This window comes from Zosterops lateralis, assembly GCF_965231275.1.
Source record: "Zosterops lateralis genome assembly, chromosome: 4".
In the NCBI taxonomy this organism is placed as follows: Eukaryota; Metazoa; Chordata; class Aves; order Passeriformes; family Zosteropidae; genus Zosterops; species Zosterops lateralis.
In genome coordinates this window covers 13,997,109-14,119,004 of record NC_139765.1, presented here as the reverse complement: position 1 = coordinate 14,119,004, position 121,896 = coordinate 13,997,109, and the positions used below count along the sequence as shown (strand labels likewise).

At 43.2% G+C, this 121,896-nt stretch overlaps 1 protein-coding gene and 1 long non-coding RNA gene across 2 annotated transcripts; one reads left to right on the top strand and one right to left on the bottom strand.

Annotated features, from left to right (window-relative positions):
* The first annotated feature begins 2,428 nt into the window (after positions 1 to 2,428).
* On the top strand, positions 2,429 to 86,717 carry LOC310908256. Its single transcript, XR_014589819.1, has 3 exons — positions 2,429 to 2,524; positions 85,621 to 85,687; positions 86,564 to 86,717. It is a non-coding gene; the product is annotated as an uncharacterized lncRNA (long non-coding RNA).
* Positions 33,803 to 68,867, bottom strand: AKR1D1 (aldo-keto reductase family 1 member D1). The gene is made up of 9 exons (XM_083859096.1): positions 68,759 to 68,867; positions 52,135 to 52,302; positions 47,630 to 47,746; positions 43,092 to 43,169; positions 40,651 to 40,773; positions 38,855 to 38,964; positions 38,203 to 38,368; positions 37,342 to 37,424; positions 33,803 to 33,963 (listed from the first exon to the last, which is right to left on the bottom strand). Exons 1-9 carry the CDS (start codon positions 68,849 to 68,851, stop codon positions 33,921 to 33,923), a joined length of 981 nt encoding a protein of 326 aa, XP_083715222.1. The 5' UTR covers positions 68,852 to 68,867; the 3' UTR covers positions 33,803 to 33,920.
* Positions 86,718 to 121,896: the final 35,179 nt, after the last annotated feature.

Below are 121,896 nucleotides of genomic sequence, written 5' to 3'. Positions count from 1 at the left end.
ACAAAAGAAGTGAAAAGCTCTTTACTGATTTTAAGCAGTCAGTGGTACAGCAGCGTGGAGGGGAGTGTGGGAAGAAGCAGGCACAAGGGTAAGTGCAGATGCTGGTGCAGGGAAGGATACAGCTGAAGAAGAGGGAGATGTCCAGGTTGGGAGCTGAGGATGGATTTGGGAAGCCCCTGAATATGGCTGCAGGACTGACTGCGTCAGATCTTTTGATCTTTTGGTCGGGATATCTCCAAAGTGCTCCTTGGAACAACAAAGGGCAAAACAAGGTGACGATCTGTTCTTCAGCTGTCAGGCGGGTCTTCACGTGTGTGTTCGGAGTCGTTGCGATTGACACTGAAAGTGGAGATGGCACATGAGAAAAGGAGAATGCAAACTAAGCGTGCCCCAAAAAGAAGGCGAGCCCGACTTCCCTGCATTGCCGCCGGTGCCGGGCGGAGAAGGAGCCCACGGAGCGCTGTCGAGACGTTTCCCGGAGCCGGCGGCTCTGCCGGCACCCCGTCCCCGTCCCTGTCCCTGTCCCTGTCCCTAGGTGGCGGTGCCCGCCCAGCCCGGGATCCCCGCGGGGCGGGCGGTCCGCAGGGGCCGCTCCAGCTCCGAGCCCTGAGCCCGGCGGCTCCAGCGACAGCTGCCAGCGGAGCAGAGATTTGCGGGGTCCTGCCCCTCAGGGGCATCTGCACCGCAGCCGGGTCAGTGCCCCCGCCCCAGAAAGTCCCGGTTTAATCGCGGCTGCTGCGCCCGAGGTGCGGGTTAGTGCGGGGCGGGAGGCGCGGCGGGCGGAGCCGCAGGAGGGGGTGTGGGGCAGGGGGTGCTGCAGAGCACACCGGGGGCTGCCAGGTTACTGCAAACGCTTCTGGCACTGCCAGAACCTCCTCTGCCCCTTTCGTTGCCCATTTCCATCGTTCTGCACTACCTGTCCATCGCTGAGGGCCGCTCCGTGGGCAGGATGGGAAGCTGCCCGATGGTGCTGGGGTTGCATACAGGGAGCTGGTGAACATCTCCCTTTCATGCCCAGCACCCAATGCTAGTCACCCCCTTCCTGCTATTCTTACCCCAAAATGCAGGAAAGTCTGTATCATGTCAGGACAAGAGGTATACCAGAGCCTGTCCGTATCACTGGATGATAGAGTCGCCCAAACAAAATTAGAAGCTCCAAGCAGACTTGTAGCAATGTTTTCCAAACTGCTCTGCCTGCCTGCAGCAATTTTTGGCTTGGAGATCTCCTGCACCAGAGCTGGTACCTATATATGTAATGACCCTGTGTGTGTTTTTCTTTCAGTAATTATTCCATCACTTTTTAAATCGGTATAAAATTTTAGCTTCCACAACATCTTGTAGCAAATATTCCCACAGCTGAACGGGATATTGCTTGAGGGGGGCTCTCCTTTGCTTGCTTTGAACTAAGCACCTCCTAGCTTTGTTTAATAAAAGAGGTGCAGATATTCTCCCAGTGCCTTCTTCATCACCTCACACATTTTTGCATTTTTTTTCTGATTTTCCTCAATTCTCCCAGGAAACACAGCTCTGAAAACAGGCTGCCTTTACAGATGGCTTGGGAATTTGTTGAAAACTCATTTTAATTTGAAAGTTCTGGTGTGATAGAAGGGCTCACTTTCTGCATACTTCTTCTGGAAAACAAATCCCAGAAAATCACCTGCTTTTCCCATCAAAACTATCAAACCAGGAGCCATCACGATCTATAACCTCGCTTGGAAATATCCCTGGAGCCTGGATTTGCACTTTCTTCTTCTGGGGAGCCCCTATTCCAACTGAGGGTAGTCAGAGGAGGGTGAAGGGCATCAGGGAGTAAGGAGGGTAACACTGCAGGGATGAAGGGAGGTGACATGCACAAGTAATCAGATAGCACTGCAGTCACCAGCAGTCCTTGGTGGGGGACACAGAGAGAAGAGATGGACATGAGAGAGACCCACCAGCCTGCTGTGGTCCAGGGACTGGAAAAGGATTTTTAGTGACAGGACAAGGGGTGATGGCTTTAAACTGAAAGAAGGCAAGCTTAAATTAGATGTTAGGAAGAGATTCTTTATTGTGAGGGTGAGGAGACACTGGAATAGGATGCCCAGAGGAGCTGTGGGTGCCCTATCCCTGGGAATGTTCAAGGCCAGATTGAACAGAGCTTTAAGAAGCATGTAGAAGGTGTTTCTGCTCATGGCAGGAGGACTGGAACTAGATGATCTTTAAGGTCCCTTCCAACCCAAACTATTCTGTGATTCTAAAATTCCGTAAAACACATCAGAGGCACCCTGACACAGCTCAGAGACAAGCCCATGATCTGACTGGTTTAAATCACTGACTTTTCTCTTTAACTTGTATAGATGCTAAATCCAACCTGTCTGTGACACCTATGTGGCCCAAAGCCAATTGCTAACAAATATCTCTCTCCTTTGTCCAGAACAAGGTGCTGTCTCTATAACTTCTGCAGATGTCGTGCCATGGTTTCAGATTCATCTGTGCACTTTTGAATTTCAAGTGGATTCAGAGAAACAGGAGAGAGACTTCAAAGGTAAAAAAATCTGTGTACTTACCTCCTGACATACTTACGGGAGAACAAACTGTCATGCAGCTGCTTTTCCAAAATGCCATTAAAAATCCTTTTTTGCTTGAATGTGAAAACAATGAGGGAACATTTCAAGGAGTACAGGTAGCATCTATTAACACTGGAAGAAGGTAAGGGGAAAGAAGTGAAACATAAAATAAAGAGAATGGAAGCAGATTTTGTGAACTAATCAAAACTGGTGGCTCCGGTCTAAGTAGAGACTCTTTAAAGTAATGTCTCTGTCTCCTTGATATTACTACATTACCCTTCCTTATATGTTTGTAATTAGGAAATAAAGGGCTGAAATAAGGGTACAAGTATGCTGAAGGGAATGATACTGGATAATTCAAGATTGATATGATGTTCCTCTTGTGCACACATGTTGTGGGTGGTTGTTGGGTGCATTGACTTTCTATGTGGATTAATTTTATCCTGATGCACAGTGAGCATGACATGCTGGTGACTCTGCTTTTCCTTGGGTGTGACTGTACCATGCAGTTAGGACTTTTCCAAGCAGAAACCCTCTCTCCTTCCCCTCACCCCCAAACTGTTGTGACCATTGCCTCCAGGAAGGGGAACAGGGAAGGAAAAAGGTCAGGGGTATAGTAGCTTAAGCCCATTATGAACTATATTTGAGTTTCTCTGGTACATACACATCCTATGCAGAGCTTAAAAAGAAATGGTGTGCAGTGATGTTTGCTCATGATACATTTGAAGGAAGCTGTAAGCTGTGGAAGGCAGTCATGATTAAAACATTAGAAAGTGTGTATGTCATTCATGTCTAGAGGAGATGGTCTGCATTACCCTATAGTATCTTCCAAAACTAGTCCAAGAGAGCAAGAGGGAGGTAGGATGTCTCCTCCTCAGGTCTGGGGCTGGAAGAGAAGCACATGGCTTCTCTGGTGGCCTTGTTCAGCAGCTGGAAATAAAGAGGAGTTTATTCAAGTGAGTGAGCTGTAAGCAGACCAGGGAATCACTATTCAGACAATGACCAGCAGTTCCTTCTGGCTTTTATCCTTTCATAGCTCTGCTCCATCGCTGTGCTCTTATCAGTGAGTGTGTGGAGTTCTTATCCTTACATCTTCCCTGGTGATAAAGCTGAGCCTGAGTCATCCAGCATAATCTGGGCATATCACTGCATGGGAGATGGTGAATTTGGCATTCAGTGGAGAGACTGCTAGGAACCTGAGGCCTCTGCAATCTTTGGGCTTCCCCAGCATCTGAAGCATCACCTGATGCTGGTGTCTGGTGGGGAGCACCAGTTGCCAGGTTGGGAGGAGAGGCAGGAATTTTCCTGAGCATCTCTGGCAAGCAGCAAAACAGTGAGAGCACCTGGGAGGAGGATTGAAACATGAGGTGCTGTGTCACATCGGTGGAAAACAGAAAGATGTAGTGTGAGCAAGGCAGAGTCTAGAGGCCTGGGGAAGGACTCTGCAGCTGAAAGAGGCCTGGTTTTGTCATAGGCATTTACACCACTATAAAGGGATCCAAGTGTTTGCTCTGTTTCACCAGAGTGAGGCACAGTTAAAAGGATGTCCATAAACCTCCCCCAAACTTTACAGGCAGCACTTCAGGTGCCTGTGAATGTATTCCCTGTTCTATCATCACAAGATCACAGAGGAGATCAACACCACAAGAGCTTGTACTGGTTGGAAGTCAGGTCAGCAACCCTCTAAGACTTGGTGGCTTTGGAAATAGATTCTACGTGAAGGGAAGAAAACATGAAGATGGGATAAACAGCTCCTCAGGCAGTCACCACGGCATGAAAATGTTTCACAGATACCTGCTCACTGATGGTAAAATGCCTGAAGCAGAAGCAGCAGACAACAGAGGAGGGGCTGGATGTAGGAGCAGCACAGGAGGCTAATCCCACTGTGTTTCACAATGACATCTGCTCTCCTGGGCAACTTTCCCAGGGAACAAAAGCCTCCTTTCTCATTCATAGTGCATCTATTTTCTCTTTCAAAAAATGGCCCAGAGACACCTGAATCTTCATTCTGTGATAAAAACCCGCAGAAGTCCTAGCGCTGCAATAAGTGGCAGTAGGAAACAGAACAAGAAAAGGTATGGGGTGTTATGCTCATTATTTTCCTGACTGTGGAAAATAATGTCTGTTTACTGAGTCCTCTCCTGCTTCAGAGTGACTCATTGATCTGCTGATGTAGATGGGGTGCAGGTAGGCTGGGTGGTGGGTTTGACAGCGTTGGCAGGCTGTCACTGTGTCAGGCATGCTGTGAGGGGAGTGCACTGAGGAGACATCCCAGCGGCCTGGGGACTGCCAGGGCAGCTTCCCACTTTCTGCTGATGATAAGTTACATGGCTGGGGTTGTTAAAAAAAAATCTGATGAAGGTGGAAAAACACCATAATGAGATTTCTAGAGTTGTGTTTTGTATTCTTCTATTAAAGCTGGTACTGGTGACAAGGTGGAAGAGCAGGTCCAGCTGAGGCATGCATAGCCATAGAGCCTGGAGAAGACAACTTTGGTTTTCCACACAAAATTGGTTTTCCACACAATTTTGGTTTTTCATCTGCTGGTGAGCTGGGAAGATCAGGTAATAAGGCTGAAATCCTGTTTTTTGGATGTTGTAGCCTAGAGCAGGAGGAAGAGTGAAACTGGAAAAGAAGAGATATCAGTTAGAGGGAATTTGTGCAGCGTTATTGGAACAGGGATGGGTGGAGCCTTATAACAGTCAAGAAAAGAAAAAGAGAAGAAAATGAATGTTCTGGTGGGAGCAAAAGCAGATGTTGATAATGTGTTGTGGTTAAGATGATCTTTTCCTTCTCTGCTTCCTCTCCCAGTTCAGGAAAGGGATAGTTTTAATAATTTCTGAGGGTCTCAAGAGGCGTTGTGTGAATAATTTGTGCTATAACATTTCCTTTTTATTTTTTTGGCCTGAAGAGGCCAGTATGGCCTGGCTGTGGTAACGGGAAGTAATACAGGGATCATGCCTGAAGAGCTGTTGGTAATTTTTTTAGATAAATCTAGGTTGTGATATTGTTAGGCATGTTTATAGGCACGTAGCGAAGCAAGAAAGTAAAAGGTAACACTTCGCTGAAAGCCTGATGTGACAGATCTTGCTGCAGAGCTGCACTATAACAATGGACTTGTAGCTTGCATTAGTAAGAGAGAACAGTTCATGTTGAATATAAAGACAGAAGTTTTCTGAGGCAGTCCCTGAAACATGACCAGGAGACTCTCTTGTGGAAATCCCTTGAGTTTGTAATCTTGGTCAAACTTTTTTCAATCAACCAGATGCTTCTTCACATACATTGAGTTTCCTTCAGACTGGGACCATTCAGCACTGTCTGAAATGATATGAGGTAAATAAATAGCTCTTCACACCTGCACACCAGGTTGGGAAAAGTTGTAGTCTGTAATAGGTTGCATAAAGCAAATCTAAAATACATGGCTGAGTCCAGGAACTGGTTTTGATAGTTTGCAAATATGTTACTTCAAAATCTGCAGCTGCAAGAGGGACAAGGATGGTTGAGCAGAAGAGCTTTGTAGGGGGCACAGTTTTTTCCATTCACACCATGGTACTGTGTATCTAAATGGCCAGTGCACAGAAATGTTTGTTTCTCCATTGTACCTTTAGTTTGACCAAAATGGCAGCTGATGACCTGATCTGGAGGTTGAGCCTCGGTGCTCACTATTCACAGGACTGTTTGTCCTTTAAAATTCTGCCATGCTCTTGAATTTCAAATCAAAGCATGAGCTTTGGGAGGCCATCAACTCATTTAGTATTGCTATAATAAGGTTTAGGTCTTGTGTGTTTTTGAAACATCAGGCAGAGTGATTATAAATAAAGTCGCTTTGATGACTCACTACAGTAACACCAGGGCTTGTCTATGAGGATGAGTCAGTGCACAAGAAAGATAAATGTGCACTTGATATAGGACAACAATTTCACCTTCTCTTTTCTAGCTGGACACCTATTCTGAAATCCCAGTGTTGTTGCACAGCTTTCCTTCAGTTTGCTTAGGATTGCAGATGTTCTCTGGACAGAGGAAATGTGCTCCTCAGAGCCCAATAGCTCCTTTGTATTAATGGACGAGCTCTCAGAGGAGTTCAGAGCACACTGGGACAGGAGGGAGAGTGTGGGAAGGACCATGAAAAAATGAGAGAGGGCTCTGAAAAATCCCAGGCCACCATTGCACCCCTGGTGGGTGTTGGCCAGGTTCTTTGGGAGTGACCAGGGAGATACAATCAAAACTCTTGTAGCACCTTGGTCTGCCTTGCATCAACCTTTTTTTTTACCTGCCAGTAGCAAATAGAGGCAAATTGAAAATCTGCTTGAGCAGACAAGGATTACAGAATCCGTAGGGTCTGGAGGAACCAAAGCCTGACACTTAGGCAATGTTTGTAGCTGTTTGTATCCAGTTTAGTATTTCATTTCCCTGGGTGGCAGTGGAGCGGCTCCGGTACCAGCCGGGCCGCGGTGCCATTCTTGCTGCGGGTGAGTGGTTCCTCCCGGCAGAAGGCAAAACCTCCTCCCCGCATCCCAGGCGCATTCCTTGGGAGCCACTCTGATTCCCTGATTTATGATGGAAGAATAACCAAATCCAAAAGGGAGAAGGGACATGAAGAAAAGGGATTGGGGCCCTGTGGAATTAGATCTGAGCTTATAGAACATTTATGTTTTAATTAGGAAAACCCAGCAACTGGGAAGATTTTTATTATAATGGTGGCTATTATAAACATGGGGCTTATACTTGGGGTCCATTCAAATTTTGTTTTGTAAGTCTGGTTTTATATAAGCTAATTTTAAACCAATCAGATTCTCTGACCTTTTTTAGGAAAAGAAACAGCAAACCATTTTAAGTTCAAGTTGTACATACCCTTTCTGTTGGTAGAACAACATGAGCTGGGGAAATGTTTTCTTTACTGCTTGGCTTCTTGCAACTGTAATGTTCTCATTCACAACAGAGAAGGCCAGAATATTTTTATTTTCTTTTCCTTTTTCATGAAATCTGAGAGGTTGATTGACCACAGCCAGAGGAGTGAGTGGACTGTTTCCCCGGGGTATGGAAAAACTACATTTAATCCTATCTTTGAACTGAACCTAAAGCTGCCTCTTTGGGGTACCTACCACTATCATTTCACACATTGAGAGAGAACAGGACAGGATCACTTGGGCTCAAGGGAAGTAACCAGAGATGCCAGTCCAGATCTGAAGTTTTCCAAGGAAGAAAACAGCACCAAAACTGAATGTTCCTGGAAAAAAAAGTTGTGGTTCCAGTTGGCATGAGCATTTTCTACAAATTCATAAAAAGCATTTAGTCAAAACCCTGGTGGGTTGGCTCTTTGTTTTGTAGGTGTAATGTGTACTTTACACATTTTGTTCTGTCTAACTTGGTCACAATTGAACAGAGCATGAGAAATTAGTAGATAGCTTTGATTTAAAGGCCAGTGATGGAATATGTATAGCTGGTTAAATTAATATTACCCCTCTGATAGATAGAGGAACTGAAAATATTTCAATACATCCAAACCAGTGAGCCCTTCAGTTCTTCTCTGAGAACAGATATACTGCATTTGTAAAAAATATGGTCTGCTTCCTGACCAGTGTTTTGTCAGAAAAACTGTGGTTTGAGAACAAAACTTAGTGTTATTACTGTTTAGACTTATCAGGGCTGCAGAAGAGCATAAGGGAGCAGTATTTGACCTGTGATCTATTTTCTTTGTCCCTGGATGAGATGCGACTAGCATCTGGCATATTCTTTTAATTCTCTTCTTCCACATCGAGACAATCATGTATTTCTGCATTAGGTCCTGTAGTACTAGCAAAGTTTCTTTTAAATATATCTGAAGCACAACGTTTTCATATAGGTAGAAAGAGCACAGGGAAAAGAGAAGCCTGGGCAGGAGGTGAATGAGTGGCTCCTGTTACACAGTATAAACCCATCTGATATGCCTGCTGTCTGTAAGCAGACCCTGTGAGACTCATGGGCATCTATGGAAAAGCTACAAGGGAGTGGGCTGTGTCTGCATCAAAATTCTTGAGGTGTTTCCAGAGTGCAGGGAAAATGTTGTGCTTCCTACTGTGTGGGTCTGATCCTAGATCTTTTGTAAGCATTAAAGCAACAAAAATCAGTGATGAAAGCTCTTAGATCAGCCCCATGTATCAGGGCCTTAAAACAAACTCAAGCAGAAACACCTGGCAAGGAATGATTTTGGAGCTGCCTGGGAAAGAAAGGTAAAAAGGTCCTTGTTGAGGAGTTGGCTGCCAAAATGCTGATGATGGATATTTTTTACTTTTTTTAGGCACTTCTTAGCCATGTTTTTTGATGATTCTCAGGGAGCTGCTTTGCTAGAGGTGACACTTGTTCACATCAATGTTGTCCATCCAGCACAGACCACCACAGAATGTTTGTAAGTGAAGTTTTTGTTGGAGATTTTGTTCAGGGGAACCATGATGACTGTTGCCTTCCAACCAGACCTAAAATTTCAAACAGACTTTTGAACACCTGTGTAGATAATGAAAAAAGTCCTTCCATCTTTGTTATCTTTGAGAAGCACCAGATTTACCTGGCATGTATCTTGGAGGATACACATTCATCCTGATAAAGATGATGTCAGAGGTAACAGTGTCTTGCCTGGAAATAACACTTCAAGGTTCACCTTTTTTGAACTCTATGTTGCACATAAGAACCTCACATCTGACATTCACCCATACTGCAGCTGTTTCACTTACAGGAAAGAAAACTGAAGTATAACTTATAGAATGGCTGGCTCCACTCTGAGAGTTGTTTTCCTTCTAAACAGGCTGGTAGAAGTTAAATCATCATAAATAATATAACCATCACAACATGGTGATGATTTGGATATAAGTGCAATATAGATTTAAATGTGTCTTGTGGTTAATTTCTAAAACTAATTGCTTCCATGTAAAGTATGGTACATAAGTACATGTTTTTTAGGACATACTTGGGGAAATGAATATAGAAATGGGGAAAATGGAGTATAAAAAGCATGTTTGAGGGGTGACTCTCTGGACTTGTTTTTCCATGGAGAGAAGATCATCACCATCTTGTCAGTGTAAAAAAAGTAGACAATAGGCTCTGAGCTGTTTTTGTCCTGTGGTTTGGCTGCTTTGAATTTTGTGGCCAGAGAAGGCTTTTAGATCATATCCTAAAGGACTGTTACATCATGTTCCCTAATTTCTCTGCTGGTCCCATTTGGTTATCTTGCAATAAGAATCATAAGGGCTTCAGTTCAGATGGAAAAAAAAATATTCCTGGATAACAAAGAAACAAATGACTCGTTGATTTTCCTCAGTTTGCCTTGGCTATTGATCTTATCCTGAAGCCAGAATGATGAAGCCCATCTTCTCATAACCTGTCTGTGAGAACGGGGAGATGCTACAGCCTGTACTGCAGTCCAGTCATACCACAAATCAAAACAACAGTAATCTCCCCCTCTTCTAGAAAAGAATGAAGTTGTTATTTTGAGCTGTCAGTGCCCTCCTGAACTGCAGGCTGGGCTGGAATCTTACCTTAAAGTGCTGGGCTGGAATCTTACCTTAAAGTGCTGTGCCTTAGACAACCTCCCTCCCAAAACTTGAAGGATGAGTGCAAAACCTTCCTTGGATTCACAGTGGGATATGGTAGTGGAGTTGTGTCTGGTGTTGCCACAAAGGTGTGCAGCAGCCTGCTGTGTGCCTGGCCCTCCCATGTGGTGGGCAGTGTTGGGATGTTGAACTGGATCTGCTGGGGAGCAGTGAGGGTGCCATGGCAGCAGCAGTTGCTCAACTTTTGCTCACAGAGAGGGAAGAGAAAGTAATTTAGGGCTGAGGTGACAATGAGGTCTTCTGTACTTGAGGGTTGGTCATGGGCCAGCTGGAAGCAGCTCCCTTAAGTTCTGCCCTGGTGCCAGTCTATACACTCAGCCATCCCCCATGGGCAGCCCTGGCCCCTGTGGATGTAGGAGCAACACAGCTGCTTTGAGTCATGTTCACTCTGCTGGGAATGAGGTCTCCCACTCTTGCCCAGAGGTGGGGGCAGACCAGAGTTTGGGGTCATAATGTTGGAAACACCTTGGTGGCCCCATGGTGGCTGGCCACTGCGAAACACTGTGAGGAGCTCTGCAGCCTCTGCTGGTGGGAAACCCTGGAAATATAGGAAATTGATACTAGAAAACATCATGGGAAGACCATAACTAATGCTAGGGATGGAGTTTGCTTCATTCTCTGATTGCTCTCAGGACTTCTCACCCTGTTTTTCTCTGTGAAGTCTGCCTGTTCCTCTGGTGACACTTGCTCCCAGATCAGAGCTTCCCTGGATTTAGGTCAAGAAAAGCAGGGATATGGCAGCTGCTGAAGTTAGATCCCCACCATTCTATGACACCAGCAGTGAGGAAGTCCATGGTGAGCTGAATAATGTCACACAGCAGTGACTCACCAGGGCTGTGGAGCCAGTTCCTGCAGCAGTGAGCAGTGAGACAGAGGGGCTTTGTGAGGGCTGGCTGCTGGCACAGCCACCTCCTTCCCACTCTGCAAGCTGACACTGGTGGTGGCTGGTTTGGTTTACCCTGCTGCTGTCTGGCACTTCTCTGGGGGACTGAGAAGTGCCCCACTCATGTGTGCTGCAACTGGGATGGATGAGAGATTTTTCTGCCTTCTGAACTTTCAGCTCTTTTCATGTTTTCTATAGGAAATCCCCAAAGTAACTTAGCCTCTGGACTGGACTGCAGTTGCATTTGGTTTAATTCCACTGTCTTATATTTTTGAGGGGAGCTGGGTGATTTGAGCATAAACTGAAGGTTTTTCTTATGTAAACAAGTGAGCTCATGAGAAGCTTCATGGACATAATGGTTATGGATCTTATTTGCCATATTTAAGCACAGGGCTTTTTTGAAATGAGGAGGTAAAGATGCATTGGAAGGGGTCATATTTACTAGACACTCTTTCAGTTGTTGATAAGATTTATCTTTTAACTTTCCAATAATCAGCATGCTAAATCCAAATCTGTAACTGTTCCTCTAGCCTACCTGTTCTGCTAGGTGAAGCTGGGGTTTGCTGGGGTGTAGGTAGGGTGTAGGATGTAGGTGCTTTGTGTTGCACTGTTATCAAATCTCATGTTCCTCCCCATGAAGTGCTCTTGTTTGTTTACATAGCCAAGATTTCAGTTGTGTGCAGTGACAGCCTGAGGAACCCCTTTCACTGACTGACAAGTTTCTGACTGAGGGCTGAAGGTACTTGTGTGTGCGTCTGAGATGGACTTGTTCCATTACTGGGTACAAATTCTTTCTCTGCAACACAGAACACCCCTAAGCATTTTTAGTTAACTGCTTCCTGTCACTGACTGCCCACACACTCACACTTCCACACACACACACACATGAGTCTGCTGCAAAGTTTTTTATGGAAGTCACTTTTCGGATTCCCAGTTTAACAAAAACACACTGCTTTGACAGGCTCTTAACAGAGCAAACACTGTTAGTGAAAGCACATGTATTCAAACAACTCCCTTCCTTCCTGCTCTGTTGTTAAAGCTGGTAACTCAAAATCCAGCCAACTCATTTCATGTCTTTCTAAGGATGAGGAGAGAGGTGACTGTACTTTAATTTCATAATATGCTATTGTGTAGAGCATTTTGCATCTTTGAATGTTCAAGCACTTCTTTGCTAATGAAGTGCTGGAGGACAGAATGTAATATCTTGTTTGCATCTTCCTTGCTGTCTGGCAAGTTTTCACATGAGGGGTATCACACCATTAGAGCACACTGTCCCTTCATGTGGTCGAGTTCCAAATGAAATATTGGAAATTTACTGTTATATATCGATTCAATTATTGTGTGACAAAGGTAAGAAGTAACTTCTGTTTTTTGTGGTGGAGAAAGAATTGAAGGAGGTAGACGTTGACCATTACTGGGGAATGAATCCCTGCTGGGCATGGGATTGGCAGCTGGGTATGGCACAGCTGGCTGCAGGGTATTTACTGGAAGAGGGTTTGTCATCTGACAAGTAGGTAAGTTGTTTAACTACCAGGAAAGCCCTATGTATCATAAAATGATTATTTATTTACCCACCCCACAAATAACTCACTGTGTCCCTAAACACAAAGAAATTCCTGTGATAAATGTAACTGTTTCCACTGCATGGGATTTATAACTCTCATGGGAAAAAATAGCTTTTGGTTCCTGTAGGTCTAGGTAAGATTTCTGCAGGTTAAGGTATGTTTCATAGAAAATGCTTCAGTTTAATATTGGGGTCTCATATCATGGTGCACCTTTTCTGGAAGTAAAGGTTGGAAGTTCAAAAAACACCTTAGAACAACTAAAATTTCCTTTGAGGTATTTCTAAGGAAAAAAAAAAAGAGAAGAAAAGAATGATACTTAATGAACCAGAAAGCAAAGCAGAAAGAGAAAGAAAACCAGTGGTCTTTATGGGAATTTCAGAATCCTCTTTTCACTCTTTGAATTGTCTTTTTGTTTTTTTTTTTTGTAAAACATGCCTCAATCCCAAAGCCACACAATTAACAGTCCTCCAGTCATCTTTTATAGTGAAGTGGCAGTCATATTAAGATTAAGGTAATTTTATATTATCCCTTTTAAATTTAATTACTATCCATTATCAAATATTCTGTTGTTTAAAACAGAATTGCAGCTCAGATCCATATTTTTCTCTTGGGTGGAGTTCATTGTTCAGGGTGAAATTAAGCTCCACCGGTTGAGTTTTGTACTTTAGATTAAAACAGGAAAGAGCAACACTAAATCCCCTCAAACCTTTGCCCTCTCAAAATCACCAGCAAGTGTAGAAAGCTGACTCAAATGTTGGATTTGACCCATAAAGCTGACTCAGGTGGAATTGCTGAAGGTCAAAGCCTTTGCCAAGATGCCACCTGCATGAACAGCACCAATTAGATGTTCTGTCTTGTGTGAATTACTCAACTCATTTGCTGGTATTAAAATGTAGGTGTTGAGATGGCTATCACTGATAGCACCAGCGTGGGAATTTCTTTGAATATAAGGGCTGGATCTGCAAAATTGAAATTTACGGCAGCAAATTTTAGATTTCCAACAACTCTCCCTAGTTTTCAGGAAATAAGGAATCAAATGTTTTAAAGCTGAAATTCAATATAAAAAAGAGTTCTCATGAAGAAGCCAGAAGCCATTTATTTGTGTGGTTCCTTGATACTTCTTATTTACAGCTGGTCCCTTCCAAAGTACCTTGGAGACAGCCGATACCTAAATGTGAGCTGGACTCTGAGGTCCGAGGTACATCAAGCACATTCATAATTATGTAATTGTGGCTGTTTTATATTAGCTTGCTTTGCCGTCAAATAGTGTAATATGAGCATGAAACACCACCTATTTTCAGAAGGTACTGGTGTGTAAAGGCAAGAACCTAAGATAAGATAAGCAAGACAATCTAAATGTCAATATATAGGAAATTCATCTCCATCAAATACACAGAAATAATATTGTCCTTTAAAATGCACCCCTCAGTCCCAACCAACCCAGTCAGGTTGGTTCATTGTTCAGAAATCCTTGAATATTCTGTAGACCAGAGGCTGAGATTCAACCAACCATTGCACAGAAAGGAGTGCAGGGTCTAAATAAATCTCAAATGCTTTTCAAATAACAAGGCTCTAATAATGCTTCATTTTCTTTGGTGCTTACTTGAAATTTTCTTTCTCATCCCACTGGTTCCAGTAAGAATCTCTGTTCTTGGTGTGAATATTCTCTGTACCCTGTTTATTTCTTGTACAGGTTAAAAATGTGTTGTCTTTACACAACTTTTACTGCATCAGAGTTATTATCAGAAGGAAAGGGAAAGATATTTCAACACACATTAAAATAAATGTTGGGGGTTTTTTTCAATCTGAACATATTGTAAAGATGCTGCAATTTACTAAATTATTATGAGTTATTTCTAAACAATTTTTATTTGAATAAATTCTGTAACTACTTTAGTTTTATAGTAGCATACTATGATCACTAAGTACATAAGCATGTGAAATTCTTCAGCCCTGACAGGACAACCATTTTAGCTGAAGAAATTGATAATTCAATTTTTAATTTTTTCCCCATTCTTCTTACCAAGTATTTAACAACATGCAGACCTTAATAAATGACAGAGACAAACATCTGTCCTTAAATAGCAGCAATTTCTTCTGCCAATAAAATTGGTTTTCTTCCCCTTCATTAAGCCATGAGTTGGCAATACAAGGGCTGGGCAAGCAGAAGACAGCACACAGAGAGACCTCCATTTATTGAGACTGGGGATTACCATCTGGTTTTCTGCTCCTTCTACAAAATGAGTCCTAATAATACTAGTGGGGAGTGGTGTGTGCTCAAAACCCAGAAAGAACACAATGTCCTTTCTCTAGCTGATCAGGTCTTGTAATTTTTTAAAATAGTATCTTAAAATACTCAATCCCTTTTTAGGAGGATGTATGTTCTTTGCCTCTTTAATTGCTCTTATTTTGCAAAGCTGAGTGAGAACAAGTCCTATGGCTTAGGTCACAGTCATCTGGATATTATTTCCTAATGCTTCTGACAAACAAATTAGTGAGTGCCCTAGTGAAAGAATTAACAAGGATTCCCAGTTCACTATGCATTTATTGAACTAATGGCTATGTTTGCTTTAATTTTCCTTGTTTGGGCAAGGCCTTCAGAGGTGATATACTGATCTGAATTCTGTGTGCCATTGAAATGATGGCTCTGGCCACTTCACCTGCCAGTTGTTTCAGCTGCTTGGCAACTGTGACAATGGTCCATCAGATCCCTGGTGTCTCTGAAGGGTTTTGAAAACTTAGTGGTTCCTGCCTGTCGGCCACACCAGATGCACTTTACTACCTGCTGGTCTTTCTAGTTGCAATAACCTTTAAAAGAAGACAAGAGGTTATCTTTGTGTTTCAAAAAGCTTGCCCTGTAGTGCACCTAGTCTATCTCCCGCAGGCATGTTTTGAATTTTAGTATCTTAGCACAGAGTTCTTCCTTATATTTTATCTTCTCTCTAATCTCTAGAACTGGGCCCTTTCTTACCTCTTGTCCTCCATCCCTTCCACTCATCAAGATTTTCTTTTCTATATTTTCTGACCATTAAAAATATTAATTTTATTAGATTAATTCTAAGACTTTGTATGCAATGATAGGTACTTTTCCTTCTGAACAGTTTTGAGTAAATTTGTATTAAGTAAGTACACATGTGATGTGAATGTTAGTATATATTAAGAAACTTTTCTCCAAATGAGGTGTGATCAATTTTGATTTGCAGTTTTATTAGTGAAAAATACATTTACTGATACACTGTTAGGATTTTACATTTCTGTGTGAATGAACCTGAGAGTACATGAGAACTTAGGATAAATCTTGAGATACAGGCATAAGTCAGAGCATATTTCCTTTAAAGCCTAGAAGAGGGGGATGAATATCCCAACATGAGTAAGGGGACTGTGACATACTTGGCCTGGTTTGGGAAACAGAAGGTCTTTGCTTACAGCTCAGAATCATCAAAAGCAGATTTTTTTACCCAGGGCCTCCTTGCACTCCTTCATTTTTCACAGAGAATAGTGAGGGGAAAAATTTGCATTTGTAACTGTGGACCAGCTCCCACAGTGCAGCCATATCAACTACTTTTCTTGATCAGAGCTGGAGCCAAACCCCCTGCTCTCTTCCTCAGGGGCAGGAACTCTGTTTGCTGCCATCCCTATCCATAGCAGTCTGGTAGTAGCAACAGTTTTTTGGGGAAAACTCTGTGGTGCAAGCAGGGCTGTCCCAATGGGAACAAGGCTGCCCAGCCCTGAGGTGTGGAGCTGGGTGCAGGGAACCAACCCTTCAGCCCTGGGGGCTGTGTTAATGAAATAGCCACTGAGGACATACAGAAAACACCTTCCTCAGTGCTTCTTTCTGTTCAAGTCCCCCACTCCCTCCCCAGGGTTGGCATCCTGGAAGCAGCAGAAAAGAGTACACAAGGGCTTTTCCTGCTCTAATGAGTTTCGTAGGAAAAGAAGGATAAGACAAAGCAGACAACAATAATTGCAAAATATCCCCACTCTGAAATGAGGCAAACTGCCAAAGTGCTCTTATGGAAAAAAAAAAAAAAAAAAAATTCTGGAGATTCTGCTCTCCCACATAAACAGCTTCCTTTCAAAGTCAGAGTCCGGGGTAAACAGGCACACAATTCATATATATTCTGCTCCCTGCTGCTCTTGCCCAGCAGGCTTTTGCTATCAAATATGTGCCACCCAATCAGTGCTAGCATCATTTCTGTCATACCTACCACCAAACAGTGCAAGCTTGAAATTTAGCAGAACTTAGCACTATCTGTTTGGTCTGAGTAGTTAGTTAACCTTTCCCAGTTCTGTCTTCCCATGCAGAAGGGAAGGAATTGTTATCAGAAGGTGATGCTTGCCAGAACACAGGGTGCCCTCTGACAAGCAGGACTTCAGCTCCATTAAACATGCCCACGCCCTCTGAACAGAAAACTCAGTGTTCTGTATTCTTATGGCTTTGAACAAGCAAATATTTCCTCACAAGCAAATATTTCCTCCTGTACATTTCTAAAGTGATCTCTCTTGCACAACAGCACTATGCATTCAGGCAGTTCACTTTAATTATCACTTTGCAACATTTTGCATCTGTTTCTATTAAGTCACTGAAGTTGCTAGTATGTTTTCTTGAGTTGTTTTATTTTTAAACGACTTGTCTGTGTCTGTCAACAGCTGCACTCTTCATTTTACACATTTTGCATACACTCATTTTCTACAGTGTGTCTTGATACTGTAGCTCAGCTCCAAACTGGAATCCACAGCAATCCTTTGACAGGTTTTCTGTTAGGCTTTCAGGTCATCCCTAATTTCAGGTTTTTTTCCATACTCATACAATTTGTTTTTGAATTACAAATAATACAATTTACGCCCTCACAGAAGTGGAACAACTGCTAGTGGAACTTTTACAGGGTTTTCTCAGTGGACCAAAGAGCTCTCCAGCCACAGCCAGAAGCAGGCTGGAACACATGGGTGAGATGTTTGAATCCTTGGAGTTACCTCATGTCACCCACTCCATCAAGATGGGGGTCAGTCTCTTCTCCCAGGTAGTAAGCAATAGCACAAGAAGAAAGGACCGCAAGTTGTACCAGGGATGGTTTAAATTGGATATTAGGAAAAATTTCTTCACTGAAAGGGTTGTCAAGCACTGCAACAGGCTGCCTGGGGAAGTGGAGGCATTTAAGAGTTGTGTAGATATGGCACTTAGGGAGATGGTTTAGTGGTGGACTTAGCACTGCTGCTTTAACAGTTGGACTCAGTGGTCTCAGAGGCTGCTTCCAACCTTAATGGTTCTATTGTGGGTTCCATCCCATTTGTAGTAAAATAACGGAAGTCCAAAAACCCACAGAGTAAAAGTATAGTAATTTAAAAAGTGTATTGTAAGATTTTCTTATAGTTCCAAATTAAATGCATTTTCTATGAAATGTTTCAAGCATTTTTAAAAATAACTGAGTTGTAGCCAATGGAAAAACTGTTGTCTAATATATCTCTGAGGCAATCTCTCCTGAAAGCAGCCTACTGCAAAATTGCTGATGTTCGTGTTCATAGATCTTGTCCTCATTTCTTTCTTTCTGTGGTTCATCAGTGCAATTTCTTAAGTGCGAATTTGTTAGATTTAGTGGATTCTTTCCTTTTTAAGTTGTACCAGTAATAATCTCAGATGGGGCTACACTGCCACAAAGCCAGGCAGACTGGCATGCAGTAACAGTGGCATGCTGAGACTGGTTGAGGTGCTCAAAGGGATGAGGGACACCTGTACGCTCCATTATTCTTCTGTTGATGTTTGAGAACATTCAAGTCACCAATTAAGCAATTAGATACATTTCAGTATTTGCTTGGTCTTATCTTCCTGATAAAATACCTGGGCAGTACCAGTTTGGACAAAACTCAGGGAATTAAGTACCTCGGGTGAAAAAGCTGAAGTTGATATAACTGAGACAGTGAGACATCCTTTCATGTTGCTCTGTGTAACTGTTATTGCTGACAGCAGCAGCCAGCACTGTTACAGTGCTCTGAGCAGTAAGGCACACTAAGCAGAACTCTAGTGATATTACTATGCTTCATAATTTTCAGTCACAAGCAGGACACAGGCACCTTAGTTTTAGGATTCAGCTTTGGTAAAGTATGATTTTGAGACTGCTAGACAGCAAAGGTGTGAGTTGCCCTGTATTTGTGGGATTCCATGCTGTTCATGACCAGGGGGTCACAAAACCTGGCTCATCCCTGACAAGTGGTGTGTCTAGAAGGCTGAGACAGGCCGTGTCTCTGGGGCAGGGAGGGCTAAGCCACTTTGAACAAAAGTTGATTCTTGTCTTTTCTTCCTCGAAGGGAATGAGAGAAGGAAACAAAAGTAAGATAAACAAAAAGCTGTTGTGAAACAAGCCCATTGCTGTTCTCTGGAAAACAAGTATGTGAGGATTTGTTTTTAGAGGCGTGCTGAAGCAGCAGGGCACTGGAGGGTGGCCACAGCCACTCTTCCCCCACGGGCTGCCACTGCCCTGCCAGTGCCAAGGACTAAAATTGTCTGGCTTCTTAGAAGAGGACGTGCTCCTGACCACAAAAAAATGTCTGCTGTACAAAACCACAAGCTATTTCCCACTCCGAAGCAAAGTCTTTAATCGTAGCTGCTCCTGCAGTAATTGGGGGATGGCTGCTGTGTGAAGAGCATAACATATCTTCTGTCAGCATATTGAGGGGCTGGGAGGTGTCTGCCACCTCAGACAGGTGTTTGTCTGTGTAAATGAGCATTCTTTTCATGGCCAACCAAAAGGTCAATTTTCAGCTGACAATTGAAACGTTAAAAAAAAAGAAATGCATCCAAGGAAAACAGCTGCTAATATGTTTCTGTAGCAGTGTTGACAAATTTTACCACAGACAATGAGTCTATTAATTCTGGCAGCACTCCTTGACCATCAAGAAAGTAGTTATTACATAAATTTTTGGCATTGATTTATTAAGGGATTGTTATTTAGTCTTTGGACATCCAGAAAAGCAAGGGACTGCACTTTTTGAAGCTAGAGGAATAGTATGAAACAGCAGTGTATTGCTCCTACATGGCTGCCAGTGTGTACATCTTAGCATAAAACTTCAGCAGTTTCTTGCAAGTGCACCAGAATGTGCTGCTAAATGGAAGTCTAGAAACAGTAATTACAGTTTTCAAATTGTCCCAGGTAAGACCACAGAAAAGAATTTGAAACATAGGGAGCTGCGGGCTTTTATGTTTCCTTGTATATATGTATATATATGTATTTTGAAAGCCATTAAATGAAATCACACTCCATTAGGCAAATTCTCTGAGAACAGAGGAATATATATGTCTTTGAAAAAATGTGTTTGTGAGCTTGCTACATCACAGCTTTTAAAATTGCTTTTATTCTGGAAGTGCTAAGCCCCATAAACTTTAAATGAGACTTTTCGAAACAGGTTTTGACCTTTCGAATCCAATTGCAACATGTTTTATTTGAATACACAAACTGAAACATAAAATGATGGCAACAATTATTCCTGGAAGGTATTAAAAAGTTGATCTGTATGCATAAATTGAATTATGGCTCTGGCAAATGTGCACTATAAGCAAACAGATACAATATAAACACTTCATACTCCTCTAACATCTACTGCCAAGGTCCTCTAATAATTTTAAATCAGTTCAGACTGTTGTTGTAAGATAGCCTGCCTGTACTTGATTATATATGCACAAAAATAGGAAGATTAAAGAAACTGTCAAGGGGACAAAAGGGATTTCTTGAAAAACTTAGCAAGGGAAAGCCAGAAGTGAAGGTGGTGAAGATGGCACCAGCTGCAGTCTTGAGGACTGGCTGTTCAAATTCCTTTGTGACACAGAGAAACCATAGGGGAACCCAGCTGCCAAGAACTCTAAAGGCATTTCAACAGCACATTTGTGGAGTGCAATTTTGCAGAAGACTTATAAACTGACCACACTGGGCAGGTTTTCCTGGGATTAGCTCAAGACATGGTCGTGCCATGAAAACTGCTGCTCTGCCAGACCTGGTGTTCTGCTACAAAGCATAGTTTTCCTCATGGAATAGATGTTATAGCATTCCTTGGATATCAGTGTTGTTAAATAACAACAATAACCACAAGGAAGCAGCTCTCCATCATGGAAAATTTCAATATTTGCACAGAACAAGGCTTGCCGCAGTGAAAATCAATGTTAGAATACCAGGGATGAAGCAACCCAGCAATAGTGTGTGTTGTGTCCTCCAGCCACTCCAGGGACACAGGAGTGTGTATTTTGTTGCTATATCAGCTACTAGTCAGCACTGAAAAGTCACTGCTCATCCACAACTGTGTGCTTCTAGTAAGTAATGACAATAAAAAAACTTAATGGGAAGGTGTATCATAAAGTGAAATTGCTGTTTTGACCCAGATGAATACTCTGGGGGTAAATGCTTTCAAGACTTGGAGATACATCTGTCTTGCAGTAATGAGGAACCCCCAAACCTAGTGGCCTGGACTATCAAAACTTTTTGCTTCTGTAAAAGTTATTGTGTCATGTAACTCAATGTTGATCTTGTTGCTGGACTCCAGGACTTGATCAGAAAATGTTGTGTCACCCAGACATTGAATTAACATAATGGGCAGTTTGTCAAGAATAAGGCAAATTACCTAATGCAACTTTTTTTACCCTTCAGTCTGTATGAAGTTTACCCAGGGTCCATGTGCCGTTGGCAGCAAATGTAGGATGCACTGTGAAGGTTCAGAGCTGGGGAAGAGGTTTTAGCTCCCTTTTCTCCTCTGTCTGTGGAGACTTTCTCTCTAGGACATCTTCCAGAAACCATGTCCAGAATGCCAGCTATATGAAAAAGAAGGGAGATCCTTGGAAACCATATGCAGATGCCTGAACAAAGCTAAAAGAGTGGACAGAAAGACAGCCTAGGTAGGTGATGAAACATATATTCTACAAATCCAGACTGCCTTAAGCTAAAGCAAACAAAGCAAGCTGGGGAAAGTTGCAATGGTTTAGATTTCCCAAGTACAACAATTTTTATTTTATTTTGAAACAATTTTCCCTTAAGGAATGTCCTTTCATTTTAAGTTGGAGAAGGCTGACAACTCACCCTCTGAAAATTTTTTCCTTTTGCTGGAAAGGATTTTTTTTTCTTTTTGCTAATCCAAATCATTATTTTCCCCTCTTACATTTATCACTCACCTTTCAGTATGACTTCCTCACCATTTCAGCCCAGTATTTGCTAGTTATTTAGAAAAAAATAAATTTTCCATAATTGTTCTCTTATTATTTTTGCTAAATAACTTGATTTGATGTGGCAGTTTGTATGCTTTAGACTTATAACTTTCTCAAGTGCTCAGATGACGTAAAATGGAAATGATGCCTAACTCAAGCTGTTCAGTGTCAAACATGGTGCTGGAAGGAGAATAGACATCTCCTTGAGATCTGTCCTCCTGTCCTAGTAATCTGTAAATGTCCAGCTCAAAAATCTCACTCCAACAGCTCAGAAAGATTACCAATAGCCTCAAGAAAACCTGGAGGTCTGTGGTAAAAGACCTGGCACCTTTGTGTGATATTCAATGGGAAGAAGAGCGAGTGAGTACATCCTAACCAGGAGGGTCATATGCCTGTTGGCCAGAGCAAGAGGTAGAGACTGTGATGGGCAGTAAAATAAGATTTGTTTTACACTTAGGTAAAATGTTTTGTACCAATAAGGACAATTCAGCCGTGCTACACATTGCTGGGGAGTGAGGATACCATTCAGGAAAGTCTTTCTGAATACCCATCAAAATGGTATGGCTGCTTCATCCTGGGGTTGGATGTCCTTCTCTGGTGCTGTCCAGATTCTTTGTATTTTTTATATGATTCATAAAATATTTGTTAGCTGTTTTGTCCTCTTCTGCCATGATTTATCTACAGTGGTAAAATTCAGACTCACTCCAGAAGCAATTTTCTACCATTTCCTCTGAAACAGCATTCCCTGACTGTTAGTACTCTAAGCCTCTAATCAGAGAAAAAAAATAAGCCGGACGATCACCTGTCATATCATATCCACAGGCAGAGGAAATCCTCAGATGTTACAAGGAACCCTGGGCATCTCCTGAAACTATGGCTTTTGGCAGGATCATGCCTTCACACCTCATCTTTGTAAGCATCCCAAATTAGCCTATGTGCCACCTTTTCCATTTCTGGGAGCACATCTGTTCCAGCCATGCTCAAACCTATCCCACTATCCACACATAGAGACTCCAAAACTTTGCATTGATTAGCAATTCTCATGAAGGTGGAAACTCTCTGTGATGCGTGATCCAGGAGTTTGCTGTTGGGTGTAAGGTCAATGCACAGGCACTCGTGAGTGCCAATGACACAGAAGTGATTCCAAGAGGATTTAGAGATCCACATGGTGGTGGAGGTCTGTGCAGGCAGGGCAATGATGTTGGTTGCAGCCCTGAGAGGAACATTAGAGTATTTTGCTCTTCTGTCACCAGCAAAATGAATCACTGTGGTAAAGTTTGAGATCCATTTATGCCTATTGCTGGGAACAGGAAGAGGAGCAAGTAAATAAGACTGGATGTGTTATGGCTAGCTGTCTTTCGTTCTCTTTGATCACTTGAAAAGACAAATGACTGCTTACTTTAGGCTATTAGGCATGTTTGTTATACATAAGGATTCATGGACTTTCAGTTGTGCTTTAAAAAAAAAAGCTTGCTAGAATTATAGTGAGTATTAATCAAAATTCTGTTACTGTTCTGAAAGAAGATAGCAGTAAGTTTCAAGGCACTGAGTAGATGCACTATTGGGCTAGTATAATGTTTCCTTATATTAAAGGACGACAAACTCACAGAAGAGAAATATACGTATAAGAGGTAAATAACGTGTAAATCAATGACAAATGTAAGCACAGACACTTGCATAAATAAAATTTCATAACTTTATGATGATTTATTACCAAAGCCAAAATATTTCCAGAGGAATACTTTTCCACCAGAGGAGAAAATTCTGTGAAGCTGTAACAACATAGTGACAACTTTTACACCTTGTTTGCAAGAGGAAAATTTTATTAAAACACGAAAGGCCAAGTAATTTTATTCCATGAATTACTAGAAATCCAGAAAACAATTAACTGTGTTCAAATCCTAAGAAATTATTTGTCTTAGAACTTGTTTAGAGAAATTTATTCACAGAAAGTTCACACTGAACATCATAGTAACTAGCAAAATACATTTCTTGATGATGATCACTTACAGCATAGAAAAAGAAACCAGTAAAAAAAAAAAGAAAAAAAGGATGTTGCTTTGCACATAAATCTGTTTTGTGTAGCTCCTTCTCTCAGGACCTTTGTGGGGAGACTGATCCCAGCAGGAAAGTAATCTGGAAATTACAACAAAGTGGAGTGTTTCCCAGATGGTTGGAAAGTCCCATCTTAATGCACAATCGTAGTTACAAATAGGTGAGAGCCATGCTTGTAGGACCTGGGAGTGCTCTTTGGGTTTCCTGCTATAAACAGTAGGGATTAAAGACAAGCAAAGTTTAACTTTTCTGATAAACTGAAGCACTAAACCCAGTTGATCAAAAGGCTGCAAGAGTTCTCTGGGGTAGGCTCGTTGTGATTTGTCTAAACTGTATAAACGAAAAAAGCTGTGAAAGCACAGGTTTAACAGAGCTCCTGAAACCTTGTTCTAGGACACCTCCACCAAAATATCAAGGTGAGCAGATATTTTAAGGTTAAAAAAGGGTGGAAATGGAGATGTTCTACAGTCTTGGTTAATGCTCTGCTCTGCTTATTGACTGGAGAAGTGATTTGGTTAAAAGATGGTGGAATTTCTTTTTGTTCTTCTCATTGAGTTTCTGAAAGGCCAATAGTTAGCCTGTGTTTTTTTAGAGGGAAAACTTTCATGTTTTTCTCAAGAAGCAAGGTAAATTGGAAATAGGAGCCTTCCTACAACCAAAACATGAATGTTTAATTCATTCTGAAAGTAGGCTGAGCCTTACAACTTCCTGCACTTTCTTCTGGCAGCCATGCCCCTTGGGGGCTCTCTGAGATCCTGCTGCCCACCACAGCCCCAGATGCAATCTTAGAGTCACAAAACCTGTGAGATCAAATGTCAGCCTTGCAGTCATTGGTGCTACAACATCCAAGGCCCTCACCCTGCAAATCGAGATTGTAACAGTTTTCCTTCCACCTACAGCTCTCCTACACGGGGGAGGATAACTCACAAAATTGTATGTGAATGGCCAAGTGCAGAGCATGGATTTAAGCCTCCTGGACCCACATGTAGGAGGAATTTGGAGTGTTAAATGTCATTTATCTCAAGCTTCTCTTTCTGCTTCTTCTTACCTGCCTGCTTTAATTTTCAAGGTCTAAGGAAACTGCAAATCCCAGCCGCAGAGGTGAGTGTGAGGTGTTCCTGTACTGTGCAGCCCTTACAGGATGAATTCTTCCACTGTCTCCTGGTTCTGTGTGGGCATATCCAGACCCTGCCCAGGTGGTGAAGGTGCCACAGCCCATGAGCACAAGCTGCTCACAAAGGCAGGAGCAGCAGAGCTGTGCACAGGTTGCTTTCCTGCAAAGCTGCCTGGTGAGCCAGTTGCTGACCCAGGGACGTTCACTGCTATGAGCTTCAGCTTCCTCAACTTGGGAAACGCAGGAAAGGCAAGGGGGAGGGAAGTACTTTACAGCAGTTCCTGCAAAGACTGTGATTCATTTGTTCTTCTACGAACGCCCTAGCCAGATGACTAAGGCAGATCTGCAGGCTGATGACCCAGAAACAGTAGAGCTAAATTTCACATGTGGTGGAAAGGAGAAGTTAAAAGCTGTATACAGAACTGATATCTTCCTGCTTGCAGTGATTTACCTCCCAGTACAAGCCCTGGGGTACACCAAAGCTAGAGCACAGATATTTGCTCAGGGCTTGTCTCTTTTTTTCTATTTCTTCCTCATCTCAGGGTGGGGTATCTGAGGTTACCTACACCTGTGACTTTTGAAATTAGCAGCACATAAGCTCACCACAGATGCTGGGTCTCTCAGGTGGGAGGGTTGGGGTGGCCTATTTCCTTTTCTTGTTGAACTTCAAGCTGCTGAGATGGAGGTTGCTGGGTTTACTGCCCTGTTTCTTTCCCTCAGGTAAGACATTTTTCCTTGCAGGGCAGGTGGAAAGGAAAAGGAGGAGTGTCAAGTGTAATAAATCTGTTTTGGTCACTTGGGTTGCTGAGCTCCCGCTGGAGAGGCAGAAACCTGTCTCAACCCTTACCAGAGGATGGGTCTGTGAGATAACTGCAGTGACTCCTGGGGAATTGAAGACAGACTGCATAAATGTAGGGAGGAAAGTGCTTCTTGTTGTTTCAGATCTGTTTGTGAAAGACCTTTCTGTGAACAGAAAGTATCAAGCTACACTACAAAGTGGATGTGAAACAATCTACTGCAGACTAACTGGCTAAACCATGCCTAATATGAAACTGGTCCTAAGATAATGCAAAGGGCTTCAGTATTTTGTTTGAATTTTTAAATTTATTTTGGCGGGAGAGATATTCCCTGGAAGGTTGTCTGTGGTGCTGCTGCTGGGTTGCTCTCACTCTGTGATTCCTTAGTGCCAATGAAGCATTGTACTTCCTGGGGTGCTCTGGGTACCTATGGAACCTGATGTGCTTCATCCCTCCACCTGCTTGTGGAAACATGTGGCAGGACTCTGCAGAGGGCAGGATTCCCAGTGTGTGTATGCATAACTGTAGGAGCCTGCAATCATAAATACAATCAACCTCTTGGCTGAAAATCTCCAGATAGCTCTGTTTTCTGGTCTTCCTTTTGGAACACTAGCACTTTTTTTAAAAAAATGGTGCTTTTATGAAATACAACTTGAAAGTATTAAGCCTCAAGCAGCACATGACCCTAGCACTACAAAAATCCCTTTAGAGTCCTCAGTCATGTAATCCTGAGTGCAGCATGCAGGGCAAGATGGGAAAGCTCTCCTCTTCCCATCATGTTCCTCTGTCCATGTGACTAGGCAGTATCTGATGTGGAGGTGTTGTGCACTGGTCATTGCAGGAGCCATTATCTTTAAACACCAATACCCTTGTTTGACACTTTAATAAATGTAGCCATGATTTCCAGAAAGTTGCCCTGCATAGTTAAAAATTCATACAAAGATCAATATGCTCTTTGATTTCTTCAAATTTTTTTGAATATTTTCTCAAATATATGAATATTTTCTCATTCCTGTACCATGATATGAGCTGTAAATGTAGAGGCTAATGCAGGTCCCTCGTTATATGGTTTGCAATAGGAGAATATTGGCTTCTCTCCATACCACACTAAACAGGTCAGTCTCCATAATTCATCAGCTGGCTTTCTCACCACTATTTTTACCCTTTTCCAATCTCGATTTTTCCAGGGAATGAATTCTGTGGGGCACATCAGACCTTTATTCCATACAAAGTTCATACCCTTCACAGGGTCAAAATTACTAAAAAGCAGTAATTTTGCATGCATTTTCCTAATGCTTTCTCTCTCCTAATTAACTTTGGTTTGTAATTTCTCATGGTTAGCACAGTGTATCTACATTTCCATCATAAATGCTAATGGAAAGATGTACTTCACACTCCATACTATTTTTCAATGCTGGGTTTTCCCAGAGCTGGGAAATATCTTAGGTGAATGACTTTTCCCTGGAGGTGGGCTGTGTCAAGGCCTCTTTCCTCAATGAACAGGAGGAATCCAGAAAAATGAAGGCAACATCCAAGTAATTTTTGCAGGAAGTGAGAGTGTATGAAGGGAACTCTCATTCAGCAGTTAAGTTTGATTTAGTTGTTCATACATGTGGCAAAAAGAAACTTGGGAGAGAGGAGAGAACAAAAATGGATGTGTTTAGCTGCAAAGAGGGCTAAGAAATTAGATTTGGAGGAGGCAAAGAAAGTCATAGAAGGTCAATCACTGATGTCTGTGGAGCGCTGGAACTATTGGGTGAAAAAGAGGTGCAAATCAATGTGGTAATTCAGTCGTCTCTGTAGTATCTCTGTGCAGCCTGCCAGGGCGCGTGTTTGCTTGAGGGATGCTGCAGGGCTTGCTGTCACTGTAGTAATAAGTGCCAGAAATTCAGTGAAATTCACATTTACTCATATTGTGATGGAATTCATACTCATATCATCCTTTCCAACTCAAAGGGTCTTCTCTGCTAACATAACTGGTGTTGTGTCCAAAAGAAACAGCAAAAAGAGCAAGTCCATAGCCCTGGGATGAGCCATAGTACAAAGGGAGAAAGGTTTGATCCCTGTTCTATGTTTTCCCATCACCAGTGACCAGAGTGAGGTCTGGACTGCAAGTGTCCTCCTTTCCAAGAAAGTACACTAAGTTTCTCAGCTATTTCCCCCTTTTACCCTGATGAGTGGCTCATGCAAAGTTGAGAAGTTCAGTGTAGTGGATGGAGCCAGATGCCTTCCATGACACTGTAGTGCTTGGTAACTGGGTAAGGTGAGGCATGTAGGTTAAAATCCCCATAAAGATTTGAACCTGACTTCCTGTGTCACTTCTTGATGCTCTGAGTACTGAGGAAAGGGAACTACAATTCCCCCCTTCCTCCTACTGTGAACGCTGAAATTTCTTTTATGGCCTCAAACTCTTGCACACCAAATGACCAATTCTGGAAACAAAAGGCTGTGACTCAAGTAACTTGATGGTCTTGGGCCTGGAGAAGTGTAGATTGCCAAGGAAATTCATGATTCCTGGTGTGCTCTAAATGCCACGACTAGAAAAAAAAATCAGTAGAAATCCTAAATTGGTGCTTAACTTTCCTGCTTTCTTGTTTCTCCTACTCTCATCTGGGACGACTGTACTTCACCGGAGACCAGAGAGATAGCATGTTGAATGAAGGTGTGGATTTCTGATCCATGACTTAGCAGAAGCTTTTTGAAGGTTGGAGATTCCTCTTTGAAGTGCCGCAAGTACAGATCAATATAGCTAATAACACGTAAAGGCAATCTCCTCATAACCCTGTAGAAAATAAAGGAGGACTGCAGTCCTACCACAGTGGAAAAGCAGGGACTGACTGCAAAGTATGCTGCCAAACAGCTGGTTCAGGCTGTTCTGGACTGCCTGGGTCCATCATTGCTGAACATGTGGAATGGTGAGATCACTTTTCCAGGAAACCTCCCCATTTCACACACAGGGCAGGGTGTCACCCTGTGGGTGGAAGCTGAGGCAGTGACATAGTAGAAAAGTAGTTTTCTGAAGAGGTCACAAAGGCTAAATATTCTTGGCCAGCTTTCCCAAGGGTCTGTCCTGGCTTGGGAGAACAACACTGGTCAGGTTAATTGAGGAAAGAGAAAATTTGGATGAGTTTCCTTGCAGCAAGGGCATAGGGCCTTCAGTTTGTGCATCTGTACCTTGTTTCAGCTGAGTCACTCCTGATTTTTATGTGCTGAAATGTTGATGAGATCCTACCCAATGTCCTCAGGACCCTGCCCTAGCACAGAAGACCCTGCCTTTAGTTGTGTGTGAGGTTTTTCTGAGACATGTTCTAGGTCATCATGAGCTCTCATTTATCTTCTAATTTGAGTGTACATTTGTCCTGGTGCAGAATTTTGCCTTTGCTGTGTTCAGTGACCTTGGACTGATCTGAGACCTCCACCCAGGTAGGTCTGCAGTCTACAGAGCAAAAACTGACCAGCTTCCTCCAGTGGTGCCCCTGGTGTCTATGTGTAAGTGTTTATATACATGTTATCTTCCTTTCCAGCTCCTTCTTTCTGTCCTCTTTTTTCCATTTGGTTCTGCTTTGCATTTTATTTGCAATGTGCTGCCCTGTTGTGAGTATTGCTCATGCTTGTTGAGTTAGGGTTCCCCAAGGAGTCTGTCTGGCATTGGAAAATTAAGGTTTTTTTTGCTTTTGCACTCTCAAAGCCCTTTATTATAAGCTGGGGTTTTTGTTCCAGGGTAGTAGGATGTTGGGAAGAGATGAAATATGGCACTGCTGAGAATCAATTAGTATAAAAACTACACTAGTACCCAACTACATGCATGATTTCTCTGCCCCCAAAGGCAAAGGTGTTTGCAGTTTAGTCACAAGTGAAATAAGCCTGCTGAATCTCATTCTAACATGTTACTCTCTTATGGACTTTCCTCTCTACCCCAGTGCTTACCTGTAAATTTTCTTGATGAGATCTGGGAAAAATGTTTTGGAACAGCAGATCCCTCCCTTTCTCTATTCCCCAAAAATAAGGAAATTGTCTTGTAAATATCAAACTGATTTATTTTAAAGTGTTTTGGTTTGGCAGATAGCAACAAGGAGACTGTGATTTTACTCGCAGTAGAAAGGTGGCATCTCATCTTAAATCTTCAAATTTGACTTACTCTACACTTTAAGGGATACGAGTTTCTCCTCACTGCTTGCTGTGGACACTTGAGAAATGTCTTGCACATCCCAGGCATGTGATTTCTTTTCCTTTAAGAGTCACTGTAACACTGGCTTTGCTTCCACACTTAAACAATTCACACACTAAATTGAAGAATCAACTCTGATTCTAGTTACAAAATTTTCTTAATTAGTTAAGGAATGTATCAGCCTCTCTGCTGTTGAACATCCTTGCACCTCCCAAGAATGTGGTAATGGTTAAATATTCTGCCAGTCTGGAGGTGAGCATCTTTTGGGCTTTTTTGGATTCCAGAAAAGAATGAAATGAAGAAGCATCATTAAATGAGGACCCTGCTGCATCCAGCCAAAGGCATTGCCTTTTGTGGTCACCCCTCCTCTCTGACTTTTGTGGTCACCCCTCCTCTCTGGCTGTTGGCAAAACTCACTATCTGCCCTCAGTTATAATTACACTCTGACTGGGAGAAGATATTTCATTTTTGCACCCAGGCCTGACTGGCAGGCAATGGGTGAAAACTACAGGAGGAACTTTCTTCCTTTTCCCATGTCCATTACTCTCCACCCAAAATTGCATCCTAATTCTGGCTGATGGCTTGAAATGGCCACTTGCCCTTTCCTCCACACTCTTGTAAAGTCTCTTGGCAGCTTTGTGGTACAAAAATGTAGGATAAATCCAAAGGGCATTCTTTGATGTAGGACTGTAAAAATGTACACAGTGTCCATCTCACTTTGTCTCTTACTATTTTCCCCATTTCTCTTGCACAGAATTAGGGAAAATCAGATGCATGTCCTTTCTGAAAGAGATTCCTATTCCAGATGCTTAGTCTTTGGGAAGAGGAAGCTCTGCCTCCCTATGGGGGAACAAATCCATCTCCCTGTGCAGTGCAGGGTGGGGTGATGTTGGCACATTGCATGATAACTGTGCCAGTGCTTCCTTGTTGCTTCACCAAATAAATGTGAGCATGCACATGCCCAAGGCTGCTGCACTCCGAAGCCCTGTGCTCTGCTCTGAGCTTGTGTAACAACAGGGGATGCCAGGTAAGCCCAAGCTCTAATGAAGTGCTGTGCTGCTGGGGATGTTAGCACATCACCTGGGTTTCTGCTGACCAGACCAGCTGCTAAAAGAATCTAAAGTGCTGCATCATTTGTTCTCTTTGCCGTAAAGTAACTTGTGCATAACTGAAGCAAACATCTTTGGTCTGGATTTCACTTCACTTAGCAGCTATACAAAGAGTCACAAACAATTAAGGTTAATTACCATAAAAGTGAGTAAATTTTCTAGTACATGACTGGGACCATTCTTGTCATGTGTGAGTGCTGTCAGAGCAGGAGGTGCTGGAACCCCCTCTGTCCATGCCTGATCGCTCTAGTTGGAGCAGGGCTGCATGTGACCGTTCCAAGTGATGTGTTTCACACCAGGGAGTGAGGCCAGTAAGACTCTGAAATGTGCTAGATGGAAGCAAAGTACCCGGGGCTGTGGTTTGGGCTTTTCTCTCTCCTTGTGCAGCTGCTGGTTTCCCAAGCTCCCACCTGCAGGCCTGTTGATATCCCCCATCTAAACCTTTTCTCTGTAGGGGAAGTTGGAGAACAATGAGGAGCAATGGTCTGAAACTGAGCAGAGGAGAGGAAAAAGTAGGCTATATGTCAGTAGCAGTTTCATAACTGATGGAAACTAGTATGGGAGCATTTGCCCCTGAGAAGAGGTTGAATCTTTTTTCATCAGATACAAATGAGGCAATGAGGAAAGGAGGAGGAGGAGGATTCTATTAAAATTAGAGGGGGGAGGAATTTGATGGCATGACTTGGGCAGGAGAAACTCTCACAATCTGCCCTGCCTTATTTAATCAGTATAGGTCAAAGATTTGATTACATGGTATTCCCTGCTAGAGAAGTTTCAGCATATTTTCTTCCTTACTCACATATACAAGTTCACCTGCTTTGTTAGAATCTCCTGTGCTGCCTGACCTCAGGGAGGGAGATGCCTGGAAAGAGCAGTGAGCTGCAAAAGAGGCTGGTGTGAGCATTTAAGCTAAGCACTAGTTGACATTTGCAGTTGTAGACAACAAGAGCTTTGCCAAACCTGCCCTGAATGTTGGCTGTGACCGGAGAATTGCACCTGGTCAAGTTACAGTGCAAAAATTTGTACAGTGCTACTGTTAAGCAGTTGAGCCTTGTGAGCTCTATTTAAGGCTTGTACTTGTGAAGCAACTGGAATAACATGTTGGGTATGGTGGTAACTCCTCCTCTCTGGCACTTGAATTTAGACTTGGATTTTATTCAGTTTTTTGACCAGGATCTCAGCTGTTTGCAAAGGGGCAAAGCAGGACTTATGATAGTGGTTCTGAACAACCCTGGGTGCAGAGTTCCACCTGACCTTGGGATTGTCCTTAGATCTAAACCAGGAGGTTTCTAATGTATCTGAGGAGAAAGAAGACACATCTGCCCCATTTTTGTTTTTTATATCCCCCTCTGGTCTAAGTGGATAATAGAATAAAATGGGAATTGCCCTTGGGTAATCTCCAGGAAGCAGAATTCTCTTATGTTAGCATAGCTTTGTGAATGGATTTATAAATGCTACATGAAGGCCACCTCCACTGAAGGGGCCTGACTTCTCCAGTGATGCCCACTGAGCACATCTAAGGATGCATTCGCACTTGACTCTGTTGGGAGTCTTCCCTGCTGCTCCAATGAAGTGGCCATCCCTTTCCCTCTTTGCGTCAGCTCTGAGGAGCACATCATGACCATAGAGAAGGGTTTCCGTGAACTGTATGCTCTGGCATTTTCCTGTCCCAGTCACTCCAGGGATAATAAATAGCAATGGTAATAAATAAAAGCAGATGCTATAGACTGAAGCCTACGTATGATACATTTTCCAATGTACGCACATTCTAGTACATGAAGTACTCTCTCTCTCTGAGTGCATGGTTTAGTTTTTTTCTCTGATACTTCTCCAGTGTACTCCTTCAGTGGCAGGAAACTGGATTGCTTGGGCTCAGAAGGGAGGCAAAGTAGCCTTCTGCAGGTGTGGGTACAGGCAGATGCACCTATAGGCTGCAAACAAGTAGTCTGGAAAAGAAGTTCATGCTGAAGGAGTCAATCTTCCTTACCCAGTATATGTGCTTCTGCCCTTATGTTTATAAGAATTTTTAAGTGAACAGAAACTTTCTTGGGTTAATATCAGCTAGTGGAGCATGAAAGAAGTTTAAGTGACTTGTAATCTCATGAGATGAAGACCTCCCTAGTTGTAGCTGCAGGTTGCGTACACAATGCTAGTTAATACCACCCTTGAATAACAAGTAGTGTCACACAAGTGTCATACACTATCTTGTGTTTTACTGAGGTCCTCAGCTGACAGTTCTGTGTGTGTGTGAATATGAACATGCTTGTAATGCTTTAGGGCTCTAACTAGTTCCATGTGAAGCCAGCTGGGATGTACTTATTGAATAAAGCTCACGTGGGCAGATGCACAACACTCTGGTCAGAGTTAAATGAACTTCACCACATGAGACAGTGCACATACCTAGTCCATATCAGCAAAAAATATGTGCATATGTATCAGATTCAATTAGTTCACCACTCTTGACTTTCTCTTACTCGAGCTGCAAAAGAATATGCTACTGGTTTGGACCACGTGACCCCTCTGTGGTCTCTTTGAACTTTGCTCATTCTGTGATTCTGATTCTGCCTCACACCTACTGGAGTGGAATGTTTTGTTTCAGATTAAGTGAAGAATGTTCCATTAAGTGAAACTGATTTGGCTTGAACTAATGAGCTTGTTTTTAAGATAAATCTTCACTTATATCAGAAGTCAATCTTGATCCTTCAGTGTTCAGCATTAAAGCCTGCTAAGCTAAAATCAGAAATTCAATGAATTAAATAGATTTGGTCATCAATAAGAAGAGACTGACAAGACAAAAAGAAATAAATGTCATGTTTTTAATGCTGATTTGAACAGCCTTACATGAAGACAAAGCACCAAAGGTTGAGTCTCTCAGCAAAGCCTAACAGCATTGGCTGGCTCTCCAGACCCAGCTCCTTTTCAGTATTCATCATTGAAGGGATACTCTGGATGGTCACGCCACCTGTGGAAAGGTCAGATTGGACAAGTGAGCTCCTTGGGTGAAGCAAGATATAAAATAGATATAAAATCACTGCAGTCATGCCCAGCAAACCTCTTCCTTGCAATATACATGTGGCCTTTATTGAAGGCTCCTCTTCTTATTCAGAAGCTGTTCTGCTCTGAATAACTGCCCCTGAAGAGCTGTGTATTTAAGGAGAGGACAGTGAAGGACCATTTTCCAGGCCTACAGACTGCATATCTTAAGGAGAGATGGGGAAAATCAACAGGACTCTGTACATGAACTATTCTCACTGTTTAACTCAGGTGAGTGGAAGTGTTTTAGGAAACGGGAATGGCTTCACCATGTGTGCACTGTGGAAAGAGAAGACTTTGTTCAGATATCTAGTAAGAGACCTAGAAATAAGGACTATGTGTGGAGAAGAGGTGGAAATACCAGACTATTCTACTTTGTCTTAGGCCCTTAGAGCTGGCATGAACAGGTCTGGGGTGTTGCTTTCCCCAAGCAGCTGCCATACCTAAACTAGGTCTGGCTGTCCTCTAGCCTACATGTAGATACTCTGCCAGCATCTACAGTGGCAGAGAAATTACAAATAAGCTTTGGGATGACCCAGTTCAGGGGAGAAAGGGATGGTCATGGGTGCATCCCAACAAAGACAGAGATATTTCAGGCTTTGTTTTAGAAACTATATGCTCAGAGAAGATGCACAATCCAGGATCATTATAAAAGGCAAGAAGAAAACTCCCAGGGTCAACTTCAGGTGAAAAAATAACACTGTATTTGCCCATTATTGGCAGACTCGAGAAAGAGGTAGCTGTTTTCTGTTGTGGGTTTTCTTGTTTGTTTGAGATGATGCTAAATCACAAGCCCTGGCTTGACAAACACTTTCCATTAGCTAAATGAAAAATTTCTGAAGAGCATTCTCTCCAGGTGCACCATGGCAGCTGCCTGCCTTGCCTTACAGCACAGCACAACAAATACTGGCATTTTTCCGGCTGTGAATCGTTCCAGTCTGGGAAGGACACGTTTCACAATATTGAAGGTAACTAACTGGAAGACATCAAACATTTTGAATTGGTTGTGTCAAAACATTTCATTCCAATATTCAGCCAAGATCGAGTGTTTACACATTAACAGATTGAGCTGGTTGAAAAAACTCCCAAAAAACAAAACAAGCCACAACACTTTGGCTTGTTTGACTTCAGTATAATTTGATAATGTCTGAGTTGCCAGTGTCGTTATCTCGACTTTTCATCTATCGAGCATGCTTGCTAATCAGATCTCATATTTTCAAAAGTCTGAGTCCTTTGAGTGAAAATTATTCACTTGGAGGAGTTGCTGCAACTTGGCATAATTGGTAAGGGAAAACATCCATAGCAGAGAATGGGAGCATAAGATAAATCAAGCAGATACATTAATGTAAAATTTGCTCTGCACAGTGCTTCTAGATTTTTCCAACAGGAGAAGAAACAAATTCAGATTATGATTTCCTGAAGTACTCATGTTTTTATAAGACTTCCATTTTCTTCTCAGATTCTTAAATTGCTAATTCATTCCACTGATTGCATTATCCTGTTTGTATGGGCTTACTCATACCATCAGAACAACAGGTTTGCACACAGTACCCTTATGGTAGCTGGTAAGGGGAAGAACCAGAGAAAAGATGGATTTTTCCATTCCTGCTGGCATGTCCATCACAGCAGTCAAAGGTTTTGCATGAAGTTGACTAACCAAAAGTCTTTTTGTATTGTGATTTGACTTTTTCAGATACAGTTTGCTGGATGAAATAAGAAATGTGTTTAGGCTGGTAATCTGTCTGATGCAGTGTCAATTCCAGACACTTCAGTGTGGTAACGCAGAGTAGGCATCTATATCTATAAATCTATATATCTGCTCCTTACATGGCAACATCACTTTTCTGATAAGGCTTTTTTCATAGCTGAGATCAGATTGTACTTAAACATTTTTCCTGAAACATGGAGCTCTTGTGAAAACTAGAGCTGTCAATGCCCATTCTATGCATCCTGTTTTCCTTATCCTTCGTGGTCTCCTGTGACCAAATTCAGTCTAATAAAGCAAAGCATTTAATTTAATAGTTTTTTAGATTGGTGGGTTAGAAAGTTCTTCCCCTGTGGGAATTTGCAGCCTTTAACTTTGCTTCTGAGAAAGGCTCTTGCATCTGCACCAAGGTATATAATCTTTAATATATAATCTTTTCATGTATATAATCTTTAAAATTTAAATTATGCTATAAGTCAATTTTGCTGTATAAAACCAAACAATGTCTGATACCAAAACACACTTAAGAATCTCCTAGCCATTTGTGAGAAGCCTTCTGGAACTAAATACTGCTACTTGATGAAATGCTATTTTAAGAGAAGATAGCTTCAAAGCATCTGGATGAGCTTAAATGTGAAAAATGAACTCCATTATGATGCTTTTAACTTAGTGCATATTTTCGATCATATTTATGCAGCACAATAAGTGGTTTGTTTGTTTCTTTGCAACATTTCCCTGTATCTTTTGAGCAATGGTCAACATTTTAGAGTGCTATTGATGCTGTTATCAGTGCTTTTCATTTCACCCTACAGTTTAGCAGGACACAGATAATCCAAGGTAGCAAGAGAAATGAGTGGAAATTAATCTCTAGCATTTGGCTACTTAATCTCTAGCATTTGGCTACTTATTGAGTGCCCTGAAAAGGGGAAAACAAAGTTTGGCCATAAGCTATAGATGTATTTGAGCTGAAGGAAAAACAAACATCCTCTGGAAGAGGGGATATTGCATAGGTCTGAGCTTTCAGGTGAAGTAAAACTATATGGGGTGATAAGCTTTAGGTGACAAGTAGCAAAAGATCAAGCCTTGTTAGTTCTCAGAAGGGATAATTAGGAAGTGGTCTATCAAACAAGCTTCCTGTTCTTCTGTTTTTCTTAGAAGAAAGTACAGCTCAATTTTATTTGAATTTCAGCTCAAATATCCACACTCCTAGACAGGGATGATGCCATGCCTTATCAGTGCCTGAGACCACCTTTTCCACATAGCAGAAAGAGTTTAAGGAAATGGAGTAGAGATGGAATAGCAAGAAAATGTCACCTTCTATTAGGTGGGCTCTAAGAACCTGAGCTGCATGCAAATATTGTACATTTATTTTTGCAATGGGTCCAGGAGCATATTCAGTCTCTCATGTTTAAGCCTTACTTTAGAAGAAGGCAGAAGTTAATATTAAAAGGAAGTGGGTTGGTTTTTTGTTGTTGTTATTTTGGTGGTTTTTGTTGTTGTTTTGTTTTGGTTTTGTTGTTGTTGTTCTTGTTTTTGGGGTTTTCTTTTAATTCCCAGGAAGAATAGGAATGTTCTATGAGGATCTAGGATTTCTGTACTTACATTAACAGTTCCACATAACGAACATTTTTGTTCAGGGCTTCAATTTCTTTCATCTCTTTCTCAGTGAGGGAGAAGTCAAAGATCTAATGGAGGAGATGTTAGGAATGTATTAGCATTTCTTGTCATAATCAACCTTCATATGTTCCAGATTCCAGAATTAAAATCCCTCCTTCTCCCTGTTTCTCTCCCACAAACCCATGCTTACTTGCATTTGCGGGAGTCTCAAGGACATGAATAAGCCCAGTCACATTTGCCTACAGCTTTTTTGCAAGAAGGGGAAGGTAGTCTGGCAATACTGAGCCACCAGCTTTGAAAGCAATGTATTTCCAGGGAAAGTAGGGAGCAGTGTGAGTACTGAGTGCTGCAAGGGATGCAGGAAAAAAATCATCTTTTTTTTGGGTGGTAGTCAAATCAAATGTTTTCTGGTGGTGCGGTTGTAAGACTTTCTGTCACACTTGTATGCAGCAACCCTTCCCTAGCACAGCTGTCCCATACCTGAAGACGGGGCAGAACAATCAGTCATTCCTGAGCTCCTGCAGCCTTGGGCTGCTGACCTACTGAGTTGCCTCATCTTGCTTGTGCTGCTCACTGCAGCAGCTTGTTCTCTGGGACTCACCACCAGTTGGAGTTTTAGCTGCTCCAGAGGGTTAAAAGACACCAACATTTCCTCTATGCATTGCTCAATTATTGTCATATCTTGTTACCATTAAGTGTGTGTGGGGGGGAAAGCATCAAATGTGGCAAAGTTTGTCATTGGTCAAGTCTTACATATGTCTACAGAAAAACTGGGGAAATTGCCTTCTATAGGGACTAAGCCAACGTAAGTGGATTTGTCCATGTACTACTGAGGTATGAATTTACCTGGAAATTCTCTCTGATGCGTTGTGGATTGAAACTTTTTGGGATCACCACCACCCCTCGCTGGACATTGAAGCGCAAAGCAATCTGTGCCGCAGTCTTGTTGTACTTCTTGCCAATAGCATTCAGCACAGGATCCTTCAGTAAAGGAGGGGAGGATACATTCACCCTGGAAAAAAAGTGGGAAGGAAAAGAAAACAAAAAACCTCCTCATCTTTAATGTCAAGACATAGGGCCATCTACTTGTTTGTGGACAGAACCCTGCACCTTTTGCCAAGTAGGGTGAAAGACTTTGGGAGAAGTCTTCTTTAGGGAGAAAAGCTTTGGCTCTTAGGTTGGCGGGTTGTCAAAGGCAACTTCCTGTGTGGTGTCCTAACATTGGCTTAGTTTCTCCTTCCTCACCTAAGCCTCACACATTCCCTATTTGAAACACTTGCCTTCTGTTAGAGGAGACCTAAGGCAACCTCCTATTCTTTGATGACAGCATGCAGCAGGAGTGTTGAAACTTTACACTCACAAACAGTAATATTTAGACACTGAAGTTAAAAAACACTTTAAAAAACGGGGCAGAGGTATTTTGCACAGAGACCCAGCAGTGGAGAACTATGCTTCCCTGGATATTGTCCTTCTATTAGAAATTCACATGGGGACTTACCATGATTCATCCCTTGAGGTTCCCAATGGACTGTACCCAACAATAACGATGTCATGCTGTCTGCAAAATTCAAGGAGTTTGGGTTGGGTGAAGTAGGGATGGCATTCTACCTACAAGAGTAACATAGAAAGAATGATTAATCAGAAGGGCCAGACAGAAGCAGAAGATATCCCAATATTTGTGAGAGCTACAGACCAGGTGATGCTTTCAGGAAAGGATAGATGTAAACCAGGGAATAGGGAAACTCCATCTGTGGTTACTATTCTAATTGTATAGTGCTGGGTGATCAGGTTTGTTGTTGTTTTGGTTTTTTTTTGGTGGACAGCAGATTAACATCTGCAACTTCAATTTGGCTGCAGGGAAATTTTATTGGCATGCAGTGGAAAGGTGGCAATAAGTGGGGATTATGGAGGTGAGGCAAGCTCGCTAGACAAGCGGACTGAGAAGGCAACCCATCTCATGTGGGTCAGGTCTCCATTTCTCTACCTCTTGCATTCAGGATGACTAATCTGATGTTGTTTTTAGGGAAGCGTTGGCATAAAGTGTCCTAGTTAGAAAGGTGAGGGGGGAGTATACAAAAGGTGAGATTATGACCTTGTTGCGAGCTCTGCCCTCCCACGTTGCAAACACTGTTCCCTTGCAGGCATTGATTTTCTGGCTGTGATCTCAGACTCTGGGAAATGGATGTCTAAAAGGTGACAGAGCAACTACTGTTTGCAGTGGTTGCTATCTGGCAAGTCTGAAGCTATCTGGCACATCTATGCTTGCTGGCTAGCTGCCCTAAGCTGGGCTTAATCTTTCGCCTGGTTTTCCTTGACCCCAGGAAGCATCACCAATGCTCAGTGCAGTCTTACGGGCACACCAGAAACAGCAATTGCATTTTGCACCCACTGGACATGCTAATACCAGGGAAGGGTGCTAGAATTTCCTATTCTCACAGGCAGCCTTTCCCTCCAGGGCAAATACAGAAATGAAAGCTGTGGCCAGCCTCCTTGTCCTGTCTCATGGCCATTCCAGCCCTCTAGGCCACGCGCTGGGAGTGGGAAGTTGGTCCTGGTTGGTCCCTGGCCTCTTGTCTATTACTGCTAATGTGGATATTTGTTTGTGCCAGGCGAGTCAGTAGAGCTTCCCAGAGATTTCTAGGAAATGCAGTGACCTGCCAAATGCCAGAGCCAAAGGTACTGGGCACTCAGATGGGTCACTGCCACTTGTCGCCTTCTTAGAGCTCCGCTGCTGTAATTTAACTCGGACGTGCCTGTCATCCTCACAGGATTGTTCAGCTCGGGCCAGTCACATAACAGAGTGTCCTTTAATTGAACATTTTCTTCATCTCTTACAAATGTCTTATAGGAAAAGTACAAGAGAGCAAGTACAGGAAATTCAGGAGCTGCTTCTAATGGCTTTTACACTTGAGAAGCTTGGAATGACTCAGGATTTGTAGGGTTGGGCTGGTGTCAACTAAGGGAGACATAGTTTCATTGAGGACTGGTTAGCTCTGAATGGCTTTCTTGGGAATTTCTGGACCTGAAGTAAGGTACATAGCAGAGATCTAAGATCTGCTTTGACTAAGCATTCAGTCTTGTTATGAAGCTTTGGCACAGAGGCACTGGTTTTATAGTCCTGGAGCAGAAACTGAGGAAACAGATTGCTCCAGAGCTAGAAATGAAAGTATAGAGGGCAGCATCTGCAGCAAAGTACACATCACCTTTCTGTACGTGATGGCATAGGCTGTGTGTTTGCATTCCCCAAAGGGCAGTGGCACTGTGGCAGGCACTGCCCTTTGCCTGCAGTCATACCTGGTTGCTGACAGGTTTGTACTTAAGTCCTGGCTTGTTCATGATCATCTCCAGTTGCCTCCGGTTGAAATTGGATACTCCAATAGACTTTGCCAAACCTGCATCTTTACATGCCTCCAGAGCCTGCAAAGAAAGCAAAGGCAAGAAGAGTCCCACACGTTGGCTTGATTACTGGAGCCATGAATTTTAGAGAGAGGTGGAAGACAAGACCATTATTGAGACCCTTTGCTGCAGCAGAACTAACAGCTCTATTAGCATGAGGGCTGGTGTTGTCCAGACAAACCAAACTCTATTCTTATGTCAACCTGTTTTCCAGACCAAACCCTAATGTTTTACCTCCTGTGAGGGCAGAATTTGTCTGGAGAGCAGAAAGATTTAACCTGAGATATAGATACATGGGTGCCAGGCAACCGCTTTTAAAGAGTTTTGCTTACTTTATGCTGCTTTACAGTGCCTCAAAGCTGGAGAAGGAAAAGTGAACAAAACAGATTGTTTTCCTGATAAGTCAATTCACTCCTTTTGATCGTAAGACAGTTTTTTTCATATGAAGTCTTTATCCAGTGAAATCCCCTAAATATCTGGCAAGGAACATTGCAAAACCTGCACAGAAAACTTCAGTACAGTATCAAGCAGAAAAAAAAAAAGGTGGATGGGAGAGAGACATTCTAGATATTTTACACTTTAGACAAATCCTAGTAGCTGAGAAACTCTTATGAATTATGGATATGAATATGTTCCCTGGTCTTCATTAGCTTCATCTGCTGGGTTGTTAAGGGGAAAGGGGATCCTTTCCTATGTTCTTCCCCTTTGCTGCCCAAAACTCTGCACAAAATAATAAATAAATAATAAATAATTCAGTGACTGTTTGAGGCAGAGCAGAACCCACCATGGAGCTGGATACCCTTCCAGGTTTTGTTATTCTTTCTGTCTCACAGAAGCTGAAAGCAGGGAGGTAAGAGTCACTGTGTATTTGATGACCTCTAGTTGGCCTCATATGCCTTCTATCACTCAGTGACAAGTCAGCAAATACAGTCATCTGGATTAATTTTTGCCAGCTAGCACCACACTGAGAGAGTGAAATTATCTGGATTGAGTTGAGCCATTTAAATTTAGATTAATGCTATTTGCAGGCACTGCCCACCACCTATTTTTCTCTTGTCTTATTTGCTGAAGAGAGTGGCCTGCTATAGAATAACCTTTACATTAAACACCAGCTCAAAGATAAAAATATAGCAGTGTTGGGAGAGCTATTGCTTTCAACATCTGAGCAACCATTCTGTGAAAAGAGGGGAATGAACTGCATCAGCCAAATTAAAACATAACATAAACAGTTAATGTAGAAGCCCCCCTTCCCCCTGAGACCCAGGATGGATGGCTCAGCTGCCAAGGGAAAGTTCAGACCCCCTCTGGGCTCTCTCCCCTTTCAAAATTTCACTCAAAATTTCAACATTCTTCATCTTTATCTGCTGAACCTTGAGTAGAGCTAAACTGGGATATGACTATCCAGATCTGGACAGTGCAAGCTGAAGTGGAGCACGTAGTAGCACCTCTTATCTCTCTTAGTGTGAACTGGATGTAATTGGTGATGCTATTTCATTAGGCCTGGTGTAGAAGGAGAGCTGAGCAGCTCTGGCCATGAACTAAAGAGGTGCCCATGGCTTTGAGAGGCAGAACTGTGAGGAGATTACTAGTCTCACTTTCTATTTCACCCAAGATCCTGAAGCCAAGTGACATTAAGCTTAATGAGATATCCGCCTAAAGGACTAGAGCATATCATAAACAAATGTAGGGTGCAATCTTTCAATCAAATGCTACTTCCCTCCAAGTTTTCTTACCAGAAAAATCTTGCATTCCCATCCGATAAGTAAATTTAGAACTGAGTGAACTTGTTCTAATGGCAAGTGATGGCAAGGTCTTGGGTTTTGTTTTTGGCAGGGAGTGGGGGTTGAGTGGGGAGGTGTTGTTTTTGATTTTTTTTTTTTTTTTTTTTTAATAGGGTTTTTTTGGTTGATTGTTTGTGGGTTTTTTTATGGTGAGCTTTAGGGCAAAATCTGTTTTTCCTGAAAGTGAAGATTCTAATATTTTCAAGATGACCTAGTCTCTTCTAAGTGCTCCAACTTTCTCTTTCTGTGAAGATCTGATAAAGTGGAAGGATTGGTAAAAACCTAATGATAAAAGCTTCAAGCAGTGAATGTAGAGTGCACTCTCTTAAAGAGGGAATGTGCATGTCTGGTGTTTCAACAATGTTTTGTTATAAAAATAATTAAATGACAGCAAAAAGAATCATGCTTAAGGATATAAATAAAATTTATCTATGGAGCTGTAGAATTCAATCCATTTGCCCTGGCAATTTGCTTCAGTTATGTTTATGAAAACCACAAGTAAAAAAGAGAATGAATGTGGGTTTAAAGCATATATGGATGGATGTTGTGTTTGCTTACCTCCCAAGTGGCACATAAGTCTGTTTCATGGTAGATAAATTTTCCATTTTCATCTTTTGGGTAGAGTGCATCTCCAGGCTGAAAAGTAAAACCATACTGCTGTGCTTCAAAGAAAAAAATTTCACTCTTTAGAGCAAAAAAATTTTTGCAGACTCTGTTTCTACTAGTAAACAACAAAAAATTGAATAGCTTTCTGAAACACCCTAAGTTCAACAGGTCATTCATGCTGGGCTTACCACATCCTCGTCTGCTAGATCGTCCTTGGATACACTCCTGAACTGTCACATGAGAGTAGACTTGGGAGTTCCTGGATGGCCTTGTTTTTCAGTAAACTTTTGACCTTCATCTTATGGCATCCAAAAGACTCGTCTCCTTCCAAAGGGCTGGGTTAGAGTACCAGCCTGCATTCTCTTCTACTTCTTCCCTCTTCTATGTGGCCCTTCCCTTGCCTCCTGCTTGTGTCCTAGGCACTTGGGAACTGGACTAAGCTGGTACTCTCCCCAACAGCTGGAGGGTCCAAGAGCTACCAGCAGTAAAGGGCTATAGCATAGCTAACCTCTTAAGTGTATTATCCGCCTTTCTTTGGGCACTAGAAACTCTTTCTTCCAATCTCTATACTCTGTAGGCTTCAGAGATTATTCATGAGCTGATATCTCACAAGCACAGCTTTCTCTTATTTGCTGGTCCTTTCACTGCTGTTGCAGGCAATGCATTAACACCTCCCTCCCTTGTGTCTGATCACAATTTCACTTTTGTGTTTTGCTGGGGTTTGTTTTTTCTTTTTTTTTTTTTTTTTGAACAAAAAACCCCTTCTGTGATGTTTGACATTTGATCTGACTTCAAACTGCTACATTTCAAAGGCCTGGGTACAAGATGTTGACGTGGTAACTCCTTGGGAACATGCAGCTGTGACTAATATGATCAGTAACTATCACCTCCCAATTCAGTCGAGTTCAAATCCAAGGCATTTAATGGGAAAAGTGAGCCTAAGGAAAACACAGCCTCAGATTTCAGAGGGCCAAGGTCTCAGTTACAGGCATAAGCCTCTCTCCTCCAAATGTGCTGATTTTCCTCAGAGAATTCCACAAAGACAACTTGTTTCTTTTGTTGCTCTGTCTTGCTGGAAAAAAAGAACATCTTGACTAGAAAGAGGTAGGTGGCTGTTGGGTACATTTTTTTTTCTATTAGGAGGCAAAGTGTTTGCCAGTATAATGTGAGGTGGAAAAGTTTTATTTGCAAAACCACCCCATGGTATTTTGGAACAAATCATTCATCCCATGATGCCCCAGCACATTTTCCAAGGACTGCAAGTTCAACATATTAAACAGTTGGACCTGTTTAATTTTAGTAAATGAGTCTGAATTCAGGACCTTTTTACTCTGCCCCACTTCTACTTCACTAGCTTCTATTCAACTTTTTTTATAGTAGTCAATAGGCAGCAGTTATATCAGCTAATTACCATCCTCTCATTTTCCTCTATCATTTCTGTTTTAAAAATGAACCAAGTCAGATGAACTTCTCTTGACTGAGATGTGGTGTGAACTATTGTTGATTTCTACAGTGATCAATTCTTCCTTCTACCTGCAGAGAACTCAGCAAGGCGTTGAAGTGCAGTTGTCTCTGCTCAATAGTCTCCAGGCAAAACTTTTTCTACCAAGCTATCGTTTTATGAAAGGGAATTTCTGAATGGAAGAACTGCAGATGGATAAAGTGCTGAGAGAAAGGCAGTGTTGTGATGGTGACAGGGTGGTGATTGTGGGGTCTTTGAAAAGGTCTTTCAGAAGTTGGTCACGTATTTTAGCTCAGAGTTCTTATGAACTACATCATACCAGTCATCCTAGAAATGCTGATGTTTTTTCTTGCAGTTTTCTTAGAGTTAGCCTTGTGTTTTACACTGGATCAAGGCTGGCTTGTTACCATGCTGCTGCATGAGCACTGAAATTAGTGTGGCAACACTGTACAGTCACTGCCATTATGCGAGATCACAACTTACCGTGTCATGTCTGAAGTCTGGAGGCACTCCAAAAGATACTAGACCACTTACTTGCCAGTTTAAAACCCAGCAGCTGCTAACCACTGAGAGGAAAAGTCCTGCTCCCATTATAATAATTTTCTCACCAACACACATGCAGGAAGACAAGTCTGCACATTCTCTTGCTTTCATAAAATGGTCTTTGACAAGCGGGCTTTCTCAGGAAAGCAATTTTAACAACCTGTGAATGCCTGTCCTATAAACAGAAGGGCAACAGGAAGTCAAATAGTGATGTCAATGGTCTGTTTTGAGTTATTCTTCTAAAATTACAAGATACTTGGATGAAACTTGTTCAGTGTAACACTAAAATATCTGCTTTCCTGTCGGGTGACAGAATCACTCAGTTGGGACAGATTTGCAGATCATTTAGAGCACAAGTTGATGCTTACTGATGAATCAGTCATCTGAGAAGAGCCCCCTAAAATACCAGCTGCCTTTTTACCCCTGAAATACCTGCCAGTTTTTTACCCCTAAAATACCTGCTGCGTATGAGCTCCCCAGGCAGAGGGATCACACATGGTGGGTTGGAGGAGACCTGTTTCTACTGGTTACTGCCTTGCTAGGGTGGAGGAGCTGAGCAACACTGCTGGGGGCTAAAGGCAGGAAGGACAAAAGTCCTGAATGGGGAATCTACATGGGGAATCTACAGGGAGGTGTAGGGTAATTTTGGTAGGTCAGTGAATATTTCACCCCACGTGGTGGCCATTCTCGAGCTGTTGAAAAGCAGTGGGACTTTGCTGAGTGGTGCTCTCTGAATCCATAGTCCTCTTACTCTGCCTGAAAGCCCTGTGACAAATTGCTGGCTAGGCTCTGGCTAGGCAGGGGAGTGTTTCCAACTGTTTTCAGGGTGGTACTTTAAGTTCTGTCCTAAGTACATCACTGCTTCCAACCAGAGACTGCTTTTGCTAGACTTCTGGGGAGGAAAGCACCAATGTTTGCGGGCTAGGGGGGAGTAGGAGTTTCTTAGAGTTACACCTGCATGCTCCTCATCAAAAGCAAGCATCGCAGGCAGGATGGGTGTTTTCTGAGCAAGAGAGCAAAGAAAGGAAACCTGTCACCACTGCAAAAGGATGGGGTTTTTTCATTTTGTATTTGACATAGAAAAGTGTATATTTTTCAGGAAGAAAGTGACTTATTTTTTTCTCTCCTCTCATGAGAAACATGAATGAATCTCTAGGTCTGTTACTCCTTTAACTACTCGATTGTTGATACAAGCCTCAGGGAGTCAGATGTACATTACTTTAAAGCCAGCTGTCTCTATCTTTATATTGTGAGACAATGACCTTCACTATGTGGGAGAATGAACTACTAAAGAATACAAACACAAGAAAAGGGAAACAGGAAATTGCTAGTGGTGGGAAATTTTCAAAAATGTACCCAAAAGGATTCCATACATGTGACTATATAAATAAATTTTAATATCAGAGTCTGGTTACTCCTATACAGGTCTTAATAGGATATGGCCTCCTCAGGGGAAAAAAAGGGCTGCTAGTGTAATGTGATAGCCTCATTGGTAAATTGCTTCCTATCTGATAGTTCTGGTAATTTGGAGTCTGCAGCAAAATATGATTTTAATAATCATATTGCAAACTTTCTCACAAAGGCCAGCTTAGAGCTCAAACCTTGTTCAGAAACAATTAACCAACTAATTGCCTGACCCTATTCTTTCTTAGAAGAAGGATTTAATTAGTTCAAAACCACTTAAATGTTTTGAATATCATTCTCTTAATTTCATTTGCCTTTATGTAATGTACTTGTAGAGGAAAATTGTAAAGAAAGGTACAAAAAGCTGTGAAAGCAGAATGTCTGTGGACTGTGCAAGAGAGAGGCATGCAGCTGTGATGTGAGATCCCTGCATTCAAAGGTTTTGCCTACAAGTTGCCCAGAGCCAGCAGTGTGAGGGAACATCAGACTTGAACATTTAAGAATGAGAGATAAATAACCCATGTTTGGCACCAGTTGGGATCTACTGAAGCTGAGTGCTGCAGTTATGGAGACAAGGATCATAACCACAATTTGCCCAGCAGCTTTAATTTGGGACAGAGCAAGGAAACCAACTTGATGACTTTTTTACCTTTGCCTGTCCCTCTCTGAACTTCGCCCCTGGCCTGTTGCTGCTTTGTATGACCTCTTTCCTCCAGTGACTCTCTCCTTATGGCTCAGAGGGGATTCAGACACATATACTGCCCAGCTATGGTAATTTTTCAGAGAAGGAACTGCTCAACCATAATTGGGAGATCTGTCCTTCCAGCAGAAAGACTCTAACCAACATCTCTCCTGGCCTGTTCTTACACCACCTATAAGCCTCCCTTCAGTGGGTAGTGCACAGAAAACCATGTATGCAGTATGTATCAAAATATACATGTTATCTGCCAAAATGCTATTGACAACATGGGCTGGAAGCTGCAAGGAATATGCTAGATGGAGACCTTGTTTCAAGCTAAGTTCATGCACTTTTTCCAAGTGCACTAAGTTCATGCATTTTTTCCATTTTTTTTCTTTTTACCTTGAAAGCCATTGGCAGCTCAATAATGTAGAGGTCAACATAGTCCAGCTGCAGGATCTTCAGGGTTTTCTCCAGCGTGGGACGCACCAGCTCTGGGGGGTGGCAGGTATTCCACAGCTGGGGAGGCAAGCACAGGCTTTTTTTGGGTGCCAGGAGGAACAGTGAACCAGCTGAATCCCTCCAACATACACTCCCTCCCTTTTGTCCTTCTGACAGAACCCATTATGCAGAGTACAAAGACATTGTGGTCTCCATCCCTGCAAGGCAGAGGTGAGGGCCTTACCTTGACTTCTCTCAGAGCCAGGTGCAGAGGTTAAGACAGGAATTTTTGCCCAGGACTGATGAAATGTTGACCCAGTAAAGCCATTACGTCTTTTTTTTATTACAACACAGGTTCTTCTGGGCTGAGTATATTGCAAACTCTTGCTCAATGAACTTTGGCAGATTCCTTTTGTTTTCCAAGCATATGCTTTCACTGAAAAACTTTGTTCCCACAAGGAATCTGTGGTCAGCTTTACGCCTGAAGGCAGAAGCTTGGATCATGTGAGTTAGCTATTGAACAGCCAAGCACCCAGCACAGAGAATCTTCTGATTTTCTCCTGTGGCTGTGGATCCTGAGAGACTGCCTGACCTAGAGAAGTTTTTTCTTATTCCCCAGCCCTCATGGGAAGATGTGTTTGTGTTTAGTCACTATAGTGCAGGTGTGAGTAGTTAGACCACAGTCTTTTGTACCTCCTTAATGCAAACTGCTTCCTTTCAGGGTTATGCCCCGAGGTTGCTATGGAGTGTGCTTAGCTGGTGAGTGTTCAGGACTATCTCTAACTGAACCCTGCTGATGCAAGTCTCTTGCAAGAATAAAACCATAGCATGGGTAATTAGTAACTAAGAGCTCTTTGTAAACTGATTGAGTTTTGTCGATTTTAACTGCAGCAGAATTAACACACAATAGAAGGTTTAAAGGGCCATTTGAATGCACACAATAAGTTGAACTATTTTCCTCTCTTTCTTTTTTTTTTTTTTTTTTTTTTTTTTTTTTTTTTTTTTCAACTTACAAAACTATCATGTGGAGTCACGTTCAGGTTTTTGCCTCTTTTGTTCGTTGGAAAAACCTGCTGTTTGCTGGTATAGTCATTGTCTTGTCAGTTCTGCCATCAAAGCTGAGAGCCACTGCATGCCAAGGTATAGAATGAATTAATTCTAAAGACACAAAACTTGAACTGTGATTTATGTGAAAAGATACTGATTTTAAGTATTAAAGGACATAGCCTGGGTAAGCTTTAAGTTGTTTTAGATGCTTGTTTTGTTTTTAAACTTTGTTATAGTTATTCTCTGGGAAAACAATTTGCTCAGTTTTGTGCACAGAAGCGAGGATGTTAAGTTGTACTGAGAGCAGGAAATCTGATCCTGCCCTAAGGTGACAAACCAAAATACCTGGAAATTCATACTAGTCCTTTCTTAACTGTATGATGCAAGATGTGAAGAGTTTATGATCAGCAGACAGTGGTAAGGGGCTAAGGTGTACTCCAGTAAAGGGACCAAGGTGCTGTTCTCAAGAGTTTTAAGTTGTTCCACTGGATTTACTGAACACCTTTGGTCTATGTGTTTTTTAAGTATTTTACATGCAAAACGAGCTTAACTTGTATTTAAGTAAGGAAATTACTTTGTAGACACTTCATGTCCAGTTTGTTACTGTGTTTTAGAAATTTGCTAACCTGAGATGTATTGCCTAGAAGTAGTCTTTCTGAGTGCCATTTCTAGCCCAGTTCTATTGAGCTCTCAGCATTTACCAGTGAATATGTTTCCCTCTAAAAACTGCAGAGGTTCTGAAGAACCAGCCTTTAAAAACAGCAAACATTTGTACTATGTCAATACATCGATGCCATGGAAACTTGAGAGTTTCATAACTGTTTTCATGATCTGTACAACTTATTGTATTATCTACCTAAGTAGAACCCATGTTTGAGCAGTCAAAGCTGCCAGCTGGCTTTGGCATTTTAGGACACCACGTTTCCTGGAAATGTTACTTCTAGTTTAATGAAAGAAATATCCTGGGATGAAAGAGGAGACCAAAAAGGTCTTGCTGTATAAGCCAAGTGAGATGTTGGCAGTTGATATAAAACCTCTAAAATTTCTGGATGCTGAGCTGCTCTGCCTGATCAGGCAGCCAGCAGCGAGAGCCAAGTGCAAGTGCTGATGATTTCAACTGGCAGATGCAGCGCAATCACACCAGGTCACTGTTCCAGTAACGCTGCCACTCAGCAGGGCTGCTCTCGTCAGTCCCTGCTGATGGATCAGCCTTCCATCTGCAGAAACTTTGCTTAAGGAAAGAGCTGCACCAGGGGCTTGAGTCTAAAGGCTCTCAAGAATTTCCAGTACTTCTGATGTCAGTAAGGCAGAAAACATAACTAACTCCTGTAGTGCCTGGTGCTTCCAAGAATGGTCTGTGTGTCTACCATGTTTCCTAGAAGATGTAATAGTTCATATCAATCAGTTACTGATCAATGCCTGAAGTATCTACTGAGTTGAGATTTGCCTGTAGTTTGTAATATAACTATGTTTGTGAGGTACATTAAACTAAAGATACATAAGGCAAGGGAAGTCCATTCCCACTCCTTCTGGGAATTTCAGAGCTGCTGTGAAAGCTTTGAGTGAAACCTGTGAAAATCCTAGACTGTGATGGATTGAATTAATTGCAGAGTATTTTCCATTTCTGCCTTTGAGCTCCTTTAAAGATCGTAGAAATGTTATAATGGACTATCACCCTGAGCAGCTGATGTTTTGTCAAGCACAAGCAGGACACGACTGTAAGAGAATTCCATGTGTGTGTCATCTCACAGACACATGGCAGGCTGGGAGCACAGGCATTGGCTGTTGTGGTACTGTGTGTTGCAGCCTTGTGGCTTGCAGGGCCTGCAGTTTTCTAAATGACTCAATGTGTCAGTAGTGATTATCGACTAGAAAAATATCCAGTGATCAGACAGCTGAATACAGAAAAGCTTAATAAATAAATTAAGTTTGGAAATTTTACAAGGAGATGTGCTTTCAGAGAGCCTAAAGGTTGATATGGGCAAATAATCTGCAGGGGAAGCAGTTGAAAAAGTGAAAATACTCAAAATTGTTAGGACATCTGGTTCTAACCTTTTGGCACAGCTTGGTGGTTTTGATTTGTAATATTACTGATAATTTGTAGTAATGAAACTATAAAATTGCTGAAACCAAATATTTTCACTGATCCAAATCAACATATTTGGTGTATGAGAGAATGAGAAATTCCCCTGATAAAGGCAGAGAATTTCAGAACGTGAGGTTTTTCTCAGAATGACAAGGTTGTTATCAATAGAACCAAGCAGGAAACTTGGAAAAGAGGTGCATATTTTACAGATTGGAAATTACTGTACTTGGAAATTGGTCTATAGCTGCTGAAAATCCGCTTGGTCTGCAAACTATCCAATCTGAAGCTTCGTTTTCCAGATCACAGAACTTAACTAAATTGCTCACAGTCAGCCAGGCCTCTCATCCCATGGGATCTTTCACTCTAGGAACAGCGGTGTTTATTTGCAAGTCTGTTGAGTAATTGTGGATTACGTCTTATTTGGGAAAGGAGGAAGGGAAAATATTAGGCTGATATATTCAAAGAAGCACTGCAGGAAGGACTATTTGAGGCCCTAAACTCCCTTAGAAACTGGACAGGCACCATCAGTCTTTATTCTGCGATGTGCAATGAGCTCTCTTACACCTGGGGTAATTCATGGCAGTCATGGCAGCTTTTGTCAGACACTTCACTGGACAAAGGATTTCATTCTTTTAGGAGAGGGTCAAGTCATAAAGTTAAGGCTTGAATTTATAAAATAGCTCATGCATTACTCCAGCCTCATTGCTCTCTAACAGAAGTGTAATGACATCTTCTCTCCAAGTAAGTTGATTCATCATCCTAGAACTTTTTAATGGCAGGTGATACAGTAACTAAGGGTGTAGCTTTGATGAGTAATTTCCTGGCAGTAGTACCAGTGTAGGCTCTTGCTGTTCTCCCATATACAGACACTGGCATGCATGTGCTTGCTCTCACCCTTTTCGTTGTGCAACCTCATGGCAAACCTGTGCAGGGAATTGCTCTAATAGAAAATAGCTCAGTTGCAGGATCATTGTCCAGATGGGGCTCTGTGTGTGACAGCACAAAGTGTGGCACAGTAACAGGTTAGGCAGCACTTTAGTCTGAATGAAGCCATGGTCTTAACTTGCAGGTGCCTACAATACTGAGCAGTAGGGATGTTGCGTGATTCATGCTGCTATCAGAGATTTGAACAGAGAACAACAGTTATTCCTGTGCCTCACAGCAAACCTAGTGTTCATAAAGATCTGCAGCACTCTGGTAATGCTAGGAAAGAAAAATAAAGGATGTTGGATCTGGAAGGAAGCATTCCAGATGCTGACTGCTGGAATTCTTAAGAAAGACCATTCATGGAAATCCTGGATTTAGTGTAAATAATCTGAGTGCAGGTTCTCACCTTGCCACAATAAAATATGTCCTCTCGCTTGATCTTCCCCTCAGCAATCTTCTCCCGGATGGCTTGTCCCACCTCATGCTCATTGAAGTAGACAAAGGCACCGTCGATGTGGCGGTAACCAGCGTCGATGGCAATCTTCACCGCCTCCAGACAGGAACCTTTAGGGGTCTGATGGGAGAAGGAAAAGAATGAAGACAGTGTCAGCCTGTGTGCTTACCTGTCCTTCAGTGCTAGAGAGTCCCTGAGCTGTGTGCAAGATTCGTGGTGTAATTCATCCTGAGTGACCGTCCCAGGCAACCACGTTCCAACTTTTAAATAAAAAAGTGCTGTGCACTTTTTCTCAAAATTGTTGGGCATTTGGGATTAGACTGGGAGAAGGCAGCAAAGCAAAAAACTCTCACTGTCTCTGTGAAAGAGAGAATAGTAACGTCCTCAGGAAGTAGAATTGAATGCATTTGATATGGAAATAATTTCTTATCCAGAGAGCAAGGGCTTTCCCACAACAGCCATTTGATAAAATCCCATACTCAAGAGGAAGATGACTTTTTGGTTGAGCAGAGCTGGCCAACCGCCTGCTGATCAGAGGCTGTTTGAATAGCTTGGACCTTTCAGCAGTGCAGGAATTTGGATTTGACTTCTTTCCCCTCAAATCAACTTACAACGTACCAACCATCATTGTTGGTATCACAATCTGAAGGTCAGGACTATCTACCTGTATTCTCAGTTCTGAACAGCTGCTTTACTGTGTGGTTAAGAAACAGTAGTTGCTTTAGTGTATATTTATATATATTTTACTGCTTCAGTTTAAGATGAGCCCAAGAAACCTCCTAGTAAGTGACATTTTTGTACTGTGTGCTGCATTTATGTTTGCTCATCGTTGCCAAAATTCAGAGTAAGCTTGTTTTTTCAGAACAGTCATATTTTCCATATTTTCCATTAGCCAATGTGGCAAGCAAAATTACATGTAGGCCAAACTAAGCAAAAAAGCATAAAACTGGTTACTGAAATTATTTGTCTGGTCACTAAAATTGTACTGAATACAACTTACGGTTCCTTCACTTTTTATAATGAGAGAGCAGCTCTAAGTGGTGGTGGCCAAGGGCGTGGAGCAAGGCTATTCTCCCATCCTTTTCATGGGCATTTCTCTGCTGCAACAGGGACATCTGATACACTTTAACAAAAAACTGAAGTAGGGCAAGTAAAACTGCTCTGCTGTGCTGCTGTCTGTCAACAAAAAAAGGGCAAGAGTTGGATTTTGCTACCTGCAAGCGCAGGGCCAAGACACCACACTACATCTCCTGTGAAGAAAATAGATGCCAGAGGTGTCTGGAAATGAGACGGTATGAACAGAGGATGTTGAATTTGTTAGCTTTGACAATGCCAAGGGAAGGGGAAGGAGAGAAGCAGGACTGGCAGTAAGTATTGTTGGGAAGGACCATTTTTTACCATAGCTGTCCTTTTACAACTGCCACTGGCCTGGCTGTCCATGAGTTTGTCATGAAAGAAACACTTTCTCTTCCATCAGCTGTTGAGCTAGAAGTTGTAAAACTCATAGCTGCTATAGGATGCTTCAATGATTAAGGACATTGGTCTTCCCTTCCATGTTCATGAAAGAAAAGTCATTGAAGGAGTGTTGAAGACACCTGGGGATGTCTTCATCCCTGTCTTTCAGTCCCAGAACTGTAGGCTGGTGACGGATTATTCTGGGATAATGGGACCCTATTTTGGCGTGCTTGCTCAGTGCCCCATCTTGGCTGATTCTGAGGGACATAAAATGGACCAGCTTCTGTTTGGGCTTGGGAGGAACTTTCTGCTCCAGCACGCAGTGCCTAAAGGTTACTTAAAATGCAAAGCTGCTCACACGTGCTGTTGTTTATTACAGACCTGAATGAGGGCTGAGGAGCAAAATGGCAGAGTTTGGCACTCTAGAGTATTTACAGCAGTGATGATGCAATACTGTGTGCTTAATTGAGGGAGACAATGAAACACTTGTTTCGGTGCTTTGCTGCTTTCATTGTGGAAGTCTCCCAAGAGCATGCTTGGCCCCTGGCAGGGCCCTCTCCTGGCTGCTAGTCGGGTGTAACAAAGACCATGGTAGCTACCAGCTTTTCAGGTACACTCAGTGGCTACTTTTCACTTAGGGTATGCCGGGCAGCGTTATAGAAGTGCGAGGCATGGAGCAGTGACAACCTCCAACATGTTCTCTGCTTTGTCCCTGCCTGAACCTGCAGGAGAGGATTTGAGAGAGGCATCAGGATGAAAGCTCTGACACGAGTATTACAAGTCTGCGGTGACTGATGACAGTAACTCAGACCTCTGCCCCAGCAATGAGCCACAGGAGGTTGGAGCCGCAGTTGCAAAGCTCAGGCTGACTGGCACAGAGCAACAGGGCTCAGCCGAAAGGTCTGGGGAGCTCAAGCCTAAGTGATTATTAGTTATCTGGAAGACAAGTATATTTCCAAAAGTGTTATCAGTGTTTTTTCTCTCTGAAATGTGATTTTGCAAACAGTGTGTCTTCTAGATTTCTTCAGCCTGTTTGACTTTTACCATTCAAGTGTATGAAAGCAAAGCAGTTAGAGGATGGTGATGCATTACCATAATATAGATTTGGGGGAAGAAAATTTCTTTCTTTTTCACTTTTTCCATTTGTTGAAGAGACTGAAAATGGGATGTGAATCCAGTACCAGAATTTACCCTGTTGTTTCCTGACACTAAAATAAACTCTACCAGGCAAGGAAATGTTGATTCCTGAGTTGCATCTTTTCTCAGTTACCAGGGCCCATTTGGTCAGCAAGAAAAGCAGAAGGAATAGGTGAGGAAAGGTAGAATCTCACATGTAAGGGAACAGCACAGTTTCAGACATGGGAGGAGGGTAGAATAGAGGGAAATGCTTGCAGTTACTGCATCTGCTTTTGGCTGAACCAGTTGACTTGTGTTAGAGCTGAACTTCTGTGTATTTCTTATTTTTTATATGGGACTTACATCTGTACAAATAATCTTGTGAAAGACTCCTCCATCTCAAGGAATAACCTTATTCTTTAGGGGCTAGAGGATCAGGTCTTGATTACCAGTGGCTGGAGATGGGCTTACATTATATATATATATATATATATGTATGTTTTTATTGCACTAGTCCATTTCATCTGATGTGGTATATTAGTTCTGACAGATTCTGGTCTAAGGTGCTTCATATAAAATGCAAAGCAATCTAGGGAACAGTTTTTGGAAAATATTGCCTCTATTGAACCATCCCAGCTGAAGGTCTGAGACATCTGTGAGTTTGGAAACTTTATACCATATGTTTATTTTCATTCTAATGGAGAAACTATCATTTCTGGCATTTCACATATTTAATCCTTCCAAATCCTGCAGTAATGGGCTGTGGTAAACTGTGCTGATGAGTTGAACAGGCTAGTCATGTTGTGGTATTGCCACTTTTTAGAAGTGTTGCTTTAGGTGTCATATCTTATTCCACTGTTTCCTGACAGATCATACCGAAGTTGAGTGACTCAGACCACCACTGCTCATCCATCTTTCCATCAGAGAAGGCACAAACCTGGATCTTTCCCCTCTACTTAGCTACTCAGTCTGAGGCATTGAAATCTCTTCTGTCTTTCATTGTCCTCAGCAGTGACCAGAGCAAAGGTTACAACTGAAAACCAGTTTTTATAATAAATACTAAACCTTTTATTTAGGTACAGGTAGAAATTTGTGATGCATCTATGTTGTATAAGGGTCGGCACCACTTATCATGGCAGCTGATGGAACAGCACCTCCCAGGTTATTTGGCCATGGGCAACCACTTTATTCTACTCAGAACCCTAGACCTCTTCCCTCTCCTTCCTGCAGGTTATACTCTCTTAGTATTTTACCCAAAATGCAGTTGCCTCTGCTGCCTACTCACTCCAGGGCTTTAATTTTGCTTTATTTTTGCACCATTCCTGAATGAGCAGGGCTCACTTTTAGAGTTGTACAAATACTAGATGAGGTACTGAAATGCCTCTGTCATAAACTTTTGTGCTTTGTTAGTAGTAATTCAGAACTCTCCAGCTTTGGCCCAAAGAAAAATCTGCTTCTTTATTACTTTTTATTTATGTGTAGATAAGAGGTGTTCTTGATCCTTCACCATAATTAATGTTTCAGCTTCTAATCAGCATGCCTTGCAACTATGCTACTTTGATCAAGGACTTGTTTTAGAACTGGAGTTTTATAACCACTTGTGAAGATATTTATCTTCAGTGCTTTTGCAGACAGTCACTAATTTGTGCCAAAGAACCATATTAAATTCATCACACATTTTATGATAAAAGAATAACTGGTTGACTAGGAGGACTTGCTCAATCACTAATATATTTCTTCAATAGCATCTGCGTTATTTTTAAGATCACAAAGTTCAAGGAAACAAGAGACACAATTATTCCCTCTGTGGAAGATCAGACAGCTACAGAAGCTGAATATCAGACAGCACTGCCAACCTTCTAGCCCTAGTACAGTAGAAGCTGTGAGAGAAATAAACTCAGAGCGAAAACAGAAGTGAAGGCATCATGTCTAGTTACTCTGACTCTCTGATACTGACTGCTTTGACAAAAGAGATAGCAAAGATCATTACTAGCATAAAAAGAATAATCAGAAAATTTTGTTTCTAAAGGGGACCGAGACAAAGGGGTCAGTGTGAAAAGTTCTGTACAAATGTAGTAACCTATAAACACTAGTAACCCAGTGTAATAAACTAGCTTTTCTTTGCTGGCATAGCAGAGTCCGTATCAGTCAATCTCCACACCTTCTATGAATCAATAGCTTGTAAACCACCTGATTTACCATCATGCATGACAGATTTAACTGGTGTCTGTTTCCTTCAGGCTCCATGATAAATAAATCCAATAGAAGGGCTGGGACTCAGATATGCACCTTCACTGAAAGAAAGGAAGCAGCAATTTGGCCTCTTCTCCACAGATGAAGTAGCCAACTGGCCAGTTACCACTTTCTGTGAGTCTGAAAAAGCAATGTGCTTCATCAGTTCTGTCTGTCTGAAAAGGTCTGCTCTCTTTTTCCTCTGAGACCATAAACTTTCCTAATTTTTAATGCTTAATCCAGACACCTTGCATGACATCCCATTTTGTCAAAAACTATTCTCCCTACCATAGAAAATGGTTCCGCTTCAGTTTTGTTCATGAGTGCACATGACCAAGCCACAGGAGAATATTTTTGTGCAGGCATACCCAGGAATTTTTGTTTTCCCACTCAAGTAGTAGTGTTTGCTCAGCAGTGTTAGTGGTTGTCTGACTTATTACTGTTATTTAGTGTCACAGTTCAGCTGCCCTCCAACTCTTTGGTTTTTCTATAGCATCTTTTTCTGGTCAGCAATTTCCTTTGGCTTTCCAGCTGATTAAGAGGGTTATCTTCAAAAGTAAAGCTAACAGGATACATTGGCAGTAGATTATAATCTTGCAAAATCATGTGAACTGCTACTGTAGTCACTGTTTTCATGTTGTAATATCAGTATCATCATTTATTTTTTATTAGTGTATACAGTAAAGGAAAAGTCTGACTCAGGCTCCCAGATTCTGCTCTGTCCTGTTTTACAGGAGCAGCTTTACAGAGTTGCACTAGTGTCAGCAGCACATGAGAGCAGAGGAAGCAGCACTTCAGGAAAGAAGCCCTTTACCTTAGTCCTGAGCATCTCACCTGTTTAGTGCAACACTCTGCAATCTCTCAGCTGGGAATAATGATCCTGGGGGAAAAAGCCTGAAGTGTTAGGAGACATAGGGCCATCTTCTGGAAAAATCTGAGTTTAGCTGCAGCAGTTACACAAGACATCCAAGCCATGGGCCAAGTGCTCCAGTCCAAACCTATAATTTAGGATGTGGAGCTGCTGTTTAGGAATCTTAGTCAGCTAAATACAGGAAGGAGAAAGTAGGTACATTCCTGGGCTCAGGGCCTCCTTCATCAGAGCTCGGCACTCACACACAGTTTCTTATGCAAGTTTCTAGAAGCCCAATTGCTTATTTCCATTTGCCTGTTTTCTGGATAAACTGGCAAAAAGGATTGGCTTAAGATGTTAGGAACAGAGCATAGAAAGCATGTGTACTGAAGGCCCTGCAGGAAAGCACAGGTTGAGTTTACAAAGCCAGAGGATATGAGCCACACAAGGGTAAATTCTTAGAATTGTTTAATCTTGTAAAAGAGAAGCTGTACTGTACACCTCTTTCTTGGAAAATGCAACCGCCAGCACATCCCTCTCTCTCATACACAGGAAAATCTGGCTTTCATCCCCCGGAAGCATTGGCAGCCACCATCCAGGAAGCAAAACCCAGCAAAGGGCTCTCTGCAAAAGCAGGTAGAGCTGGGAACAGAGGCAGAGAACACACCTAAGAGCCAAAGGCTGCTGTGCCAGCACAGAACTTTGCTTTATATCATGTACCGTGTTGCCTTGGAAGGTGTAGGACAACAAATATGCACAGAGAAGGTGGGGGGAATGGTGTCACCTGTGGCCTTGTGTCACACCATGAACAAAAGTAGAAAAGGAGTACCTTTTCCCTCTTACTTGATGCTCTATCATTGGCCTGAAGCGTGGGGTTTGTCCATACAACAGAAATTAGATTTCATAACTGCAGATTTAGCATTTCTAGACTTCCTGTGACTTTGTTATTCTAGGATTTAGCCAAAGCTGTCTTCAGGAAAGCCTTATTATGGTAGCTGGCAGAGGGTGCTTGAGTTATTTTTAACACTTGATTGCAGAATCATCAGTTTTAGGAACGTTGCAACTTTTCACTTGATATGAAGTGAGTTAATGCAAGGTGAAGCTTAAAGCAAACCAAGTACATGCTCTGCACACCTGGATTCCTCTGCTCACGGTGCTAGTGGGATGGACTGGGAAAGTTTCCTGAAGAGCCGAAGGACACAACAACCAGCTGGCCAGCCAGCTGGCCCTGGAAAGCCTGTATCTATCTGGAAGGATGGGTATACCCTTCCAAATACCCTTCAGACAAGCAATGCAATCACAGGGATGCATGAGGTACAAGTGGAAGATAAAGCACCAGCTTGTGCAATAAAAGAGAAGAAAAGGTTGCCAGTACCTCTTCTGCTTCATTCCCTAGAGTTAAAGAGGAGAGGTTCCTGGCACCAGTTCGAAGAAGTGTTTGCAAAGGCAAATGTAAAACTTGGGGAATTCCACCACCTAGTTAGCTGAACCAACAAGAGTTGGCTTCGGAGCCTAGAGAGGCATTTTCTGCACAGTGCTTTCAAGTTTTGACAAATCTGGCCTCCTAGCTCAACCAAAGAGACAATCCAGATGTTAGCTTCCTACATGAGCTGCAAGAACATGCTTACACTATTTACTGGAGAACTGTGGGGAATCAGGGACACATAGGAGTTCACAGCCATTTTGAACGTATGGAGTTGGTCAGGGACATTATAAAAATGGAGCTTTGCCTGGAAAATTGGTCTCTAAATGTTCTTGCCAAAAAGCGTATCTTTCAGTTGTGGTAATCCCGATTACTCACTCATAGGGGTTCAGTTTTTCCTCTCTTCAACAATGCCAGCGATTCCTGGTCTCATCTTCCATAAAACAACCTTCTTAACTTTTATTTAGATAGAATGGCTTTCCTTGTGGCTATTGAATGGGCTTAAAAAAAAGCCCCCAGCATATTTAGAAAGCCATAGAGAAGAATAAAAGTACTATTTTTGGGGTGTCAATATTTGGATTAGTATGATTGCACTGGTAACAGCTAACTTTGTAGTTTTTGGAAGAGGAGTATATTGAAACAGCTAGTGCTTGTCACTTCCAGCATGGAGCTATGGAATGGAAAAGGTCTGTTCTCTGTTTGGTTACAGAGAGGTATTCTCTTTCAAATAAGAATCCCTGTGACTGGTTTTGAGTAGTGCTACTGTCCTAAAAGCTTATCTGGATTAACCCTCAATTAGTTTTGGATCTGAACTGATTAAACACAATTCTACCCTGTGTCATAGGCAGACTTGTAGTTTGGTGGATCATGTTGGTACCTGATATCCACCATCTAAAAGTTATCCTGACGCCCAGACAGGGTTGTCACCTCCTATTGGCGCCCTTGTTCTGGGATCATTTTCCTGTGGAGCGCTCTTGCCATGTCCAAGTCTGCACGTGTTGATGTTGTGTTTGGGAGCCAAATGACGCGGTGCCAGGGTGGCTGCAAGAGCCAGTTCCTCTGCTCAGATTAGGCAGGCCAGGCCTGTGCAAGGCCAGGCAATTACCTGGCTGTCAGCGGATTCATCAGTGCAAGTCCTCGGCTCTGCGTGGGGATACCTCTCTTGGTCCTGGAGCAGCCTGAAAATGTTTTCATGTAGCAGCTGAGATGTCATCATAGGTTAGAGGTACTATTATTTTAAGAAGAAGAGTTTTTGTTTTAGGGATGCTGGGGTAGCTAGGGGGATGGGAAGAAGTTGCTCTGAGCACAATCTGCTCCGTATAGCAAACTAAAAAATTCACCATTTTCCAGGACCAGCAATTTTGTGTCCATTTTGCTCAGAAGTCCTCCCTTGGTTAATGAACTTTGTAGCTAGAAAGTTAGTTTTGCATTCACACTCATCTACAAGGCTGGGCTCTTTGTCATTAGGAATTTTACATGTTGACCACTTCAGTAAACACATCTTTTAATCTGCTACACATGATTAGACACTAATTGTGTTCACAACTGGAAACAGAAGCCATTAGCACAGAGCAGAGATTAGTAATACTATCACTTTGTTTTCTATTAAGCTTCCAGTTTCATGGAAATGAAGAACCACAGAGATTTCATCAGGGAAGATACATGGAGGTAAAAGAGCATTTTGCAAATTCAGCAATGTCATGGAATTATGGGTTTTGTACAAATCAAAGTATTAGGAACAAAACTTGTGTCTCCAAGAAAGTTGCATGCAAGAATCTTTCCTCCAGGTTAACAGAGTCTGGTAAGTAATTTTATCAAATCCAAATTTAAAATCTGGTTAGAGCACAGGTCTTACATAAAAGCTAGAAGTTTCTGAGTCTGCTACATTTCAGGAAAAAAAAAAAAAAAGCATCTACCTGTTCTAATTACCTGATTTTTCTAACTATATGACTTAAGTTTCCTTTCTTAATGAGACAAAGATGCAATCTTGCTTTTATGCAAGCCAAAAATGTTCTATTGTATAACACAAGATTACAGGGAGCTAGCAGGAACTGAGGCATCAAGAGGTGGCTGCAGGCAGAGGAGGAGAGGTCAAGGCTAAACATGAAAGAAGTGCTGAAGACACAGAAATGGAGGAAGACTGCTCCAGTGGCAGAACAGAAAAGTTGTACGGTTAAGAAAAAAAGGACAATGCAAGATAAACCAAAGGTAGTAAACATGCCACTTGAGCATATAAGAAAGGGAATTTTAAAATATGTCATGCAGCAGTAAGCTTTTAGCAAAAGTCATTGATGAAATCAGAACTTGTTCTGAGACCCTTTTGATTTAGTTTAAGCTTCTAGTGTGTACCCTCATCTCTTTGCTATAAGGAGTATGATGTGTGAAAGCACTTATTCCCTGGTATATTTGCCACCTCTGTAGCAAACAGCAGGAATGAATTAAGACAATACTAGAGCCCAATCACTGCAGTTTCTTGACTCTTCACACAAGCTCTTGCCCAAGAGCCAAGTTGGTCTGTTGCCTGCTAAAAGCTGATGCCCGCTGCTGCACCTCCTCAAGGAATCTGGGCACCAAGTATCAAGAAATCCTGCCTTTATCTGCTCTTGGCAACTGGGTCTTGCCAGTAACTGACTTAGTTAAGGAATAAAATCTGAGCAATTAATCAATGAGAGCGTCACTCAACACCAGGATACCAGCCACTGAAGGAGAGGCATGCCATCTGCAGTTTGTGCAAGCAAATTTGCCTCAGTATCGTTTAGTCCTTCCAGCACAAAACTAACTGAGTAATAACTCCGTAAGCAATCTGACTGCAGATATTGGGTTTCAGGATAAATACTGTTTAGTGTGAAGGCTAGGCTAAGGGTTTACTAACAGGCAGGCAAAGAGCCCTCCGGGACATGTAGCAGATCAGGCAGTTGTCTTTCTGGGCTGCAGTAATGTATCTCCTTCCCTTTACCCCTGACTCAACTGGTCAAATCTCCACTTGGACGTATGATTTTAGGATATCCTCAGAGACTGAGGGAACATGAGGCTACCCTCTGAAACATCTCAGAAATCCCAGCCCTGAGAGACCTCATGTTGCTATGTGTTGGCCAGCTGTGGCTCTCCTGCTCCAAAGTGCTCCCTGAAGACAAGAAGAACTAGTACTGCATGAGGTAATACTACTGCTTAAAAACCAAAGACCTTGAGAAAGCCAGTGGTGGTTACCAAAAGGGACTGTGAAGGGACACAATGTCTTTTGGAAAGGCTGGCTAGGAGATACAACCCAATAACTTAAAAAAAAAATTGTTTCAGGAATTTTATTTACTTCTTAAGTTCAAGGCATAAATAAGAGGCTTTGTAACCAAATATACCAGCTGACTCCCCCAGCTCTGTTCAAATAAGTTCTCAATATTTTACCTCTGAAAAAATAATTCCCTGGCCTACATCTGTGGTAATTTCATGTAGGTTCATAAAGATCACTTCATTAGAGAGCTAACTTCATACTCAATAGTTGCTGACTTCAAACACATATTCATGTGTAATCATTCACATTAAAAGGACTGAAGTATTTTCTTTACATATTTATTTTAATAGCATGTTGTGGAAAATAAGATAGGGCTGTAAGAACACTTGGATGCTAGCAGAGATCCTGCTCTTGTCACTGTCTCTCTCATCTCTTTCAAGAAAAAATCCAGAAGCCAAGTTTACCTCAGGAGGAAGACAGTTGTGTGAGTCACAGTAGGAGAAATTTACAGGCAAGAAATCAAGAAGTGAAAGCCTTTAAGCTCAACAGTATCTGCAGAGATTTCAGGTATCACTTCTCCCAGGAATGCTCCATACATGATTCATTTTGTAGCTTCGGGTCAGGCCAGGTGACGTTCTTTGCAAGTCACCTGAAATCATTGCTGTCTCTAGCCAGTGGTGTTTCAGAAGTCTCTGGTGGCTTTCCAGGAGGAAAACAAGGGGGATTAAGTTGAATGCAATTCCTCCCTTACTGCAGCTCAGACATCCAGATCCCATTGTGGGGACAAATCACTTATTACCTCTTTTGACTTAACAGCAGCCTATGGCAGCTCCAAAGACAGGCAGCCTGAAGGAGGGGTGCAGCCAGCACCATGAAGAGTGATTGAAAAAGTTTGTGATACACATCCTTGTACGAGGAACTTTTTGGCATAAATGATCCTATGAGAGCATTAGAGGCTGTTAGACCTGTACAATGAAAAATTACTCTGTTCAGCTTCTAGTTTGGGTGTAAAAAGTAATTCAGGGTGCCAAAACAGTGTTTTTACTTATCCAAACCAGATTTTTTTTTTTTTTTTTTTTTAATTTGGTCACTCAGACTGGATCTGGGAGCCCTGGATGAACTTTTCCTCTCTCTGATTCAAACCAGCAAATTCTTCTTAAACAAAATCCAGACTGTCTGGGCATTCATAAGGGTTACTTTGTGGTAGTTAAAGATTTGGGGAAACTTCAGCATCCAGCGCTGTGGGGCGGCTGGGCAGTGCGCTTTCCCATGGGGAGGGTGCTTCTCCTGCTCAAGGCTGCGTGTTTCTTCTTGCCTCTCTCTAGCTATCACCTACCCCACAATCACGTTATTTCCCTGAGCTGTCTGATATGAATTTAATCCCCAGAGGCTGAGAGGAGGACTGAATCTGGTTTCCCACCGCCCATGTGGATTCCCTTAGCAGCGGGCTATTCAGGGAAAGGCAACTGCTACCTCCAAGTGCTTTAATAATTCTTTGATTCCTCAGCTTGTACTGCCAGTGCCCAAAATGAAATGCTTTGCCATTTGTTTTGCCTGAAACTATTCCACAAAACTGCTTCCAATTCATGAATGGATTTGGCTACCTCAGAACCTCATTTTTAGCTAAGTCACAACTTGCCAACAGCCCTCACCCAGCGCTATTCTTGAGCACTTTGCCCAATCTTATGTTTCAGAAGCAGCGCCTGTGTACAGTGCGGTTGCTACAACCTTCTCTCCAAGCCCTGTCCTCCCTCAGTCAAAACAGGAAGGCAGGAGAGGAGCTGTGGCCAAGGCCCCTTGACCTTCCAGGGAAACAGCGAGTATTTATGTGGAGACACTGGACTGATGATCTTAGCTGTGTTGACAGGGATGAGTTATAAGGTGAAGCAGGCAAAAGTGCAGTTTTAACGAGGCATAGGATTTCCAGGATTTAGGAGTGTTTTTAGCACCTTTCCCCTCTAAGACTGTTCGCCCCCACACTTCATCTGCTTCCAGATGGGTGCCAGTACCACTTAATGGGCTGTGCCGGGAGCTAAGAATCACTGCTGGGAGATAGTAGGAGCCTGCCATGGGCTGGTCTGGTTCTGCTGCAACACAGGGCAATACCAGGGGCTCATCCAGTGGACTGTCCTCCTCTACCACTCTCCCCTGTGGGGCTGCCCTCTCCCTCCTCCCCCCATCTATTTAATACCCTCGAGAATTGGGTCAACGGTTTGGGGGCCCTCAGGGAGGAGGAGCTGGACACGATGCATCTGCTGGAGCCTTGGCAGAGCCACTCCTGCACTCACAGGGCTTTGCCAGAAGAATCCACAGAGCCAAAGAGAGGTAGAATTGGCCTCGAATTTTAAAGCTGTCTGGAGTGCATTGGTAGTCCTGATTCACAGTTCCCACTGTGGTTCCCACCCAAACCCATGAGGAGAAATAATATTTGGGGAAGGGAAGAGAGAACAGGGAAAGAAGTCAGTGACTGAGATTTCCACTTATTCGCTTGAGTCCATCCTTGGTAGGATAAATAGCCTAATTTTTTATGTAGGCAAGAATCTAATACAAATCATACATTCCATTCCTTGCATGAAGGATAATGCAAAACCAACTTAACTACATTGAAATCTGCCTGCAAAAGAAAATTAAATTTAATAGTTATGTAATTATTGTATTCCTTTATTTTAAAATAAGGACAGGAAACAACAATTTACCAACTTATAGAAAAAGAAATTATGTGCTTCTCTTGATAAATAACCCCAGTTTATTACTAATTCTATTCTGGGACCCAGTGAAGACGGCTTTCTTCCTGTTAGCAGATGAACTGATAGCCAATGGCTTCATCGTACTTTCTTGCTGTGGTAGGAGAGTAAAGCAAAAAGAAACGCCCAACATTGCACTTTTCAGCCTCAGAGAATTAGCTGAATTGTCATCCCAACCTCTACCCAGTCAGAAGAAAAGCTCTCTTACATCTAGGGGGAAAGAGCATTCAGTTTAAATGAGTCTGATTATCAAACAGACCTTTTCCACCGTGGTCCAGCTCTGTTCCTGTTGAGTGATGTACAACTTTGAGTCAGTAAACTTGTATAGGGGACTTTCTGTCACTAGATTTTTATATTTTATTTTTATTTTTTTTTGAGTATTTCACAACCAGAGAAGCATGACTTATCTCCCAAAATCGTCTTTGGGAGAACAATTAAGTTATTTAAGATGAGCAAGGCAAGCTGCTGACACATTTCAGTTTTGAAGGCACTGCTGTTCAATTTATCCAGACAAAGCCTGAAACGTGAAAGCTGGCCTCCTGCCTTTGTTTTCTTCTAACCGACTGCCGGAGAAGATTTCCCTGTTCCATGGCTAACTAGATCTGCCTGGTTGGCTTAACCAGCGAGCACATTCCTGCACTTCAGGAAGAACACTCGAGGCTCATTACGAGCTACTGGGCTACAGCCTGACACTAAGAAAACAGATTTGATTTGGACAAGCTGCTCTGACATGGAGGTGCCAGGGTGAATGACCTTTGGGGGAAAAAAATCAAAACAAGAAACTAGCATAAAACCAAAAACCTGCCTCCAAGAGCAAGATGAATAATCTGACAAATGACTGGCTCTGTATTTTACATCAAAGCGCAAAATAACTAGAAGTTGCAGGGATCTGACTCATGAGCAGAAATAGAGTGCTGGGGCTGGCTTGAGCCGTTGCTACCACCAGCTGCCTGCCCCCACCGCTGGAGAATGCGTGGCTCAGATGCTGCTTCTTAAGCAATTCAGCCACAAAAGGCTACAACTAAGCATTTTAAGGGAAACGTGTCAGCGCTAGTTTATAGCCTCACTCCTTAAGATAAACCTTGAAACGGTCCTGGGTTACCATAACGCCTTTCAGCTGTTGAGGCAGGAGGAACAGGGCAGACACCTCGCCAGGCATCCCGGTGGAAGTCGCACCAGGCACTAGTCAGCACTCGGCAAAGCAGCTTGTCCCAGCCGAGCAGCACTCCGCTGCCACAGCAAGGAGTTGACAGAAGCCCCCACCCCCCATCCCCCTTATCGGCAAAGCAGCCGTTTTGAAACGGGCAAATTTTAAGCCGTGACCTATTTAAACGTCCTGCCCCATCACGGACCAGCAGCACAATTCTGCAACAAATCCCATAGCACGCTGCTGCTGCTGCGTTTCCCCAGCTGCTCTCTGTGACAAGTTCTTCTACTCAGATATCAGTCCTAATCCCAGCGTAAAGCTCCAGCCCAGCTCCACCAGATAAACACACATTGTTTCACCTGGTCTTCTGCGAAAATGAGACTGTGGCAAGTGCCTTATCGCTGCTATTTTCTCTACCTCTTCTCAACTCCTCCTCCCACCCATAACTTTCTAGCGTGTTTATCATGTAGAAAGAGAAAGCTCAGAAAATCAAACTCCTACAAAGGCAGGGGGAAGGAGAAAGGGTGATTGGATTTGTGCACCCATCCCCACTGAGGGTACAGTTACACAGCAGCTTCAATTGCTCTAAATCAGAGTTGCCGTAGCTATGCCTGCCCTGCCTGCATTATCCTGTCCTCCCCACTTTCTGTTAGCAGAAAACAAAGGACGTATATGCAAAAAGCAAAAAAGCCACTACCTGGGGCTGATTCGACTGAAAATCAGCCTTACCTAAAAATTATTCATTTTGGCTCATTGAGCTCCATGCACCTCGAACCACGGGAGGGCAAAGGAAGGAAGCATCAGGATTTTCCAGGACGGGGGGAGAAGAAGCATATCTGTTGCTCTGTTGATTATGGGACAGCGGAATTCCTGCAGAACGAATTCTTAGCAGAGTAACAGCAGTGCCGAGAAGCTGCCTCCGTAGGGGGAATCCCATCCAGCTCCTCTCTCAGCTCCGTCAGGTTACTCGCCCCTCTGGGCTCCCTGCTCCCACAGTATTGGGCCACGGCTTGTCCGGGCTGCAGGCGGAAAGTGCAGCAAGGTGGGAGCTCTTGTGCTGGCTGCTGCATTTTTCTTAATTTAAAACTAGGGCAAAAACTGCAGCTTGAGGGTTGGGGGCATGATATACATGTCTGGAAAAAGATGCTTCAAGTTCACTCAAAGCTATTTTGACGCTGAATTATGCAACATTCTGCTTTGCTATATCAAAACTCCTGTTAGAGACTTTAATTTTGTTTGACTAACCATTTTTCAAAGAACGCACCAGCTGAAAATATCTCCTGAAAATTTTGTGATATAGAGACGATGCCCAGGCTCTGAAGTAATGAATTCCTATTGATTCTCCCCACGTAAACCAACATCTTTTAACAGTGAGATCTGCAGTCCTGAGGACGTCTTACACCCTCTCTGCATCACTCATGCATTGCCTCCTCTAGTGTTTGTTGAAAATTCGACACCTTTATTGATGCAACATGGTACATTTAGTGGTTGGTAAATGGCTTTAATCAAGAGTTTTCTTTTAAAAGGTACTTTTAAATACCCTGTGATATGTGAAGTCGTACACACATTGCATCGCAGCTATTACACAACAGAGGTTCTGGCCACGATACCTCTTTTCCAACTCTTCAAACAAACAAAAAAAGAGAACTGATGAAAGATCAAGCACTTTAGGAGAGCTTTAAAAGGCAGTGGCTACTGAATTGCCTTTGCGCTGCCGGCTCCGCAGAGGGAAGGAGCATCAGGTGTGCTTCCCCAGCCCCCGCGGGTGCAGCCGGGCAGACGGGATGGGATGCCTGCCCGGCAGATGCAGAAGATTTGAGAGTGGTTTAGCCACTGGCAGTCAGCTGTGGGAGCCGCAGGAATCAGGATGCAGGAATTTGGGTCTTTGCTTCAGGAACAGTACTTGGAAAGGAACATTACTCGGGGGCAGCCGCAAGAAGGTCCGAAATCCGTCCTCTCATCTACGCTCGGCGCAGGGGGCAAGGCAGGGGAGCCGCCGGCACCGTCCCTCCTGGCTCAAGGTGGCCGACGGCTCCCGGCCGCCGTGCCGGGGGTCCCATCCCTTTCCGACCCGGGCGCCGCACGGCACCATCCCGACTCCAGGTCCCCCTGCCCGTGCGCCCGGCGGCAGCTGCAGCACGCCGCAACCTGGGCGGGATTCTTTTCTTATTTCTTCCCACCTTTTCCTCATCTGCGGCCCGCGCTCTGCCCTCACGGCTCACGGTAGAGCTGGGCGTTTAACTTTGCACGGGGAAAGGAGCAAAGAGAGAAGCAGCCGGGACGGGAGGAGAGGAGGAGGGGAGGCGGGCTCGGGGGCTGCAGCGAGGGCGGCGGCACCTGCCCCCGCCAGCGGCGCGGGGCGTCCCGGCGCCCCCGGACTTACTTTCTGGGGGTCGGCGTAGGTGCCCAGCCCCAAGAGCGGGATGCTGTTGCCGTCGCTCAGCGGAATGCGGTGGCTCTCGGCCGTGAGGTTCATCGTGCCGGCAGGTAGGGCCGCCCCGGACCCGGGGCTGACTCCGCGGGGGGCGGGAGCCGCCGCTTCGCAGCCAACCGCGGTCCCGGGCACCGGCACCCAGCGGCGGCCGGACGGAGCGGACCGGCGGTGGCTCTGGGGGGACCGAGGGACGAACTGCCCTCTCCCGCCGCCGGGGAGCGCCTTTTTGGGGGGCTGAGCCACGTGTGCCCGCGGCTGCCCTGCACCGCGCCCCGCCGCGCACCGCCCCGGCCCCGCCCCGGCCCCGCGGCCACCGGCTTCCCCCGCGCCGTCACCGCCCCGCCGCGACCCCCGCGGGGCCGCCCGCACGGGAACGGGCTCCGGGCGAGCCGCGGGGCGGCCCTGGGCCACCGGCACCTTGTGGGGGCTGTGCCCGCTGGCCAGGGAACCCCCGCGGGCTGCTTTCACCCGGAGGTGCCGGCAGCAGGGCACCCGGCATCCCGGAGTTTGGGGGGTCAGGTCTTGGGAATTTCCTCACTGAGGTGTAGAACAGTATTCAACTCTCCTTTCCAGTGGTTAAAACCCACTACTGTAGAGAAAGGGAGGAAATCCCAGACTGGTGAGTAGTTTCTCTGCCTCAGTGTGAGTTCCAATTTACAGTGAATGGGCTCAAGGTCCTCACGGTCTGGTCCTGCTTCACAGTGGAAAAAAATGTACCTATTTCCTAATGCTGAGAGCCCAGGAGGAGACAATATCGTTTATGAAATTCATCATACAGCTCTTGCTGTCTTTTCTGGTCCTCATGAAGCGCTTGGTGCCATGCTTTTACACCACTCTGCAGATGTACCCTGTCCCCAGCCACCTGCCTAGTGACATCTAGGCTGAGTTCTCCCAGTTGATCTGGAAGTGGTCTTTTATGTCATCTTAGATCAACCTGAAGTTAACCCCTCAGAGAACATTATTTCTTAGCCATAACAATGGTCTTTGCCTGGCAGATTATTTTATCTCCTGTAATACCCTACCTGGCTTTCTGTGCATGGTAATACTTCATCAAGTTATGCAATTCCAAGAGGGGTTAATTGATCCATCATGATAAGTTATCTCCACAGTTCTTGCAATCAACAGGTGTGCACTAGTTTGCATTCAGAGAAAGGGTTAGTTGCTGCTAGGGCTGGGAACCTACCTGGAGAATACCCTACCACAAGACGATTTTAGTGTTACTGGTTAGATACCTGCAAGGGTCTCCTGAGAAGATGGAAAAAGTGCCTCTTCCACATTTAGGAACATTCCAAGAAGTTCAGGACTAAGTGCAAGCCAGCTAGATCCCAACCCTAAAATTTCTAGATAGTTAGGATGTCCTGCAGGACAAAGGTATGGTGCTGTGGTGTGTGTAAAACACTCTTTGGAAGGTTGACTGAAGTTTTCTGAGAGCCTGTGCTTTATGTGGACAACACAGTGCAGAGTAAGGTGGCTGGGCTCCATCTCAAGGCAGGGAAGTTGAGGTAAACTGCAGCCTGGCTGTAGTACTGTGGGCAGGCTCCTCCTGCTAGACCCTGTCTGTGTGTTGCTGCGAGCTGTGGGTACCTGCAGGAGGGAGGAAAACCAGTGACCACCTCCATGCCCCACTGTTGTTCCCATGTAATTGGTTACCACACTCTCTCTACAGGAGCAGCTCTGATCTCATCTCTCTGTGCCAAGCACGCTTGGGAAGAAGACAAATTGATGCCAGCTGCACGTCTGAGCTATAGCCATCATTCTATCGTATTTCCAACAGAGGAGCAAACACATGGAGAGATGGAAATGGGTGAATAAAGAAAATCTGATGTGGCAGAGGACATTCAGAGACCTCCTTATTTCCAGTCCCATACTAGCATTCCATGAAGAGGCTCTGCTGACCAGCAGCTGATTCCTATCCCTTCACTTCTATGCTCCAAGTTCATTCCACAACCTGCTTTTCCATAATTCCTCTCAATCCAGCATCTTTTGCAGAGTTTTAGGCACCTTTTTGGCTCATTTGCTCTGGGCTCAGAGCACATCCAGTGTACTCATGTGCTCTGGCACGAGAGCAATACGTGCCCGGGGTTGCGCGTGATCCTGAGCTAAGCAAAGCACGGCTGTGTCTGCAGTGCCTGTCCTGGGGAGAAGAGCAAGTGCAAGGAGCCTCTCTGGCTGGAGTACACAAGCCTGATATATGATAGCCTTCAATGACAACTGTGAAAGAAGGATTGATGGACTTGCCATAGTTCACAGAATGGGGAGCTTGGGCAAGAGAAGGACTTGTGCTTCTAGGAACAGGCAGGCAAAGTGGTCCATCACCTGTGAGGCAAGCCAGCCACACCAGGCACTCCTGCCCTGCCACAGGCACAAGCCCCCAGCACTCATCAGGATAACAGACAAAAGTCACCTCATTTCTATCTTCACTACTAGACTGGTCCTTACAAAACTAGCCAATGTGCTTACCCAAGAAATTGGAGAGAGGCAGAGGGCAAGTCCTTCCCTCCACTCCTGCACCTTAACTGACAGCAAACAGTGTGAACACCTTTTACACATGAGACTTTTAAAGTCCCATAGCTGCTCTAGCTCCCTACCCTACTGTTCCAGTGCCTTTACAGATTTTATATTAAACCCCAGAAAACAGATAGGGAAATGCATTTTTCCCCCTTCACATCCAAGTTACTAAGTGAAAAAAACCCTTATTCCATAGAATCTAGAAATACTACCAGGTTTTCTAGCTGATAATAAATATCCCTTAAAGAACAAAGGAAGCTGAATAATGGAGCCTGGAGCCTGTCACATGTAATTCTTGTTACTAGTAATTTCTGTTAGCTGTTCAGGGAAGCGCAGTTCTAAATTTCAGAGCTTAAATGACTTAACCAGACTTTTTACGAGGACACGGTATCTAGCAACTCTGACTGCAAAACAATGCAAGTTTCTAGAGGCAAAACGTTGGCTGCTGGTCATTGTCGATCAGTAACAATTCAGGAGCTTTTATAAAATGCAGATGTGGTCTCAGTTCTTTCTCTAGGAAACAAAAACAATGAAGTTTCAGCCTGGCCTGACTAGCAAGTAATGAGTGCTGCCATCCTATCAACACAAGTTTGCCTTCTCTTGTGAAGCTCTTAAATCACACAAAAGCACCTTCATAAGCAACTAAGGTAGGTTTGTGATTCATGTCTTGATGGTGCAGGGTTTTAGAATTGCATTAGTCATCTCAAACCTAAGTAAAGAGCAGGGATTTCAAAAGCAGCATCTTATATGTGTTCTGTTCCCAACCCCCTGAATCTCCACACAAATAAAGTAGATTTAAAAAATAAAAAGTTAGATCTAAGTTTTTTGCAGGAAAAGTGGGTCAGACATTTGAGGATTCTTGCTGTTAAAAACTTGCTGACATCTCAGGTAAAGAAAGTACTTAACGGCCTCCTTACCTGGGCAAAACTGGTCAGGGATCTTTTAAAGTAAAGAGGTCACCTTTTTACTCATTTTATCTCAAATTGCTAAGTACCCTGGGAACAGCAGAAAATGTGTGAGGCTTTTAAATATAGAATCCCCAGTTCTTGGAAGGAAGGAGAAAGAGTAATTGATTAAGAAGGACTGGCCTTGTCATCATTTAGATTTCATGTTTTCTTGGACACTCATGGGTTGTCCCCCTCCCTCCCCTCCTGCCCCCCTTTTTTAAAAAAAACTTGTTTTGGACAAGAGAACACGTTAAAAACAGTATTCTCCTGAATCTTCTTGGTCTAGGTGTGTTTACACATTGTAGATTTAGATAAGTGAAATTCTAAAGGTGGGTGACCTGTAGTGCCTAATAATGAGCTTTTATAAAAGGGAAAATTGAAAGTACTTTTATAATACTTGTATTTGTTAGATAAAAAGTGCATGTTGCTGCAGTTTCTATTTTTTCTATGAGTCGTGCTCATAGAAAAAATGCTGTGTAATTATCTTCTAGAATGCATACTCTGCACGTGTTTTTAGTTAAAATTTCTTAAAACACGGTCTTAAAGTCTGCATATTTTCAGCCTAGTCCTTTAATAACTCACATAAAATAGCATGTGTCCATCTTGCATGTGGAATATCTACTTGTGTACTTTCAACTATTTAGCTTCAAAATTTTGGTTGCATGTGTCCAGACTAATATTTATTTTCTATTTTCCATTACCTGTAATTAACTAACACATATAAAGGAAAACTTCTAGCTTCATTTTTAAACTCTAAGAAATAAGGTCTGTGTATGCTTAGTAAAGGGCCTATACATGAAGTGAGATTGCTTTTTTAGTTCTTGCTACATCTGCCACAAAGGATATAAGCTGAACTGGAGAACACTTCTCTGGTTTCAAAAAAAAATTAGCCTATTTTTATTCTATTTTCACAGATTATCACAATAAAAATCACATATATCCCAATATACTTCTTGAAGTCACCTGATCAGGTCAGTGGTACCTTACACTATCTGCATGCGTCCTTCATTTAGTGACCAAGGGATTCCTCATATGGAAGCATTTGTGATCTTTTCCCTTTGGTGATGTTTGTTGCACAATGAGGCTGATCACTGCCAAGATAACAGCCTGGGCTTTGTTGGGAAGTGTGATGTAATGGGCATTCCTAGCAGTTTTCATGCAAACACCTTTTTTTTTTTTTCCCAGCTCCTACTGGTGCATGTAAAATACTTGGCAAACAATGAAATGCTTAAGTACTCTTTTTTTTTTTTTTTTTTTTTTCTTTTTTTTTTTTTTTTTTCTTTAATGTCAATAACTTTTATGTCTGCTAAGGTCTAGTTCTTGGTAAATTCTTCTTTGAAAGACCAAAGATTGCTTTCAAACTTTCAAGACTTACAGCTTGGCAGTGGTGGGAATATGATATATGTAGATTTTCAGTAAAACTCTTCACTGCAAGTCCTGCAAAGCAGTATCTGTCCTCCAAAGACCTCATCTGGCCTGTCTTTTGCAGCACTGGTACAGCACTTCTGGTGGATCCCTAAGGAGAGCACGAGGACAGGGAGAAAATGTGCCTGCCACTTGTGCCTGTGGAGAGATTTAGGAAAATACTTGATGGCTGGGTCACTTATCCCTTCTGCTTCCTATAAATGCTCTGTGGCTACAGCTGTGATAAAAGGGAAATTCCGATGTATCCTTGATGCTGTTCCATTGCTTCTAGTAACATTCGAAAAGTAAAGCCACTGCAAACCTTTGATCGCTCCTGGGGTACAGGAAGGATGCCAGCAGCTGCTCCAGATTATGCTCCCACCACTTCTGTGGCTGTGGGGATGTGCTCACACTGCACCGAGGCTCAGGGGCTTCCCCAGGGAGCAGCCTCCAGTGGCCATCCCTGTCCATCCCTGTCCCCATGCCATCTTGGGACAGGTGCAGAGCCCCAGGCTTTGGCATGCCCTGGAATGCCACTGCCACAGGCCTTGTGCTGGGTGCTGTGGGGTGCTCCTCCGTGGGGGGTGGCTGTACAAATAGCTAGACCCTACTCAGCAGTTGAACTCCCCTCTGGTTTGGGTTGTAGTCACTGAGTGAAGCTGTGGTGGATGCTGTACCAGAAGCAGCAGCCACACAGAGAGTAGAAGAAGCAAAATTTCACAACATGAGAGCCAAATTAGCCAGGCTGTTTATATATCACCACGTTTCCCATGGCTCAGCAGGAGAGGGGCTGGCACTAGCAGCTACTATCAGCTACTAGCAGTACTACCCCTAAAACACACCCTTTTCCCTTTTGATGTCCACTTCAGATTGAGTTGCTCCATAAGGATCCTGGGAGTGTTACTTGTGGGCTGAAAATCCCTATGGAGCATGAGGAGCTCCTTTGGAGAATCAGAAACTGCTGGGAAAGGGAAAGAGATGCTCAGTTTGAAAAAATGATCCTCCTAATCCTTTGGAAAGGTAATACTCTAGTCCTTTGCCATTGTCATTTATACAGGCACTGTCTCATGAGCCTGCCCTCTTTTGGGCACTGTCTTTATGCTCGAGTTTGTGTTAGCAGGGCTTGATGCAAACTGAACCAGAAGCCAGCTTATTTCCTCCCCATGACACCGTGTACTGATTTATCACATTCTTCTAGCAACAGTGTCTTAGTTTTCACTCCTGACTGTCTGCTCTGGCACATGACCAACCTGGGAGCTGGTGAGTGCTGCCTCTCAGATCCCCAGCCAAAGGTCAGTAGCTGCACGGTGGCCTCTGGATTCCTCAGATACTGGTCCTTGTCATGTGGGGAGGCATTAACCTTTGGCCCTGAGTAAGTGTCCTCAAATCTCACCTCAGTTAGTCTGGCCTGCTATTTGATCCTGTCCAGTACAAACACCTACACCTTTCCTTTGGCATCCTGCAAATCTAAGCCCCGCCTTGATCATTTCCACCAGCACGCCATCCACCTGATACTGGTGGGACATACCCTGTGTGTCGCACCCAGGGCTGAGTAAGCAGTGGCTGAAGGGGCAGCTCGGGAGGAGCTGATTGTGCATGGACAGCCCCTTCTGCCTCCCGAGGGAGCAGTGGTGGTGGCTCCCTCTGTGTAACCTCTCTTCCTCACCCAAAATAGGGATAGCTACTGTGGGAGGATACTGCCTGTATCATGCAACTGAGGTGTTTCAAGAGTTTGAGGTTTGGGGGTTTTTTAACTCCTGATTCAAGGGGAGGGATTCACTGAGAGTCCCTTACTTCAAATCAGGCTCTTGAGACAGAGTTAGACTCATCACCAGATCTTAGCATGATTGAAAAATGTGATATTTCTCTTGCCTCTTTTTAATGCAGAACATGGTCAGGGATTCACCTCAGTGCACCACTATTCCTGCCAACTCCCATGTTTACTTAACACATAACCTTGCACAGCTCCCTTGGGTCCATCTCAGGCATTCTTTGTTCAGCCCTGATGAATGATCATTTTGCTTCCTTGCACTAGGTAAACAGCTGTTTTCCATGTTACCTGCTTTAGGAGCCTCACTGGCACATTGTTTCTTTCCTTGCCTCCAGCAGCAAGCAGGCCCAAGTGACTGATTGCAGCAGAGCTGCACCAGCACCTTCTTGCAGTCGGGACAGCATGGAAAAGGCACATCATTTTCATAGAGCACACCACATGTCAAATGGCTTCAAGATAAAATAACGGTGACCGGGCACTTACAGCCTCTTTTCTGTGTCCTTTACTGTTCAAAAGAATGAAAGCAACACAGGCTTGGAGGGTCCAGCACTTCCAGCTTCAAGTCCCTACTGGGGAATCTTTCCCTTGGAAGTACATCTCACTTGGGCAGGAGCCAACATCAGGAGGAAGAAACTATTAGCTTGTAAACAAAACCCCACAGGTAAAGTCTGACCTCCTGCTGGTTTCTTTGCTTGCAGGTATTTCCCGTAGATGCTTTAAAAGCAGATGATATTGTGGGTTTTGCTGGTGCTACCTGCTAGTGGGCAATGCTCTGTGTCCAAAGGAACAGGAAATTTAGAAGAGTAGGCTTTCAAACACCCCATCGATGCATTTTAGCCTATCTGCATGCTTTTTTAAGTGTGCCAGAGTGCTTTAAAAGGCCAGATAAGCTCATCTTGCATGGGTTAGTCCTTGTCCTGGAGCTGGCAGCCCAGGAGGAGGAAAATGCTGGTGGGAGCAGAGTGATGCTTCCAAAGGATGTGAAGCCCCACTTGAGCACCCATGCTTTATGAGCACAGGTTCTATCAGGGCTGGTGGGATTTACAGCTGTGTTCAGCTCTTCATTCCACATTTCATACCAAGGTGCTGCACACAGATCACAGGGTGGGTTTTTCCTCTTGGTGGGCTCCCAATTTGCAATGGGCATTTCTTTTGTCTGCTTTGTGGACAGAATTCTTTTTCCATGTTCTGCTTTTCTTTTCCCGAATTGCCACTGAATTTTTGATGTTTGCAGATGTACATTGATGTACATTGGCAGATTGAGAAATCTCCTGATGTCTCATGGGACATGCTTATCATATTCTGCCAAGCTCTACCAGCCTATCACTTCCATACCACCTTCCATGCCACCTTGCCTTTGAAACTTCATTGTCAGGTTTTACTCAAGCCTTTGTCCAAATATCTACATTTTATGAAAGTCTCATCCTTCTGCCCTACCACTTTTCCTTCTGTCGTCTTCTGCAATGAGGCAACATGATGTTAACCTCCTCTCTCCGAGGCATTGTGTAGCATCCTTGCAAATCAAATGGTGGTGATCCAGTTTGGGATTAGGAAATAGTAAGAAGTGAAAAATTTCTTGTTTGCCTAAGCCTGGAAGAACTGTTGGGGCAGAGCTGGGGCTAGAACACAGGATAAGACATGGGACTGCCTGTCATAACAAATAAGGGGAGCTTGCAGCAGCTTCTTTTTCTGGCACGATTTGTTAAATCTCCTGTAATTGGTTTAGTAAACACTAATAGATGGGAAACAAAACAAAACGTTCTCTTCCAGCTTTTGTAGACTGCGTGATATCTCTCACAGCCATGTGGGATTAATGGTGGCTGTAGGGTAGGATTGTATCATAAAACTTTTATTAAACGTTTTAAAGCTAATTAAAGAGACATTGCCAATTTGAGCTAAGATTTTACAAAGTGAATTTTTTCCATTGTAGTCAAAATGTCTTTGAAGTGCTAGATCCTGAATTTTTTAACCATTTAAGAAGTAAATTACTAAACATCCTCTGCTGATGCTGAGCCAATTCTGTGACAAAAATTCAGCTAGTTATGCACAGTATTGTTGTGGGCAGACAGTGAATAAAAAGCTCCAAAGCAGAAATTCATCCTTCCTATCTTCCTTCATTTACAGAAGTATTTTAAATCTTAATTGAAGCCTCATTAAGTGACATTTTACACAGGAGGGTTTGGGTTCTCCTACCAATTTGATGATGTGTCTTTCAGATAAGCCTTTCTTAAATCCCTCAAGTCTCCAAACAGAGAAATGAGACCTTTTGTGAGTGTAATACTGATTATTAGAAAATCCATATGTCTGAATTCTTGAATTTCATTAAAAAACCAAGCTTCCATTTCAGGTATGTAATTCTCCTTATCATAAGGTGTAAAATGTCCTTTTTTTTCCCATGGAGAGCATTCAGCCTATATTTCAAGGAGCAAAGCAGCTCATGACAGGAAAAGGATCTGCAGGACTCAGTGTCTAGGGCAGAAACAAAATGGATGAGTGTAGATGCAGTCACAGTTTGCTCTTCTAGGTAGCATTTTACTTGCAGTCATGTGAGAAATATTAATCTTTTGATGGAGCTCAGGATGCACTTGGGTTTCTGGGCTGCAGGCTCACACTCCTGGATTGTGTCCAGCCTTTCATCCCCCTGTGCCTCAAAGTCCTGCTCAGGGGTGCTCTCTGTCCCTTCATCCACCAGCTTTGTTCATACCAGGGGTAGTTCCTTTTCAGTTCTTACTATGATTAAAACTCCAGGACCTTCGATCTTTAGATATGAGCCTGTCAGGGCACATCTTGGACTGTTGTAGCATCCTCTGAAGGGCAAAAGCATCTCTTTGTTACGTACGGTGCCCTGGATGTGATCTACCTCTGTCTGTGAAAGGGCCACAGAGGCTGGGGCAGCAGTACCTTCCCCCCCTGCCCAATCCATTTCCAGGGTGCTCTTGGTGCACATCCTCAGCTCTGCGTGTTGCAGAGGCTGACACGTCCCTGCAATGTGCCTGGTGATTTCCTGCACACTTGCAGGGCTGATGTGTGTACTTTGGGGAGCCCGTCAAGGCTGGAGGTGAGCAGGCCTTGGTACAATGTCACCTTCATGGCCTCACAGCTCATTGCTCACCAGCAGCTGGGACCTGACAGGCTTTTTTTGTCTCTGTTTTGTATAAATCTTCGTCACTCTAGCACTTCATCTGATGTGACTAACACGCATGGTTTTTCTCTGCTCTCTCCCTTGAGGAAGGTAGGGGGAGAATTAGTGTGGGCAGTGCAGTATTTCTGCTTCAGTCTGGTTATTTTAGAAACAAACTTTAAAACATATGTTCATTTCAGTTCGTTTATGTGACAGAGACAAGGTTGAAAAGATATGCCTGGAAAGTGTAGCTGAAACCTCCCTAAGAGCTGGGCTGTGTTCAGGGATCATGTTACACGGAGTTTATTGCAGGCTGGTATTTAAATTCACTATAGCCTGCCATTGTATTCCAAAGGTCCCTTTCTTTTACAAATCTCTTCATTTTGTCTCCTCCTATTTGTACTTTTCCCATTTATTGCTTTTCGCAGGACAATTTCATTTTTTTAAATATACTCTGTTCTGCAGAAATCATAATCTATACTATAGAAACACATTTGTATAAATCTTGACAGCCCAAATCTTCTCCTCATCTAAATCCTCACTGTCTTGCATGTTGTGTCCTTGCTCCATAATTCCTACCTAAATTTCCAGTACTGGTGAGACAGACTGTACCCTTGAAATATTAATAAGGCAACAATGGGGATTTGCAGGTCATGGTGATGGAAGATTTCCTCATGAAAAAGTGAGGATTGGCAAGTCTGGTTTTCATTTTTCATCAAAGCAAAAGGAAAGTTTTGTAAATGATGGTGGGAAGAAACTTGAGGAGGGGGGATTTCAGGAGATAAAAGCCTGTCTGCTGGGGAGGGAGGTGAGGGGGCAACTGACTTCAAGCCTCAGCTCAGTTGGACCTGGATGTAGACCTGATTCCCCTGCCTCTGAGTTTGCTGGCTGGGGCTGCTCCCCTCCTGGCCAATGTTTGGAGATGTAGAAAGTGAGAAGAAAAATGAGAAAAAAGAAATGGTGATTAACTTAATCATGGGAGGAGAGCGCCCGAGTGTGCCTTTGCTGAAATCTGTCATAAAAAGTAATTAAACTTTCTCCTTCGTGTTCTCCTCCAGTGCTGTAATCCCTGTAACTGCCAAAGCTCATCCTGCTTCTCACCAGCCAGACTTTCCTTGGGGCTGGGAACTTACAGCCACTCAAGTCCTTCTTCTGGGAAAAAGGTCCCGTAAAGTGCTTCCCAACACCTGCAAGAATGTAAATAGGATTTGAAGAAGATGGTTCTCATTTGATTATACCTCTAAGCAACATCTTCTGGTCTTTTGCACAAGTATAGTTCAAAGTTTGTATTAAAAGAGGGGAGGGGGGAAAGGCAAATTGGGAATTTTGGAGGGGGGTTTTGGTAAATTCTTGCACTTTGTAACTGTGATGATGCTATGGAAACTTCATTTGTGGGTCCAGGGAGTCTAAGTTGTGAAGGAAAAAGCTGAGATTTTTGGTATGAGCACATAGTTTTGAGCACTCCTTTTGACTTTTCCTCCTAGTGATATTGGTGGGGATGTGGTTAATTTTAATGGGAACAGGATCAGTGTATAAACCATGATAAGCCTTCACTAAATGAAAACTGGAAAATGTCTACTGAACTGCTTTTGAAATGTCTGGATGTAAGTAAAAGGGATCAGAGACCTGTTTGTTGCTCAGAGAATGTATTTGACTCTGGACTAATAAATTTTCCCAGATTGTCTTTAAAAAGTTAGTTGAATGAAAGGTCAGTCCCATTTGTAAACAAAGCTGTCGGAATTTATTGTTAAGTAAAAGCACCAGGGGCTTTTGCAGTACTTTCCTCTGTGGCTGAGTGCCGGCACAGTTGCTTTTTAGAAAGCTTAGTGCATATGATTCTTTTTTATTAGAAAATAAACAGAAAAGACATTGCCAATCAGCAGCTTCAAAAGGTCCTTGCTGCAATATCAGTGTAAGAGCTATGCAGTAGCCTCCTGATGAAATGGGAAAGCAGGCAAGTTGTTTTCAGGCACTGTGGTAGAAAATTGAAGCACTGGCCAGCTTAGTGAAAAGTTTATGAACCTTCTGGGGAGTCTCTGCTACATTTGCTCAACCTACACTAATTTTTTTTTACTGATTCTTTGGAACTGGGTAAAAATCAATAGTTTGAGGACTCAAACCAAACAGAAAAGAGAAGGACACTTTGAGGATGTGAAATCTTGCACAGACACCTGCAAAAACCAAAGCAGCTGTTTGCTGTGCTGCACTGGTAGGAGTGCTGTGCAGAGCAGGAGGAGTGGTTACCTCACAAACCTTTGGATAAGGACACCCTACTCACTCTCCCCCTACCCTGTGGCTGATGTTGACAGTGCTGCCTAGTTCTGTTCACATTATCTACTCAAACTAGAGGTCTCTGAGGCATGTGAGCACCCTGCAGTAGAGCAGGAGAGATCAGCCCTGCGTGGGGACCCAGGCTACATGAGTTCAGCAGCTGCAGGAGTGGGATTGCCTCTCCAGCTATCCCTAATTGTTTTGCCATTGCAATGCCAAGTTCAGCATGGGCTGAGATTCTGCTTTTTTGGGCAGGACCTGTAGCTGTGGTCACATCATTTAAGTGTAGTGTCTGAAGTGCTTCGTATCCCATGCCTGTGCCTCCTTTGCTTTTTATATAATGTGGCTTGTGCAGGGTGTCGTTTTACTAGAACAACGCTTCTTAGGCACTGCTGTAACCAGAGATACCCTGACCTTACTGTCACATGCTGGCTATTTCTTGTGTCAAAACGTAAAGGTGAGAAAATAGAAACTAAAGGGATAGAGCAATTGCCATGTGTATATTTGCATTTCTCTCTCCTGAGCCTGTAAGTTATCTAGTTTGTGGCAATGTTTTCTGTTAGGGGTTTCTGCCTCATTTCTGCTTGGCAAATGGCTTTGGTGAGGCTTGGGAGGTTTTGTTTGCTTTTTCAAGGGAGAGAGAAAAAAGATAAGGGGGGTTTGATTGTGGCTGTCCTGAGGCCAGTGAAGCTGCAGCACACCACCTGGGAGCACGGCTCACTCTTCACGTGTGCTTAGGGAGGCAGCCAGGCTCCCAGACAGGATGGACAGCTAGCTGGGAAGAAAAGGACAGCCCAAAAGGTTATGTGGTCACATGGCTAGATTTTCCTTGGGCTGGCCTTCAGCCTCCTGTCCCCATCGCAATTCCTAGGCAAGGCTGTCTCTAGAGGCTTGTGTAAAAAAAGAGCTGCACCCTTTTAATTGAAGCAGTGTATCTAAGCAGGTTTCCAGTAAACTAGTGCATGTGCCTGGACTCTTATTTCAGCCTGAAGTGCGGGGTGTTTTTTTTGTTTGTTTGTTGTTTGTTTTTTTTTTTTTTTTTGTTTGACCTTTGTGTTATTTTAGCTTAAGAAAGCAATTAAGAGCAGACTGCAATTAATATTTTATTTTCATTTTCATACCTCCTCCAAAAATGCATTATATAGTGTTTAAAGTTGTAGAAAATCATGATAGAAAAAGCTTGATAAACTTTGGTTCTTTTCCCAAAAGGTGAAGAGGAAAAGATTTTTCCTGGACCTGACTTTTCAAAGTGAACTCCAGGCAGCCCCTCTGTTGTGCCTCACTGAACTCAGGCTCCTTATTATATCAGTATGTGGTGCCTTATAGCAGCTCTCAAGACATTAGCCTGTGACCTCTTAAAGAACATGCTTCTCTATAGAGAAAGTCAGGATGGGGGCATGAAATTTTCTGTCATTTGAAATTTCATTTCAGTGTTCAAATTTTTAAAAATGTGTTTCTATTAAGTAATTAAGAGTCTGTTGACACTGAATGAAAATCACAGGAACACTATGGTGTTGTATGGGAGAGTGAAGTCCTGTGTTGTCCTATGAGATGAGGAGACTTCATAATAGCCCAAAAGCTCTTCTGGAATCCCCAACTCAAGGGACACAGATTTTGTGATGGCCACCTCTTGGCTCTAAAAGAACTCATTTCTCTGAAAGGCAGAGCCCTATTCTTGCCCACTCTGCCTTTGAACTAAGAAGCATGAAACCCAAGGGATGCTGTATGACTTCCTGAGTTTTTTGTTGTTATGCATGGATGGCTGGGCATTGTTCACGCTGAGCGTTCAGATAAGAGAGGAGACTTTGCATGCAGTGCGTCCCCTCCGAATTGTCCCACAGCGGCCTGTCGCACCGCACCGGACCACCTCGATGGCTGAATGAACAGCAGCTGTTCATTAACAGGGAGCAGAAATCCGGCGCTGGCCATAGGAAGTCAGAGCCCTAGAGCACACTGCAGTAGCCTTGTTCTCCTTTACAAAGCTGCTCTCTGTTAAACTGCGGTACCGACCCTCACTGGCACACAAATGCCCTTCGTTAGGGTTTGCACGCTGTTATATGAGTCCACAGATAGAAAGCAAATGAGCAAAACCTGCTTGTGGTAATTTACTGTAATGGCACTGGAAGTCAGTTTAATCAGGGAAAAAAAAAATTATTGGGGTGATTATGCTCAACTGGAAGAAGCAGGACAGCCGGTTGCTGAGGTGGTAACTTCACCAGGGACTGTGGAGGAGATGGATTATTTGCAAAATCTCAGCCTGACATGGCTCTCCCAGATTGCAGCCTGCTCCTAAGACACACATCCATGTATGTTTAATAAGGTGTTAGAACAGAACCTGAAATGTTCATTTGCATTCCCCTGTTGTGGATCATTTCAGTGACCATCTGGTGCCCCTCTTACTTTTTTTAAAGAAGCTCTTGCATCCTGCACATTACTTTCTGTTTACCCTCTGGGCCCCTGCTTGGCAGAGTGCCATGGAATGTGCTTGGTGTCCTGTCCTTTCCTAACTCAGCAAAACACTGAAGACGGTGCATAACGATAAGCTGCCATCGTGTTTCCGCTCTCACCTCACCAGGAGAGCCCTTGTCTTACCAGCTGCAAGAGCAGCCTTTGCCTGGAAAGTGGGAGAAGGAGCTGAAAGTTTGTACAAGTAGTACTTCTATTTCCAGAGAGATTTTTAGCACTTGTTTTGGGGGCTTGCTCAGATTTGCACACTTGAGTAGAGGCAGCAGCCTGGTATCCAAGTGGTAGAGGAGAAATCTGGTTGAAGAAAAAAAATAATTCCTTTCATTAGTCCAAGAGTTAGTCTCTGACACCAAGACCTGAAAGACTTCCCAGCTGAGTCACTGTTTTTCTGTGTGTTAGTGCTACAATCGCAAACCTACCTGGGTTTTGCAGTGTGCAAATTCAGTTAATTTGCTTGGCTGGAAGTAAAGCAGTAACTCTACCCTTTCTAAACTGACCAGCATGGAAGTCTGTATTTTAACCTTGAGAAGAGCTAGCAGCCTTGAGGAATGCTGCTAGGAAGTGGAACTCAAGCAATTACACTGAACAAACAATGAATTGCATGTATTTTTAGTGTGTCTGTTTGTGTGGACATGATTGAGAGAGGGGAAAGAAGAGGAAGGATGGACCTGACACCAACTATATTCAGTTTAGGAGGGAATGCAGAGGAGACTGTGGTTACAGACTGATTTAGGAGTGTGTTGAGTCCATTGAAGGAAGCTGGTGTAAGTGTCTGTGGGTTGATGTTTTTCAAATGGCAGCAGCCCTGCTGCTGTGCTGAGACAGCTGAGCCCATTTCCACCAGCACCACTGCTTTCTGACCCAGCTTCTGCCAGGAGAGATATTTTGTTGAGGGCATGAAGCTGGGATGATTCCCAGGCCCTGGGCAGGCCTTGCTGTACTGGCATGACACTGCTCTATGAATTCTCTGACCAGCTAAAACAGCTGAACTATTTTACGTTTCATTTGTTTTAGTGGCCTTTTGCAGTGGCGTGAGTACACTGAACATTTTGGTTGCCCTTCTCTGGATATCTTTTGCTTTGTCATGTTGATGACATTCTTACTCAATTTATTTAGCCAACATTTTTTGGCTAACACTATGCTGAACTCTGCTTCAGGAGTCCTCTTTAGTTCAGGTGCCTCCACAGCTTCTCTAGGAAGCAAGTCAGTTTTTCTGGTCAACAAGAGTGCATTTGCATTTGTTCACTGTTGTTCCTCTTTCCTTATCTCTGTTTGTATTATATTACCATTCAGGGTGTTCCTGCACTCCTCCTACATTGGTATGGTTCCCGAAAGTTGACAGTTCTGTGAGCTTGTAGTCTGTGTGTGGTACAAAAAGTACCAGAGAGAGTGGCTAGAGTTTGCTATAAAGTTCTCAATGTTGTATTTTATTCTCCTAAATGAAATTCCTGCCGTAGAACCTCCTACACGCCAAAGTAAGGAATCTGTGTGAAAGTGTCTTCACTCCATGTGTGTTTATTGTCAAAGTCCTTCAGGCTTTGTTTGACTATTTTGATGTGTCCAGTTTCTTATCTGATGCTTTCTGGTTACCTTTCCAATTCAGGGACAAAGTCCAAAGAGAGATTGGCATATGCTTATGGAGGGTGGAGTTGGCAGAGAAATGGTTTAACTCTGCCCCCTTTTTGATTGGAAAGTTGTCTGTGCAAAATAACCCCAGCTGGGGTTCTGCATCTTCCTTAAGTGCTATTGTCACTGTACCCAGAGGAATAGATCTCATTTTAAATTTGAGGAGCGTGAATGTTCCCTCTGTGGCACTTTGATACCACAGACAGGTGATGGAGCTGGGGCACATGTTCAGAAGAATCAACTGCAGGCGAATGTTTCTCGTGACTGTTTTCATGACCTATCCTCAAGGATGTCCAGGGTTCAAGGTCCCACACCACCCCCTCTGCTCTGCTTTCTCATCCCTACTGCTGGAAAACAGGCCCTTACACCTCTTCTGAACCTCCCTTCCCCTGGTTTAAAAGTTATTACTTTTTGCTCTAACCCCACAAAAACTCCACTGTGCATACTTTACATATGCTCTGATGCAGAATGTTTGAACTCCTGCGAGAACCAGAAGAAAGCCAACTCATGCTTCTGAGGAAGGTGACTCAGAGGCCCTTCTGGCCAAAGACAGAAAACACCACTCTTACCATACCAGGACAGATTGAAAGCACCTAAGAGTGTCCTGACTGATAGTATTTAATAAGTGGCAAGGCTTGGATATGTGAGAATGGAAGAAACTGAGAAGGTTTATTACAAACAAATTGTGTTCTCTTAGTAGGTGCTTGTGATCCACCATCCATCCAGAGCGGGGGGAGCAGCAGTGATTCTACAGCCTCACTCAGGTCAGTGAGCAATTATAGGTGTGGACCAGAGTCAGCTGTGGGATACCTGAGCACACCAAGACAGCAGGAAATCTTGTGGTCATTATTAATGGAATATTTGTGACTGTGTCCAGGCAATTTACATGATGAGTAATGTAAACATAGAGGTTATTGAATGAGGAGTGAAAACTATTAGGCAGGAGGTTAGTGGTTGTTGCTTTAACTGGGGACCAGAAAGAAAATCCTCCCTGGGGTCATTAACTGTATGCTCCTGACACTCTGCTAGAGCAGAACTTACCTCAGGTCTCAACTGGTCCTTCTGTCCCAGCTTGAAATGCCTGAAGTGATGGCGATGATTTCATTCTGTGAGCTATGACATAAGCTGCAGGTGAGTGTCAGTCTCAGAAGATGACTGCATTTCTCAGAGAAGTTTCCTTGAGAACTTCTTCTGGTAGCTAAAAAACCCACTTCAAGCTGATTTTTCCATGTTTCACCAAAGCTGCAGAAAAATCAGTGGTTTTGAACAGTGTTCCCCAGCCATTGCTTTGATTTTTGAAAATTCATTAAGAGCAACAATGACAACAACAACAAAAATAAATTAAAATAAATCATTCTAGTGAGCCGAATAAAGCTGAACTGGCAAATCCCAGATACCCAGAAGAAACAGTGTCCTGTTTATAAGGAAAGAGTGTGGTTACTGTGGTCAGACAACTGGGCTACAGGCCAGGCCATGCCTCCTAAACATATTTTATCTAATCTCATGTCACAGGCAGGATGTGGGGAATGTAAGATTTTCTCTTCTGAAAGGTAAGGGCCATTCACAGAGAGCATACACAGGTATTGCTCCCTTGACAGCTGCTTTGACCTACACCCATTGAACCTCTACTTCTTCATTAGGGTACCAGAGGAAATTTCTGGACCTGCTGGGATCAGGACTGGGGCAGATCCACCTTGGTGGCTTTCCCCAAGGCAGTCAAAAAGGCAAAAACGGGCTGCAACCAGGCCTGCGTAGACCCATTCTCCTCAGCCAACTCTGAACAATTGAGGTATGTCTTGCCTAAGCACGGGGTGTGATTTTAGCACACAAATAATGAGTGCAGCTAATTTGGTCCAGAAACCATGAGACTGTAGAGTCCCTTGCTCCTTCCCTGGCTGCTGGTGTTGCATCAAGTGGCTGGAAGAAGCCATCAGGGCTACAGGAGCACCTCTGCTTGGTTGGCTGAAGCTAAGGGGACGTCTAGTGGTGGTATTTTAAGATCCAGGTTTCCTTTTAACTAGAGGCATCTAGTTTTTCTGCTAGGAAAACTGCTGCAGCTTCCTTGAAAGTGATAGGCAGAGTCAGAAATGAGATTAAAGATGTCTTGTGTCATTTTTCCTTTGTGAAAGAAACTGCCAAATTTAATTACTGGGTACAGGCAAAGCTCATCTCTTAGTCTTTGTGCAGCAAACCCCTGTGATGGAGCTTCAATGGACAAGACTGGCATGAAGCTGATGCAGTCTCCATGACAGGCTTGTTGGGGTTTATTCTGCCTCTCTCCCTGCAAAGGGAGATCCCAGACCACAACCACAAGGGATTTAAGCCTTGTCATTTGAATTTTTTAAGTGAATACCAAGAGTATGTAAAACACTCATGGCTTAGACAGTGCAGTGAGACCCTGCTGTGTGACACAGACCTGCAGAAGTCAGTTGATGGTTTCTCAATGCAGTGCATTGATTTTTGCAGAAATATATCACCTCCCCTCAGACAATAACTGGGGCCTCGGTGTCAGGTAAAACTAAAACAGACAAAACTGTATCATCTTTATCTGGATGCTTATGTGCTGCTGTGACTAAGGAGAATGTATATAACCATAGGTATCAGTGCTAAACAACACAGTAAATAAATACTGAGGGGAGACTAAAGGAGGATCACTAATAGGAGGATCCTATTTTCTTTTAGAATTTACAAAAATTTGCCTTGGTAAAAATTATATGGTTGGTGGTAAGCTTGCTCTGAGGGAATGTACTCACACAAAGACAACTCTCTGGCAAAATTATCTTTGAAGCTGTGCCAATAGCAGGTAGACAAACTCAGGTGCAGCTCCCAAAGGGCTGCTCCTCCCTGATGAGGATCATTGCAACAGGCAGACATGGTAATGTATTGCTAAACTGCCTCCTTTTATTTTCCTCAGTCTAGGAAATGCATAGTTTTCTCAATATAAAGGAACTAATTACTTATTTTTCAGGCTATTTAACCAAATGCAGTGTATACCCCCTGGAATGTGCTCTGGAATCGATGTTGCTTCAATCACAGCAGGGGAGGATTTTGCTGCTCCTGTTGTCATGTTTTTCTTGTGGCATATTATTAGGCAAAGCTGTTTCTTGTTCTTGGATGGTTTTTTTAATGCACTGGGGAACTTCTGCTCTAGCACCTTTGCCAGTTTGCTTTTTGGAACTCCAGATTAATGTATTTGAATGCTTCTTTGTTATTTCTCAATAGTTCTTTATCTTTTTTGTTTCTTTGCCTCTCTTCTATCTTGAAATTGTTTTTCCCTCCTCAAACCAATGACCAGCAGAAAGACCAAGAACCTCTTGCCCTTAACCATCTAATCCATTTAGACCAGACTTCTCTCTGCCTTTCTGTCTTGTGTGTTCAAGGCCAGTCATCACCTTGATTTCAGAGCAATCCTAAGTGATGAAGTAGTTCTGATGCTGAGCAGGGAATACAGGCAGAGCTCAAACACCTACCCTATCCTTTCTTCAGACAAGCTTTCATGCTTCTGCACTTGGAGATGGATAAAATTCCCCATGTGAATTTCCTTTTCCATGGATACACAATGAAATGTTGTTGGATTTGTTTGGTTTGGTTTTTTAAGTTCCTTCCTTCTCACCTCCCAGATGTTTCCAACTGATTACCTTTTCGTTTCTTTAAATTTAACTTGTTTCTATTTAATTCTCAATATATTCTTCCTTATGTAACATTTTTGCTAAGACATGTACTACATGTACTGAAATCAAAGAGGAGCAGTTCTGTGGATAGGGGTAGGATTTTTCCCCAGTGAGATTCTCCCTGTCCTTGGTATACAGGTATAAGTAGTTTAATTGCCTTTTTTGTTTGGTTGCTTGGTTGGGGTATTTTTGGGTTTTGTTTTGGTTTTGGAAAGAGGCAAGGGGAGCAGGTAAGATAGTTGTAAAGCCACAAGATTTAATTTTACCTTTTGCTCTTCTGTGACTTTTCCAAGGCTCGTGATGTACTGAAAGGCTCTGTGATGGGAAAAATTACCAGAAGCCTTTTTATTCATATCAGCATGTTCTTCAAGGGCTGTCTTTCCATTGTGGCATCCCCTCTTCTGGCCCTGTATCACTCATCTACACCACCTGTCACTACTCTGGGCAGGACTGCAAACTGCAAGCCCCTGGAGAAGAGCCTGGTCCCTCTTATTTGGAAGAAACCTTCCATTTTCTGGTCCTGGAGAAGTTTGGAAGTATCTTGTTGCTTTTGTTAAGAGCTTTGTCATTTGCTATTTTGTGACACACCTATTTGGATTTCCCAACTCTTCTGCAGCACATCTCTGCTCTCCCAGCTGTGTTGAGGGAGAGATTACATTTGCACCTGCAGTGTCTGATCGAGGCTGGTATTTGTACGCACGATGGAAATCTTTTCTCCTTTCTCGTGATGTGTCTGCACAGAGTGTGTACTTAACGTGGGTGCGCTCATGTGCAGGCAGTGTGTGTCTGCAGATGATGCTCGGACAGCTGTCCCTGGGCTGCGCTCCCCGTGCTGCAGCTGCTGCTGCATTCCTGTCTGCTGCTGCATTCCTGTCTGCTGCTGCTGCTGCTGCCGCCCATCCCTTCTCCAGTGGAGCAACAGTGCCAACTGCTGGCTGCTGCTCCTGGCCTGCCATCCCCTGAGCTTAATTCTGAGGGCACTGCTGCCTAAAACACATCAGCGCCCCCTTTGCTGACGGTCTGACTAATTACTAATAATATCTCAGTTTGTTAGCCTTTCTTTCCATACCAAAATAATACTCTGTTGAGCTCAGGTAAGCCTCGAGTTACCCTTGCTGGCGACATTTCCAATTGCTTGATGTTGTTTTAAAGCTCTGTGTCTCTCCTGATCTCCCAGGGCTGGCTGCTCGAAGAGGGGAGAAGGTTTCTGCTCAGAGCAGTGCAGTGCCATGATGTGCTCCCTGGAAGTTCTTTAATCATTCAGTTGTGGCAGCAATTTGCTAGCTATGTATTTGGGACACTCTTATTGTTATAGCCACAATGAGCTCTGGGGGAAACGAGATGGTGATTTACGTATTTCTGCACAGAGTGCAAGCAGCACATTTGATCAGGGAAGTTAAAAAAAAAAAAAAAAAAAAAAAAAAAAAAAGAGGGTAAGAAAAAGAAGATAATCTACAGCTGTACACATAACTGTCATTTTATTCGAATTTCAGTAAAATGTTTTAATAGAAAAAATAGGTTTTGTTTGTGTGTGTTTTTTTTCTTTTCCTAAGAAGAATAGCAAATGCAAAAGACAAGTTTGTTTCTTTAAATGTTTCCTGTGAGAAGGGAGTTACAATATTTGCAGGAGGTGGCAGTAGAGAGGGCACGTACATGGAGAGTAGGAAACTGGGGATGAAAAAATGTATAGAAGGAAACAATTTAGAGCTTTTCAGAGGAAGGAGAAAAACAGTGAATGGCTGAAGCAATAAACCTGGGAGAAATGATCAGGGGAATTTTGCAGAGAGCAAAAAAAGGGAGGAATTGGAGGCAGCCAAACAAACTGAAAGTGAGTTTGATGAGTCAGGGTTTCTGTGGGTTTCTTGCATCTCCCAAAAGGCCATTTTTTACTTCCTCCCAGCCACAAATGTTCTTCATTATTTTTGGAACAGAACACGAAAGGAAAACTAATAAATCAGCTATTCTTAAACATATGTGACAAGTCCAGGCTGAAGCACAGGTGGACCACAACCACAGGAGGTCTCTTAAATCAAAGTTGGAGAACTTTGGACAGCCAGCAGGTTTAGCACTGCTTCCAGCCCTCTGTTACTCTTTCAATTGTGGTGTTTTGGGGTTTGGATAGGAAAATCTAAACCAGGCAAAAAGAAAAAAAAGTAATAATAAAAGCAGCATTTTGATAGTGCCTTGATAAACAGGACCATCAGAACTCCTCCTGTGAAGCTGAAACCTCAGTAAACAATTTATTCTTCTTATCTAATCTAAACACACATATTTCAGTATGTACTGGTCTGTTCCAACGCCAATGTCTTGACTTTTTATTACTGATGTAAATAGTTAAACTGGATGTAATGCCATTATTTACTGTTTTTAAATTAAACAAAATATTTTTTTCCAGGAGATGTGGTTGCAGTTTTCAAGAGTCTTGTTTTAACCATGCACTGATTTGTTTTACTTTCACACAGACAGGTAGTTAGTCCTGAATAAAGGGAACAGGCTCCATGCTTTCTTATCCACGGCTGGCCTTTGCCACTGAGCTAACTAGCCCCTTACTGAAAATATATTGTTATATGTATAATATATTATTATGTTATTAGGGATAATTACTGGGAGCAGGAGTGAAAAAGCTGAGCAGAGCTGATGGAGAGAGGAGGATGCAAAGGAATGTAGTTTCACACACAGAGATGGGATGTGAGGCTGGGGAGGGCAGAGGGCTCTCACTCCCTGTACCAGCCATGGGTTTTCCCCACAGTGGGGTGGGACACCGTGGGGACAGGTGAGGTGGCTGTGTTTGCTGTCCCTGCAGTCCGAGCAGAGGTGGTGGTGCTGGGAACTGCGATGCCACTAGATGTCCCTTGTCACCCGAGTGAGGTAGGCAGCTCGTCCTCATCTCTGCGCTTCCGGCGTGTAGCGTTATGGAGAAGCCTGTTCTTTAAGTGTTAAATATGGGGAAAAGTTGTGTCTATGTTTAAATAATGTCTTGTATCAGCCTGTCATGGATAGCAAGGAGAAAGTTACTTCCTTAGCCACTTTAATTTTTATTGGAAGATACTCCGTCAGAGGGAGGATTTTGTTTTGAAGAGGTATTTACAGGGCAGTTCAGTATTTCCTGGGGGAGAAGAAGTCACGCTGGGAAATGCTGGTTTGGTGAGCCTAACACCGCGGTTTCAGCTAACCTTTCCCTGCTGACACAGGCCTGTCTGGTGCAAGGTGGGGGCCTGGCAGCCTGCATCACCTGAGCTGGTTGTGTGGAAAGGACCTGTGGGCTTTTCTTGTGTCTTCTTAGTGACTCTGCTATTTTAGGCATGCTGTAAAAGGCAGGTAAAAGAGGTAGTTTCTGTGAAGAACTCAGCCCTTCCACTTCACAGGGGCAGCCATACACCCAAAGGCTCAGCCCCTGCAGAAAGGGGGAAAGGCTGGTGGAAAAGGGAGCAGCTGCTGAAGGAGGTGGACTGGTGTAGTCAGAGTGAAGGGTAAGAGTGACTAAAGGGGTCACAGGGAAGCCTCCAAACCTGCTTTCACCTGGCCCCTCAAAAACCTTTTCTCACACTTTCCCAGCTCCTGTGCCAGCCAGCACATGCAGAGCCACATGGAGCTCATGCTGCCCACACATGTGGCTTGTGTTTGTCCCTCCAACAAGCTGTGCTGCTCCTGCCTTGCCAGTGGTGTTTGTGCCTCTCCACACCAGTTTGACAGCTGGGTTTGGAGTGCAGCTTCCAACAACTGCAGTGTGCCAGTCTCTTAGCAGTCCTTTAAGAGTTAATTCCTCCCTGTGCTCCAGGCATGTGGCCATGTTTTCTCTACAGTGGAAGCTGTGTTTCCATATGTCCCTACCTCCCACGGCTGGCACCTTGGTGTGGGCATCTGTGCAGCTCTGCATGCCTGTGCCCTTGCAAAGGCTCCTCTGAACCTGCGATAGGCAGCCCCTGCAGAGCCTTCTGCACATACCACGGCTGTGTGTGCAGTGGGGAGGGATGCCCCTAAACTGCCCTGAAAGCAGCTACAGGGCTTTACCTGCCCAGACAGTGTTATGAACTTTGTTCCAATATAAGGAATAACTGACTGACTGTCACCTGTCTCTCAGGGTGGCTGCTGCCGTGTGTGGCTGCACAAACCAAGCTGTTAGTATTCAGAGTCATATCTGCCTGCCTGAATGACAGAAATTAAACATTTGCTGCTTTCTACTTCATTTAAACCTGTGGGAGCCTGTAGGGCTCATCCTCCTCATGCACCAAGGAGTCCATATGTGCCACTTACCTATCAGGCGCTTCTTCACCAGTAACGTCTGAGCAAATCTCTTAATAACAGAGGGACTACACACAGATTATTGTGATCATAATTTGGCCAATATAGCCTTTATTACTAATGGTGATGATGGAGATGGAAAACCCAGCTTGATTCTCAGATCCCTGCTGAAAAGTAATAAAATAAAGGAGAATAAAATCTGTGCGTGAATTTGCTACCAAACCTTTGAAAAACACAAAAGTGGAACCCTGCCAATGCTATTGCTGACAATTTTTCATAGTGGAGCCTCATTTTGAGGTAGAAGTGGAAGTGCATTTTTTGTCTCTGGCATTAGTATCATGTTGTTGTGTACAATTGTTTGACATTTGTTGTATTGTAATTATTGTGTGCCACTCTTACACTTACAGAGTATTTTTTCATATCTTCTGATAATAAAGTAATTAGAAAATAACTTCAGCTATCATCAGAAAAAGGTGTATATTTTATTAACACAAAGAACAGACAAAGGAAGCACTTCAATGGAAGTGCCCTGTTAAAAATGGAGCCATGTTTCTTTTTGCGTTGTTGAGAAGATAGATGAAGGCAGGCTGCCTTTATGTAGTCTTTTGTTCATCCCTGGGCAATGGCAGAACTTGCAGCTAAATTCTGTTGTCAGAAAATTCTATGATGGTAGCTGAGAATGATATAATATCATGCATACTCATTTCAACAACAAGAAAAAGAATTCCTAACCCATACCTTGGATTTTGAATATCAGAAAGAGCCTTCAATACCAAGAAATGAGCCTTCAGTACTAAGAATACAGAAAAAGCAATTAATTTTTTTTAAAACATAAGAAGAGCCACTTGGTATAACCAGTAGCAAATAAAAAGGAATGTAAATGTAATTTTAAATTATTTATTTCACTCACTCTCTCTCTTTTTCATGTTAATATATCCTTGGCTCTAGCTCAGAATGACATGCTAATTATAAATGTAAGAAAACCTAACATTTTATTGTGCTAATTAAAATATGTGTCACATAGACATTTGGGGAGAATTTCCCATGCTTTCTAGTGTGAATGGAAGGAAAGAGCAGCGGTGCTCACTTAAAACTGGATTTTTTTTTTTCCTAGTACCTTGCAAAAAAGGCATCATTGTATTTTGATTAATCCATGCTTGGTCCACTTCAGATGTTTCCATGGAAACAGAATTTTTTCCTTGATGGAAATTGTTAGGCTCAGGAAAGCTCCTCACTGCACAAAACCACTTGAGCTCCCGAAGAACTACTTATTGGAAATTTAATGTGCATAAACAGAACTCCCAAATTCCTTCTTAGTGATATTGTTGTCAATGTTAATACAGAACTGTTTTCTTAATGATACACAGTGGTGCCTTTTCACCCACAAGAAAATAGAGTGAGAGTGGAATTATTTCCATTGCAAGAGAGCACTTTTCCTGGTCCAGAAACAATTAGCCTGCAAACCTTCCAAAATTAAATTTTAAGAATCCTGATGTGTGTATATTATTTAGTTCTGGATCCAAAGATTTTGGCTTAATGGCTGTTAAAATTTAATTAATTTTGTTTTGAAGATTGCCAATAATTTAAACATGTTATTCTTGTGTGCCTCAATTTTGGATATGGAGTTTTGTTGGGATTGGTTTGTTTTGGTCTTGTTTTTTTCCTCCCAAAGAAAATACACTCTCTTGCTGGATGCTACTGTGGTATTTGGAATACCTTTTGATAATCAACCAACAGAGGGAGCATTTGTGCGTTATTATTAATTTAACCAAATGGTTGGAAAATTACTCTCATTTTTCCAGTAATTTCTGAACAGTATATTTATTGTGTAAAATTATAGGATTTATTAACCATTAAAATACCTTGGTTTGGAGTGTTTTAGTTTTTAAAAAGTCCAATCTTGAGTTTAGCTGACAGTGCAAGTAGCTAGTTTAAAATGATTGTCAGGTTTTTAATTTTTTTTGTTTCATCTTTGTTCATCATGGCAAGGAATCTGCCAAATGTAAAAAGGAAAATCACTTTGAAAGCAACCACACTTTTCAAACTTCTTCCAGAGACACACCGAAAGCAGAAATTAAATGTCAAAGCAGAAGCCTCAGTATTTCTTGGTACTTCTTTTATGTACTCGTTCTAAGGATGTGAATAATAAGGATGATGGTGATGTGTACAGCATTAGAATGTGGATGGTGATGATGATGATAATAACAATAATGATAAAAATGTTCTGCACCTGTATTCTCCTGAAATATTTCCTCTTCAGCTCACTCTTACTTTTAGGCATTCTCACGGCACTTCTCTGTTGTCCTCATGAGGAGTGAAGCAATTGCTGCTCTTTGCAGAGTGTCGGCGGATCAGAGCCAGGAACCCAACTGAATGATGAGGGATGCTGTGCAACACTTTAGAACTATGAAATAACTTGGAGGCACCAGGACGTGGCTGCAGAAACTGGAGAGAGACTTGATGCAGCATCAGGGCTGAGCATCCCTCTTGGCTGGGAAATGTGACACTGCCCAAAACAGTAGTCAGCATCTGGTGGTGACATAGCACCAGGTTGACTTTGGAGAACTGTGCTGCCCAAAGCCCAGAGTTTCTTTGAAGACAATATCTCTCCTTAACAGGTGAGGGTGCTTTAATGAGTGCTCATTTTGAACCTCAAGGGAATGATGTGTTAGATACTTGGAGTTAGTAAGGTCTTTCAATTAGGAAGATTTTTTTTTCCCTTCATACTGCTTTCCCTGATAATTAAATTAGGATACAACTCTTTGCCTAAGCCCTGAGAATGAGCAAACCCAGGAACCTGTGGTGTCTCTGCCTCTTGGGGACAGCAAGACACAGAACTATTTTAATGGCATTAACAGCACCTTATAATTAAGTGGAGAGCAGTACAGTCTGCAGCACTGCCATGTGCAGCAGAGGGAGAACCCTATTTATACGCCCAGCAGGCTATTCTGGGAGTGCTAACACTGGGAGTGAGCAGCTGTGAGAAAAACAGAGAATAAGTGCTAGTACACTCTGAAATGGAAATCATAGCACAGTGCCATATGTGTTGACTAAGTAGTCCCGCCAGCGCCCTCATTTCAGTGCTCTGAAGTGAAAGTTTCCAACTTGCTTGACGAATTTTCACAAAATTGCTATTCTAAGCAGCAGTCTCCAGAAATGTAGCCATTCCATTTATGCAGCACATGGGATAACACGAGTCTGCAAACTTCAGTCTAACACTGCTGGAAGACCAGGCAAGGACTGAAATATTTGCCTTCCTCATTGCAGAGCTCATTAAACCACATACATATCATCCCCTGGGAATGCAGTTTCCTTATCCTGAAGTTCTTCTGTGAGCCCCACGCAGATGGATTCCTGTGTGCAGGACTCACACATTTCAATGTTTACCTTCACCTCTAAAAGCTTTAAAACAAATATGAAAACAGAATATGAATTCCCTTGGCAAGGCTGCTTTTCTACATGATTTGGTTTTTTATTTGCCTACCATAACACTGGTTACTCTCGATAGTTTCCTTTCAATTTTGTTCTCAGGCTCTTTAAAGATTTGAGAACATCCTGTGAGACCATGTTTGTGAAATGGGAATAATTTGTGCCTAGCTGCAGCACCTGTATGTAGCAAAGGTCAAGCCAATACTTGTGATAGTAGTGGAGACCTAGGGTGGATTTCCTAAAATTTGTGAAAAGCCAGTCTATTAAATGCAGTGAGATCTCTGTATAGCCTCATCTCTCTAATCCCTCTGCACTTAACATTGTAAAGCATTGAAAATCCACTCTGGCTCCATCACAGGTGTTAAGCCCTGCACAGGTGTTAAGCCGTGCTCAGCATGGCAGCTCCAGCCACCAGCTCGGAGTCACTTACTGCAGTCCTTGATGTAACTGCAGCCGTCTGTCCATCCCAGCATGGCCTTCCAGACCATGGGGTCTGTGCCACAGCCGTGGCCCTGAGACATTAATTTTTAAGAATTGAGGACTTTAGTTAAAATAGATATTGCTGAGGTAAGATGGATAAACTTCCCTCTATTATCGAAAGCCGGATTTAAGGAACTGATAAATCATGAGGCCTGTTTATGTATTCTGACTAATCAATAGACCCCAAGAATACAATACAATCATAAATCAAACAGTCCTGGAAAAACAGGATTCAGTTGTCACATAACACTAAAAGGTTAAAAAGTCAAAGTGAGGAAGACTCATCTTACTTCATCATTTTGGGACCCCGCCCCATAAAAAGGACCACCGACCCATTTCAAAGATCAAACTATGCATGCTTAATGGCTTTTTTGGCTAATTACCATACGAAGTGGGGAATGGGATGTACCAGAGTTATGAATATGCATTTGTGTTTTGGGTATTCAATACTCCTGTACATAAAAGACCCTGTGATGATCTGTAAATTGCGCGTGTGTATTTGGGAGTGATCCCGCCCTCTGCCCAGTGTCGTAATAAATATGCACTTTCTAACTTTAAACTGTTAGAGAGTCTTTGTCCGTCATAGTTGGATATTGGTATTAGACCAATATCCATATTTTTAATAAATCAGCCCCACTTCTGTTCCCTCTTTCCTCCCAGCTGCAAATCCTGGTGGAATTCCTCCTCAGATCAGGCATTGCTCCCAAGACATCTGTTGCAGTGTGCATTTTGGGTTTCCCAAAATTCTATATGCTTTCGTTATCTGTTTTGTAATGGTTTGTCCTTATAACCCCACGATCAAACCCTTTGGTTTTTCCCTGGTGGTGGGTCCTGTCAATCACACTGCCATCCTACCCTAAAACCTTGAAAGTTCTAGTGAGGCTTCAGAGTGATTCAGCAAGTTCTCAAGTTCCCCCACTCCTCTTTCTATTCATAGATTGTTTTGCTAATTGTCTCCTGTTCTGGGTCACGCCCCCTCTTCCCTGGATTGGTTCTAGATTCTCCCCTGCTCTGTCTAAGCCCCCTGTACTTAAAGTGAAGACTAAGGGCCAGATCCCACTCATCATGTGGGCAGCCGTCTGGGTGGAATACAGCCTAGTGAACCCACGTGAGAGTCCTTTCTTCCACACCGTTTGCCACGCTTCTGCTTGAGATCCAGACCCACCGAACATAAAAGTTACAAAGCTGTACCCCTGAATGCGGATTCGTGAGCTCGCTAGCTGGTGAGCAGCCTCCAACACACACATAGACATCCAAGTTCTCTGTCCTTGTTGTATGTGTATTGCTCTGCTGGCACACCTGCTGCCACTGAGTTTTCTGATATTTCCCGTGAGGGAAATACACTGCTCCCTGCCCAAAAAGCCTGGGATCACATGGACATTCTCACTTCCTGCATTCTCAAGACCTGGAGTGACCTAAGCCAGATGGTGTTTGATAGCTTCAGTGTTCTCCACCTGAAATCTTCTTTAATATTCATTTTTTATCTCAGGTTTGTGTACTTGTGCATAACAGCAACTTGTGCACCTAAAATCAGAGGTTTTCCAAGTAACTCTTTTAATTAACCGTGGTAGTTTTGCAGTATGTTAGCTTTTCAGAAAATTTATACATTTGTCTTATGGGAAATGCCAGTAGATGCCAGAGGAACTCACTCTGCCAATTTCTTATTATGGATTATTTGAAAGAAAGAAAAAAGCAATTTGTGGTTTGGTTGCAGAATAAGGTGTGAGTCAAAAACAGAGTCTCAGCAAATCTGAAATTTATATAGAGAAACCCAGCTCTGTGTGCCTCACTGAAAACCTGGAGGGTGCAAGTACACAGTAAAATATGTAACAAATCTGGGGATCTAAGAGTGCTGTGAGCAACCCAAGAGCTTTCCAATTCTGTAATCACTGTAGGCATCCAACTCTCACTAGCTGTCAAGGTTGTGTCTCTTACTACGACTCTTTAAAGGTCATGCTTAAAGATTAAACACAAGAGGTTTCTTGCTGGTGTTGATGAACAGGAATAATTTGCTGTCATGATGCAACAGCAGCTGTGCATGAGAAGATTGTCAGTGGGAAGGTGCCCTGGATTAAGTTAAACACAAGTTTCAGGACCATGGTTTTGTAGGACTCTGCAGCTTCTGCTTTCATCTTAATTGACTTCTTATTTAAGATTGTACTCTCGCAGCTATAAGCTCAGAGATTGTGGAAGTCCAAGGTGAAAAGGAGGGCACTGAAACCAGCTCCTGACCAAAATTCCTCTCATGACTCAGATTCTTCTCACCTTGCTGTGGGCCAAGGGGGCTGATGCAAGAGCAGAGGTTCCCATGAGGGAGCACAGCTCAGAGAACAGAATTTTAGGCACATGCACATAGTTGTGTGGTTAATCATGAATGAGCAGAGTGTGCTTTGAAAATGTTGCATAATGTAATTACTCGCTTCTGAGCTGCAGACTCCTCGGGGAAATTACTGTTGTATGAATGTACGTGTTAAACCATACAGCCATTATATATATTGTTGTGTTCAGGCAAAAAATAGGTCAGTCAATAATTTGATCTAGATTCTTCTTATGGGTAACCATATTAGTCAGAACCCTATTTGATGAACTTTGAAGTGTGGTTGTATTAGGGCCCATGGGATTTGAATGTTCTGAGTCAAGGGAACAAGCTCCATAACTTTTTAATTGACAACAGTTAAGTATCCTTTCCTAGCACCTTTAAATGCAGTATTGCTTCTGCATGCCTAAAATTTAAGAAATCTAAGTAGTCATTAGTTTTTCTAAACATTCATTATTTGAAAATTGGCTACTTAGAAGAGCTGTGATCTAAGTACCTATTCTATTCAAATAGAATAACTGAGTACCTATTCTATTCAAATAGAATAACTGAGGCCAGGAGTGACTTTTAGAACCACCATTCTTCAAAAACTGTTGCCATGCCAGGGGAAGGGAAATAGCTGAGAAAACTTTTGGTAATAGTGCTTGAAAATACAGTGTGTGTGAAGAAAAGAGACACTGCAACAAAAACAACAAAAATACATGTGTATATATAAATATGTATCAAGTGATCTTTGATCTGCTTCAATCCAAGTTTCTTAAGAGCTGTCCTATTCCATATTCAGACTTTTTTGACTTTGTCTTGCCACGAGGGTTTAAGTGTAAGTAAAGAAACTCAGGAAGGTTCCAGAAATTCACAGGTCCAGAGTCTTATGTCCCTTAACCATCTCACACACAGTTACTCCTGTATTTTCTCATGCGTTGTAAACTGTACTGTGCCTGGGATCTTTCACAGCCTCAAGGACCACCTGTGAAAGTACCTAATGAGCATTAATGGACCTAATGAGCCCATTGGCCAGCCTCACCTGGATCCTCCAACCACACCATGGCCTGGGGTCAGTTCAGTTCAGTCTGGAGGTGCTGCTCCTTTCCTGAGTTTCTGTGGAGTTTCTGAGTCTCCTGTTGCCCCTCCTAGGTGGCTCCTGGCTCACTCTTTGCTGTGCTGTAGACCATCAGTGGATACCATTACCAGTCCCCCATGCTCAGCACAGTACATCTCTGCCTCTTGGTGAGGCCCTGGATGGTGGGATGTGACTTTCTCCTGCTTGATCCCTGCTGCGGAGGAAGCCAGGATCGTGTCTTTCTGGTCATGAGGCTGATTTCCAATCTGGTTTTCTCCAGGAAGATGATGAGGTTTCTGTGACCTGGATGCAGGTCACAGAAATATAACTATTTTTATACCTTGTACCTGAAACAATTTTAAGGCAATATTGTCTATTCTAACTTCCAACCCATATTGTTTTATGTTCATTCTTGTTTATCATAACTTGTGTATTTTGCTATATTTTGCTATTATTTGCTGCCTTCTTTGCTGACATGAAAGTGTTCATCCAGTTGCGATGGACAGCTAAATAGGTTAAGTGTGTACCATCTGAAAGACCTTAAATTGAGGAGTTTAATTTATTTTGAGTAAACCTTATTTGATAATTTACAGCCCTAAAATTGGAGACTTCAAAACTATATTCTATGTTTATCTTTAGTTTCAAAAAATATTGTAATTTAACTCAAATTCCAGGTTTTATTTTTCTTCTCATTAAATTGGAAAATGTTGTTATGTGCCTGTAATTGGGACTCTTTGATCTCAAGACAGTTACAAGCCACATGAGCATGAATAGTCTTTCATATGAAGCATTCCTGTTTGCACTTGACAAAAAAAAACCAACCAACCAAACAAACAAACAAAAAAAACCAAACGCCGAAAAACAAAACAAAACAAAAAACAAAAAAAAAGGCCCCCAAACAATCACCTTTTTTTATAGAAGGCAGCAACAAAACAAATTTGCCAGAGGCTCTCGGCAGGACCAAGCAAACCTTTGTAGCCTACACAACTTCCTTGACTGAAGGTACAATGCTTAGGTAGATGGTTTTGCAGGCTTGAGTTGTGTCCACATAATCTTCTGCAAACCTGGGCTTGTTCAGGGCTTCAGGACAGAGCCAGCTTTGGAGTGAAGTTACTGTGTCCTGTCGGATGTGGTGCTTGCTGAAGGTGCAAATCTCTGTCTCAAGGCCCACCTGGTGAATTGAAATGCTCCTTTTGCATGGTTTTCTTTTGGTGGGTTTGTGAGATAAAGGAAATCTTTTTGTGCGGGAAAATCAGTCAGCTCTATGGAGATCTGGTGAAAGAAGCCTCCTGACAAAAGGTGTAAGTCTGCTTCATGGTGTGCCCCCATGTCTTGTGGGGCTGTTGTGTCTGAGCACTTTGAAGACACACAGGGTGTGTGTTTATCAGCTGTCCTATGAACTGTAGATGATTTTTTTGTGTATATCAGCCTTGTACGTACTTAGTGACCCTTGAAACAATGTGTGCAGGAGGTCTTGATGATATTGTGACGGAATGGAGTGTTCCAAGAGCTGATGGGGCACTCTCATGGAGGGGGATAGAGAAGAATACCTAAAAACTGGTATAGGATGAGCTCACTGCAGAAACTCAAGGCCCGTGCAGAAAATGTAGCTGCTAACAGTGACAAAGTGTGATTGCATATGAACTCTGATGTTTCAAGGCATGTGTTTCTCCTCCTCCTTTGTGGTTCATCATAGGCTTGGCAAAAGACAGACCTCCCAGCTGAAGGCTATTTTCCAATCTAACTTCTGGTATCTCCTCCAAGGCTTAAGAGCCCTAGGGCAATTCACATTAAAGGTCACTAAGTTTTTGTTCAATAGAAATTTATCTTTATGTGACTGCTGAAGTAGGGAAAAGCAAAGCAAAATCTCTCCAAATCTCTGATTCTAATATCCACTGTTTTTCAGCCTCATGTGTAACAGGTGGTTGAGTTTCTTGAACTAAAGGACCCCATTGTAAATAAAACGTTTTCCATAAGAGCTGAAGATCCTTTTGTATTTTTGGTTGTGACTTTTTTTTTTTTCAAGTAAGGAAAAATTTATTGAATTTCCACATTATCTACAAACTCTTTCTGTCACTGATAGAACATTGCTGAGCTATCAAAACCCATGTGACCAGAGCCCAGGCATGGCCTGGCTGGCACTGACTTTGGTGGCAGCAGCAGCACAAGCAGCCCTGTAGCTCTACCTGTGTTCTGTCCCTTGTCTGTTTGGGAGTTTTGGCCAGTGTAGGGCATGAGCTAGAAGAAAAGAACTGGTGCTGCTGAGGAACAGAGTGTGCAGGGGCAAATGAGCATGCTGGGAATTGCTGAATCTGATATTGCCCCAAAAAGGAAATAATGGTGAAGTTACAGCTTCAACTCATGTATGCAAAGAGGGTTTAGCTTTGGTGGTGGAGTGGTCAGAACCATTTATCCTGCAGCAGGTAAACAGTGTTTATGCTCTTGCCTCTGTTAACATAAAGAAATGCAGAAATGTTCCCAGTGCTCAAGGCTGGATAAATTATTATGTAGGCTGATGAGGAGGTTTTTACTCCAATTCCAGTGGTAAGTCCCTGGGAAAATCTGTTTAGCTTCATCTTAGACCTATTTACTTCCACCACATTTGGACTGAATATCTTTCAGTGACACTTAAGAATATTTGTGTTCTATAAAATGGCACAAGTAATGGATTTTCTGAAGGTATAATACATTAGTTTGAGGCTTTCTGTGGCTAACGTGCCTTATGACAGTCTTCTACATAAAACATTCATAAAATGAAATCTGGTGTAATTCATTTCCCACATCTTACCAGTAGTGTGAAACCACAGTCATCCAAAATGCAAAATCTTTCTTATGGCATGCACAATTCCCACTTTGTCCTGTGATTTAGATCTCCATTCTTTCTAACCATAGTTACTATCCATTGCTCTGTATTATTTCTTCTAAAGATGTGTTTGTTTCTTTGATTAAAGGGTTTAATGTCAATATATGCTACAGTCACTGTTTATCTCAGGCTTCCTAATCACCATAACAGCCACCACAATGTCTGGTCAAGTAAATCTCATTTTGACCTTTTTTTCCCCTAAGGGAACGCATTTTCAATTGAATTGTTCTTTTAAAATGTTGGACTATATTAATGTGGCTTATCATTCTCCCTAGCATAAAATAGTTTCCAGCAGTCCTCCAATAACTTATTCCTTCAGCCTAAAGCAGAGTTTTCAACACCAGTTTGTTCTTGATAATGTCACTGGACATGAGGCTAAAGGCAGGGAAGTTGGGCATTCATTGGTGTAGTGTGCAAGTCTCCCAGAACAAAGATTCTGCAAATTGAAAGCAGCTCTCCTGTTCATTTTATGGTCTCCCTGCACCTCCCAAATTCAGATCTGCTCTGGCACTGCAGGGCTGACCCTCTGAAAAATGTCACAGTTATCTGCTTTTACACTCGAGCTTGTCTACAGGTTAAAATAGCACTGCTTAAAATCTCCAGCTATGCAGCAATGTGTGTACGTGATCTGCATCTTCTGTTCTTGCACATAACTATGGAGGGCATCAAGGGGAATACTTTCTTATGTTAAACAGAGGAGAAGGAGATTGGTGGCACTTCTGGGTTCCTTACTGAGCACTTGTAGCAATTTCTCCATATTCAGCATGGGGTATAATCTGAGAGTCAGTAGCTTTATAAGTGGGACCAAGACAGAGAGAATGGGTGGGGTTTTAGACATGTCTAAAACTAGTTTACTTGCTTGGGTATTTGTAGCAGCCTGTCATCACAATCTGTAATGCTTACCAAAGGTGACAGATCACTAAAGTGCTTTTAGTGCCTGACTTGCTGCTGTAAAAATAACTTGGACAGGTCGAAGTGAAATGCAGGCATGGTCACTGAGATCTACTTTCTTATGTAAGATGGAAAAAATTATTGTCCCCAATTCACTTATGAAATTTGCTTTAAATGTACTTGTTCCTGTGTTAGCTGCATACTCCAACATACAACTGCTGGTGGATGGAAAAAGCCAGGGTATGTTAAACTGTTACCATTTTGTCTATAGGTCTGCTCAGTCAGGGTATAAAGCATAAAGAGAAACATAAAGAGGGCCCATGTTCCTTACAACAGAGTTCCTACCAGAGCTGGCCAGCATTGGATAATCCATAATTCAGTGTCAAGTTTGAGCAGGCCAACCGAGGAACAAGAGAGGCTGCTGCTTGATGTAAAGTAGTTTATTACATGGCTACATCAGTCTCACAAAGGTAGAGTGTTACAGTCTGTGCCATCGTGCAAAAGCCTTCTAGCATAGAGTCCCCATGTCCCAAGCAGAAGCAGCAGCAGCAACAGCACCCCCAATGCAATGCATATTCATAAATCATCCAATCAGCTACAAACACGATGCTATTACTGTCTTTTTGCACCTATCCTGGTCTAAAACAGTTGTAGGACGATGGTCCTCATTTCTTACACAAGGCCTACGCCTATAGCCTATCTATTCTGTCTAGAAATGATAGCAATGCTATCTTACGTTTATATTATGTCTAGGACTTAGTTAACTTTGTAAAAGGTAATCAACTGAACTTTAAACTGGTCTTCAGGGCTTTTCTATTAACTAATACAGTCTCTTATTTGCTTAAGGCACTTAAGGCGTATTTTCACTTACCTAAAACTAAAACTTTCATTCCCACTTCTGTGTGACTTTGTGTTTCAGTTTCTCCGAGGGTTTCAAACCAAGCCCTGCATTCCTTTCTGCCTCTGAGCCTGTATGCACAGGGTTCTGGGAGATTTCTACCTGGCTTCCAACAATTCAGAAAGCAAATTATTTGTGCATTTAATAGATAGCAAAGCACTTGGTAATTTTCTTATTGTAATAAATGAAAAGCTAGACTTGCCAATGCATGAAGCAATATAGCAAATTTACTAATTTGTTCCATAAAAGAGTGAACAATTACAGCACTGGGTGTGCGAGGGGTCTCCACCTCAAGCAACGCACAGATTCAGCTCTCGAGCAGTGGTAGTCTTATACCGTCCTAGGCACTTCACTTCCCCAAGATTTTAGTTATTTTCTGCTTGCTTTTCTTCATAATCAGCAGTTGTGGTTTTTGAAGATCTGTTGGGGAGGTGGTCCAAGATGATCTTCTGCTGCGTCTCCAGCCTCCCATTCTTCTTTTAAAATATCTTTTTCCACTAGCATTATTTTTGGTTATATAGTTTGCTTAAGCAAGCATATATATTTTGTTAGTCAGTATACATTTTTGTAAGCCTCCCTTCAGTTATTACACAACCCAAAGCTAGCAGAGCCCCAACACCTGTCTGCATGAGGCCCCTCTCTCAGTTACAAAACCTCAAAATCAGCATATTTCAAAATATCTCTGTAAAGCCTCTCAGTTTATGTTAGTCCCAGTTCCCCTTTAAATGATTACAAATTCTTCTATACTTGTACAAAGAACAGTTTAAAACTTACACAAGGTAGTTAAGCATTGTTAAACCCCACTTCCATGCCTTACTTAGCTGATTTAAAACTCTTCTTTATAATAATCCCATGGTCTCTGTCCACATTGCCCACAGATGCACATGCTATTTGATTGACACGAGTCACAACCTGATTTCTCACATTCTTGCTACTTTTTATTTCCTCTGTGTAGGAATTCTCTTTGCAAGAGTCTTGCAAGACTTGTTTCCCACTCTCAGAGCTATCACGGGATGGGGTGGCAGGTATAAAGGAGGCCAGAGACTTCTATTTGGCAGAGAGCAAGAGTATCTCTAGTTGTCATTTCCAGGCAGCAAGCTCTTCTCCCTGTGCAGTTTTCCACATCACAAGCATGTGGGTCAGTTATTCAGCAAGCATTTATCTCTAAATATTAATATGAGAGGTGTCTTTACTCTCTCTACTATTTTCTCTCATCTGCTTTTTAATATTTTACTTTTTCATTAAAGTATTGTCCAGGAAAAAGCCTCTGCACATTTCTGCCCTGTCTCCTCAGCATTTGCCACCTCCAGAGTCCTGCCCTTTACAGATCCCATCCTGACTCTACAAAGTTATCTGCACTACAGCCCCTCATTGCTTCCCTGCCATGGTCATTTTTTATTCTTATGCCAACCTTCATTCAATGTCAGCTGGCCTGGGTTAGATACCATTGGTGGAAAGTTGAACTTTAGAGAGCAACAATTTTGTAAATTTTTTATCTTTGGCAAATGCTCAGTAAATCATGTCAGTTTTCCTCTGTCTCTGGTACAAATAATTCAGCCTTCATTTACCATCCTTACCCAATAAAATACTGCAGAGGCCTGACTTTTCCTGAGTGTCTTCTCCCTAAAAGCCACACAGAGGATTGTGAACCTGTGGGTCACCCAGGCAGTTGGGAACACCATTCGTAAATGGCATCTCCAGCGAGATGCTAGGAACGATCTGCTTCCCTGGGGTCATTCAGAGGTGTTCTCCCAGCTCTTTCCCAAAATTTTGCAGGGTACCCTTCTTTGGACTAGACTTTGGGGTCACAGTGATCATGTTTTATGTCTGCTCAGCTCCAGGAGAAGCGATACTGCAGTGCTTTCCATCTGTGCCCCTTTGTGTCGTCTCTTCCTTCACCCCTCTGAGAATGGACCCAGCCCATGCACTGAAGAGCTGTTCTGCTTCCTTGCTCCCTGTCATACTGGGAGGAGTCCTAACTGCCCCTGGCATCTATGTGATACTACTCCCTGCAATGGTTACTGTCCTCCTATGTGGCTGCTTGAAAAGAAACCAAAAAAATCATATTGTAGGTAAGGGAAAGGTTAAATCCCCTTGGCCTCTATTCATCCAGTGCTCATTTACAACTGAGACCATTTGCCAGGGTCAGTGTGTCTAAATTCTGATTAAGCTTTCCAGAGACATCTCTATCTCTGGATTCAGTTTAGGTATGAGAACCCTTGCTGAGTACTGTCTTCTATGTGATGATCACAGTATCCATGATAATATTCTCCAATTGATACAAGTGGGATGTTGATTTGTGTTTTGTGGTGGGTTTCTTTGCTGTGGGTATGTGTTTTGGCTGGTTGGTTATTTGGTTTGGTTGTTTTGGTTTGATTTTTTTTTTTTTTTTTTTTTTTTTTTTTTTTTTTGTGGTTTTGTTTGGTTGGTTTATGTCTGGGTTTGGGAGAGTTGGGTTTGTTCAATTTTTTATTTCTTTGGGTTTTTTGTTTGTTCATTTGGTTGGGGTTTTGGGGGGGTTGGTTGGGGGTTTTTATTTGGGTTTGTTTGTTTGTTTGTTTGTTTTTAGATTTTGTTGATTTTTTTTAGTTTGGTTTAGATTTTTTTTTATTACACCCTAAATATTGATGTTTATTGATTATTAGTAGAGGAGTTCTTTGAAATTGAAACAGACCTAATAACTTCATGTTCATTGTTAGAGTTACTCAGGGGATCTATGGATGCTGTGGTCCATGCTCACCAGAGCTCTACAAGTCTGGGTAAATTCTGCCTAAATCTGTTCTTCTTACACTAAACATGAATGTTTTGTGCACAGTCAGCAAGGCTGGTGTTGCATCAGAAATTGAAGCCCTTTGTGAGTATAAGATATACGCAAACTGTATATACACTAACCAAAAAACATTAGATCCACTACTGCAATTTTATTACTATCAGTAACAATTCTTTCTTGCTTTTATAGAATATTGTTCTATAAGGCAACATGCAGGACATTAAGATAGAAACACTATAACTGTTTTCATTTCTTTCCTCTCTCTCCAAGTCTTTGTTACCCACCATCAAAAATTTTAATAACTGATCTGTAGGAGAAGTTTCTGCTTTTTTTTACAGTTCTGTAATAGAAATCAGTTACTAATTTGTTGATCTGGCCAGAACTGACATGTTCCTATTTCACAATTAACAGGACTTCTGTGGTGATGGTCAGGTCATTGGCCAATTGCCCAAGTTCCCTTTGGCATTGCTTTATGGATATGAATTCCAAGGGTATTGGATTCACATTTCAGGTTCAGTTCTAAATTCTTGCCTGATGTTTTGCAGAAGTTCAAGACTGGATTAAAAAGTTATTATGGTCGCTAATAACTGAGCTCTTTGAACATAATGGCATTCATTGCCCACAATTTCACTTTCACAGGAATCCAAGATGGAATCTGAATTCCTGAGATTTCTGAATGATCTAATAAAAACTCACTTGTTTCCCCAGCTTGAGAAAGATTTGCCAATAATTTCATTCCCTTTGCTGAAGCTTCACAACTTTCAGCTACTCTTTCCCTGCAGAAGTTCCAGTAGCATTGTAGAACAAAACCTTGCACAAACCAATTGCTGTTCAGCACAAATCAATTCCAAGGCAACCAGTTACGTGGTCAACATCAGTAAATCTTCTCTGGGTTTATCTTCCAACTTTTTGGATATACTGCAAGATATATTATAGTTGAACCTATTGCTAAGAGTATCTAAATCCTAAATTATCTGATGCAAAAGAGGCTGCTACAACTCCATCCCCAAAGGTCCAACTACCAGTGGAGCTAACCATGTACTCCCAATAGATGTGTACATGACACATTCGTGTACACACAGGGTCTCAGGGGTGAACACAGACAGAAATACTCATTGCTTATGCATAAAGGGATATCTCCCCCAAAATGTAATGCATGCTGAATACAGAAAAGCTCCTGTTTATATACTATATTTTACATACATATTCATTGATTCTTCCCAGAATGAACACATGTAGGATAATAATTTCCCCAAAATTATTAACATATTTTCCTTCCCCCTTATGCATGCATGCTTCTGTCCTGGTGGTCTCTTTGGTGGTCCCTGGTGGTTGACCGCAAAGTGATACCTGGTTGCCCAGTTAACTGGTGAAAGTTGGCACAACTGGGCTGGTTGCTTTCCGGTTCTTGTTCCTACAGAATGGGCATTGTGTAGTTCCATAGGCCAGTAGTTTTTGAAGAAAAAACATTGTGTTACCACACTAGGTGCAGGCAATTTTTCATGTGGTAACAATTTCTCCAGCCTTAGGTCTGGATTTCCTGAACCTGCCATAGGTGTCTCAGAAGCACAGCTGTGTGCACCCTGGCTCCCAGCCACCTTACCTTGCTGTCTGGCTGTCTGGTCAGATGCTCACCAGAGATCACACACTGACAAGTGAACCCTTGCTTGCTGCAGTTGCAGGTGCACCTATGGTGAAGATATGACAAAGTGATGCCAGACAAGATGCCACCCTGGCTACATTGGCCCCCTTCTCCCTCTTTTCCCGGTATTATACCAAACATATTTTTCTACAAAACATCTTGCATTCTCCCTTCTTCCATGTTCAGTTCCTCTATTAGACATTTGTTTATAAATCCTGTGCAATCCAGGTATGCTTTTCCCCTCTGTCCCATAAAAGGTCTCATGCTTCCAGATGTGAAAAACAAGGTTCAGTTTCCTGGTAAAATTTAAGAGTTTTTATTAAAAGACAATAAGAGATACAAAAGCAAAAATACAAATTATGGCCAGGTGCTTGGCATTCAGCCAAGAGCAGCACTAACTCAGAAAACACTTTTTAAAATGCATCAACATGTTGCATATTCATAGACCCTCATGTATTATTCAAAACATTCCTTTGAGTTCCCCCAACCTGCCCCCATTCCATCCTGCAGATGTGGCTCCATCCTGTCCTCTCCACTCCCTGATAACAGAGAGACAGGCAATAAATTCTTCCTTTGGGGTTCTGGTGTCTGTCGCTGTTATCTTCATCCGCATATGATGATCCAAGAATGTGAGGAATTTCCTGATTATCTTTATTCTGAGTTAGCTACAAAAAACATTTTATATATCCCACTACTATTTCTGAGTTTTGTTAATAGCAGGAATAAAAGCAACTATATTCATACAGCAAAGTTTTCCAACATTATGCATATAGAATTCATTTTAATATTTGCAAAAAACCAACAATACAATATGTACTTATAACATAGAGGTGGTGTCCCGCCCCTGCCTGCTGCAGGATGTCCTCCTGGCCACTGGGGTTGAGGTTCCCTTGAAGCAGCCTGACGGGGCCCAGGGCTGGGACTTCTCTTTCTGTTATCAGGTTATTGAGGTTTCCTCTGTGCTCCTTTTGTGTTCATGGAAATGAGTCAGCCTTTCGTTGCACAGCCTAACGCCTAGCACAGCTTAAAGGCTTGGTTTATTGTTGGGACTGGTTGAGGTGCCTCCTTGGAGGCACTGAATTGTGCAGTAACTTCATACCAAATTAGCATGTTCCTCATGTCAACAGTACCCTAACTATTCTTAAAACTATTGGTTGTAAACCAATTTTAGATTATTTAAGAAAGTGCTTCTTCAGCTAGGTGCTTGCTAGCTCAAAGCAGAGGGATTTGCCTGTAGACGGATTTTGCCACTGAAAACTCTGTGGCATAATGTAGTCTCAGTCTTGGTTTGCTGTTATACGTTGTTATAAATGCAAAGGCAAATTTCAGGTTAATAAATGACAATTTATTAATAACAGAATATCGAGCACCTGAAAAAGAGAAAAACCACAATAATAGGAAATTGTCAGCGCGCGCTGGGTGGATAGAGGTCCGCACCGATGTGCCAGACGCCCTAGTCCACGCCAGTGCAGCTCTCAGTCCACCGTTTTATAGGAATTTTCTGCCCTTAGGCAGTCCAGGTGTCCAAGGTGGGTTGAATAGTCCGGATTTCTTTTCGATGGTCCTCCCGGACCTCATTAAGTCTAGTTGTCTCATTCCGGGAAGGCTCCTTTCTTATGTCAATTCCAAAAGTCCGTCTTATGTTGATTTCATTCCGCTTGTGGCACCAGAAGGTTGGTGAAATTGGCATCGACGTCAGGAAGGAATTTCTCCTTGCCTTGGCGAGGAAGCGATTCTTATCAGGGTTGGCCAGTGTCTTTTGTCTAAGTTGATGACCTTCGTCCTGTCTTTTCAACTGAGATTAGCAGGCTGAGAGAGAACGGTTACCCTTCTATTGGATTTTACAATTTTACTTTAGCTTTGTTTCATTATACATCGAATTATTATTTTATACACGAATTTTTACCCTATTTTTATCACAGTCCCCCACCTAATAATTCATCAAATTAAAAATTCGTTTTTCTCCCTTTATTGACCTTAATTTTAGTTTAAAAAGTCACATTCTTCCCAGTCCTCCTGAGAGGATTCATCACCTTGTTGGAGCTTCCGCTCCTTTTCGAATTTCCTTAGGGCCTCTGCAGCCCTTCTTTTACCTTTTTCTTCCTCAAGTTTCATTATTTTGGACACAGTTTTCCCTTGTGCTGCCTCTGGATCTATGGGAAGGGATGCTATTTGCATCCCTTGGACGACTGAATGTATCAGTCGAATGAAACAAGGGATCAGACACGGGAGGAAGACAATGCCTGCAATGGAGCACGTTATAAAGAATATTACCTTTTTCCACCATTCCCCCTGTCCGAACAGCTGGTCCCACCATGAAGCCTGAAGAATTGAATTCCACTTCTGGACTGGCACATGTGCCACCTTTTTTATTTCCTGTGCTAACCCTTTGATAGTCTCCCCATAGTCATCGATTTCGATGCAGCATTCTGATTCATTGAATCTGCCGCAGACCCCTCCTTCCTCTGCTAGCAGGTAGTCCAGGGCAAGCCGATTTTGATACACAAAAGCCCTCATTTGTGAATGCTGTTTTGCCAGGAGTTCCAAGGCCTCTGAGGTGTGGTTAGAAACCACTTCTACCACTGCTTGCAGCCGAATCAGCCTATTCAGGAGGTAAATGGGTGTTCGATATCCCCAACTGCCATCGTTAGCCCAGGTGGCTGGCCCATAATACTCAATGATTCTTTCAGCGGGCCACTCCTCCTCCCCCCATTTTTGGTTGCCTCCGGCTATGGGTAACACTCGTCTTATCTCCCTTCTCTGTCGGTTTAATGTTTCGAACAGAGGAGCTCCTAACAAACTGCTTTCGGCTCTGGGCAAGGTGAAAAAGAAGGGTCTTATCATTCCTAGGGTACAGGACCCCTTCCATTTCCGGGGAAGTTCGCTATAGGCCTTCTTTCCACAAATCCAATATATCCCATCTGGAGCTTTCCAGCCTATATTGGTTCTCCCCGGCTCGTCCCAGTACTCTCTCAGTCCCGCTAGTGCCTGAAATGGATTAGCCCCGGGACTTTTGTGCCAACAAAGTCCCATAGTCTCAAACCACTCACAATCTTTTTCTCGAATTTGGCTCCAATATCCGGAGGGTGGTTCAGGTTGCCAGACCCGTGTTTTGTCATTCACCGTTAGGGTATTTATGCAAGGAGTATAACCCACCAGGTCGGTGAACTCCTTCCCCTCCCGGCTGATGCAGATAGTTCCCACTATCCTTTTTTCCAAAATCCATCCCTCCGGTCTCTTTACTATTTTTGACAATTTAGAGCTTTCCCATTTTAGAAGTTGTTCCGGGGCTAATCCTTCTCCTTTCCAGGGCCACCTTTCGGCTGACTTTAATCCCCCACAAATCCAGCAGTTCGTCAGCCCCAATTCAGTGGCTATCTCCTGCATTAGTTCTACAAAGAGGTTTTGGTTAGGGGCCGGAAATCCCCCATCCCCGTATTGCCTTTCCAATTGCTCGTACTGTTCACTGAGCGATTTCAACCTTTCCTGCTCAATTCTCCTCTTTTTGGCCTCAGCTTCCTTTCTCCTGAGTTCCAATGTTACCTGTTTCATTTTACTTTCAGGGTCCATCCCTTCCTCGTCCTTTGAAAAACAAAAAACTTGGTCAAACTGCAAACACACACGCTTATCTCCCGGAGGCAATAACTCGAAAATGATGGGTTCTGAGTCCAAGAAACCCGTTTCCTCATGTTTGAGATTCCTCCCTTCCCAATACAATTTTCCACCCATATTACATATTTTTAGTTTCGCTTTGTCGTAGCACAGGGGATTCACCTTATAGTAGGCAAGGAAGGTAGATTGCCTTTTTCCTCCCATCCATACAGTTTTGTTACATTGTTGACATGTTGGTACCGGGTGAGGAGTTTCGAGCTCCCGCCTTCGTCTAACGAGTGAGTGAGCAGGATCCCTGAACAGCCCGCCCTTAGGACTTGCCCCTGAGCGTTGGCACCGGACCCTTCCTTCTAATTCACAAAGGTGAAATCGAGTGCCATTAGCCCAACAATCACCCAACTGCCTTTTTAGAGGACAATCCATTATCGGCCCGGTTTCTGGTGCTGTTAAGCACCATTCACACTTCGCGGGAGGATTCTCCCCCAGGAGCGCCCCTGGAAGGGCCCCCTTGGCCCAGCACACGGCTAGGCTCAGGACCGTCAGGATTCCCCACCGAAAAACCCCTCTGCCTTGCCCATCGCCCGTATGGGAACATACGGCGGGGTAAACCATCTTCCCGACAGCAAGGGTTTGCTTCAGGGGCCCGTGTGGTCCTGATGGCAAACCTTCTCTTATAGGTTGCCCACCGGGATAATTTGATTGTATCTCCTCGGCAAGGTACCTTGATGGTCCTCCGGCACTCAATTGCTAAGGGTTCTGCTTTAGCGTCCAATTTTCCCTTTATTCCCTTTTTGAAAATCTGATACCACTCAGGAGAATCTAATTTAAAAAGTCCGGCCCGAGTGGCAAGTACTAAGAGGCGGTCTGTGTGAACCTGCTCCTCGATTAGACAGTTAGTGCACAGACCTTTAGGTCTACTCCCTCTCCAGCAATGGGTGACCCAAACCTGTTTACAGTACACGCATTCAAAGTGAATGAAAGGAAAGCACTCACAACCTGGGGTATTACAACTTATCTGGTCGGTCATCTAGGTTGACGCTTGAGTTTGATTTTGAGCTCTCCAGGAGGGGTGGTGACCTTCCAGTCCGAGGCTTTTGAGTCCTCGATCTTTTTCACCCTTGAGGAATGAGTCCAACCCTTCTCAGCGGTTCGAACTGCGGTGTCAGTTGTGAGTAGTACCAGGAACGGTCCTTCCCATTGCGGGGCGAGAGGAATCTCTTTCCAAGTCCTGATTAACACTTTATCTCCGGGCCGAATGTGATGAATCGCAAATCCGAGAGGGGCACTTTGGGGGATGAGTCCACGCCTTCTGAGCTCCTGTAAATTTTTGTTTACAGTGATGAGATAAGGTTGTAGCTGCACATCCTCGACTCGGGGATGTCCCACAGGCATTCCATGTTTGTATGGCATCCCATACAACATTTCAAAGGGGGACAGTCCCGTATCAGAATGAGGCATGGTTCTTATGTTCAACAAAGCAAGGGGAAGGCATTTTACCCAACACATCTTAGTTTCCAGCATGAGTTTTGCCAACTGAGTTTTTAAGGTCTGATTCATTCTTTCTACTTGCCCTGAACTTTGAGGGTGCCAGGGGGTGTGATATTGCCATCTGATTCCCAAGGCCTCGGTTAATTGTTTTATGATTTTCGAGGTAAAATGAGTCCCTTGATCTGAATCTATGCAATCCACTATTCCATACCTGGGGACTATTTCCTCTAATAATACTTTGGAAACCGTTTGAGCCGTGACTTTTGCCCTTGGGTACGCCTCTACCCAATGTGTCAATTTGTCCACAATAACCAATAAGTACCTATACCTCCCGACCTTTGGTAATTCAGTGAAATCCACCTGGATCCTTTCAAACGGCCGGTATGAAATCGGACGACCTCCCCAAGCCGCTTGTCTGGATCTGGATCGATTCACTTTCTGGCAAGTCACGCACCCCTGTACCTCTTGTTTTGCCAACTCAAAGATCCCCTTGCACCCAAAGAATTTCAGAAACTGGTCAGCCAATGCCCGTGTTCCCCAGTGGGTCTGTTCGTGCAGGCGTCTCAGGATCCCTCTGGCCACCCCTTTCGGGACCAATTCCCTTCCATCCGGTAATTTCCATTTTCCCATCTCCAATGCCCCTCCCATCTCCTTGAATCCTTCAATGTCCCTTTCAGAGGGACATATTTGGATTCCGGAGTTTTCCTCCCCAATCACCTCGGGGATTCTTACTGTGAGTAATGCTGCCCTTTTTGCCTCTTGGTCAGCCAGGTTATTCCCACGCGTCTGAAATTGCAACCCGACCTGATGCCCTTTTACATGCACCACCGCAATCTCTTTTGGTTCCCTGATTGCCTCCAAGATTTGTCGAATCATTTCGCCGTGGACCAAACCTTTCCCTTTTGTGTTTATCAAGCCCCTTTCTTCCCAAATTTTCCCAAAAGTGTGAACCACCCCAAACGCATACCGAGAATCAGTGAATATGGTCCCCTTCTTTCCCTTTAACCCTTTGAGAGCTCTTAGGAGAGCATAAAGCTCACAAGCCTGGGCCGACCATTCGGGTCTTAGGGGACCCGATTCCACCACTTTTCCCGTTCTGCCATCCACCACTGCGTATCCTGATTTTCTTTTCCCCTCGACTACTCTTGCCGACCCATCCACAAACCATTTCTCTCCCCCCTCCAATTCCTGATCCTCCAAATCTGATCTTACTTTTGTCTGAAGTTCCACGATCTCAGCACAATCATGCAATAGTTCCTCAGAAAGGTCTCCAAACATGAACTGTGCAGGGTTTTGTGCCGAGGTGGTTTTCAACTCCAATCCCGGGGAGCTGATCAGAATGGCTTCATATTTCAGAAGCCTGGAATCGGTCAGCCACTTTTCCGCTTTTTGTTGCAGAATGTTTCTCACATTGTGAGGGGTGTAAACTACCAGAGAGGCTCCGAAGGTAATCTTTCTCGCCTCTTCCACCAGGAGTGCCACTGCAACTATAGCCTGCAAACACGTAGGCCAACCTCGACTCACAGGATCCAGGATTTTTGATAAAAATCCTATGGGTTTCTTTTTGCTGGCCCATTCCTGAGTCAGGACTCCCTGTGCAGTTTGCCCACTAACATCTACAAACAACTGGAATTCTTTATTCACATCTGGAAGGGTCAGTACTGGGGCTGTCATGAGAACCTCTTTTAGTTTTTGAAAATCTAATTCATCCTGTTCGGTCCACTTCACCCTGTCGGTGTTTAATCTTTCATACAGAAATTTTACCTTTTCACTGAAACCCTCAATCTGAGGCATTGAAGACTGTAGTCAAAATAGATAGTACTGAGATAATGTAGCTAGGACTTCCCTTTTGCTAACAGAAGCCAGTCTGAAAGAACTGATAATCCTTGGAAGGAACCGATCAATCAGAGGAGCTGTCAAACTAGGGCTTCTGCATCCTGAATAATCAATAGACCCCATGAATACAATACAATCATAAATCAAACAGTCCTGGGAAAAACAAGATTTAGCTGTCACAAACACTAAAGGTTAAAAAGTCAGAGCTGAGGAAGACAATCTTACTTCATCATTTTGGGACCCCACCCCATTAAAAAGACCACCGACCCATTTCAAAGAACAAACTACACATGCTTGGTGGCTTTTTGGGCTAATTACCATACGAAGCGGAGAATGGGAGGTATCAGAGCTATGAATATGCATTTGTAGTTTGTGTATTCAATACTTCTGTAGATAAAAGGCCCTGTGATGATCTGTAAATTGCGCGTGTGTTTCTGGGAGCTATCCCACACGCTGCCCGGCGTCGTAATAAACATACACTTTCTAACTTTAAATTGTTAGAGAGTCTTTGTCCGTCATAGTTGGATATTAGTATTAGATCAATGTCCATAGTTTTTTAATAAATCAAATCCACTGTCTGCAGTATCCCAGGAGCCCTAACAATTGGCGTATTTGCCTTTTAGTTTTTGGCGCGGGCAACGCTATAATTCCCGCGACTCTCTCAGGGTCCAATTTCTTTTTCCCTTGGGACAGCCAATGCCCCAGGTACTTCACTTCGGGCTCCGTGAACTGCAGTTTGGATTTTGAAACTTTCAGACCCTTAGCTCCAATAAAGTTTAACAATTCCACTGTACATTCCCTCACCCGCTCCTTTGAAGATCCTGCTATCAGCAGATCATCCACATACTGCAACAATTTCGTCCCTGCCTTTGGGGTAAACTGAGTCAAGAGGTGCTCCAGGGCCTGCCCGAATAGATTAGGGGATTCTACAAATCCTTGCGGAAGCACCGTCCATCTCAACTGCTGTTTTCTGTTGGTATCGGGGTCCTCCCACTGAAAAGCAAAGTAATCCCTGCTTTTCTCATCCAAAGGGCAAGTCCAAAATGCATCCTTCAGGTCAATCACACTATACCACACATCCTCAGGCGTAAGCCGATTCAACAAAGTATACGGATTGGCCACTACCGGAAACCTAGTCCTGGTTCGGGCATTCACTGCCCTCAAATCCTGAACTAACCGATAGCTTCCATCTGCCTTCTTTACAGCCAGTATAGGGGTGTTATGGGGGGACATGCATGGCTCTATTGTTCCTCCCTTCAAGAGGTCATCGATAACCTGCTTCAATCCCTTTCTCCCTTCCAGGGGAATGGGATACTGTTTGACCCGTATAGGGTCCCCGGGGTTCTCGATTATAATATGAATAGGGTCTATTTCTAGCTTCCCCACCTCCCCTTTAGAGTGCCATACCTCTGGATTGATGTCTGCCTCATCCTTCTCAGTGAGTTTAAACATTTTCACCACAAGATCGGAACTTCTTACAACTATGCTAATTCCAAGAGCTATGATCATATCTCTCCCTAGCAAGTTGTAATCAGCTTCCTCTACCAACAACAAATTCCCTAGGCAGACTTTATTTTCTGATTCAATCTCCACGCTTTCTATCACAGGTACTTTAAAGGGATCCCCTTTTGCACCCACCACCACAACTTTCTCCTTACCGACCGTGCACCCTATTGGTAGATTTTGTAAAGTGCTCCTTTCTGCCCCGGTATCCACCAGAAAAACGGTTTCTTGACGCTGGGGACCCACTTTCAGTTTTACCAGGGGCTCGTTAGATGTCCTGGTCCCCAAGGTGAAGAGCCCCTGACACCCCTAATCTTCCTGAAATACTTTTTCATCTTTAATTCTCTTTTTGCAGTCCCTTCGAAGGTGTCCTACCCTTTTGCAATAGTAGCACTCGGGCAGTTCCCTTCTCGTGTCTGGGGCTGCTTTTCGGGGGCCTTGAGACTTTCGGGGTAAGGTTTTATATTTCCCCGAAGCCTGTTCCTGTCTCTGGACCTCCTTCACCGCAGCTACCAAAACCTTAGCTTGTACTTTCTGCTTTTCATCCTCCCTCCTCATGTATATTTTCTGGGCTTCCCGCAACAATTCCTGCAAGCTTTTGTCCTGCCACCCCTCTATCTTTTCCAATTTTCTCCGAATGTCCTCCCATGACTTTGCCACAAACTGAGTTTTGAGCAGAACTTCCCCCACAGGGGAATTAGGGTCCGTCCCAGAATATATCTGTAGACTTCGCCTTAATCGCTCAATCCATTCAGTGGGGGATTCATCTTTCCCCTGACATTCATTGAAAACCTTGCTAATGTTCTGACCCCTTGGGACAGCTTCCCGGATGCCCTGAATTATGATGTTCCTTAGATCTACCATGCTCCTTCTCCCGTCCTCTGTTTGTGCATTCCAGTTTGGGCTAGAGCTGGGCCACTTTTGATCCCCAGGTGTCCCCTGTGGGTTCCTCCGGTCCCAGTCTCTGATACCCGCCTGTTTTATCATCTCTCTTTCCTCACTATTGAATAAAGACCTCAGGATTGCCATCAGGTCCTCATATGTATAAATGCTGCTCCCTAGGAACTCATCCAACCTGTCCGCTACACCAAAAGGATCATCCAACAATCGCCCCATTTCCTTTTTGAACGCTCTTACGTCTCCTGTATTGAGAGGCACATTTACAAATCCAATGATCCCTGGGGCAGTTGGTACTTCCCTTAATGGAAGTAAACTGTGTCCCACATTCTCATTCTCTCCCCATTCATCACCCACCATCCTTGCTTTCAATCGGGTTCTGCTAGCAGGGGGAGAACTGATAGCAGTGGGTTGTCTCCCTTTCCCGGACTGCGGGGGCGGGACTGCCGCCTGTGCAGCCGAGGGGGGTCTCTCCTCCGTTTGGAGCAACCCCGGTGGCGGCGGAAAAGGTGACCGAGAGTGCCCCCAAGCTGGCGCAGACGGGATCTCAGAGGGGGCTCCCGCGGTCATGGCATCTATCAGCGGGGGCGCCGCCGACGGACCCAGGCCAGACGGGAGAGGCAGGAGCGGGGGTGGCAGGGAGGAAGCTGCCAGTGGGGACAATGGAGGGGAGGCATGACTCCCCACCTGAGATGCCTGTGCCCCCAAAAGCTGGTTTGGAGGATCGGAAGGGGCTGTGGGCACCACTTGCTCTGGAGAGGGTGGGGAATTCAGCCCAATGTAGGGAGGTGGGAGGTGATCTAGGGGCTCCCAGGGCTCGGTCCCAGTTCCGGGCCGCCCTTTCTGTTTTATCGGGAATAAACCAGCTCGGGTGTTTAGCCAAAGCCGGGCATATTCCCTCTCCTCGGGGTTCGAGGGGCTCTTGTTTGTCACATAGCGATTTAACTTACTACATGTCCAGCTTTCAAATGATCCCATTACCGGCCATGTGAGGTGTTCCCCCAATTTCTCTCCACCCCACACATCCATGCAATAGTAAATCATTCTTTCCTTAGATTTCTCTTTCCTCTGTGGACAATCTCCCCAGTGCTCCAACATCCACCCCAAGGGACTATTTCGAGGGATTTTCATGGTTCCCTTTCCCTTACCAGAGGGGGGGCTTTCTGAGGTTTTTTTCTGGGGCTTACTCTTTTTCTGTCCCATATTTCGCGAATTTCCTTACCAAATCTTCGAAATTCCCTGCAAGTCGACTTTTCTGCCTGTGCGTTGTGTCTTTGGTTGTTTCACAGGGGATGGGGCTTTTTCGATCACTCCCCCTCCAGCGAGCTGTGCCGAGGGTTCCTGATCGGCTCTCAATCCTTTCGGATTCTCTTTGGACCCTTACCTTGGTCCGCTGGCAAAAAGGGTTTACCGATTCCCGAGCTCAACAGGACGTACCCTTCCCCTTTTTGCCCACTCCGTGATCGGTCCCCGAGACTTCCCTCGTCCCGGTTTTGACAAGCAATGTAAGAGAGTTTCACACGAAATCGCTTCCTTCGCGGCCGACCGCTCCCCTCGCGGGAAAAGACGGAACTGCGACCTTGAAGTCCGCACTCGCTCCGTGATCAGATCACGTCTCACACACTCGCCCAATCACCCGCTCAACCAGCAGTACTTACAGCTCCTTTTCCTGCGTGGATGTCTTCGTGCACGTAGACGTTTTACGAGCAATTGCAAGCCGCGGCTTTTCCGAAGGCCCTTTGCCTTCCCGAGCTCTCTTTGCCCCCGGATCCGTTCTTTCCCCTGTCCTATTTTTGTGGTTTTCTCGCTCCTAAATTTGGTTCGGAGGTTCGGGTGGAGCCGCGGGGTCTCCTCACTCACCAGGCCGCCGAAATCAGCGGGGGTACCCTCCTGGATCGCAGGTCCCCGCAGCCTCCTCCGAATCCGAGTCACGGCACCAAATCTGTTATAAATGCAAAGGCAAATTTCAGGTTAATAAATGACAATTTATTAATAACAGAATATCGAGCACCTGAAAAAGAGAAAAACCACAATAATAGGAAATTGTCAGCGCGCGCTGGGTGGATAGAGGTCCGCACCGATGTGCCAGACGCCCTAGTCCACGCCAGTGCAGCTCTCAGTCCACCGTTTTATAGGAATTTTCTGCCCTTAGGCAGTCCAGGTGTCCAAGGTGGGTTGAATAGTCCGGATTTCTTTTCGATGGTCCTCCCGGACCTCATTAAGTCTAGTTGTCTCATTCCGGGAAGGCTCCTTTCTTATGTCAATTCCAAAAGTCCGTCTTATGTTGATTTCATTCCGCTTGTGGCACCAGAAGGTTGGTGAAATTGGCATCGACGTCAGGAAGGAATTTCTCCTTGCCTTGGCGAGGAAGCGATTCTTATCAGGGTTGGCCAGTGTCTTTTGTCTAAGTTGATGACCTTCGTCCTGTCTTTTCAACTGAGATTAGCAGGCTGAGAGAGAACGGTTACCCTTCTATTGGATTTTACAATTTTACTTTAGCTTTGTTTCATTATACATCGAATTATTATTTTATACACGAATTTTTACCCTATTTTTATCACATACGTGATTTTCTGTGGATAATGAAATAACTTGGTGAAAGGTAAAATACATAAAGGGGTAAATGTTGGTTTTCTCTGTTAAAATTTTGAATAATGAATCTTCCCTTCCTGGCTGAAGTGCCACACCTTGCACTAGTTCAAATAATTAACAAACATAACAGAAAAGTTCAGCAGTAATTAGGTAAGTAATGATGCAGTTGTTCAGTAAGGGTTGCAATTAAAGTCAAACTAGATACTTTACTTGATTTCACAGTCTGATTCCCAAGTTTGTGGAGAAGAAGCCTGAAGGCAAAATTTCCCATCAACTGGGAATGATATCAGCTATCTGGTAGAACCACAGTGCTCTTACTGGCAAAACCAAGGTTTTTTCTGTCCATCTTCATTTCTGGAACACTTTGTACTGCTCCTCTGCATGTGACACTTACCCAGTATTTCATGAGTCCTTTGGAAGTTTTTTAAGGTACTTGTTTTTCTTTCAGCAAAAAATATATTCTGCCTCACAGTAGCACACTGCTATCTCACATAGAGCCAGGTGACCTCCAAGAAGTTTCTCTCTTGTTCTTTGCCAGGGCCATTGCTGTCCTGTTATTTCAAAACAGTGGCATCAAAAAAATGTGGGGTTTTGCATATTCTGCAGAGTTTCTGGTGGTATTGATCTGTGACATTTTGTCCTCTTCTGATTTTGGCAATGACCTGTAGTCAACTGAGATCAGACCTGAGCTTGTAGGTGGAGAATACTCCTTCAATTTATGTCCTTAGGTGATGCCAGACTGGCACCAGGATATCCTGAGGAGATGTGACTCATGACTGTCC

Coding starts and splice junctions, on each gene's coding strand:
- AKR1D1 (XM_083859096.1), bottom strand. CDS start 68,851: ATGAACCTCACGGCCGAGAGCCACCGCATTCCGCTGAGCGACGGCAAC. Junction 38,965..40,650: donor ACAAACCTGTCAGCAACCAG/GTATGACTGCAG, acceptor TTACTCTTGTAG/GTAGAATGCCATCCCTACTT. Junction 37,425..38,202: donor GCATCAGAGAGAATTTCCAG/GTAAATTCATAC, acceptor CTCCTCCATTAG/ATCTTTGACTTCTCCCTCAC.